This window comes from Copidosoma floridanum, unplaced genomic scaffold (assembly GCF_036245765.1).
Source record: "Copidosoma floridanum isolate Cflo_tuat_1 unplaced genomic scaffold, Cflo_Japanese_pri ptg000006l, whole genome shotgun sequence".
NCBI classification, from domain to species: domain Eukaryota; kingdom Metazoa; phylum Arthropoda; class Insecta; order Hymenoptera; family Encyrtidae; genus Copidosoma; species Copidosoma floridanum.
The window spans coordinates 15,969,084-16,109,555 of NW_028321883.1; the positions used below are offsets into that span (position 1 = coordinate 15,969,084).

The following is a 140,472-nucleotide window of genomic DNA, read 5'->3' on the forward strand; positions in this document are numbered from 1 at the left end:
CGATGTAGCGGATGTAATGAGATAAAAGTCGCATATATATGTTTTATTTACCGATAGTTACCGATCTATCAAAAAAAACTGCAGCTGGCCATGGGCTGATTAAATTTTAACTTACGATTCAAATAACAAGTACAACTAACGTTTTTATTTTCGTGTTTGTTTAAAAAATTGTTAATTTTCAATAGCTTGTACTTACGAGTCGTCGATTAGGTTTTTTTTGTAATTTCTTTTTGAACAGAATTATCGGTACGAGTAAACTATAAACAAGTAATTACTTTTGAGAAAATACAACTTGCAAACATTTTTAATCCTCTCCTTCAAAGATAAACACATACCATCGTACTTTGTTTAAACAAAAACTACGTGTATACACATTATGTGTGTATGTGTCTACCGATTTTTCTTTGTACAAATGTATATATTAAGATATGTTTATAATTAACGTAAGAGCATTTTGCTCGATGGATTAAAACTCGACAGTTAAGAGTTCAACGAATGGACATGGATACACATGCCGATCGGTGATTCTGGTTCTCGAAAATTGTATTTAAATAAATGTGTCGTGTATACGTAAAATCGACTTTAAACCTTAGGTGTTTAATTTAAGAAATGATAACCATCCAAAAAAGTGATTCATCACAGGCAAGTGTAGAGACAACTTTGGCTCTACAATAATCTTGCATGGAAAATTTTAATTGACTCACGAGGTAGAGTCGGGGCGAGAAACATCATTGGGATACAAATTTCGGATGTCCATATATGATGTTGTCACATGCCCCCACTGAAAAATAAAGAGTATACGCGTCAAATATATACTTTTTAGTAAAATTCATCCGATGGAGCAAACAGAATTTGTTGTGACTCTAATTCAGATTATACACATTGTAGGCAGTGCCAACGAGTCTTATTTAGCTTTCTTTCGCAGCACTTGGTTGATGATAACTGCAGGATGGAAATCAGAAAAATCGGCAGCAAAGGTGATCGGTGAGATATTTTAACGGTCACCCATCCGAGTACCGACCGCGACGAATTCTGCTTAACTAATTCGCTCATTGACGAGGTTGCAGATGCAACATTATATTCCATCACACAGCTCTCTCTCCCTCATAATAATATATTGTATGAATCATCACATTGGCTTTTTAACTGATTTAAATTGACGGAGCCTTTCGCGAACACAACTCACACACACTTTTTGTGGAATGACAGAGTGGAGAGCAAAAAAAAAGTACCTGACGCCATGCTGTCAGTTGTCTTGTCCTCGCGTCATTTGATTACCATTGTTTGTTTTACATGCAATTGAAAAATACGAGAGTTACCTACAAATATAAACCGAAAGGACTTTGATTTTTTTTTTTTTTAATTTTAGCGCTTGACCACCATATTGTAAGTTGTCTCCAGCGGCGCATGCGCAGTAACTTGTAAGTTGTTTCTGGCGGCGCATGCGCAGTAACAAAATTTATTTTTTTGTTTACTACTCTCTCTCTCTCTCATATCATATCTCATATATCTCGTCTGTGCGAATTAACTCAGTACTCAGTACTCAGTGTGCCACTGCAGCCTACCACCCTACCAGCTGTTGGTACTTCCCACAAAACATTAAGGTGACAATAAGACATCTATACGACATCATTGAACCGTCAGCTGATATCTACCGAAGTTATCAAAACTACATCGGCAAGATGTCAAATTGACGCCTAATTATTATCGATAAGACATCGTATTGTTATCAGTTGTCAGCAAACAAGCATCAGCTAATGACAACTAATTGATAACGTTTAGACGTCTGCTGTTGTCATACTAAATGTTTTTGATCTCTTATGGATGTCTTTAGAGCAAGAATTAAGGATGTCTTTTAGATATCTGTGGTGCTAAATTCAATGATATCTTACAGATATCTGCTGTGTAAATGAAATGATATCTTGAGGGTATCGTTTAAATCGTATTAAATAATAGAAGTAGCATTTACGCAACTCAAAGAACCACAGATACCTTTAAATTGAATAAATTTATAATTCATTTGAATGATGGCCTTTAAATTATAAATTAATCAATCAATTCATTAAATTCAAAGGTATCTGTAGTTCTTTAAATTGCACGATGCCTTCATTATAATAGATATTTTTAAAAGTGTATTTTTTACAATTGTTTTTTTACGATTACAAAATACTTTATACTTATGTCATACTTAAGAATCACTGGTTTAAGCACAATTAGAAAATTAATTACAACATAGGCTGTTGATTGACTCCTCTTTTTTTTTCTGCCTGTCAGATGTTCTACGCAACCAATCTTTAATGCGTTCTTGTACATCTGATACAGTAGATGCAATTTTTTTTCGTGTAGCACCTATAAAAATGTTGGCGATTAATAAATTTTTAAAAATACATAAGTTTTCAGAATCAAAATACATACTTATGATTATCGATGGAAAATGGAGATCCATTACAGCAAGAGTTCTATGAAAACCGTACCAAGTTAAGTAGTTGACGACACAGTTCATGTTATAATGGTAGGCATAATCTTATTTATAGTATTAGATAAACTTATTCCTCCCAGGCTTAAAATTTTGTTTTCCTAAAGAAAAATATTCAATGTTTTTTAGTTATAAATGCTTAAACTAGAACTAGGTAATTTGTAAACAAACCAAATACTTACAAATTGAGATGACAAATTTTGATTTAATAGAAGGTCTCTATCAAAAGTTACTAATTCCACTTTTGAGTTGAAAGAAGAAGAGCAGAGAGCACAAAAATTAATAAAAGATTAAGTATAGATTATTGAAACAAATGACACAACCTTTTGATGATGCCTCTGACGAAGAGAGCTGGACAAAAAGCGAACGGGATCCGATGTGGCCTGCTTGACAGCTGATGCAAAAAAGAAGGAGGTTATAATCCACTTAAAATATATAAGAACCGTGCACCTCCTATATATATACCGCAACCAATCGCACCGGTGGCACCGGCTTTATCATAATGATGTCTGAATAAGATAAAAATATTGATATCATTTTTATTTATCGTAAGTTATCGTAATGTTATCGTTTTCTACATTAAATATGGTAACTCCAAAATTGTTTTTTCGATAACATTTTGACAACACTTAAAAAAGATATCGGTCAAAAAATATAACTCTAAGATGTCTTTAAAAGTTATCACATAGACGTCTTTTATGAGACAACTATAAGGCATCTTTTCTTTCGATAACCTGGACATAACTTTAAAAATAATTTTTTCGATAACATTTTGACAACGCTTCAAAATGATACCAGTAAAAAAGATAACACTAAGTTGCCTTCTAAAGTTATCGCGTAGACGTCTGTTAAAAGACAACTATAAGACATCATTTTTCGATAACTGTTCTCTAGATAACTAATTGATATCTTTTAGATAACCATAGATGTTATCATCAAAACAGACAGTAGATTCGTTCACCTTACAATCCAGGGACGGTCGGGGACGGTGTGAGCGAGTCGGAGACGAAAGTGAACAAGTGCTCTTCTCCGATCGTCCGCGATCGTCCCTGACCGTACGCGATGCGCAGTTGTACACGTTAGGTTAGATTAATGCTGTATGTAAACAATAGTTTGTAAATAAAGAAGTGCAAATACAAACAAGTTTGTTTACTTTTTGCATTAATCTAACCTAACGTGTACAACTGCGCATCGCGTACGGTCAGGGACGATCAGGGACGATCGGAGAAGAGCACTTGTTCACTTTCGTCTCCGACTCGCTCACACCGTCCCCGACCGTCCCTGGATTGTAAGGTGAACGAATCTAGTGTCGGTTGTCACCTCAATGTTTTGTGGGTTGGTGTATATACCGCCGCGGTATGTACTATATTGTGTGTTGTGGGTGTGCGGGTCTGCGGGAAAAGAAAAAGAATTAGGTGGGGGCACAGTTTATTGTGGGGGAGAGCCCGGAGAAGAGAAAAACGGAGTCAACGGAGCAACAGCTAGGAAGTATACGCGCATAAAAAGCCATAAAGGGCCCGCGTTTCTCCTGATTTCCAAGCAGTTTGTCGAGTGAGCTGAGCTCATGAGTTTCAAGTCGTAACAGAGTATTCGTCATTCGATCCGTTCCGTTCTATTGTCACGAGTTTAATATACATTTTTTCTATTGTGGATGCGCATATTTGTCTGCTGACTCATTTATTTTTTGTGTTGTTTATGTTCAGGTAAGTGTTACAAGTAGTGTTTTTTGCAGCTTACTTTTATCCACAGCATTAAATCCAATTATTCAAGTTATTATAAAACATATAGGTCTTGCGTGTTGTTGAATAGTTGTTTCGTACGCGAAACGCAGAACAATGGCAGTTTAATCTTCGTCTAACGAAAAAAAAAAAAAAAAAAACCATAATAAAGAAATTTAATTATTTAACGTTTGTCAATGCTTTTATTGTTACAAAAATTTTTAGAGTAGTATGGCACCCACGTGCTTAGATATATCATCTCACAATTATATACCTACCCACAATACAATCTTGTTTTGTAGTTTATATCGTATACTATATCTTGTGTCAAAGAATTGTAAGTATATGTAGAAACTCTTTTTCCAGGAAATATCATTTCTGTAGTTCGTGACCTCAAAGTGTGTTGTGTGTCGTGTGTGCTTTATTTTTCTCGTGTGTTTACGTTTAAGTATATACAATGCCAATGTCACACACCTTTCAGTATATTAGTATAGTATACCTATGGAATGGAATGAGAAAAGAGAGTCAGATGAGAACGTAAGGGCCTTGAGTCGACAAAGAAAAAATACGATTAGCTTAGCATAGTATATTATAATTAAGCACTGCGACGCAATTTTTCCACGACCAAGATCGTTAAATTTTTCCATTATTTTGCGCGTGTTGGTGCTTGTAATAATTAGTTAATATCTTACGCGTCACAGCCTTTTTTTTCCCTCTATTGTAAGTACGCCTCTTTTTTAATCGACTGTCCTGTTTGATTCTTTGTCTGCTTTTTGTCTAAAATGAGCGCGCCTGATTATATTTTATCGCCATAAGTACCCTACTTATTTGTGTTCTGTTACGGATAGGAAATGTTGATTTATTGAGACATAATTTTCAAAGCTTGGGATATTGCGTTAAGTTGTATTTGAGTAACAACATGAGATGAAATTATTTTTTGCAAAATTATTGTTTATGATACATTTTTGATTGAGTTATCACGTTTGTAATTGATTACCTAATTAATAAAGCGGTAAAACTACGGTATTAAACTTTAGTAAATATTATTTTGTTATAATGATAAAAAGTCTCTTTACCACGTAACATACGTAATGAATCTTTGTTAATCAAGTGCTTCAACTTGAAAAAAATTTTCTTATTACGGTGCACAGTTATTAATGTAAACCCCAAGTTGTTCTTTTAACGTTACTTTAAAGATTAAAGTCTATTGAAAAATTTCTGCTCACTTTATGCTTTGAGTTCTCCTGACTCATCACGTAGTCATGTCAATGTTTGTTATACTCTATGGACTTCCTTCTAAGTTTTTGTTTGTGTTTTATGGGCAATAACTAATTTCATGATTTGTTTACTTTCAGAATAATTAATTAATCATGAAAAGTCTATTGGTCTTTCTCATGGTAGCACTTGCGGCCGTTTCTGCAGTTTCGTTTACCGACGTGGTGTTGGAAGAATGGAAGGCCTTTAAGGTCAGGATAAATTAAAAAAGATTTCCAACTCTTTGAAATTACTGTACCAAAGAAACTAAATAAGATGTAAAAAAAATTTTTAAATCACGATTTTGAAATATTTTAATAATTTGTAGGCTCAGCACAATAAAGGGTATGAAAGTGATATTGAAGAAAAGTTCAGGCTTAAAATCTTTATGGAGAACAAACACAAAATTGCCAAACACAATCACAAATACGAAACAGGACACGTTACTTACAAGCTACAGCTTAACAAATATGCTGATCTGGTAATCATTGTTTCAAGTACTACGTAATGTTACCTTCCACGGTAATAGAAGTTTTATATTTTCGATGCATTATGTTTAGCTCCATCATGAATTCGTGCATTATTTGAACGGATTCAACAAAACTCAACCTGGTCAGCTTCAAGGCTATCAAAAGTTGCGTGGTGCGAAATTCGTTATGCCTGCAAATGTTGAACTACCCAAATCTGTTGATTGGAGGGATCAGGGTGCAGTGACTCCTGTCAAAGATCAAGGACATTGCGGTTCTTGCTGGTCTTTTTCAACGGTAGTTCTACTTGGTTTTTAATTGTTATTTCTGAAAAAAAAATTTTGATTGTTGAAGCAAAAACTTATTTTATTGTTTAGACTGGAGCTTTGGAAGGGCAGCATTTCAGACAGACTGGCAAGCTTGTGTCTCTTAGTGAACAGAATCTGATCGACTGTTCCGGCAAATATGGCAACAATGGCTGCAGTGGCGGTCTCATGGATAATGCCTTTAAGTACATTCGGGACAATAAAGGCATCGATACCGAGATAAGCTATCCATATGAAGGTAAAGACGACAGATGCCGTTATAGTTCAGAAGAAAGTGGTGCTGAGGATGTTGGTTTTGTCGACGTTCCTGAGGGTGACGAAGAGAAACTAAAGGCTGCTGTTGCAACCATTGGCCCAGTCTCTATTGCTATTGATGCTTCACACCAGACCTTCCAATTTTACTCAAGTGGTGCGTTCAGTTTACCTCGTTTTTTTTGTCATTTGTAAGGTTACTAGTGAATATAAATAAATATTATTTCGTTTATTTCAGGAGTCTATTTTGAGCCCGAATGCTCGTCCACTCAACTCGACCATGGTGTCCTTGTCGTTGGCTATGGCACAGACGAGGAAAGTAATGAAGACTACTGGTTGGTGAAAAACAGCTGGAGTGAAGGATGGGGTGACAAAGGATACATCAAGATAGCCCGAAACAAAAACAATCATTGCGGTGTAGCATCATCGGCTTCATACCCGCTCGTCTGAATGTCAATTTGAAAAGACATAATCATAATATCAAGTGCACACATGCATTGAGTTATTTGTACGTTTGATCGTGCGTTACACTATAACTCTCAACACACGATTTCCAGTAAAACTGTTACAAATTTTTTTTTTCTTTTAATTTTTTTGTTAAAAAGATACGATTTTTCATAAGGAAAACATGATGTACAATATACGATGGATCCTTGATTGTGATAATTTGCTGTTTTTGTAGAGAAAGTAACGTGCAAGTCATTAATGATAGCACGTTTCTTTCATGCAATAATTATAATTTTATACTTTTCAAACACACAAGTACTGTGAGCATTTTATGCATTGAGATATTTTTATGATATTAAATAAAATAGGATTTAAAGTTTTGAAAAAAAAAACCGTTAGTTTATTTTTGTCTCCTTATCCTAGTAACAAATAAACCGATTTTCCGGGAAAAAGTCTTTATAAATTACTTGTTCAAACTTTTCCGCTTCGAAGTCAAGCGCGCACTACCATTGGTTAGGCTCAACCTGGAGGTTGCCTCTGATTGGTTGAGAGTTGCGGATACGGATCGCATGCGTCAATCGGAAAAGGGCGTGTGTGGGAGGCGCACTGCGCGCACTCTACTATAGAGAGCAAGAGAAGAGCTCAAGAGCTGTCTCTGGGACCATGGTGGTGGTGGGATGCTGAAGTCAAAGTGTTGTATACAAGTGTTCTATACTTACTATATATAGCTGGAAGGAGAAGCTGATAAACGAGAGTAACCTGCAGCAACGGTTGATTACTGAATCAGACTGAACACGAACGGATGGAAAGACGAGAGGGACGAAGTGAACCAAAGTGAGAGAGCTGCCTGCATGGCTGCATGTGTGTCCAGAAGGTAATATACTCCAAGGAACGTCATTTTTGCTTTTTTTTGTGGCTGGCGTCGCGTGGAAGACGAGCTGTTGCTGCTGCTGGGTCACCCGAAGGTTGCCATCACCACAGACCCAATCACCATCATCTACACGTAGCAGCTAAAGCGCGGCCATCACAAATCAGACATCAAACTATTCAGACCCCCAAGTACATATATAAAAGGAAGCATCAGGAGCAACGATTTAAAAGGCTGGTAGAGAGAAAGAGAGAGAGAGAGTGAGAGATTGGGGTCTAGCGTGTAATTAACGGTGTGTGGCGCGTGTGTACACTGTACAGGCATCGTCGCCCAAGTATTCTGAGATTTACCGAGTCCGAGCCGTCCGAGGGGGAAGATAAGTAGAGGCATCCAGGGCAAAGAAGACACTCGACCATACACCATACGCACGTACTTAGCTCCTCCCCCTCTCTTGCTTTCTCATCATACGCAAGATACTATATACTTTCCGCGACGATATCATCATCACCACGCATAGAGACATCATATATCTCGGGTTCCACGAGTATTATCCAAGATACCGGCATTGATGGTAATGCATGCGAGGAAACCACAAAGGATCAGTGATGGGTAAGCCATAATGAATTCTTATTTGTGCCCCTCTTTTTATCAAGTAACTTAGATTTTATAGTCGTAATCGCACGCTGTTGCAGTCTCTCTCTCATCCTGAGTGTCTCTCTCGCACTCGTTAGTACTTGTGATACGATAAAAGAGATCGCGACGATTGATAGTGTGTAAAGGATAATGTAAACATGCGTAACTCAAAGAGATTTATTTTTACCAATTATCCATAAAAAGAGAGCATCTTATTACATTTTTTTTTTTTTTTTTTTTAATCACTCTCGTTGTGTCAGCGAAAGGGTAAAAGAGAGAGATTAGACGTGTGCATGAGCATGTGTCTATGTATGCATACGTGCGCGGGTGAATCGTGAATGTAGACATACTAGACATGTAGAGAGTGTGGAGTCTACACACCTGCACCTTTAAAGTAACCCCTGATATAACGTTGACTTTTTTCACACACAGAGAAATATATTTCAATGGAACCATTATCTTTTCTGATTTCAGGTACTTCGAAAAGCATCAGGCCCATCCCTACCAGGTAAATGTGCATTTGCTGCTGATTTGACTTTTGTTACAACACAGCCTTCTTTCACTTTCATCTTTCTCCATCACTAAGTACTTATACATTAAATTTTGTAATCTTTCTGGCTCTGTGGATGTTTTTTTTTTTTCTTCAAGTTTTAGTTATCATTGCATCAGTACAATGTGCTTTAAAAGTACAGCTTTTTGTTTGTTCTTATTTGGTTCTTTGGGTCTTCATGAGTTTGTCACACAATTGATTATTTAAGTGGGTACTGGATACTTTTTCACAAAAGAATTAATTTTATCAGTTCTTGAGTTTAAGCATAATTATAAATTACAGCAATATATTTCTGCAATATAAGATGATTTAGTTTGCTCATTTAAAATAAAACTGAAAATTCTATTGAATTTTATTTTGTATGAACACTTTGATATCTTGATCGTATTACTGATTAAAATTATATGAATTTATTCAATTAATATCAATAAAGTATCAATATTTTACAGTATGCAGTATCCTCATTTAATTGAATGATTATAGCACTGATAAAGTAAAATTCTATACCAATTTAGTGTCTGCAAATAAGTAATTATATTGGGTATTTCCATTTTATGCATTGATTAGATCTATGAGCAAGTACTTAAATACAGCATGCTTAAAGTAGTTATTTGTTGTCAATTGTAATAAAGCCTATAAACGTCAAAGTTGCCAGTGTGATTGGCAAATAAAAAAAGCATCCAGACCGTTGTCAAGATTGTTTTATAACGTAAAATTCTCATGGACAACCTTTCTACGAGTCAAAACAAAAAACAACAGAAGACAAAAAACAAGATAAGATTCACAATTATAACAATTAACACGGAAAAAACGGATATTGGGGTATTGGCGGTGCTCGACTTCGTCTTCCGTAGGTTATGAGTGCTACACGCCTATTCCTACCTATCCGACATCCAGTATAATATCGCTCTATCTGCTGATGCTGTCGCTGTCGTTGTGTGTCATGTATACTATATATAATGTACGTATACAATATATACATGCCCACCATCAGTGGTGGCTGGCAGGCGGCTGCATGTATACTCTCTCTCGCGCGCCTCCTCTGCAAAGATGGAGCCGATTTACTGTCCCGCGTAGAGCGACGACTTTTCTCTTTATCATTACTCCAACACACACCCGTCAAATCCACACTTTCCCTCTTTGATCAACCACCCCCATTACTTACTACAATTGACCAGCAGCAGGTGTGAGAGTGCAAAAAAAAACAAGGCGCTTCCGCTCTCCCACTCCCATTTCAGAATCTCCTCGCTTTATACCTATAAACAAATAAGAAAGCAACTACTAACCGAGATCAGTCTCATCTTTTCTTTTCTTTTCTTTTTTTCTCTTCTCACGAAATCATCATCCACCCTCCATCCGCTCTTTTTTAATTTCTTCCTACTTGCTCACTCGTCGACGGCGCCTCAACTAAAAAAAATCACATATGTATATGTATACTTGCATAAATAACCCACACGAACTAACGAGCGAAAAAAAAATTAAAAAAAGAAGCGGGACGGAACTTTGTCGTCGTCGTCGTCGGCTGCGCGTCTGCAGAAGAGTAGCCGGGGCGGAGGTGAGCTTTTCGCGGACGTGTCGTCTTCGTCGTCGTCGTCTTCGGGGCGTCGTCAGCAGCAGCAGCAACAACAACAACAACAACAACAACAACAACAACAACAACAGCATCATCACCAACCGCTGCACCGGAGCTCTCGTCGGCGACGGCGTCCAACTTCGTCTCGTCGCTCGAGGTCGAGGTCGAGCCATCGTAGGAAGCGCAGCAGCTCTTCGGACACCGAAAACAGCGACAGTGACGACAGTGTGGACAACAGCAACAACGGGCACGAATTCTTGCAACAGGAGCACAATGACGACGAGGAGACGGAGGAGAATCTGCCGCAGCCACTGGGACGCGGTGCCAGCAGCAGGAACGACGGCTATTATGGTCTGAGCAGATGTCCACCTCCCCGGGATAGTGGTGCTAGTGGCGGCAACATCAACAACAGCAATATCAATAACATCAACATTCAAAACGACGTTGACGAGAAAACCTCGTCGTCACAGTTGCACTCCAGGCAACGTCGTCAGCAGCGCAGCAGCAGACGCCGTAGCACTTCCCGATCTACGGCTGCTTCCTCATCTAAGTTGTCCTCATCGTCGCGTAGTAAACATAACCTGCTACCGACCGAGACTGTTGCTGCTACTGCTGTCTCTGCTGCTATTGCTGTACCCGTTACAGTTGCCACGGGTAGTTATCATCGGCGTCGTCGCAACGAGCATCTCGAGCTCCTCGACGACGTCGATCTACTCGAGCTTCCGCCAAGAAAAATCAATAGGTCGTCAGCATCGGATTACAATAGGCAGCAGCTCCGGGCGTCTGCTCACGACGACGAGGAAGAGGTGTTGGCGGAGGAGGACGAGATCGTGGCGAGCATGTCGTGGAGTAGGCACTGCCAGAGCCGCAAAGATGACGACTACCCGGTTGTGCGAGTACGGACGTTCAAGGACGCGGTTCTCTATCTTTTTTCCTTTTGCTTTTTTTTTCTGCCAACATGTACACATGCACACTTGGCTCTTTGAGGCGGTTCTTTCTTTTTTATTTTCATACTTTAGATATACATTTTTTTTTTCCTTTTACGCGAAATACAATTTTATTTATCAATTAAATGACATTTGCTATGGGTTAATCGGTAAAGTTGTTTTGATAACAATCAAACAACAAATAGGAAAAACAGGTAGATTTTGGAGTGCTCCAGTAGTTTTATGGAACATGTAGATGTATATAGTATGTGCCTAAGTTTTGCATTTATTTTTTATTCTCTGTAGATGTAAGATTTTGTTTATCTGCAACTAATTTTGTACAAAAATTATTGTTGGCAAGTGTATGAAAGATCAACAAAGTCAATATGTTTGTGATGAGAATGTAATGTTTTAATTCTACTTTAATCTCCTATTTCATTATGTATTTACTATTTGCATTTTTGTTATTTTTATCACTATTTCTTCAAAGTCACAACACTTGTTTTTCCCTCTTGTTTTGCTTTATTTTTGTTAGTATTTCAAGTAGTCAAATATCTGAACTCTATATTGTATAAAGAACAGCCTCGAGACCTGTGTCCTGGGTTTTTTAAATTTATGTGTATTTCTTGACTTTTTTAATTGCAGAACGCTAAGTACAGCAGTTCTAAGGGTGGCTACTCGTCCTCAGCGACATCGGAGAGCAGGTATGAAGGACGACCGCGCGATTCACCCAATGGCAACTCTTATAGTCCAGCTGGGGGCTTGGGGTTGGGCATGGGAGCGGACCGTGACAGTCCACGCAACTACTCTACCAAGCCTCTGTACAAGAAGGAGAGAGAAAATAGAGACTACAAGTTGTCCTCCTCTAGGGATAAGTATTCCGGTAAGTTTTGTATTTAATAACTTGGATATGCTATTGGAAAAAAATTATATTGTAATTATACAGTATAATTATTAATTATACTGTAAGCAAAAAGTACGGAGTAGTAAAAAGTGTCGTGCGTATAAGTACTGTCATTTTTAGTAAATTGTGATCTATGGAGCAAAAAATGTAGACAAAGTTCTATTTTAACGTTATTTATTTGATTGTGCGGAAAATCTTGTCTGTGTAGATTGTACACGATCTCCAAAAGACAAGAGAAGTCGAGAGTCTAGGGATTCTGAACACAGGACCAATCATGATAGGAGCAGTGGAGAAGTGAGTTTATTCAGCTTATTTCTTTTTTTTTTTTTTTTCATATATATATGAAAAAACTCTTGGATTAAATATGAATGAGTCCAAGAATTCAGATATTACAAGAGTTCAATTCAACCCAATATCTTTTGCTCTGTTTTACACGTGTTAATTTCTGTTAAACACAATTTCATTCTTTGTACCAATTCTAAAATTTCATATAACTCATCCATGCATCTTTTTAAATAGATATTACATCCAATAAAATTATCTTCAAATTCATCAAGAGAATCTTCCTCTCAAAGAAAACCAACACACAATTCATGCCAGGTAAACAAATAATTTTACTTTATTTTTCTTAGTACGCTTGCTCTACGAGAAAGCGTAGCAATGTAAAGAAAAAAAAAAAAAAAATTGTTTATTTAAAAATCAATAGGACAAGCGGGGGGACGAGCGAGGTGCGATGGAGCGAACCGCGAGGTTTGGTGACTGGTCAGAACACATGAGCTCTTCGGGTAAAAAGTATTATTACAATTGTAAAACTGAAGTGTCTCAGTGGGAAAAGCCACGGGAGTGGATTGTTCGAACTGATAGTCGCCAGCGCCAATCCAACGACTACTCATCTTCTAGGTCAAGTAAGTCTTGTGCTCATCCATCTCACTTTTTATCGTATCAATAAGAATACTCAGAGTTTCACATCCAACACCTTTAGGTCATGATAAACATTCCAACTCGCGGACGAATAGTGGCAGTAGTAGTACGCGGGACGGTAACAACAAGTCATCGTCACGGCAATCGGACAAGCGTGGTGATTACTGGGGCTCCTCGGGTACGAGTAATCGTGATGAAATCTCGTCGCGAGAACGAGACCGTTCCGACAAAGAGGCCGTCGGTAGCAGTAGTAGGGATCGCGAACGCGATAGGGATCGTGACTCCTGCAGAGATGACGTGGTCTCGATGACTGCACAGAGCCAAGCGCAGGCTGCTGCGGCTGCAGCTGCTGCTCAAGATCGACAGGCTCAGGACATGGACATTTCGCCGGGTGACTCGACACCTACGTCTGAGACTATTGTCAGTACCGGTCTGCATGACACGATGCTCCAAGGGCCCGTTCTCCTAGCAAATGGTAAGATTTAAAGTTTTACTTCAATCATAATTTACTTTCCGTGTTATTTCAATTTCCTCATCTCGCCTTAACCATTATTTTTCATGATTATTTTTTAGCGTTACCTAGATTAGCATCACACCCAACATCTGTATCCCAAACGTCAGGAAAACTTAGTTCTCCAACGCAGCAACACGCAAGTAATACAACTGGACCGCCGGTTTCGCTTCAAAATCTTCCAAGACTTTTGTCACAAATTACTGGCAAAGAGCAGCCTGATGCGCAAAAGGCTCTTCAAACTATTCAGACAGCAATTCTACTCTCACGACAAGTAAATGCTCAAGTAATTTTTTAAGCGGGCATCCTGCTCATAGGACCCTAGTTTTGGTACTTCTTCTTTTTTATTCAATTTCTTTCTTAAAAAATTGTAGTCCGGAGCTGGAGATAGATCCAGTTGTGCAAGTGATATTATGATTCCATTAAAAGTGGATACAACTAGTAATACTACTGGTGAAGGTCCTCCTACGCCAACGCATTCTGAAACGCAGGACTGTTTGGACGCGCGAAAGTGTAAGTTTCAATACAAATACTTATGTCTCTAGTCAAAAGCTTTTTCAGCGATTCGTTAAAAGTCAATTTTTTTATCATAACAGTGAATAGTCCTGGGGGTGTAAATAGCAGCGTTCAAAATATAAGTTCCCTGCAGAGCATCAGTACCTTAGGCAATTTAGGTAGTTTAGGCAATGGTGGCCTCCAAGCGCTTTCCCGAGTACAGCCACCCTTAACGCCTTCGTTAACACCCTCTCTCGCCAATCATTATCGGGATGATTTGACGCAGCATGTACGCGCTTTTCCTGCAGATATACTAGAAAAACAGGTAACTCCCTTTTTTTATTATTAAAATAATACATGTTGCTTTTGTCTATGTACAAAGTTAGCATTTAATTTTTATTTTATTTTGTATAGGCCCAAAAACTAAGTGAAGAAGCACACACTATGGGTAGTCTACAGTGCACACGGGTATCCGCGGAATTGAAGACGGCTCGGTCGATAGTGAGGCTGACCGAAATTCAAGCGACACTTCAGGAACAAAGGTTTGTATTTAATACCTTGATTAGCTTTTTAAAAATTTACGAATATAAAATCAGAAAGGTAAAACATTATTTATTGATTTTTCAGGATATTATTCCTTCGTCAACAAATTCAGACATTAGAGGAACTGAAATCCCAAAATTCCTTCATGTCTGATGATTCTTAGTGTAAGAGACTTTATAAATAATAATGATAATGATAATAATTAATTACGAGCTATAATGAATTCATGCAAACAGAAAAGAAACCACTTATTATGCTCATTAATATTGAAATAATCAAGATTGTACCTAAATTGTCATGAAATAGAAGTGATATACATAGTGAAAATAAAAGAACAGAAAAACGATTGGCGGGACCCAGAGAGAAGCCATGCGAGTCTTACAATAATTGATATCTCCCTGGGAGTAAACACGGGGCCTATCTCAAGTGAAGAAAAAAAAAACCTCTTTTGTATTGGATGCAACAAAGAAGATTAACAACATAAAGTGTGACCACATAAATGCACTTGTGCGCGCAACACTCGCACTAAAGTGGCTAGAGAGTTTCTGCAAGCAACAAAATAATCAATATTAGAAGAAAAAACAGTTAATTTCAATACTTCTGAGTTTAATCAGACTTGTAACTTGAGCGATAAATTGTATATTTGGTCTTGTTTGACGATTGTCTTGTATTACTTACCTGTCAATGTTTCGTGTCCTCAAACGACGAGGCAGCATTTTAATATATTGAATCGAAACGATTTTTGTTGTAAGTCTAGTATAGGAATAAAATTCATGCCAGAAGTTTTAACAAAAATTTTTTACTTAAACATTTTTTTCCACAAGCTTCCCGAGGACAGTAATATTTTTGTATCAGTATAAAAAATTTAAAAAAACAACAGTTTTGTCATTCTTTGTTTGTCTTTTAACTTAAAATGATTCAAATTGAGCATCAAAAATTGAGGCTTAAAGTAATTTTTTGCGCTGCTCTTTTATAAGACCGTGATTTTGTAATTAATATATTGTTTTGCAAATATAATTATATGTAATTGATTATTATTCATTCTAAATGATTTTTAGATCAAAATATGACATCAGAAACCGTTGAAGTTTTAATTATTGTTTTCATTGCTTCAAAGTTTTTTCAACATAACATAATTTACGTGGTTAAAATGGTAAATCTATACGATATCAATAAAAATTGTAGTAGGCGGTAACGTTAAAGGAAAACAAAGTTAAATAATACATCTGCCCAACATACCACGAGAGACCCATGAAAATATTTGGTGTAAATTTTTGTACCCTTCGTCAAATACATCAACAAAATGGGATATAAAAGATAAGATTTCTTAAGTAATTTTTCAATTTACTAATTTCAAGGATTATCATCTGTCTTACAGAAAATTTCAAAGAATGTCGTGGATGACTTATTCCAAGTAACATTTGATCCGTTCGAGTTCCATCAGTCCTAGATCAATAGAAGTAATTTTCTACATAAAAAATAGAACTTACTTTTTCTATATATGTGTATACAGTGTAATTCTTTTATTTAATGTAATGGTTGATTCATATAAAAATCATGAAAATAAGAATATTCAGTTTTTTCATTCTACCTAATATTACTTTGTTGAGAATTATTAATTTATTTTTTAATTCACAAAACTGTATACATAGATAAAATGCTTTTATTTGAATTCCGACATTCCGATTTCTAGAAATATTTCTGTGCATAGTTTTAAAATTTTATATTATCATTTAAGGAACATAATTTTATAAGGATGAAATAATTAAAATTGTCTTATCCATGGACAAATTTGATTTTTTCCCAAATACAATACTTGAGTAGACATTTCAACTTTGTACATCTGCGTAACAACTTAATTACATAAAAATAAAATAGTTCTTAGTTTGAAAGTTTGGAGCTCCACGATTTTTCGTACAATTAAAAATAAGCCTGTAAATTTACAATTTCAAATCAACTATATTTTAATGAATTTATTACAGTAAAATAAGTTCAGATTAGGTCGTCATGAGTTTATGTTTTCTTTCATGTCAAGGTACCTAGCAATTAAGTAATAACAATTTGATATAAATCCAAATTAAATGGTTGATTTTTTATTAGTTTACTTTTACAATTTTCGTTTCAACTAATCGAGAGCTGATCGTTTAGAAAAAATATAACAATTTGCATTTAACTTTCTAACTCATTTGGAATTTTTACCATCTAACATAATGTTGTGATCATAATTGAAGTCTCTATAACTTATTTTCTGATTTACTAAGTGCTTCAGTAATCTGTGTTAGTATTCTATTACAATCTTTAAAAACATATCCCTTAAGATATTTATATATATAAAAAAAAAAAAAAAATTTAGACGTAACAGTAACACAAAACAAAATTTAATTAAAAATAATTCATTGAATTGCTACAGAGACGAGACTATTTACAAAGACAAGATTTATTGATATCTACCTCAACATATGCCTAAATTTTACAAAAAAAGTCATATGCCTACCAATATATTTCTTTTTTCTTCAAGTAGATCCAAGTAATTATGCTGAGAGTACAATGGCACGCTCTAGATAATTAGAATTAGGGTTTCTCACAGCGTGATATACTACATAATATACAGTTGCAATAGCGTATTTTGCTTGTATTTTTTTTTCTCTACTCGCAGTGCTTACTTACTTTTAGTTATTTTTGTTTCATTTAAATCAATAGTTGCGTAGAAACAGTACGCGGACGTCATTGCAGACGTAGTAATAGAATTGTGAGGTGAAAATTGTTTTCGATTCATTGTAACTGCGCTATTTTTTTATAATAATATGGGAAGATCTTTTAATGAAAAAGAATTCACTCATCCAAGACTCAACTTTTTTTTATTTTTAATATTTTATATTCATATAATATAGGTACGCGTCATACGAAAAAAAGAAACAGTATTAGTCAAGCATGTGATTGCCAAACACTGCCATTGCACGATAGCACTATTTATCGCACTCAACCTTGTTTCTGATTCTTGGGACTTTTAAAAAAAGCGTGTGCGTATATATTGTACAACGATTGTATAATATTAGTTAAAACAAAAAATAGCACAGCATTTATTTCGGTACAAATTTATTTAACAACCAATATGAGTAACTGTACATTTTTTTTAAAGGTCCCATTGAAAATCTATTTTTATTCTGTATAATATTTATAACATATATAAATATATTTATAGACCAAATGGCATTTAGCTATATTACTTTTCATAATGAGTTTGTTAATTATTCAGCGCAATATTTAAAAAAAATATACAATTTCAATTACGTACAAGGAGAAAAATTTTCTATGTACTTTGTACTCGTCCAAATGCCATTTTATGTTTTGTATTATAATTCTTTGCATATTTTCTTTTATTATACGTATATTACAATGCTCAGCCTGTTGGATGGTTCTACGACATTCACGGCGTAATCGTAGGACCAACCAATAGTAGACTGTCTAAAATATGTTAAAATTGTTATTTATAGATACAAATTTAGTTTAATAAAGTTAACTAAATTGAATATAATGGATCATTACTAACGAGTTTACTTTAGCAATCAAAATTAAAGTCAAAAGTTTACCGTGACTTTTCGAAAAAAGATTCGTTGCGTTTGTATCAAATATTAATAAGAGTCGTAACCTTTATCTCACTTTTTAAATCCTACAAAAAAACATTTTATAAAACATTTAAAACGAAATCTTTTTACGAACGTCGTGGAGATATTTTTGTGAATCATTTCTCGCTTATTTATCTTCTACTTTGCACACAAAAATTATAAATAATCATCGAGTTAAGCTTTGAGAAACGAAAACAAATGTTATAACAATAAGCATATAACTGTGTTAAAATTTTTTCAAGGTTCAAGCTCAGTTTTAAATAAGGAACGTCGAAATGGGCTTCAGGATCGATTTACCATACTTACTTGAGAGCAGACACAACAGAACACTTTCATTCTCATTAGCCCAGCATTGCTCTGTCGTGGATTTAATTTGCATTTTTTTCTTTACTGCGACTGGTTAAATTTGATAATTTACAATACGTACAATAAAAGTCCCCACATGTGGATGAAAGAAAAGTGTTTACACTCTCTTGTAAGTACCACTAACAGAAAAAGGAAAACTAAAGTACTCCACTGGAATTTCACTGCACTGGCACATTGTTTTGCATTTTTCTTTCTTTTCCTACGATGTATAATTGTTTCTCACAGCTAATTTTCATCTCCATGTGAATGATCAAAACTATAAAGTTTACACATGAACAGACGTGTCTACTGCCGTGGCATTCTTCTGACTGCTTTTTTAATTTTTCTCGCAGGTGGAGCACTAAAAAATATTAGAAATTCTATCATTATTTTATGTTGTCTCGAACGATCCAAGATTTTTCAAAAACAAAATAACTTTACTTACCTCGAACCGCTACCTGTCGTAAAATTGAACGTAGAATTAGGGTCAAAAGTTGGAGGTGCGCTTCCAACAGGTGCATTGAAATTAAACGTACCAGTTGTCGGGGCAGTGGCCTAAAAACAAAATATTTCATCAGCCCACAAACCTTTGTATTACCTTTAATACCGAAAGGTAAGATTATTTCTACTTACACTCCCGAAACTGAAGCTACCAGGTACGCTTGTACTACCAAAATTGAAACCACTAGTAGAAGGCGTTGGAGCGTTTGGTACAACTGCGGGAGAATTGAACAACGGTGCGGGCGTATTAGCTCCACCAAAGGTTGAAGTCGCAGGCTTTGGCGCGTTGAAAGTAAAGTTTGGCGTAGCAGCTGGCGTGGCGCTGAAGGTTGACGATCCACCAAAGCTACCATTGTTTACGGAACTATTGCTTGCTGCACCGAAAGTGAAAATACCCTTTTGATCATTGTTGGTAGTGTTATCATTACTGGTAACTGTTGCGTTTGAGCCTGCACTGAAATTGAAGCCACCCGTTGTTGAAGCCGGTGTTTTCGAGGACTGTCCAAATGTGAATATGCCTAGAGAAAAAAATTAATTATTGAAAATTCGTCAAATACAAATAGTTTTATCGAATGCAGACGTAGAGAAAATTTTTTTACCCGAAGTAGCTGAAGCAGCTGTCGTAGTTTCCAACGGCTTTGTCGTGCTGAAGAGATTTGGTGTCGCACTAGACCCGGATCCACTGCCGAATGTACTCGAACTCGATCCAAACGGTGAAGAATTTGGTGTTATGGTTCCAAATATCGACGTCTCAGTTGCTGGTTTGTTTTCTGTCAATGTGGTACCGAATTTTGGTGTTTTCGGGTTAGTTTCACTGAAACTTGGTGCAGTTTTGTTATCTGGGACACCGAATATCGATTTGCTTTCAGTTGAGCTAGTGCTAGCTGCTGGTCCAGGAGTTGCGTTGGTGCCACCAAAAATAGATACAGTTGTTTGGTTCCTAATTTTGATGTTCAACGAAAGTAATTAATATCATGATTGTGAAAAAGAGATTTGTTAAAAACAAATTTTATGAAAAACTTACGTTTGTCCAAAAGTTGAAACAGCAGGGCTTCCGAATGTCAGAACAGCAGTTTTATTTTCGGCCTGCTGAGATGTTGAAGGTGCTGGGACTGCTGCTGTTGTTGTTTCAACAGGTTTACCAAATGAAAATACTGGTAACGAAGGTGTTGTGGTAGTAGGAACAGTTTTGCCAGACTGTACTCCAAATGTGAATGGTGAGGGGTTTTCTTTGCTTAAGTTACTACCAAAAGAGAAGTTGGCAGTGGTTTGTGATGTTTCGGTTGTCGATTTTGATGCTTCACTTTCTGAAACAACTGGTTTAGGAGTTGTTTCAACTTTGGACTGGAAGCTGGAAGCAGGCTTAGATGAGCCAAAAACAGTATCACTAGCCACTGGTGTTTCACTTGCTGGTTTCGACTTGTCATCGCTAGCTGTATCTTTGTTAGATTGTGGAGCCGTCGCAGCTGTTATGCCAAACGTGAATACAGCCGAGGAAGCGGGCTTCGGTTCGTCCTTGTCCTTTTTTTCTTCGTTTTTTTTGTCAGTGCTTGTGCTTATCGGTGATCCAAACACAAAGCCACCAGTGGGTAGTTTTATATCTGTCTTGGCTGGTGCTCCGAATGAAAACGTTGCCGTGGACGCCACTGACTTGCCCTCCTCTTGACTATCTTTTGTTGTTGGCTTGGCACCAAACTGGAACGTCGCTGCACTGCCCACCGAGTCACTGCTTGGTTTAAAAACAAAACCACCTGCGACGCTCTGCATAGAGTTACTATTGGCAGGCTTATTTTTCTCAGTCACAGCACTTGGTACACCAAAACTGAAATTCGTGGCCGATGCAGACGAAGTGCTGCTGGTGCTGCTTCCAAACGTAAAACCGTTCGTCTTTGACGAACTCTTTAGAGCTGCGTTATCAGATTTGGTTGAAACTTCGTCAGCTTTGTCAATGCCAAACTTAAAGCTCGATGTGCTTGCTGGCTTATCACATTTGAATTGAAGTTTTGGAGTAGTCTCGGCAGCACCACCAGTTTTGGGAGTCTCGCAAGCAACGCACTTGACCGTGTCTGGTTTGTTATTAAGCATGCAAGCATCACATATCCAGGATCCCTCAGGATTTTTAAACGTGTCTCCAAAACTATTTGCTGTCGTAAACACCCCAGACGACGATGATGACAAGGCTGATGAATTGCTGGACATGACTGCACCAGGTTTCTGTGTCCCACAAGCTGCACACTTTGCAGCATCCGATTTATTGTTAATCATACAAATTTCACAGGTCCAAGAGTTTTCGGGTTTCTTGAACTTATCGCCAAAGCCCGTGGAGAACGATGTTGACGTCGATATTGTGCTTCCCATGGTGTTCTTAGGACTCGTACTTATACTTCCAGGCTTAGCTGTGTTGCAACACGGACAAGTGGTTGCATTTTGAGTATTTTGTACCATACAACAAGGACATTCCCACGAGCTCTTGTCTACCTTGAATGCATTTGAAGTTGACGATGATTTACTGCCGGATAATGTGGTCGACAATTTACTCGACTGATCATTACTAAATTTGAACATTGTTTCCGACACTGATTTATCAGGTACCGAATTAGTGGAATTTAGAGTAGGTATTTTTGTAGATTCAGACTGACTGATAGAGTCAAGTTTCCCAAAAATAATGGAGCTAGGGTTTGGAGTGACACTACTACCGTGAATTTTAGTGCTAGTTTTACGAAGTTTGTTATTTTCTACAGTCGTTATTATTTCAGGTTCTGAAAAGAAATTTTTTTTTTTTTAGTAGATAGAATTATTTGACATGCTTTGATTTTTACTCTTACGCTAAATACTTGTTTACTCTGAATGACTTAAATGTTTCTACATTTAAAAAAAAAATTAATTAACATAACAAGACTTACCATCAGAATCATCATCGATACAAATGACATCATCACTCGAAACTTTTAATTTAGAGCTCTTGCAAGCTACACAGTGCGTTTCTTTGCTGTTGTTTTTTATCAAACACTCGTTGCACTCCCAAACGTCTAATGTATCACTGATAGTAATCGTCGAAGACGACGACGAAGTTTTTGAAAAGTAGTCCATCACACTACCTGTCTTCAATTCACTTGCAACTTTTGGTCCTTTAGGTTCTGCCTCGTCTTGTGCTTTGATTTTATCTTTGGGTTTCACAGGAGATTTAGATGAACCACTCCATACAAAGTTAGGCATAGAGTCTTGAGTGCATATTGAATCGTTTGAGTCTACGCTTAATGTTTTTGACAACTCCATTGACTCATTTAACGTGGATGATACTTTACTTGGTGAAATAGGTCTGCTAAATACGAAGTTGCTGAAGGACTTTAAATTATTTTCCTCATTAGGTAATTTTATCGGACTAGCAAATTTAAAAGAGTCGTCCTTGTTTGCACTGGGAGTTTGTTGTTTATCTGACGAAGCAGCAGAAAAAGGTTTTGGCAAAGATGTATCAAAACGAGGAAGATTCGATATTGGTAAAACTATGGCTGGAAGATTAACAGGTTCAACTGTATCTTCTTCTTCAATATTTTTCCTAGCTTTCAATGAATTTTTTGGACGTTTTGGTTCTTCTTCCTCTTCCGACCTGGAAATAAAATTTTCCATTACTTACTGGATTACTTTGGAACTAAACATAGTTAAATCACCGATTTCAAAGTTTATCAGCTCATACCTAATGTGATATTTCTCTGGAATCGGCGTGTGTGGCGTAGAAATATTTCTCGCGTTGGCGATTTTTCTGGCATTCATTGTTGTATTTTGAAGTCTTTGGCGTCTGCGCAACCGTAATAAATCTGGTCTTGTTGGGATCACTAGCTCACGTGCCAAGTGCCTAAAGCCCACACGCGGTAAATTGTCTTCATGTTGTCTTTTCCGACTCGCATTTAACGTCATTTGACTCAGCAAGGAACTATTACTGGTACTTCGATTGCTACCCATCACGTCCCTTACAGGGATTTTCTTTGCGTCTGAAATTGGCGACGAAAACTGTTCGATCGTCTCGAGAATGCGTCGAGCTGTCGTGCTCATACCCGAAAGATCGCTTTTTGATGCCTCATTAGATGTGTTAACTTCAACGCTTGTACGGGTCGGTGGCCTCAGCTATAGCAAAATTTAATTAACAAAAATAATTAAGAATTAACTTTTAAAAACTGTAATATTACATTGATGCTTACTTGCGATGGTTCGGATACGACGCTGTTGCTTCTGTATAAATTTGCTGCATTTGCACCTCCAAACATTGTGTTACCCATATAAAAGGGAGAAGACAATGATGACGATCTTTCTAATGCTGAACTGTTAACCAAAGACGGATTGAAACTTGGTTGCCTTTTTGCTAACGTATCTCTTGAAATACCATCTAATAATAATGATCTCGATGATGGTAAAAAACTTGCTGTAAAAAAATGCATCATCAATTTCACACATGAAACAAAATACTTTGAAATTGACAATCAAGCTATTGTTAGATTAAAACAAAAATACACGTACATAAATCGAATTTTTCATTTGTATATCTTCTTTTGCCGAAAGGTGAATGATAATTTATACCAGATTGTCCGTCTTGTTGGCCATTTTGTGGAATTAACGAGCTGCACCCACTCGTACTTTCGCTTGTTTCTGAATTATCATCTGCTCCATTGGTGGCAGCATTATTTTCTTCAGTCATCAACATGTTTAGTGCTGACCTTGATTCAGACGATTTGTTCGTTCGAACGGGAAATGCTGGTGTTGATGATACTAAACGTGGCACTTTATCAAACGAAGCTGCTGTAGGTTCTAAAAAATCTTGAGTCTGAAACGGGAAAAAATTAAGTTACCATGAGATTAAATTTTGCTTGCCATTATTATCAACAAAATTAGCTGCAACTCACAGTATCATTGTGATTTGAAAAAAGATCTTTGGATTCGACTTGAGTCGATACTTTTCTGTCTCGAGATTTTATTGCAAATGTTCCTGGAGGATGTATTACATCCATTCGTATACGAGCGCGTTTCGCTGGTGGTTGATGAAATTGTTTTTCCTCGTAACTCTCGCTTTGAGAATTTTCTGCTTCCATGTTTTGAGACTCTTTTTCATCTTGTGAAGTGTTGATCCATTTACTGATCCATGAGTTTTGTGGTATAAAATCTGAAACTTTTGATGTGACCTTTTTGATAAACGACTGAAAAAAAGGAGAAATTTTAAATGTTAAAGATGTATAGTTCCAAGTTTGAAAATGAATAACTACTTCTACTACTCGATTAGATAAAAATCTGAAATACTTAGTTTAAAATGCGTGGATGCTAGCTTAGTGAAAGATATTAAATAACGTAGTGTCTATTTGCACCATATTATCTACATACCTAAAAATTAGTATTTGACCCAAATACAAATTTCGTTTCTAAGTTTACGTTTATTATTATGTTTTACAGATGAAACAGACTTGTGCATGACATGACACTTCTATGCAGGCATAAGTACGCACGTTTATTATTTACGTGCATTACTTACATAAACGTTTTTCTCCTAATTTGTAAATTATTTTTAAGGCCCACATCTAAACATTTCAATATAGACAAGTAAAACTAAGCTCATAATAGGAGTAGTTCTAAAAAAACTCGTCGCAAAACAAAAACTAAGTTAAATTATAAGTACGGAGTCACTCAAAGTTGAATACCTATAATCACAATACGTCACCCTCTGCACACACTTCCAAAAATATATAGGTAGATGGGTGCTTTACGATGACGATTACTACGACTCCTATACACGATCCACGAGGTGGGGATTGAGGTTATAAAATCCTTCACCCTTGCACTTTTCTACATATTTTACACACGGAAAAAATCATTTTAAACGAGTTCATGTACCTGCACGTATGATTAAACAAAAAAAGAAACGATGCATTTGGGTTTAGCACCGCGTAAAAGAACTTGTAGGCTGTACCTACAGCCTGACCAAGGCAAGAGAGAAAAGGCGGGAGGACTTGGTTGGAGGTCTATCATCCATGCTATGTCTAAATAATTTTCTAACGTGACAACACTCACATTGTTGGGTTCGTAGGGCTTCGATCTGACGGATGCTCGTCGAGGAGTATTAACAGTAGCCGAGGTCCCCAAAGACTGATTGTTCGGACAGCTAGGGTTGATACCGTCATTGCTACTGCTACTTTCATCGCTACCATTGCCGTCACCTGCACGTCCCTTGGCCATTACGTACGTTGTATGCTCTCAATTGCTGTCGCTTGAACTTGAAGATGATTTACAAGAATACAAACAGCCCACAGAGCCGAAAAAGCCTAAGATCAACTTTCCTTTCTTATCTAATTTTGTGAGGTAAACACGCGTGTGCTTCACAGATCACACATCACAGCACACCAGCACTATACAGAACAGAACAGAACAGAGTACCTATAGCATAGCACCACCAGCAGCAGTCAATTTCACCCTGACTCACGCAAGTTAAGTACGCAAGTATACGCAACCAGACGCAACAAATACACACGCGCGCGCGTACTCGTTTTGTAATTCGTAATTTCGTATATTCTCGCGTTAGCACGTTCGCAGCTTTGCAGGAGTTCACACTTCGCGTGGGTAAGTTATAATGTAGAGTGAGGATGATATACTGTGCATACGCATACGGTCTTACAACTTACAACTTATGGTTCACGGTCTATAATAATAGGTACACTACTCTACGTTGTCTGACGGTGTGACGTGTGACTGTGTAAGTGTGAGGTGTGTGCGAGCAACGAGCTACGATACGAGGGCCCAGCGAGCACTGCGAGCAGCGAGGCGATACGAGGATGAGTGCGATGATAGGTTAAAAAACACTGCCCCACCACCACCCTATCTCTTGTCTTTTGCTTATTCTTGTCATTTCACGCATGAGGATTGAGGTCTACTTGTAGTTATTCAAGATGAATTTAGGAGTTCGGAGTCTCGAGGTAGTTTCGCAAGTTTGAAGCTGTCATCAGACGTCAGAAGTAGTTTTAACAGTCTTAAGTCCTCAATGCACATCCAGTCCTCAGCTACTAACGTCTTTTAAAGTAGTTGAATCTTTGGATACTTGTTTCCTTGTCTTGATTCTATTCATGCAAGTATAGGTCAGGCAGTACCTACATGATATTGTGTGATGAGTATTTAATTGAGTAATCAAATTAGTTCTAAACTGGTTCTAACTTCTAAGTACTCTACAATTAATGAACATCAGGAGTACCTATCAGGACTCATAAATAAAGATGATAGAACGCCAGGGGTGTGTTCCAGTAACGCTCTCCAACTTACCGACAACTTAATTATGTCTTACGATATCTTGCGTCATGTTGAAGTTGTCGGTAAGTTGTCGGAGAGCGTTACTGGAACACACGGCAGAGCGCCTAGTGCTCTATATGAGAATTATATAGATACTCCCCCAGACCCCCGCCCACATAAGTTCGCTTCCATATAATTTGCGCAAATGCTGGCAGCAAACATAGCCTCTGATTTTATCATCATTCTGGTGAAGAGAGACGTGAAGTTATAGATTCGTTCACCTTACAATCCAGGGACGGTCGGGGACAGTCTGGGCGAGTCGGAGACGAAAGTGAACAAGTGCTCAAGTTAGGTTAATGCTGTATGTAAACAATAGTTTGTAAATAAAGAAGTGCAAATACAAACAAGTTTGTTTACTTTTTGCAATAACCTCACCTAACGTGTACAACTGCGCATCGCGTACGGTCAGGGACGATCGCGGACGATCGGAGAAGAGTCACTTTCGCAGCGATGGGATATAGTTCCGGCCAGATTTGGGAATTCTCTAGGACCCAACCTCTCTGACGTGGGAAATCACTAGATCAAAAAAAAATTAGTACCAAAGGTGACGCGCGAGATTCAAATAAGGTCCAATAACACAAGCATCCATCACCTGATGACCCGGGGCGCTTACTGGCCACTCTTTTACATAAATAATTATTAATAAATAACACAAGCGCCTATCACCTATTGACCCAGGGCGCTTACTGGCCACTCTTTTACATAAATAATTATTAATAAATAACACAAGCGCCTATCACCTATTGACCCAGGGCGCCTACTGGCCACTCTTTTAAATAAATAATTATTAATAACACCAGCGCCTTTCACCTTTTGACCCGGGGCGCTTACTGGCCACTCTGTTGAATAAATAATTATTAAAAACACAAGCGCCTATCACCTTTTGACCCGGGGCGCTTACTGGCAACTCTGTTGAATAAATTATTATTAGTAAATAACACAAGCGCCTGTCACCTGATGACCCACGGCGCTTACTAACCACTCTTTTACATAAATAATTATTAATAAATAACACAAGCGCCTATCACCTATTAACCCGGGGCGCCTACTGGCCACTCTTTTAAATAAATAATTATTAATAACACAAGCGCCTATCACCTATTAACCCGGGGCGCCTACTGGCCACTCTTTTAAATAAATAATTATTAATAACACAAGCGCCTATCACCTAATGACCCGGGGCGCTTACTGGCCACTCTTTTAAATAAACAATCATTAATAAATAACACAAGCGCCTATCACCTGATGACCCGGGGCGCTTACTGGCCACTCTTTTAAATAAATAATTATTAATAACACAAGCGCTTATCACCTAAATACCCGGGGCGCTTACTGGCCACTCTTTTAAATAAATAATTATTAATAACACAAGCGCTTATCACCTAAATACCCGGGGCGCTTACTGGCCACTCTGTTAAATAAATAATTATTAATAAATAACACAAGCGCCTATCACCTGATGACCCAGGGCGCTTCCTGGCAAAACTGTTAAATAAATAATTATTAATTAATAACACAAGCGCCTATCACCGTATTACCTGGGGCGCTAATTGCAAATCTAGTAAATAAATAATTATTCATAAGTATGTCAAGCACCTTCTTCCTGAGGATCCAGGACACTTGTTTGCAACACTAATAAATGATAAAAAGTTGATCGATAACATATTAATTATATCACAATTTTGATTGCCTATCTAGTACGACAAAGATCTTTTTAATTGGCGCTCTTGTAATTACTTGATAATTTATTATTCAATAGTAGCTAGTAAGCGCCCCGGGTCATTAGGTGATAGGCGCTTGTGTTATTATTAATTGATTATTTAACAGAGTGGCCAGTAAGCGCCCCGGGTCATTGGGTTATAGGCGCTTGTGTTATTTATTAATAATTGTTTATTTAAAAGAGTGGCCAGTAAGCGCCCCGGGTCATCAGGTGATAGGCGCTTGTGTTACTAATAATTATTTATTTAAAAGAGTGGCCAGTAAGCACCCCGGGTTATTAGGTGATAGGCGCTTGTGTTATTTACTAATAATTATTTATTTGACAGAGTGGCCAGTAAGCGCCCCGGGTCATTAGGTGATAAGCGCTTGTGTTATTATTAATTATTTATTTAACAGAGTGGCCAGTAAGCGCCCCGTGTCAATAGGTGATAGGCGCTTGTGTTATTAATAATTATTTATTCAACAGAGTTGCCAGCAAGCGCCCCGGGTTATTAGGTGATAGGCGCTTGTGTTACTAATAATTATTTATTTAAAAGAGTGGCCAGTAGGCGCCCTGGGTCAATAGGTGATAGGCGCTTGTGTTATTTATTAATAATTATTTATGTAAAAGAGTGGCCAGTAAGCACCCCGGGTTATTAGGTGATAGGCGCTTGTGTTATTTACTAATAATTATTTATTTGACAGAGTGGCCAGTAAGCGCCCCGGGTCATTAGGTGATAAGCGCTTGTGTTATTATTAATTATTTATTTAACAGAGTGGCCAGTAAGCGCCCCGGGTCATTAGGTGATAGGCGCTTGTGTTATTATTAATTGATTATTTAACAGAGTGGCCAGTAAGCGCCCCGGGTCATTGGGTTATAGGCGCTTGTGTTATTTATTAATAATTGTTTATTTAAAAGAGTGGCCAGTAAGCGCCCCGGGTCATCAGGTGATAGGCGCTTGTGTTACTAATAATTATTTATTTAAAAGAGTGGCCAGTAAGCACCCCGGGTTATTAGGTGATAGGCGCTTGTGTTATTTACTAATAATTATTTATTTGACAGAGTGGCCAGTAAGCGCCCCGGGTCATTAGGTGATAAGCGCTTGTGTTATTATTAATTATTTATTTAACAGAGTGGCCAGTAAGCGCCCCGTGTCAATAGGTGATAGGCGCTTGTGTTATTAATAATTATTTATTCAACAGAGTTGCCAGCAAGCGCCCCGGGTTATTAGGTGATAGGCGCTTGTGTTACTAATAATTATTTATTTAAAAGAGTGGCCAGTAGGCGCCCTGGGTCAATAGGTGATAGGCGCTTGTGTTATTTATTAATAATTATTTATGTAAAAGAGTGGCCAGTAAGCGCCCCGGGTCATCAGGTGATGGATGCTTGTGTTATTGGACCTTATTTGAATCTCGCGCGTCACCTTTGGTACTAATTTTTTTTTGATCTAGTGATTTCCCACGTCAGAGAGGTTGGGTCCTAGAGAATTCCCAAATCTGGCCGGAACTATATCCCATCGCTGCACTTTCGTCTCCGACTCGCCCACACTGTCCCCGACCGTCCCTGGATTGTAAGGTGAACGAATCTTATGAGGCTCTTTTACCGTCAAGCTTGAATCAGATGGCGCCAGGGCACGTCGCGGCTGTCATACTTACACACCGTCAAATTTACAGTTGTGTATTGTGTTCGTGAGCCTATCTGTGTAATGAGCAAAGCAGAAGACATAACCTTTGTAAATGATTGCTGTTGTTTGCAGACAATTTTTGTTTGCATTTACGTTTAAAGATAGTAGGAAAAATGAAGTGCAGTGTAATATCCTGCGATAAAAAAGTGAAATTTAAATTTCCTTCTGATAGTGTGATAAAAAAAAATAAGTGGCTCGAAGCAATTGGGAGACCAACATTTTTGCCGCTCCCATGTCATGGCTTACCTGTCCACGAGTTCTGCTTTTCTTTCACTGACTCTTGCTCCTTTCCCTTTTAAAAGCTTTTTCAATTCTGAAACTTTTAAGCTCCCATAATATTATTTCTTGTCTTCCTTATTCATTTCAAAATTTCAAATATTGCGCTTTACCACTACACTTTAATTTCCTATGTACATACAATACTGAAAAGTAATGTTGTGTGAGTGAGACGGCCATGACAGCCGCGACGTGCCCTGGCGCCATCTGATTCAAGCTTGACGGTAAAAGAGCCTCATAATTGATTACATGGCTGGGTCCGTACCATATAACTATTTTTCTGTACATCGGCCTATGTTATAACATAGGCCTGTAAAGCAAAAAAAAGTTATATGGTACGGCCCCTGAATGGCTCAGTAGAGTATAGTAATAAGTATATATATAGAATGATTATTTCGATCAGCGCCATCTAGCGTTGCGGATTTCTGAACTAAAAAGTGGCCCTAAAATTCTGAACGAGAGCTTAAGGGTGCCTGTACATGGGCGTCTTAATGTCTTAAGACTGTAAGCCAAACCTTATGGCGGGTGATTCAATTCAAACTGACGTTAACTGAATATTGATAAAATTTGTTTTAAACAAGATAATAGGCATCCTGTTCATAACAAAACTATGTTACGTGATTGCATTATGATATTGGAAAGATATTTAGCCACCAAAACTAAAAAAAATTTTGTTAACGCTGAGTCGTTCAAAAGAGAGGTTATGTTGACAAAATTATTGTATTGACATGAATTGTAGAAACTTTTCAATTGATGCCTTAAAAAACGTTCTAACTTTATAATGTAATCAGGTTACATAGTTTTATTATGAATAAAGTGTCTATTTCCTTGTTTATAACAAATTATATCGGTATTCAGTTAACATCAGTTTGAATGAATCACCCGCCATAGGTGTGGCTTACAGTCTTAAGACTGTAAGACGCCCATGTACAGGCACCCTTAGGCAGTTTAGGCTCTAGAGCCATTTACTTAATCAGTTATAAACCAGCCGCAACTATGACGTAATTTTAATAAACATAAATCTGTACAAAAAAATTTTAAGCCCACTTTATGTTACAGATTCTTTAATAAAACAATATTTAATTTATACTACAGTAGAATATTCATGTAGATTTCATTCATCGAACATTCAACGGGAAAAATAATGTATTTAACAGTTTTGTCTCATATTCTTAATGGTGTTGTACTGATGTATCATCTTCAGACTTATATTGACATTAACGGAGAGCAGACAATTTTTTTACGCTTCAATAAAAAATAAAGTAGTAAATAAAAAAAAATAAATAAAAAAGCTGAAAGAAGTGCATTGAACCCAAGAACTTCAGGTTCGAAAGCAAAAGTTATACCGCAGAGCCATCGACTAAGTATACGGAACAATTGGGAAATATTGTCAAATTTACTTAGGGGCCCCTGCATAAGCTTTTGATATGCATGTTGAAAAAAATGAATGTACAATTTTTTGTTATGGTTTCATTATCGATATTTTGTTAATTTATTGTAGTTTAAACGTGTTTCCAGTAGTTTCGCATCGAAAATCAGTAATATATATGATACTGATAAATATAGGCATTATCGTGCTGCTCGGAAGGTAATAGTTATCGACACTAACGCTGCCTGCCTTGTGGGGGGCATAACTAAAATATAAAGAGAAAATACTGACACTGCGGACGCGAAAACGGCCGATCTGGCTCTGGCCTTTTCTATGCAAGAAGAGTATATTCTATATTCTCTGCTTATACCTTTAATCTCCTATCCCTATGGGAATCTGGATATTCTGAATACAGCCTCAGTTGATCGGCAAACTGTAGAAACGTAAAAGTTCTCGAGTGACGACGCTATTGTATTTTACTTAAAATAATTGAAGTATTTAAGTTTATTTATACAATTTGGCTCTCGTTTGCACGTAAATATAATTTTTTTATTTTTAAAGGAGTGCTTTTCTTATGTACACATCGTTGTAAAAATCCTGCGTAATACATAACAAGATGTAAGCTACACAATAGCAAAAAACAATCTAAATGTACTACAAAAACATTCTATAGATATCAGGTATCTAGGAGTAATAGTGAGGGAGTTAAGAAGAAAAACTACCTGTGACATCTGATATCCTGATGATGTCTGATGTCCACATAAGTGACAGATATGGGCCTTTAGTGGGCTTAACCTCAAACTTGTGAAAAAAATCGTTTATTTAACAATTATAAATTTTGAGAAAATTATGTTTAACATATCGGTAAACTTAGATACCTTGTATGAGGAACGAATAGTTGAATAATTACCAGAAATTGATTTGATTTTTGCTACTACTTCTGCATATCAGATTGATCTCTATTATGGGGGACTCTGATGATGATAATGATTGTGAGTACGAGAATGAGATGAGCCTAGCCGGTTTTATGTTTGGAAACATAGATGAGAATGGCCAACTTGAGGATGACATACTCGATCCTGGTGCCAAGCGGCATCTCTCATCACTGTGTCAGCTTGGGCTTGGCTCAATGTTGCATGACATTATATCCGAAGAAACTGGCAGCAAGAAGAAAAAAAGAGAAAATAATGAGGATGATAAGAAGGAAGACGAGCAGGAAGAGGAAGAAAACAATGTAAAAAAACCAGTGGAGAATGGAGATAATCCAGAGGAAGATAACACTGACTATGTGTCCAAGAGCCCAACTGCTCAGGACTTTTCTGACATCAATGAACTTGCTGATGATTGCCATGAAGATGTTTCAGGTGAGTAGCCACGAGCGTGAGAAATTGAAGAGTTATTTGACTACTGTGCATTGTTTCATGCTTGCATTGCCTTTTCAGACAACACATCAAATTCAATGAAAAATGAAAAAGAAAGTGATTATGATGCAGATGATGAAGATTTGGAGCATAAGCAAGATAAAGAATTAATGCCTCCACCACCTGTGCCCGAAGAAAAAGACGTCCTTACTTCTGAGGAGGCTGAGGCGGCAGCCAAACGAAAACTCGAAACTCCACTTGCTTCAATGTTACCATCGAAATATGCTAACGTTGATGTGACAGAGTTGTTTCCAGACTTTCGCCCAGGTAAAGTGTTGAGATTTTCAAAGCTATTTGGCCCTGGCAAGCCTAGTAGTCTGCCTCAAGTTTGGAGAAGTGTCAAAAAAAGACGCAAAAAGAAAAGGTTTCAGGACATAAAGAGTTCCGATTCGGGATCTGATCAGGAAAATAGAAAACCAAAATTCAAGGTAACAATTGTAACATTTTGTTATTTTGTTTCAAACATTCTTTTCAAACTGAAATTTTTAGGGATGGTTCATGAATTATGGATACGATTATACCCAAGATCAGATCTGCCCGGATGATGAGGAAAAATTGTTAGAACCTGTCAAAGATACAGAAGAGATCGGTAAATCTGGGGATAATAATGAAAATGGCGATATGGAGCCAAAGGTTGCCGATTGGAGGTTTGGCCCAGCACAAATTTGGTATGATATTCTTGAAGTACCTGAAACTGGAGAGGGTTTTAACTATGGATTTAAATTAGCTGAAAAGGTATTGTATTTCAAATTATACTTGATGCTCTTGGCATGTTTATACTGATAAGTAATGTATTTCAGGATGACGAAGATAAGCCAAAAATAGAAGATTTTTCGGATGATGCCTTTCTTATGGTGTCACAATTGCACTGGGAAGATGATGTTATATGGAATGGTGATGATATGAAACATAAAGCTAGACACAAATTAAATACTAAAAATAATGCTGCTGGTTGGGTACCATCAAGTGACAACAGAACTGCTCAAGCATTCAGTCAACCTGGCAAAGGAGTATCTGTTCCTGTTGCACCAAATGTTAGACTAGCTACATCACAGATCTCTACACCTTTGCATATGCAATCTCAGAAAAATAAAATGTTAGCTATCACAGAAAATTTATTTTCATTAAAAAAAATGCTTCATTCTGTGTTATAAAAATTATCATAAATTTTTTAGGATGAATGCTAAGGGACAGCAACGTTCAGAATATCGAGATGACACTTGGTACTCAATTTTCCCTGTAGAAAACGAAGAGCTTGTTTACGGTGTATGGGAGGATGAAATTATTTGGGATGCTGAACACATGAAAAAAATTCCGAAACCCAAGATACTTACTCTTGACCCCAATGATGAGAACATTATCCTTGGCATTCCTGATGATATTGATCCTGCCCTCTTACACAAAGATAATGGACCTCAACCCAAGGTAAAGATACCTCATCCACACGTAAAGAAGAGTAAGTTACTACTTGGTAAAGCAGGAGTCATTAACGTGCTGGAGGAAGATACTCCGCCTCCGCCACCCAAGTCGCCTGACAGAGATCCATTTAACATTTCAAACGACACGTAATTAATTTTTTTTATATGTTAATAATTGAAGTGATCAAAAAGTATTAAAAAAAATTTTTTTCAACTTATTTTAGGTATTATATGCCAAGATCTTCTGAAACTACTTTAAAATTAAAAGTCAGTGGTGGCAATCTTATACAGCACAGTACTCCTGTAGTGGAACTACGAGCTCCATTCATACAAACTCATATGGGACCGATGCGACTGCGAAACTTTCATAGGCCGCCTTTGAAAAAATATAGTTATGGTACTCTATCTGCAACAGGTTTTCATGGGGTTCTACCATTAGTAAAACACATTAAGAAGAAAGCAAAAGTAATTAATGCATCTTTAAAAAATGACTCTTTAGCGTCTTATAATTTTAATGTGCCAACGAATTTTTGCTGCTATTCTAGATGAGGGAACAAGAGCGAATCGCTTCCGGCGGTGGTGACGTTTTCTTCATGAGAACAGCCGAAGATTTAACTGGCAGAGACGGTGAGCTCGTCCTCATTGAATTCTCCGAAGAGCATCCGCCTTTAATGAATCAAGTAGGCATGTGTTCGAAAGTGAAAAATTATTATAAGCGTAAAGCAGCCAAAGATCAAGGTCCACCGAAATACAAGTATGGTGAGACTGCATATGCTCACACTAGTCCTTTCCTTGGCATACTGACGCCTGGCCAAAGTATACAGACTCTTGAGAACACTATGTACAGAGCACCGATTTACGAGCATAAAGTACCCCAAACAGATTTCTTAGTTATTAGGTCGAGGTAAGTTTGTTTAAATCATAATTGAATTGTAATAGATCTTCATTAAATGCGTTTATTTTTTTTTAAATTTCCCATAGAATGCAGTATTACGTTAGAGAGGTTGATGCTCTTTTCGTTGCTGGACAGGAATGTCCTTTATACGAAGTACCTGGACCAAACTCAAAGAGAGCCAACAACTTTGTGCGAGACTTTCTTCAAGTTTTTATATATAGATTGTTTTGGAAATCGAAAGACACTCCAAGAAGAATAAAGATGGATGACATTAAAAAGGCCTTTACATCGCACAGCGAAAGTAGTATCAGAAAACGTTTGAAGTTGTGTGCCGATTTCAAGAGAACTGGTAAATACGAGCTCATAAATATCGCTTTCAAGCAGTAACTGAGAGTAAAAAATTTTTATTATTTTCATATTTTAGGGATGGACTCAAACTGGTGGGTAATTAAACCAGACTTTCGCCTTCCCACGGAAGAAGAGATTCGGGCGATGGTATCGCCAGAGCAGTGCTGTGCCTATTTCAGCATGATTGCAGCAGAGCAGAGATTAAAGGATGCTGGTTACGGTGAAAAGTCTTTGTTCACTACACAAGATGACGATGATGAAGAGATGCAACTAAAGATGGACGATGAGGTCAAGGTCGCTCCTTGGAATACTACGAGAGCATATATACAAGCTATGAAAGGCAAGTGCCTTTTGCAGTTGGCTGGGCCAGCTGATCCTACGGGATGTGGTGAGGGCTTCTCTTACGTCAGGGTACCTAATAAACCAACTATCAGCAAAGAGGAACAGGAGGCGCAGCCTAAACGTACAGTTACGGGTACTGATGCCGATTTACGCCGTCTTTCATTGAATAACGCCAAGGCTCTGTTGCGTAAATTTGGTGTGCCCGAAGAGGACATAAAAAAATTGTCTCGTTGGGAAGTTATCGACGTAGTACGTACTTTGTCAACGGAAAAGGCCAAGGCGGGTGAAGAGGGCATGACCAAGTTCTCTCGTGGTAATCGTTTCTCGATAGCAGAGCATCAAGAACGCTATAAAGAAGAATGCCAGCGTATTTTTGATTTGCAAAATCGAGTACTCGCTTCTGCTGAAGTGTTATCGACCGATGAGGGTGAGAGCTCGGAAGAAGACAGCTCTGACATCGAAGAGATGGGAAAAAATATTGAAAACATGTTGAGTAACAAAAAAACTAGTACTCAAATGAACCTTGAAAGAGAAGAGCAACAAAGGCAGGAGCTAAAGAAAATGTTTATGAACGATAATCCAGGTTTGTTGAATATTCAACGAGTCACGGGTGATTGTTTACGTTATGCAATTTATATAACTTGAAAAAAAAAATATATACATATTTTACAGGTACTCATGACGATAAAAAAGGAAAGGACAAGAAGAAGGACGATGAGGATGAAAATTCAACCTTGAACTATAATTCACAGCCGGGCCGAGTTCTCAAAATTCATCGTACTTTCCGTGACGCTGATGGTAAAGAGTTCACTCGCGTGGAGTACGTGCGCAAACCAGCAGTGATTGACATCTACCTCAAGATTCGTAACCAAAAAGACGATTCATTCATCAAGCAGTTTGTCACACCTGACGACGCTCAAAAGGAAGAAATGAAACGGGAGAAACGGCGTATTCAGGAACAACTGCGTCGTATCAAGAGAAATCAAGAGCGGGAACGAATGATGGGTGGTAGTTTGAGTGGCCTGGACCATCGATCCAATCAGCTGAATGGCGCTGCCAGCCACTTAAACAACAGCAACTCACAGAGCAGCAGCCATCAGTTCCCATCTCAAAATCTTTACGACCGAAGTGGTGCCTCGTCGCCCATTTCCTCCCTAGCGCCCGGTGGAAGCTTATCCAATACAAGTAATTTTCCCTCCTCCAACTTACTACCATTCAATTCTTCCACTTCTACTTCTAATCTTAATAAGCCTATCTCTAAACCCGATCACATGTCCTCGTCCTCTAAACGCAAAAAATCCAAATTAAAACCAGATCTGAAGCTTAAGTGCGGTGCCTGCGGTAACGTCGGCCACATGAGAACCAACAAGGCTTGTCCGCTTTATCAAAATAGCATCGGCAACATGAATCCCATGAGTGTTTCCACGAGCGAGGAGCAGGATGAGGAAATCGAGAAGCCATTTATACCCGAGGATCAGGATCTGGTCAATATTGATGGTACCAAGGTCAAATTGTCATCAAAACTTATAAAGGTACTTTGGCAACTTACACAAATTTCATGTTCTCAAGTCTATTGCGCAAATAATAAGTCAACGATGACATACATATACATATATATAAATATATATACTTGAACTTTCAGCAACACGCAGAAGAATTGAAGCGTCGCTCGCTTCAACTTAAAACGTCCAAAGATACATTCTTATCTAGAAAACGCAAGCGTCCAACGAGCGACGATCAGTGCGACTATACTAAACGTTATCAGAGACCAGCTGGCGTGAATCGACGACGTGCTGATCCACTGGTCGTCTTCTCGACGATTCTTGAAAACATACTCACCGAAATGCGAGACTTACCCGATGTTAATCCCTTTTTATATCCTGTCTCTTCGAAATCGGTGCCAGATTACTTGCGTATCGTCTCAAGGCCAATGGACTTGCAGACCATTCGTGAGAACCTGCGACAAAAGAAGTACCAGAGTCGCGCTGATTTTCTTGGTGACGTTAACCAGATCAAGGAGAACAGTTGTTTGTACAACGGACCCCAACACTCTTATACCGAAGCAGCCCAGCGATTACTTGACTTTTGTGTGAATCAAATAGCCGCGAAAGAGGAAAGATTAATGCGGCTAGAAAAAGCGATCAATCCTCTGCTTGACGACGATGATCAAGTCGCGTTATCATTTGTTCTCAACTCTTGTCTCGAGAAAGTCAAGAACATGGCTGAAGCCTCTCAGTTCCTCAAGCCTGTAAATAAAAAGCTTATCAAAAACTACTATACTGTTGTCAAGAGACCAATGGATCTCGAGACAATGACGAAGAATGTAACTGGTAAGTAAATATTTGACCATCTCTTAACACCGTTATACGCTCTTTAAAGTGTGATTAATCGATTTTTCTGATTTTTCAGACAATAATTATCACAATCGTGCAGAATTCATAGCAGACCTGCAGCTAATTCTTGACAATTGCATTCTTTTCAACGGCGACATATCTCCTTTCACCTCAAAGGCAGAAGTACTCGTCAAAGCTGCCAAAGAATTCTTAAACGACGTAAGATAAACATCGGTTTTACAAATAATAAACTACTCGATACAACCACGTAGTAAGTTTTAATGATGATTTTTTTTGTAAATTTACAAATCACAGTGTGATGGGCATTTAACGCAAATTGAAAAGAAGATCGCTCTTACGCAACAGCGAGCTTTTGAGCAAGCCGACATCGATGGGGACGCTTCATGGATCGGCGAAGGTTGCGAAGAAGAAAATTACCCGATGAACGAGTCGGAATTCCGCGAAGTAAGATCAATAATTGAAAAAAAAAACTTTGCTAATCTCCATCACACATGATAAATTTACTTTTCGCAGAGTCAAATCAGCTCGCCAGAGAATGCGTTCGGCAAATCAAGTATGGACGATTACGATTTTGTCGATGTAGAGAATGATGTGGAGGCCGAGCTTGGCAAACCGACCGCCATGAAAAAAGAAAATCTTCTTGCAGAAGGTACATCGATCGTATCATATAGTTTATTTTTATTTCAATCGTCATTCTCTCTGGATGCGTAGCGGATACACAAATTGTTTTAAATTATGTTTTTTTTTAGATTTACAATTCTCAAGCGAGGACGATGACTTTGACGAGGTGCCTTATGATGATGCGTTCGAGGCGACCGAGCTAAAACCTCTTGTGCCCGTGGAGGTACGGCCAGACGAATTACCAGCGGATGATGACAGTCAACAAGTCGCTGAGGCAATGATTCAACTTGGCAATGCCGGGTCTTATCTGGGAGAACAACCAATAATGCATCATGGTAAGCATACTTATTTCTTGCCTCATTTTTTGCATTCCGTTTTTCATTCATAATGCATTTTTTTCTTCCATTTTCAGATGAAAGCGTTGACTCTAACTACGATCCTATGGGTTTCTTGGATGCTCTCAGAGATAAAGATGGACAAAACATTCAAGTAGTGATGGAGAACAAAATTCAGATCGATGGCGTAAATACCATAGAATACGAAACGGAAAGTAGTAGAATTCAGTACGAAGTAGATAGTAGAATCCAGGAAGACCTGGCTGTATCTGAGAGCGACGAGGAGAAGCCTGTTATTAAAAACGAACTGCAATCTACGGAAGAGGATTTAGGAAGCGTATGGTTCTAAAAAAAAACATGTTGTTATCAGTTCAAACTTTGTGTTTGACAAGATTGTAAAATATTTAAATCAACGTAACTATATAAGATATTTTATGCACATGGATATTTATAGACTCGTACCACTCGTTATATTTTTTAATCCTTTCTGTAGGAAAAAAGTTTCCTCACAAGGCTTGTACATAAAATTATATATAAAAATCATCGAAATACATCGGGTTGCCGAAGATAAAGGAACAAAGTTCGCGTGTAGTTTGTAAAAAAAAAGTAATTACATTTCGGTAAAAAAAATTTGAAATTAGTTTACTAGTCAAGCGTTTAAATCAAGAAAAATAAAAATTTGTCTGAATATGACTAGAGATCAGAGATATGTCCGTACAGTTATTTCTTCTTCTTAACGTTCAATAAGAATTTTCTTCTATGCGGCATACTCCCCTTTGTCATTCTTATTCGTGACAAGCTCCACTTGGGCCTTATCGGCTCCGTTCAAACGAAATCGCCTCCACAGTCCGTATCGCACTTCCCAGTCCACGAAAAACAATTCAGGCTTGTCCCAAAGTACGTGATGCACCGCAAAGTTATTGTAACTCGAGCGCAACGGCGGATTCAGATGCGGCGCCCACTGCGCCCGTTCCATAACGATTTTGTAAACGTAAGCGTGGAAATCTTTGGCCTCGTGAATCCAACAAACGAACGATAACACCGAGATTATTATCGCGTGGATGTGATACGAGGCTTCTTTACCTGATGAAGAAAAAACAAAGGCAACAACGGCACCGTTCAAGTAACAATGATTTTACTACTGAGGTGTGTAGAGTTATGAAAAGAAAGAAGGAAGCCATCTGACCAATTAACTCCGGGTTTTTCATGACGATGTCTTGGACATTCATCATGAGACACGACATAACGGCTGCCGTGAAACCACAGGGTATCTCGGCAGCCAAGAGGCACAGGGTGCAATAGGTAGTCTCCAAGTTCAACCTGTCCTGTCGATGATTGATCAAACTCTTGGTCAAACTCTCGTGCGTCAATTCTCTGTGCAGCTTCAAAAATTTGCCGTCCTCCCTTCTAAAGCTCTTGATAGCGAGATTCACCTTCATTCCCTCGAAGAATATCTTCGGGGTGCCGAAGAGCACCCGGTTCTCCCCGCTGTCGATCATGTACTGTAGCACGCGGTTTCCCAGCAGCGAGACACACCGCTCGCTCGACGCGATCATCCCCATCAGGAGCGCGATCATCTCCGAGGTGAGGGTGTCGGCCACGGAGTAACAACCGCGGTACATCGAAGCCACGTACTCCAGGGCACTGCCGTAGTTGGCTATGACGTTCTCGTTGACGCCTGCCCGCACCGACCAGCCCGTCATACGCTGGACAACGAGTATCAGGTGGGCCCGCGACACGTTCTTCACGACGTGCCTGATACAGAGCTCCAGGCTACCTCTGAGTTGCGGGAACAACGCGTCGGCCTCGTTTTTCGGCTCCCCGTCGTGCAAGCTCCGGTCGTACAGGTTAAGAAGCCTCTCGAGAAAGGCGGTGGTCTCGCTGGTGTCGGGCCAAGGGTGGACGTCGAGCAGCTCGTACAGCACCCGGACGATCAGCTTCGTGTCGATGCTCTTGTTCGGGAATTCGATTTTGTCGCACAGCTCGTGGCAGAGGATGGCCGCTTCGGTCGGCTCGAGGCTCAGCAACTGGCAGACGACGCCGACGCAAAATCGCCGAGCGATCCAAAAGCTCTCTCCCTCTAGGGTGTCAATGACGGTCTTGGCGACGCTACCCGGGGATCTCGACGCCATGAGGAGAACTCGGAGGATGTGCTCGAGGTAGCTTTCGGCTAGCCGGTGTTTGTTTTCGCGGCTGCGCTCGGACAGGCCGGCTTCGAAGTGCAAGGAACTGCTGAAGTACTTGAGCCGGAGTTTTATCGCGCAGGATACGAGGGTGTGCGGGTCGTGGGTCGCGAGTTGGGCGTCGGTGCTCCTGCGAACGATTTCGCCGAGAAGACGCAGTTCTCGGTGGTTCGTCGACTTGAACAGCTGGGTGTCGTCGAGCCGGCCGGTGCAAGAGTCGCTCAGAAGGGCGATTTTCTCAGATAGATCCTCGTCGGTGATTGCCGCGGGGAAACAGAGCGATTGCATTGTGGGTGGGCTTTTGATATTTATTGCGGGCCTTTTTCTTCAACTTTTACCTCCACGATCCGAAACACTACACGGGTTCTTGGATTGAAAATCATTTTCCAGTGGTTATGGTCACTTGGTTTTAAGTAGGAGTTTTTTTTTTTTTTTTTAGATAATTGACAAATATCTTTTTTGCGAGTAAAATAGGGTATTCAATTGTGTAATATCTATAGAAATATGCGCAACATCATGGATCATGTATTAGACATAATATGCAATAAGTAAAATGCAGTATGTTGTTCTTTTATGGTATTTTCTATGTTTTTCATTTAAACATTGCAGTGTTGAATTTATACACCATACCAAGAAAAATAAAACAAAAACAACTTATTAGTACAACTATTGCAATTTTGTTATACTTTTATTTTATTATTAAAAATACTTTTGAGAAAAGTCTTTTGTCAATAATAAAGAATAAATGGACGTTTATAAGCAGGACTTTTTTTTTCTCAAAGTTTATAAGTTTATAACATCTACAAGTGTCCATTTACGTAGTTAGAAAATTTCAATACGTATTATTATTTAGTTATCGCAAAAATAAACATTTTTTTATTCGTTTCGATTGTATTGTTTTTTTTTCTTCTGTGCCTTTACTTTACTATTTAGAACAACAATTAAATAAATAGTAATATATTAAACAATGAATGCGTACACGTATTTGTAATAATTCAACTGATACAGAAGATCGAATCATATTATAATAGAGTAAATATTTTATGCTCCTATTTTTTATTGTGTTACAAGAGTGTATGTACTGTAAAATTTACGTGATTTTGTGTTAGTTTAGTGCCCTTGAGTAAAATATATTATATGACCCACATTTATTAATAGATAGTAGTACACCACCTATAGTACCTATAATAGGTGGTACTAACTACTAATAATGTTTAATTTATATATAAAAAGTGTACCGCTCATCATGACATTCATGACTGAGTCTTTTCGTTTTTCGGTTCTCGTGTGAGAGAGAGCTACCTACTTAACAGCTATACGTTACGAGAGTCTCGAGAGTCGGAGGTTGAGGTCAGGTCTCAAGTCACCGTCAGGTCAGGAATAAGAAACGGAGTGATGATCGCGCGCGTTTGGAGTTTGGAGCGGAGCAGAAGAAACCGAAAGATTAGTAACAGTGAGGGGGGTGTCCCCCGAGATGACAGCCACTAATTAAACATTGAATACTTATCTTGATTTGTTTAATAAATGTTTGGTGTCGCGTATTCGACAAAGTGAAAACTATTCATACACATACGATTCAGAACGTATATGTGCGTGTGGACACGCGCGTCAATATTGATTAAGTATAAAGATTAATAATAGATGCGTTCGTGCAGGCATAATCCTTCCCAAACTAAGACGAAAGAAAAGAGTTGAAGAAAAGTTGCAAGTATGCTTGAATGCTTGGATGCAAAAAACAATATTTGTAACAATGAGTATGACGTCGATCGAAATTCATCCTGATCATGATTGTTCTATTCCAGTAACACTGATGCTGGTGCGTGTACACACTTAATTTATTATATACACTTTATATAATATATGTACGCATCACTTGTATGTTCAATATATTCATAAATAAAAATTTTTGAATTGAGCCCTATACTGCTTCAAATCGAGAAGTGAAAAAATTATTACTACTGCTCTTTCTCATTTGCATATAAAGTTCAATTTTTAACTGATGACCTATATATTAGTGTTGTCTAGAACATTATTGCATGTGCGTACAAATAACGATAAAAAGGAAGTGCATTATATCTTTTTAGCCAACGGAGCTGACGAGTGTGAAGTTGTTCCCAGGGTCTACAGCAGCGGTATGCGTTTCCTAACTTTGGATAAGCACGATGTAGTCGGGCTCGACGTCGATGACGACGTCGATGACGACGACGACCATGCAAGTAGGTAGCCACAAACGTTGGCTAATGATTTTGGGCTGTCTTCTCGTGCCCTGCTTGGTGTTGAACTATTTCAACTCTCCATTGGATGCTTCGGACGAATTAATCTTGCAGAACAGCATTGCTGAGCTGCAAGTTAAGCTTGATAACTTACATGCCAAGTACATATCCTGCCAGGAAGCTATCCAGCTGCTTACCTATCAGGTGGGCCATCTCACTGATGTGGCGCACATGCTTCCCGATGTACAGATCTTTCTCAACAATTCCAATTACAATGTCAGCAACATTAAGCTGCCCACAGCTTACAATTTTCTCCCTCATTTGCTAGGCCATCAGAATTCTCTGCGGCCAAATCTTATTCATAGTAGAGGCAGGTCTGGCATTAGCATGATCCTGGGAGTACCTCATGTCAGGAGAGAAAAGCAAAATTACTTGTTATCTACTTTGAAAGATCTTATGGATAACATGAACCCTATTGAGATCGCAGATACGCTTATTGTTGTTTTTATTGCTGAGGTAAGTAAGCAATTTTTTTTTTCATTTCCTGTCCAATTCTTCAACGGTGATGTGCTTATAAAGTTTATAAAATAAATAAGTACATAGATAAATTTTACATCTTTTATTAATTAATCATAAAAAGTATTCCGTTTCTTGCATGTCTCTGATACATCTCTAAAATTTGTTATTGCTTTTACATAAAAACACATTTATTCATCATTCTAGACTGACAATGATTATATCACTTGGGTGTCAAACAAAATAGTAGAACAGTACGTATTTTAATTAATATTACATTATGAAATTATACCACAACAAATAAGCAATAAATTTATTTTTTACCATTAAATTACAATGCTAATCTCTAGTAAAAACAAATCATTAAAATCACATAATTCATTTACAGGTTTCCCAATGAGTTGGAGTCGGGAGTTATCGAAGTGATTTCGCCTCATCCATCGTATTATCCCAATATTTCCAAATTGCGGGACACTTTAGGAGACGATCATCAGCGCGTAATGTGGAGATCAAAACAAAATTTAGATTTTGCATTCCTCATGTCATATGCTCAGACGAAAGGAACATTTTACATCCAGTTAGAAGATGACATAAGAGCTAAAAAGAATTTTATTAGTACAATGAAATCTTTTGCTTTACAAAAAGTCAGTATGAAGCAAAACTGGCTTGTTCTTGATTTTTGTGAATTAGGTTTTATTGGTAAGACTAATCGTCTCAAGTATTATCAATATTATCCTGATTTCTATGTTTTCTGAAGTTATTCATTGAGTAAATTTGCAGGAAAGTTATTCAAATCAATCGACTTACCGTGGTTAGTTCAATTTTTTATACTATTTTACAACGACAAACCTGTTGACTGGCTGATGGATCACTTGATAACTACAAAAATTTGTGCTCTAGGAATGGACGATGTGAGTTAATATTTAGATTTCTGCATGTTATTGATTTTTGTACAGAAATTACCGTTTTTTGCTAAAATATACGTAAATGTTTTTAGAAACGTTGTAAACAAGCTAAAGCTGGATTATGGTTGAAATACAAATCGTCTCTGTTTCAACATGTCGGAGTTCATTCTTCACTAAAAGGAAAAGTACAAAAATTGAAGGTAAAAAATTCATGTCATGATGGGTGTTGATTTTAACTGCAATAAGCCCGACTTTCATTTAAATTGTAGGATAAAAAATTTGGCTTGGTTCAGCTTTATTACGCTCATCGAAATCCGGAAGCAAAAGTTGAATCTCGAATCACACCAGTTAAACATAATACGTTATACAAGGCTTACAAAGGTGATACGTTTTTTTGGGGTTATTCACCAAAGTCAGGAGATTATCTTAGGTTTCAATTTATTCATCCTGTTTTTATAAAAAGGTGATTAATAATGAATATTACTATTAATTTGAGGTTCAACTTGTTATATCTAACAACTTTATTTGTCTTGCAGATATCTGTTTCGGAGTGGAAATGCTCAGTATCCATCAGATAAGTTTTATGACACAACTGTTGAAGTTTTACCACAAGCAAAAAATTATATTGATAAAAATCATAGTAATGTTACAGACGATGGTTATATTATTACGGGTGAATATTTTATCATACATTTGAAACAAAATTTAATCAAATTTTACTCGACTTATATGATTTTTTTCTTTGGTTCAGGTAAATTCGATTCCTTTGGGATCGCCAACGGAACTGTGGATAAAACATTAGGGAAAATTTCTGTGCTTCGACTAACTGTACATAGCAAAAGTGCCAATTGGGTAATTTTATCTGAAGTAAGTAGTCGAAAAAATTTAATGAAATCAAATAAAAGTTATTTTAATTTTGTCAATATTTTTACTTTGCAGATAAAAATTGAAGAAGACCTGTTGGATAATATTTGACATCGCTTACATCATGGGTTGAAATACGCTAAGTATATGTTATACTTAGCTTCATTTGTACAAACATCTCATACTTTTTATTGTGCCTTTTATAAGAGCCAACAAACCTTAAGCTTTTTATAATTATGTGCCCTTGTACTTTACTGAGCGGCGTATGTTTTACTTTGCTTAGCCATGCAAATCATTTTTACTTATTACACCTCTCAAGTGTACTATACTTTTTAGTTGATTTAAAAAATCTACTTCAAACTGCAAGTCCTCTCAGTGTTATATGCAAACTACGGGAACAATGCAATTGGTCTGAAAGTCCAATGAACCCTTAAATTTTGTGATAATTATAAAAAATCTATATAGTATATGTGCAAAGAATGCGCCTCAAAATGTACTGTTTTATTTAATGTTTTTAAATATATACATACAAATATATTATGAAATAAATGTAATATTATAGTTACCGATTTATTTTCTTTAACATTTTCCCTTTACTCTGTGGGACATTATTATTTATAGCCATAAAAATGATAAAAGGCAATTAAAAACAATGAAAAATTTCGTTGATTCAGTACAAGACGTTATCGTTAATAATTTTTTTTTTTATACACAAAGTTAAAATATCGAAAAATTAAATTCTTGGAAATATTTAAGAGCGCATATAGGTAAATATTTACATTTCGGAGCAGCCGACATCGCATGTGTGTTAAAAGGGCCATCCCTCCTTCTCCTGTTGTATTATATATAATACAACAGGAGAGGGGTACACCGTACACGGGTACACCCGTACACCCCTCTCGCAGCTGATTTTGCGCATTGCACTGACACTGCATGCACCGTAAATATGCTCCAAGAAAGCCTTCCTGTCTGATTCTGTAAGTATGCATCTGCACTGCGGAGGTGCAAAGATAAGTAATTGTTCTTACTTATAAGGTAGTCGCCGGCATCTGCACCATGGAGGGCTTATTGTCCCCAACCAAAAGAAAAACAGTGTAATAACAAAATGTGCAGGTATACTGTATCAGACAGATAAATATTTGAAGATGCCGAAGATTAGGCTAAGTATGATACCCGCACTTTTGATCATCGGCATGACGACTCTATCGGTTCATTATCTGGCATCGCGACGCTGCCCGGGTGACGAGGATGACGTCAGTAAGCCCAAGTACCGGCTAATCGTCATTGTGTTGAGCGCACCAGAAAACTCGGAGCGTAGGGATGTAATACGCAAGACGTGGCTGTCACCGCGACCACTCGAAGTGAAGAGCCTATTCCCTATCGGGACGACAAAGTTGCGGCCCGAGCAACGCGAGACCGTTGAGTCCGAAAATCAGAAGCACCAGGATCTGATTTTTTTGCCAAAATTGTACGACGCTTACGGCACAATAACGAAAAAGGTCCTGCAGTCTTTCGCCCACGTCATTACGAATTATGAGTTTGACTTCCTGTTGAAGACTGATGATGACACTTTTGCACTGATCGACTTGATACTTAAAGATCTTAACAGGTGGCAGAACAAAGGCCTCAGGAAGGAGCTGTACTGGGGATACTTTGATGGAAGGGCCAGGGCACGAAAGACCGGGCCTTGGAAAGAGATCAACTGGTTTTTGTGTGATTACTATTTGCCCTATGCTCTTGGTGGTGGATACGTCCTCTCCTATAATCTCGTCAAATTTATTGCTCAGAATGCCGATGTTTTAAAGTAAATATACTTTTTCTCAAATTTCAAGAGATGGAAGTTAAATTGTTGTTTCGTCTAACATTTTTTTCATTTTTTTTGTCATTACACAGGTTGTACAATTCAGAGGACGTATCTGTTGGATTGTGGCTAGCGCCGTTAGCTAACATCGAAAGGAGACACGACGTTAGATTTGATACAGAATACAGATCTCGAGGTTGTTTGAATTCGTACTACGTTACGCACAAACAGAGCATACAGGAGATGAAAAAATTGCAGGATTTATATACCAGGACTGGTAACATTTGCTCGCACGAAGTGCAAAATTATTACCATTACCATTATAACTGGACAGTTCCACCTAGTAAATGTTGTGAGAGGAAACCAGGCATTCGGTGAAAAAAGTTTCTATTTATCATTCAAAAAGAAAACATTTTAACTTCACAAGGCTTTGAGTCAAACTTTTATGTAGCCATATTAAGTTTACTACTCCACATCTTAAGAACGTTAAAAAAAAACTTTGAAAAAGCAATAATTATTTGTTAATATATTTAGAGCAGTATTGTGGTAAATATGTAAAGAAACATACTTGAATAAACTATTTTCTAACAAAATTTGGATCCTCATTGAAATATTGTTACCATGAAAACTACCCATGAAAAATTCACTTGAACAATTTTTTTTCAGCTTTTCAATGAAAAAGAGTTGGATTAGTTCATGATGTTACATATGGATATATACAGGCCTTTAGAGAAAAAAATCGTAAAAATAGTAAACAGCATCATTTTTATGTCTCTTAGAAGAATTAGATTACATGAAACTAATAAGTATTTATAAATTTTACAAATATTTATACATTATAAATTTTTATTTGTTAAATAACCGGATCATAGTTATTTATAATAGGTTTTAGTTTGAACTTTTGCTTTGATGGAAATATTTTAAAAGAAACCATCAATAGATTCGTTGTTTAAAATTAAAACACTATCACAGCTTACAATACAATAGATAAAATATAAAATATTTAAAAACTTAAATCATAGTTGTAATAATGATAATGTACTTGTTATTTAGAAGTAATTGATGATGACATCTTGAAAAAAAGGTAACAAAAGATGTTTTTACATTAATTATCCTATACAATAATCTACAGTGAACAATGAAAAAATGTTTGTTTTCTCAGTAGAGATCATCTTAAGAAAAGAGAGAGTGGTCAGTTCTCTGCTTATCTGAGTTGAGTCCAATAATTTAACACTTTCCATATTACTTAACAAAGAGAATGTCAATAATCACATAAGATGGTTTAAGTCACTATTTTTTTTTCCTATCTTGAATACACTTTGGACAGTACCACTTTCCTTTTGGTTTCGTCGTTAGTCCAACACACGCAAAATGAAACCATTCTATTCCACACTGAAAGAAAACATTTAAAAATTAAAAAGTGATTATTAATTACTTAAACATATGTTGTAAAGGTTATTCAATAAGTGATGACTCACATCAGTATTATCACAACCAATCATTTCTCCGTACGACACTTGGTTACATATACAGTAAGTGGGCTCATTAGGATCCACAGGCATATCCAGAACATCAGCTGGATGGCTGAGTGTGTTAGATTCTCCTTGAGATCCACTACCTGTTGCACTAGTAGCTGCTGTTGATGCTGTGGATCCTCCTTTCTTTAATTTTTTTCTAGATCCTTTGGACTCATCTTCACTACTGGCTGTTCCTACAGAAAAGTTATGGAATCATTGATAAGATTGCCTAATTGCAAACAAAACAACTGCCAACAATAACTTTCAAAAATTATGATTAACAGTATAACACGACTCTATCTTTCTTACGTTTTTCTTTTTCCTTAAGCTTTTTCCGGCCCTTTTTACTGGATCCACTGTCTTCTAATGCTCTGTTACTGTTGATAGCTTTATCTTGAATTTCTGCTTCAAACCTTGCCAGATCAGAATCCAATCTCCTGATATGTTTATCAACAAGTTCATAAGTCTGAATGGCCAGCTGTACTTTGTCATCACCATACTCTTTTGCTTTGTTAAACAAAGTTTGTATTTTATCAAGCTCCTTTTTCTTGTTCTCCTTGGTTTCATTTTTCATATTGACCAGATACTCATCGGATAACTTGTCGATTTCTCTCATCAACACTTGTGCTCTGGCATCGAGATCTCTCATCAAGTTAAAATTCCTTCTTAATTCTGTTGGCAGATGTTCCAAACCTTCAAACGGGGTCATTATGTTATTATTTTTTCACTTTTACTTACATGAATGCAAATCATCCATACAAAGATGGAGTTTTATTTTTACATAAAAAATGCTTGGAAATAATTATCTCACAATAATTTTAATTATTAATTGAAAAATGTTATCACAATAGTAAATTATTAGGTACATGTATTATATATATTTAAGCATACTTGCAAAGTGTTGCAGTGAGGTTAGGACTAATGACGCGCATTCTATTACCGAAACTGCTTGTAAATAAATAAAGAACCCAAATAGTTTTACCCCAAAAACGAAATTACAAACAAAGTTTCGAGCACAGACGAGTCAAGTGTAAGAAGTGAGTGTCGAAAAACAAACTAGACTGGGATTGTTTACATTTCATTGCATTAATTTTTTTTTCTTTTGACTTACTGTCGAGATAATGCTCCAAATAAAAAGCCGTCATCGTCGCAGTGTTGACCACAAAGATATTAGAATTTAAGTTGATTTGTTGATTTTTTGTTGGTGTGAGAACACTCTTATCACTATGAACTATAACCTAATTACGGAAAATCAAAATTCCGTAAAAAATAACGAATGGAAAACCCGATCAATCTCTTTTTTCCACTAAGCAATATATATATATATTATGGCGCGGGGAAATAAGGTTTTAGAGAGTATACCTATTCCGATCTAACCTTAGCTGAACGTTTTCATGCACGAATTTTCTCGCATCATTCAACATATATTATTATATACACTGACACACTGACACAGCAGTACAAATTTCAGTCAAATAAATTGTTACTAATACTTACAGAAGAGCCATTTTATTAATTATAAACCAGCCGCAACTAATCTTGTAGATATAAAACAAAAAGATAACTTTAATTGTACTGTTTGCGGCAAGTTAACAATTTATCTTTTTTCCGAAAATCTACCTCCAAAAGTGTAAATATGTAGGAGGTCGATCACTCAAAAGTGCGCAGCACAATGGTATTTTTGAAAAATGTATACTTTCATAAATAGGTACTACTTGATGTGATAACTGTTTCTTGAAACACGGCTAAAATATAAAATAATAAATAGGCCTCACCACGTGATCTAGACATATTTTAAGAAAAAACGTGAAATTTGTTAATCCAAGTAAAAATAAAAGTTTTTGCGCCTAAGAAAATATATTTATATTGTTACCTACGAGGTTGTATCAAATTTATTGTTGATTCTGTTAATTTCAAGTAATATTTGTATACTTTGGTGTAAAATATTTTGCCTTTACTCAAAAAAACCCAACTTGTAGCGATTAATTTAAAACTTATGTGTGTTTTATAACCACACTTGTTTTCTTGGATGACAAATGGATTGATTGTACGTTTGTACATTAAAGCATATATATTTTTGTTATCAGTACAACAGTCACTGTACCAAATTATACGAAAAATTAAATAGCACAGCATGAAATTTTTATCAGATGTGAAACAAAAACCAAAATCATAAGTAAAGTGGTGTAAAATTTATTTTAAAAAAATATATACATATATAAATATTAGACTGTTACAGGATACGTATTCATGACAAACTGTATCGATTGTAGAACTTAATTGGTTTTAAAATTTTGCAAAGACTACTTGTGTTACTAAAGATGTACATCATTTTGGAGCAAAAAACAAATTGCGCCAAATCTTACATGTAACGACATACTTTTCAAAGAGTCTTACAATACAATTCAATTATATGACATAGAAAATCACATATTCTGTTTTACAAAAAAAAATATATACATATATTAAGTACATCGATCTGTACCGATTTAGTTCTCTTATATTTACATACTATACAAGTCACGCACAACGGGTAAAACATAAAATGTCCATTTTTGGCAACGTGGTCAACAACATTGGGAGACCACTGCCTTGAAAATATCAAAAAAAATCGGATGCTGGGTCGACATTAAATCTACGAAATCCGGCTTATTGATGATATTCTTCGCATTAGTCGCGATAAACCGAAGAGCCCTGCGCCTCAACCTGTCGACGTCGTGTCTATCCGCGAGGACCATGTACTCGACAACGTTGTCGGCGCTCACTTTTTTCACGAGTTTGTCCACACACATCTTTTTCAGCTGCTCGATCTGGTACTTGTCCGCCGCGTACAAAAGGTCAACGGCCACGTCACCCAAACCCTTGACCTCCCCGGTGTACATGAACCGCAGCATTTCCCGCAGAGTTTTGTACTCAATGTCATCGATGTGGATGGTGCTCGTCTTCTGCTCCACCATCAAAGTGCGGAACATGCTGGCGAACACCGGACTCTTCACCGCCAGGACGCACCGGTGGGCGTACATCATTTTACCACCAGCCACGACAACCACGTCGCTGAACTGCTCGTTGTCCAGGAGCATCTTGTAGTCGTCGAACGCCTTGGCTTTTTGCCGCAACAGAGCGTACTTCTTCGGGTGTTCGTCCAACTCCTCCCAGTCGCTTCCCGAATCGTCGTCCTCCTCGACATCCGTCGTCAGATAAACGTCGACCTTGTGGAACCAAAACTCCACCATGAACACCTGTGGCCCGGCCCTCGTGTCGAAGCAATCGCACTCCAGCATCGTGGACTCGCTCGACCATTCGGTCCGTGAGAATTGGAAGCTCCGCGTGCCCGTGTTGTTGAGGAACCGCACTTCCACGTCGCCCTCGATTTTTTCCTCGTTTTTCAAATTACAATGCAATATCTGGTCGTATTCCGTTTTTTCGGAAGACTGTGCAAACGGGAACGATTGGGTGGTCAGTTGGAGCTGCCACTTGTAGCCCAGACAAGGGTCCTTGAACACTGGCGACACTACTCTCCCGTTTTGGCTGATGTCGCTCAGGAATACCGTCCACTGGTAGTGGTTCAGTTTCTGACCGATCACGCCGGACGTGGAATCGGTGTCCAAGTTGAATGATGCCATTTTCTTTCTTGTATTGAAATCGCACTGCACAACCAGTCCTTGGTCAACTGTTTGTTTTGGTATTCTTCGACTGATGCCTTTGCGATGATTTTCAATAAATGAATATTCGAGGTGATACTCGTATAGGTGATACTACAGATAACTATTCTTTGACACTAGCTTATTGTGGAGGAAATAAGCTACGACTGATGCCTTTGCGATGATTTTCAAAAAGTGAATATTCGAGGTAATACTCGTGGAACAGACAACTATTCTTTGACACTAACTTATTGTGGAGAACATAAGCTACGACTGATGCCTTTGCAATGATTTTCAACGTACAAATATAACGAAGTGAAAATGGATATTTATCATCGTTCATTTAGTTGGTCGTTAATAGCCAAGTCGGTCTTGGGATTGGTCAGCTACCTGATAAGCGCTTAATGAATTTGGCCCTGGGGCCTTTCTTTTAGACCTCCACGTGCGCTTTCGCTATGAGGTGGCGTACAAACTTCATGCGAAAAATTACGTCAACTGTTAGTCCGAATTCGCTTCTCGACTTTCTATGCGTTCATCGACAACTTTCTTCATGGCTATACTGATAAATGCACATACGATGCAAACAGCCCAATGCGCCTATCTTCGAATATCTTGTATTCACCAATATTTCAAACTTTTCGCAAGAATATTGAATCTAACGGCCTTTATTTGTCAATTGTTTTAGCAAAACTTGGTACAACTGATGGAGTAGTCGACAAAAGATTGGTCTGGTTACTTGTAGGAAACACTACAAAGTATTTATGAAAAAAGATATTAATATAAACTAGAGTTTTACCAATGTGCAAGCTTATGACCATAATATGACTATACGCCACCTCATAGCGAAAGCGCACGTGGAGGTCTAAAAGAAAGGCCCCGGGGCCAAATTCATTAAGCGCTTATCAGGTAGCTGACCAATCCCAAGACCGACTTGGCAATTAACGACCAACTAAATGAACGATGATAAATATCCATTTTCACTTCGTTACATTTGTACGTTGAAAATCATTGCAAAGGCGTCAGTCGTAGCTTATGTTCTCCACAATAAGTTAGTGTCAAAGAATAGTTATCTGTTCCACGAGTATTACCTCGAATATTCACTTTTTGAAAATCATCGCAAAGGCATCAGTCGTAGCTTATTTCCTCCACAATAAGCTAGTGTCAAAGAATAGTTATCTGTAGTATCACCTATACGAGTATCACCTCGAATATTCATTTATTGAAAATCATCGCAAAGGCATCAGTCGAAGAATACCAAAACAAACAGTTGACCAAGGACTGGTTGTGCAGTGCGATTTCAATACAAGAAAGAAAATGGCATCATTCAACTTGGACACCGATTCCACGTCCGGCGTGATCGGTCAGAAACTGAACCACTACCAGTGGACGGTATTCCTGAGCGACATCAGCCAAAACGGGAGAGTAGTGTCGCCAGTGTTCAAGGACCCTTGTCTGGGCTACAAGTGGCAGCTCCAACTGACCACCCAATCGTTCCCGTTTGCACAGTCTTCCGAAAAAACGGAATACGACCAGATATTGCATTGTAATTTGAAAAACGAGGAAAAAATCGAGGGCGACGTGGAAGTGCGGTTCCTCAACAACACGGGCACGCGGAGCTTCCAATTCTCACGGACCGAATGGTCGAGCGAGTCCACGATGCTGGAGTGCGATTGCTTCGACACGAGGGCCGGGCCACAGGTGTTCATGGTGGAGTTTTGGTTCCACAAGGTCGACGTTTATCTGACGACGGATGTCGAGGAGGACGACGATTCGGGAAGCGACTGGGAGGAGTTGGACGAACACCCGAAGAAGTACGCTCTGTTGCGGCAAAAAGCCAAGGCGTTCGACGACTACAAGATGCTCCTGGACAACGAGCAGTTCAGCGACGTGGTTGTCGTGGCTGGTGGTAAAATGATGTACGCCCACCGGTGCGTCCTGGCGGTGAAGAGTCCGGTGTTCGCCAGCATGTTCCGCACTTTGATGGTGGAGCAGAAGACGAGCACCATCCACATCGATGACATTGAGTACAAAACTCTGCGGGAAATGCTGCGGTTCATGTACACCGGGGAGGTCAAGGGTTTGGGTGACGTGGCCGTTGACCTTTTGTACGCGGCGGACAAGTACCAGATCGAGCAGCTGAAAAAGATGTGTGTGGACAAACTCGTGAAAAAAGTGAGCGCCGACAACGTTGTCGAGTACATGGTCCTCGCGGATAGACACGACGTCGACAGGTTGAGGCGCAGGGCTCTTCGGTTTATCGCGACTAATGCGAAGAATATCATCAATAAGCCGGATTTCGTAGATTTAATGTCGACCCAGCATCCGATTTTTTTTGATATTTTCAAGGCAGTGGTCTCCCAATGTTGTTGACCACGTTGCCAAAAATGGACATTTTATGTTTTACCCGTTGTGCGTGACTTGTATAGTATGTAAATATAAGAGAACTAAATCGGTACAGATCGATGTACTTAATATATGTATATATTTTTTTTTGTAAAACAGAATATGTGATTTTCTATGTCATATAATTGAATTGTATTGTAAGACTCTTTGAAAAGTATGTCGTTACATGTAAGATTTGGCGCAATTTGTTTTTTGCTCCAAAATGATGTACATCTTTAGTAACACAAGTAGTCTTTGCAAAATTTTAAAACCAATTAAGTTCTACAATCGATACAGTTTGTCATGAATACGTATCCTGTAACAGTCTAATATTTATATATGTATATATTTTTTTAAAATAAATTTTACACCACTTTACTTATGATTTTGGTTTTTGTTTCACATCTGATAAAAATTTCATGCTGTGCTATTTAATTTTTCGTATAATTTGGTACAGTGACTGTTGTACTGATAACAAAAATATATATGCTTTAATGTACAAACGTACAATCAATCCATTTGTCATCCAAGAAAACAAGTGTGGTTATAAAACACACATAAGTTTTAAATTAATCGCTACAAGTTGGGTTTTTTTGAGTAAAGGCAAAATATTTTACACCAAAGTATACAAATATTACTTGAAATTAACAGAATCAACAATAAATTTGATACAACCTCGTAGGTAACAATATAAATATATTTTCTTAGGCGCAAAAACTTTTATTTTTACTTGGATTAACAAATTTCACGTTTTTTCTTAAAATATGTCTAGATCACGTGGTGAGGCCTATTTATTATTTTATATTTTAGCCGTGTTTCAAGAAACAGTTATCACATCAAGTAGTACCTATTTATGAAAGTATACATTTTTCAAAAATACCATTGTGCTGCGCACTTTTGAGTGATCGACCTCCTACATATTTACACTTTTGGAGGTAGATTTTCGGAAAAAAGATAAATTGTTAACTTGCCGCAAACAGTACAATTAAAGTTATCTTTTTGTTTTATATCTACAAGATTAGTTGCGGCTGGTTTATAATTAATAAAATGGCTCTTCTGTAAGTATTAGTAACAATTTATTTGATCAGCGCCATCTAGCGTTGCGGATTTTTGAACTAAAAAGTAGCCCTAAAATTCTCAACGAGAGTTTTAGGCATTTTTGGCCCTAGAGCCAAATAATAAATTATAAACCAGCCGCAACAATATTCATAGATGTAAAATAAAAAGATGATTTTGTTTGCACTATTGGCGGCAAGTTTACCATTTATCTTTTACCCGAAAGTACAAATATATAAAAGATCAACATTTAGGTAGAAGATGTATTGAAAACTTGCCGCAAACATCACAAACAACGTTCAATTTTTATTTTATATCGGCGATAGAAGTGGTGGCTGGTTTATAACTTATCTTTTACCTGAATATCGACCTCTTATATATTTATACTTTCGGGTAAAAGATAAATTGTAAACTTGCCGCCAACAGCATAAACAATGTAAACTTTTTATTTTGTATTCACATAATTACTGCCGTACAAGCAGAAAATGTCTAACGCTGGTATGCTGCAGAAAAACTGATATATTTGTTTGTATAGGAAGTAATATACTTAAAGATCAAAAGAACTAGATTATTGTTTCAGAATAACTTCATCAAGCCTCGTAAGTAAATAACAAAAATTTTGACTAAGTGGTGTTTTTAATTGTCGAGCCAAATTTGCGTATCATTTCGTAATTAACAAAATAATAGTCTTGTTATACACAATTTTTTGGTTTAATTATTTTTGGGATTGAATTTTTCGGAATATTATAATGACAAATCCTTATTTCAAGACCAAAAATTAAAAAATTGAGAATTCCATGCGAGTAGTTACAATATTTTGTCATTTCAGTAATTAATAATAGTAATCATATTAAGTTTTATTATTATTATTATTATTATTATTATTATTATTATTATTGTAATAATAATAATTTTATTGTTATAATTATCATTATTATTATAACTATAGATCATATAGTATTGCTGTACTATAATAGCAACTACTATAGTAATAGAGTAAGTACAGGTGTGGCAAACCTAGCTCATTCTTGTAAGAGTTGTTAGTAGACATCGCGATTATATATATGACGTATTGCAGTGTGCCATGTGCCATGGAGTTTTCCACTTTTATTTACGCTCTTTTTTTTGTTACTCTTTCGGGAACCAACATTTTTTTTTACCTCTTTTTTTTGCGTTACGCTATACCTACATTCCGTTTTGATTAGGGTCTGAATCGGGTCTGATAAAGGGATAAGTGTTGCAAAAAATTAACATTTCCGAAACATTAGTTGTCTCAACTTAGTGTACTTATATCTCTCGTATATAACGCATTGAAATAAATAATGATCATCAGTATGTAAAACTGTAAGAAAAAGCTTAGAAAGTAAATGTGAGTAATAAGAGAAAATCAAAAATGAAAATTAAAATGAATGAGCTATAGGTATTGAGAGATATTTTTTGCGTACCTATGTGCGAAAAACGCTCTAAAAAATTCTTATTGAGATTTTAAATGACGCTGATTCTTGAACGTAATTTTTTCATTTCAATTTTCATTGAAAAGTGAAGAAAGCTTTCAATTTATAGGTAATACCATTTAGGTATCTCTGTCCAACTAATCAGCGGTCGCAGTACAGTGGCATGTATAGTGGTAGATTTGAGTAACTGTGGGAATCTTGATATAATTTTGTGGATTAAACAATTATTAGATTATCTATATTAAAAGTGTTAACGTTAATAAGACGCTTTTGACTATTTTCAAAAATAAATTATATTTACCAATGTGTGATTTTTCTTTTCATAATAGTAACAACAATTTCTTACATTACAGAAGTTTATAAAAATATTTTTTTACAGTATATATACTTACACGTATATCTGAATCTGTCACACGTGATAAATATTTTATCAACACATTTGTAAGTAAAATGCATAAAAACATATTACAAAAAAAAGAATCAAAATAACTTGTTTAAGTATGTGTTTTACATTTTAACAAACCAAGTGACGAATTCCATGATGATCAAATAACTATTTTAATGCTTATACACAGTAAGTACACGTTATAACGCATGTTTTGACATTTACAAATGGATTTATGCATATTGTGAATTCTAGAAAAAATATACTTCACAAATCTAACAATTAAAACAACCATAAGCTAAAAATTTCAGTTTTTTAGCACTTGTATATATTATCAAGTAGATAACTATTCAAAGACAATGGCTCGATTAAATTATGAGATATTCCTGTGCATAATGGCAAAAAAGTTATAAAAATTATTTTTTTTGGCCGTTGTTTCATAAAAAGATCAGACAAGTTATATGATTGTTTCTAAAATCATAAATAAAATACATATTAAAATTTTTAAGAGTACAAGTATGCTGCAAGTAATTTAGTGAATTTTTTTATTAAAAATATATAATATAAATGCTGTTGTCTATGCTTATACAGTAAGATATATTTAAGACGTTTATTAGCTCCTAATGTGAATATTCTCCTAGACAAAGTAACAATTATTCAATTTTATCTTTTTTTTAAACTAAATAAGTAACTTGTATCAGCGAAAAATTGTGTTTGTCCAACCAAAGATTGTTAATATGATGATAAGGATGTATCCTGTGTGTTCATCATGGAAGACTTTAAGAAAAATAAAGTATATATACTTATAATTTAATAATTGAATATATAAAAGATTTATATATGTACACAGAATGAAAGTTCAAAAACAAGTAATTGAGGCCTCATCAGTTCGCAATAACAACTAAAACTACCTAACAATACGTATAGAACAGCTGCTTGAAAAATAATTACAAAGTAACGTGTAAAATTAGCAAAAAGCTAAAAAGAAAAGTTAAGATGACGATTGCACAAGATAAAGAGGAAAAATCAAGTGAGGGTTTAACCTGAATCGCTTATAGTTCAAGGAAGAAGACTTTCTACGGCAGTTTAATCTCAGCTGGCATTTGACACATCCATGTCGATGGTCTCGTCCTTGAGCAAGCTGCGCTTGTCCTCCTTCGAGCTGCTCTGCTTTTTATTGCCAGCTTTGCGCTTTCCGCGATTAAGTACCCCATTCTCCTCGTCCATCATCCGCAAGATTTGTATCTGATCGGAACTCTCGAGTGGCGCGATCGAAATGTCACGGACGGCTCGGAATTTACCGCAGTTGTTCAGGTGTTCGTTTTCCAGTCGGAAAAAGTTCCACACGAACCTCCTGTAACGCAAAAATGCTTGCGATTAAGATTACATGTACAATACATGTACTTGGAAAAACGTGAGTTGATCAACGTCACCTGAACACTTCCAGGGGTGCAACTATCGATGTCATCAAGTCAGTTCCGATTATCTGATACTCGATTAGCAAAAAGCTCAGTATCCACACGAATCTCAGGATAAAATCTTCGATAATGGCGAAGTAGTAAAAACCCTAAAAGGAATATCTTGCTTTGATCACAAACATCTCAATATAATATTTGTTGTGATATTACACTCTGTGATTGTATATCATCAAAGAAAACTCGTGATGAAAAAATGGAGGAAAACTCACGGCCGATGAGTAAACGACTTCTTCTCTCAAAAATTTATTTTCCCCGGCACTGCCGTCCAGAAGGCCCCAATCCATTTTTATGTCCCAAGTGTACGAATATATGGAATTGATGAAACAGCTAATGAGCCACAGCCAGAGGTACGGACTCTCCCAAGTGCTGTACTTGTCTACAAAAAAAAAAAAAAAAAAAAAAAATACGTCTCATCACTTATTATGTTCATTGTGTATTTACATGTATGAAATAAATAAAAGTACCTTTGTTGTGCATCTGTAGGGTAAAAGTGATGACGACCAGGAAAGTCGTGGCGTACTTGCCCGCGTTAACGAGATGCGGGAAGGCCTCCTTGGAGTCCCGATAGCGTCTGATGCATTGGGCGAAGCGAAACCACGCAGGCAGACAATTCACGATGGGCCTGACAATGAGCGAGCCACGGATGCACTGATCCGCGTTACCCGCCTCGAGCCAGTTCCCGTTGGTGAGGTAGAAGCAGCCGAGAAAATGAAAATCGAGGAAAGCCGCGGCCAAACTGTTGAACTGATCGGCCAGCCAGAAATCGGCAAAGTTCACGTAGGCAAATGGCGCTATCAGCACTCGCCACTTGACCGGAAAAAAATGGTAAGAACAAATTAGTTTAGTTAAAACAATCATTGCAACTCGTGTGTCTGTGGGCACACATCGACTCACGATGATCCTCAAGAGCCAGAAGCGCGCCTCGTGCCTGAAGACCTTGAAAGGATTGAGCAAGAACATGAGCATTATGACGACGAGCGCTAGCGGGTTCACGTAAGGCGGTATACTCAGGCTGGCGCTGTAGAGGAAGCTGAGGAGGCTCAATGTCCACACGACCCCGAGGACGGCCGCGAGTTCCATTAAATGCTGCTCTGACAGGTGATTGCGAGGATCGAGCTCGAATATCAGGACGTGATTGACACCCGAGGATCGCCAGCCGTACACGTTCACGCCGATCAAAAAGAGGAACTGGACTATGAGCAAAGGGCCTCGGTACAATCGGAAGGCTACCTTCAGGTTCTCGCCCTCGTCGTGGAATATGGCTGAAGTCAAATGGTACATCGTATAACGTTTTGCTTGATTATTCGTATGTTTTTGTTGCATATACACCAAGTACCTGATAATACTACAGTTATGAAGAGGACGATGAAGCTGCCGGAGAACAGGCCAACTTTGAAAGTCGTCCAGGGACTCTGGTGCTCACCGAGCGGTGGTACCCTGAGCCTTTTCATGGCTCTTTGGCGATCGCCACCCTCGAGGCCACTCGTCACGGTCGCCTCCGTGTCCTGGATCAGTTTGTCTATGTCCTTGGACGTGTAAAAGTGAGCGTTCTCCACAAACTCCGTTCGCCATTTTAATCCACAGTCCACCGACAGTAGCTGATTGAAAACAATGAGATCGTTAACACTTGAAAAGTTTTTCTTTTACCATCTGCAATTGCATCGTAACAATATTCCAAATCCATCAATTGTCAACTATTTGACGTTTTGCTCTATTTTGAAACAAACCGTCACCTATTCTACAGTTTTATTGGGTGGTGTCAATCGTTTCAGAGAAATAACGAGGTTCACTTTATTAGAGTTGATGATAATTAATCGATTTGGTTATTATAGCAGCAAAGTCCGTAGAGTTTTACCTTGTCGTGTTTTTTCAAAATCTTCCTGAACCCAGTGTAGTTGAGATTTTGGTAGTTCTGCAAGAGAATGAGCGACAAGTAAAACTCCGAAAAGGCGAGCTTGAGTTCTCGGATCTTTCTGGTGGGCAGTTGGCCTTTGACAGCAGCTTTTCCCTTATTCTTGCCACTACCTTGTTGCAGATCCTGGGCTATTTTGAGCTCGCTTTGCAGGGCGGCGTACTTGCGCGTCGCCTCGGCTAATTTTTCTGTGGTAAAATTATTCATTGATCAAACCTATGGGTATACATCGCCAAAACAACATACATCATTTATGTGAGATTAAACAAAACGACATAATATACGTAAGCTTACCGGAGTAGAAAGTGTTGATTTTTTTAAGTTCCCTGTCGCAAAATGTGAAAAATACTTCATCGAAGGAGGCAAAGTGCCTGGTCAGCACTTCGGCTTCCACGCTTTCGGCCGAGGGTGCTTCCTCCACTGCTGTGTACAACATTGCCTTCATCTCCTGAAAGGTCAATGATATTTTTCGTGAGTCTATTATTTGTTCTTTAATCTTTGGTCACTTCGTCACGTACCTCGTAGCTGATGTACTGTTTCCTCCATTCTGGAGTTATGTGGGCAGAGAGGTGCTCCGCGAACTTCATTTTGGAGCTTTATCCTGGAAAAAGTGTGAGAAAACTTTTGCAACTTCTTTCTCGACTACACGTAGATAGGAGCCATGAGCTATCTATGCCGGCAATACGGTGTCTCTTAAATAAACTTATGGATGAGAAAATAAAAATAGCACAGCCAAACGCAATCAGATAATATCACTGGCATGAAATACAACTACATGTTTGACCTGGATTGCATATGGGAAATCAAGCCCATAAAATTTATTACTCAGATTTGTTTGTATTGTGTTTCAAATCTTTGTTTTAAATAATTGCATGTTATTATAGCCCTTTTAAATCATCTTCATCACCGAGATCGAACGATAAATTTAATGACTAGATATTTATAAAACTTGAAATGAGAGAAATTCTGTACTGAACTAAAGTAAAACAAAATAATAATAATAATAATAATATGTAGTTAAACATTTGAAAATAGTTTGGACACTTGGTATTGAAAAACAAAAAAAAAGAATAAACCCACTCAAGAACAATTCTTGTGCAAAAAAGAGCTTATCTCAAATATGTGTGAGCCAGTTGTTTAACTGCCATTACGAGTTTGCACGTACATATGTACCTTAGAGCAGAGATAAAAGGTACTCTTTCATGAGTTATTCATCACGCCATTTCCCTTCTTCTTTTTCTACTACTGCTATCACTAAAAATCAATTAAATTTCAAAACTTAAAATCACTCACCTGTGACAGAAGGATGGCTAGGATGGCTATCTACAGTAGAAACTTAGATAATCTACTGCAAACTGCACTTTGTGAAAGCTCAAGCAATCAAACATTTTAATACTGCAAATTTTTTAATTTCCTTCTCCCCCGCATACGCATTGTTGATTGTCTTTTCTCTGTGCAAGTATCAGTAAGTAAGTAAGTACCTATGTAAGTTTATTTCTCGATCTACTTTTTTCGCCAACAAACAATATATAAGTATATCGTTTCGTGAAGTAATATCACGTGACACCACTGACTCCGCTACCTGACGTCACTTTATACATCCCTATCCCTGTGTCGATGACACACTCGTATCGTAGTATTATTATAAATATGTCATCAGCTGCGGTCTTTTAACAATCGTTACCCGTTAGGTAATGGCGTGAAAGTAAACAGTTTTCGAGTGGGCATAATGTTTTTGGTATATTTTTTTCTTTTTGGAGCAAAATGTTACTCTTGATACATTTCTTCTTATTTTTACCCTTTTTCTTTGTGATACGAATCGATTGTAATTTTCCGTGACGTGTCGATAAACGTAGGATAAATTTGGTGACGAAAACTGTATATTTTATTCAATAAAACGTGATTTTAGTCGATGATGATTGAAACAAATCAACATATGCGCAAAAATTCTTCGCTTCACTTATACTTAAAAATTTCGCAAAATTCGTCGGTGATTACAAAACGCGCGCTAAAATTTAAAATACATCGTCGTCGATCGGTCGAATAATCGACGGCTGCAATTGTCGATGGTTTAAAACTACTTTTAACAAACAATTACGAATAATATATCTCAACATATTGAAATTTCACTCATATGAATAATTATCATATTCATACATGTGTAAACACAACATTTTCATTTAGTAATGTAAGTATTGTTGAAAACGCAAGTACATAAGTTTATTATTTTATTCTAGATAAACATATCTATATTAGATAGAGATGATGATCTATCGTTATCGGTGTGCATATGTTTTTAAAAGTGTGAATATGAAAATTTTTCAGTTTTTTGTTTTGTTTTATATAAAAAGTATACTATCAATATCGCACTTCCATGTAAAATGACTACTTGGATAAGTACATCGATACTCGTATTCGTTTCAAATAATTATTATTCTCGATCAAAAGTTTATAAAACTACGTTCTTTCGGAAAAACTCGTAAACTTTGTCTATAGTTGGCACACTATAAACACACATGTACATTAGAGCCGCGGTTAAGTACGATAGCCTTGGCCGTTTATTACGTAACGGCCATTTACATCTTTTGAGTATTAGACATTGCGTCGGTTAATCATCGTAAACAAACGTGTAATGCATACACACGCTTATCCTTGTTTGTTTAATTCTTATTTTTTTGTTTCCATCGCTTAAACTCGTTTGAGTATGATCGGTTGGAGCGATCTACTTTTAACCGATGCCTTTAAATCTAAATAGTCTCCATTGAACGACGCAATTGCAGTTACAAGTGAAAGATGTACAAACGAAATTGTTCCAACCGTTCTCGATTCGAAGTTTCGAAGCGATCGGTATCGGAAAAATCGGCAATCGGCAAAGAACATTACCGTACACTTCTTTTTCGCGGCTCAAAGCTGAAAAACTCCCCGTAACGCATCCTCGCGCAACACGTAACGAGGAAATTCAAATTGATTACATTTACATACTTTAGGGCTCGCTCATACATATAGTAACTTAAAGGAGGCCAACAAGCGCTTCTTTTTGTATTTATTTATTTATTTTTTTTATCTTTGCCCGTTACGCACAAACGTATAAGTATATTATACCACTTGCTTCGCAAAGTAGTTCACGAGCAGCGCGTTAACGCAAATTCCGCGTCACCGTCGTCGCGTCTGCTGCCCATTTTTCTTCCCCCCTTTATTTTTCGCGAACGACTTATCTCTCGCACAGATATAGATACACCCAGCACTCCCATACACCCGTTTTCCCTTCACTCTCCCCTCCGATATGTCGACCTCACGCACACACCCGTACATTCGTCTTCTTGGCTCCGTTCCTCGGATGAAGCGTGTATCCCGTTCGTTTCTCCTCCTCTTCTGCTTGACAGTGTCGAGCCAAGAGATAAGCAGGCCTTACGCGCTTTTAAAAGCATTCGAAATGACTCACCCGGCACCCACCGAATCCAAAATCCAATAGCAATCATATAGCAAAATCGAACAAGGGATGAAAAAAAAAAAAAAAAAGAAGAAAAAAACCCCCGTAAAAAAAAGGTGAGAATTTTCCTTAAAGAAATTCCTGCAGCAGTTGGCGCTTTTCCCGCACACGACAGTCCGAAACGTTATAGCTTCGGAGCAAAGCACACCACTTATGGGACGCGCCAGAGAGCAGCTTTTTCCGATCCGTCCCTGTCAAATTGTCGGGGACGGGGGGGACACACACCACACATCGTAGCCACCACCTCCTTTCCTTTTCCTCTCTCTCTCTTTCTCGCGTGTAACGCGTGTAGCTCGATCGCGGCTCGCTTGCGCAGTTCTCGCGGCCAGTATTGCCTGGGTCGTGAGTGCTGTAATAGCCAGTTTGCGTGTGCGGATTAAGTTTTTGCGCGCGGGCTCTCCCGTGCCCGACGGCATTTGTCATACCGCTTTAATTCGCCCCTCTCGTGCTCCTCCGAGTCATTGGGAAAATCCAAAGTGCACATACACCTGTACACGAAAAAACAAAAAGAAAGAGAGAGAGAGAGAGAGGCGGGGGCGTAAACATTTGGCGCCCAACTCTTGGGTATACGGGGTTTCTCTCTGCTCGCGAAGTGTGCGAAAAAGGAGCGAGAGGTATACCTATATGCCACGGTAGAGCGCGCACAGCGGTGAATGTCGTCGTCTTCCACTTCACCATCCTCTGCTCGTTGGTGCTCGGGTTGAGGACGCGAGCGAGGAAGAAAAAAATAAAATAAAAATAAAAATAAAAAAATAAAGAGAAACAATTCTTTGCGGCTGTTGTTGTTTATGTACACCTGTATTACATTGCGCTTCCGCATTGGGCCGTGTCTTTAATTAGCCAGACAAAACATCAAACGTCACTCAAGATAACACGGGCTTCCCTCGATCGTCTCTATTTATATCATCGGAAGGTGCGCGGTGTCGTTAAAATCAAGGGAGCTTCGGCTTTTGCTGGAAAGGTGAGAACAATATATATACACACACACGTGTGTTTACTCAAACGTTGATTCCTTTTGCTCCCTCCTTATTTTCACTCCGATTTTCATCCACAGCCTTCGTACTTATTCACGTACGAGGGCATTTTTTCATAATTGCGGCTGATGGCTAACTTGTTCCTGTACGGCAAAGTTTAGCATGTACGCCGTTAAAACGTCACTTTGTCGGAGTAAAATTTTCTTTGCGCGAATGTACATTGGAGGCGTTAAAAGGGCCATGTATATTTGCTCGTAAGGTTTAAATGCGCACCTATACTTGTTATTTTTGTGTATAACGACAACATCGATGGTATTTCGATAAAGGGCTCCAAAAATATTTCTGTCGGCTTATACAATTTTATCCATTAGTAAAGTATGATTACAATGCCGTTGTTGTCAGTGCATACCTTTATAATATGAATTGTCGTGATTTTTGAAAAGAGTACGTGATGGTTTCGGTAGTTTTACAACTTTTGTGTGAACGTGTGTGCGTATACTCATGTACGAAAGGACATACCGTTGCAAAAGTCGAAAACGAGTTTTTCCCGAAACGTACATATATGTGTTACGTAGTCCATATCCCATAATATCGCAACATCTGCACATACATTTGTATTTGTAAATATTATTTTTAATATCAAGTATTGCCGAGTAAGTACAAAGTACAACCAATTGGAGTATATATTTATATAGATGGACGCTCGCGATTGATAATCTAAATACACACGGAGAAATAAATGTGTGTCGCGTACAAGTGCGCGCGAGTGAGCGAGAGGGAAGACACATCGCAAAAGAGAGCGCGCGCGTGCTCGTGTTGTTTTTCTCTCTCTGTTTCTCTTTTTTGATTTACTTAAATCGCGGCGTCACAATAAATATACTTACTTCAATCATTCGAACCGATCTCTTCGTGCACATCTGTGTATATACTTTTGAACAAATGTGAAACATTTATAGGTCAATACGAACGAGCTGGCGCTACAGCGGAGAGTTATTTCTTGAGCTATAGGAGCTTTTATTTTTTTTTATTTCAAAGACGTGCTGTATCGGCAAAAAAACAACGTCAACGAATCGTCCTCCGTAAACCGATTTTGCCGATGGCGATAAAATAAACTACTGGAAGCTTTTTCGCAGACGGGTAATTTTATTTGGTTGGCTCTTGCGTGAAATTAGCATTGAAAAGGCACTGTGTGTTGGGGAAAAAAGTAGCGCTTTGGGGAAGAAGGAGAAACAAAAATCAATAAAATGAAAAAAAAAAAAAAAAAAAGATTTTGTGCGAAAAGTAATTTACAGCTATAAAACTCTTCGATCTTTTGAATAAAACATTAGTTTGCTTTGCGAGAAATTAGCATATACGCACTCCTCGGCCGCTGACGCGTACAAGTTGGTAACGTGCGGTTGAGATTCGCGAAAGCAAATGAAATATTTTGCGAAAACGCACGAAGCGTTGAACGCGACGACGACGATGATAAATTGAATATGTGTGTCAGTCGCGGCTTTACTTTGAATTAAAAACCATCAGACCGACGGAGCCGAAAAAAAAAATAGATACTTTTGTTGCTCTTAAAGTCTACATAGAAAATAAGTATACTTTTCGTGATATTACATGTTTTTTGTTTTTATTGCTTTACAACACTGTTTCACTTCCATCTCCGGGAATACAAAAAATATTGAGCTCCGAGAAGGTCATTTTGCATCAACAATCGGGACAAAAACTTCATTGGTATGGCAAACTATATATGCTACAATAAACCATATCTGGAAGAGTCGAAGGATTTTTTTTTCATTTTTCACACGTATCCATATTTTTATTTATTACATATGTTTACCCAGTATCCATAAAAGAAATAAAAAATCTGCCGAGTCGCAAGTGTATGTAACGTTAAATAAAAAAAACGAGGAGAAAAGAGTTGAACGACTTTGCGCGCCGAAGAAAGTACGCTTTGATATACTTACGCATCCTGTATTTTATTTATATCCATACGTACGTTGGTATATGTATATATGGGGAAAAGAGAGGAGAAAGAGATGAAAGTCATGTATGAAAGTGCCTCTTTGTACACTCACGTAGATATTTTATATATATACCTTATACACATATAACATTATTTTTATGCGCTTATTATATTGTAATAATCTGGAATTTCAATGGTGATGGGTATACATGTGTGTATATGTATACATTGTAATCTTCTTTTTCACAGCAAAATCGTTATACAGGTATCACATTATTTGTAATACTTGCACGCTCCGCATGCAGGCCCGTGCTTTATTTGTAAGGCGTGAAGAGAGTGACCATTTGGGACATTACGGTACCCGACGTCCTGTACACATGCATGTAACATACAACTACGCGCTACACGTACATTTCATCGGTGTGTGTATGCATGTGTACATTTTATACACATACCTACATTCCATTCGTCGGAGATTAACTGCAGGACGTATACGTTTTTGTAATGAGGTTGACTGAAAGATGCTGCGCTCTAATCTATGTAGGTATATCATAACTTTTTGTGGGATCCTCACGCCCGTTAAGTAAATTTTATGTACCATTTGAGGTGAGATTCCTGTGCTGCTTCTCTGAGTTTTTTTTTTTTTTTCTTTCTTTTCACTAGCCCCTGTCGTCAATATTTAAATTATACGAGTCTGGTAAGGAAAACAAAAATAGTCGAGTTCGACGTGTCTACAATGGCTTTATTAGAAATGTACATACTAGAATACTTCAAATTTTTTGAAATCACATTAATTATCACTCGACGATTTGTGTACAATTTTACGTGCAGACTTGGACGCGATTACGAAAAAGAGGAGTATGCAACATTATCTTTTCTTCTTTTCTTTTTTCCTCATCATGTCAGCACAGCCAGACGACACAGATAAACTTTCGTCTGCCCGCGAATCTTATCTGGAACGCACCTGTTTATCGTTTGTAATGTTATATTACGTACATGCAAAACGTTTAGCTGCAGAGAAAAACACTGGGACTTTTCCAGTTGCAACTTAATCTTTTTTTTGTTGATCTTGAAGCTCATTTGATCGATTTTTGATGCACTTTCATCTTCAATTTGGCGGATGATTACTGGGACGTTTGGAAAAAACGGAAAAAACCTGCGGGTTAATCGGTACGCTGGTAAAAGTAGGTATGCTTGAATCATCGGATTCGACTGCGGAATTATATATTTTTTACGTTGTACTCGAGGGAAATCCCACCGCTTTATCGCCACGCGCAATACAGGAAAAAAAAAAATATAATTGTACATCTCACGTTATACGTGCAAAAAAAAAAAAAAAAATCAGAGCTCGTTACAGTTCTTCTGCGGATAAACCGCAAAAATGTATCCCACAATTGAGAAAGGTTGGCTCCTTACGTAATGGAAACAATGTCCGCTCCGTGCAAATAAGCTGCGCCAGAAAACGTTTGCTCGCACGCGGTACGTGTGTGTGTGCGTGCCGTGCGAAAAAAAGAAGAAGAGGAGCATCTTCGAAAATAACTCTCTCTCCCTCTCGAGAAAGGGGCCTCCGCGTGCGTCGAGAAGAACATGCAGAGAGAGAGAGATAACATATGTGCACAGTGGAGGCACGGTTGAGCACACCCTCGGTGCCAGCCAATGGGCGTTGTGAGTTTTTTTTTTTTTTTTTTATTTAAAATTTCGTTCCTCGCTTTCTTCTTCTCTCGTGGCAAGTATACATGCATATATATACTTACGTGAGTCTCTTTGGTCAATCGAGGACGTGCATATGCGTGGATTAAATCTGTAACTGCGCGTGTGCTACTTTTCGTATGAATTTTTTGACATTTTTGCCAGTCACCGATACTTTTTCGTATTTTCAATTCGAGTGTTGGACCATACTTTCCTTTAATATTGTACTGTCATTTTCATCCATGATATAACTTATTTGGACATAAAAAATTTTGCTTATCCGAAAAATACAGCAGATAGCCCAACGTTGCTTTTTTATGAATATACAGGAAAAAATATGTATATAATTCTGCTGACCCAACAATAATACATCAAATGTTTTATCGAGGATTGCGAGGAAAGGCTAACATTTTTCGATGTATTGTGATGCACCAACAGAAAATTTCCTCAAACGCAACACTTTACGTAACGTCATCGAAGCTTTGTGATCGGCCAATTTAATTATATTTTTTATTTCCTGTAATGAATACCAACGTAAAAGCGTGAGTGTAAAAATACAGCTTTGCATGAAGTCTTTTGCATACAATAGATTTCGTTGTTACAAGGCATTAAAATTAAATCTTTGTATTAACGTTCCAATGCGCATATTTTCGATATAAAGAAAAAAAAAGTTACTTACAAACGTCAATTCAAAGTGTTGGATGAGAAAACATTTTTCAAATGAAGAGAAAAACTTTTTTTGGCCGTAAATGTGTGTTCTGAATAATTTTTAAAAACAGGAAGCAACAAATAATAAAAAAGACAGGATTTTAGAGCGACTTTAATAATTGTTTTAATTATTGTTTGGATTTTTCTTCTTTCATCCGAAGTCCATCAGATGTGCCTATGTAATATAGGTATACGTAATTGAGTTTCCAGACTATTAACTCGGATGATTTGAAGTTCAAATTATTGAGCTCAAATTTGGTGGATGTAGCTTCTTTATCGCATGTTCATGAAAGAGACTCAATTTTAAGACAATACTTTTATTCCTAAAAAAAATAATAAATAATTAACATGCAATACATTCATGAATTTACCTTTTACATATTCTTTTTAATTTTGTAACAGTTGGTACTTATTATCTTAATTACAGTTATTTTTACTGTCTTACAAAATAAAATTTATTCATTCGGTTAAAATTAATTCGCAAGCATAAAAAATTCTCCGAACGCCAGAATGGCATTAATTTTTCCAGTGCTGTAAAGCAATCATTTTTATGTTTCATTTATATGAGGGTAATAAAATCGTTTTGTAACGTACAACTTTTGTAAAAACTCTTTAAACCGGAAATAATTTGACTTTGTTATTCATGTGATAATATATTTTTTTTTAGGGTGACTTACGTCCAAAAGCTCAGTCTTTTTCATAACTTATTGCTCTTGCATTTATCCCAAAAAAGGTATGCTTGGAAAGAAAGATGGTGACCGTGATAAAAACACCATCTTTAAATATATCGCCACGTTGTTTATTATCTCGAAAATATTAATCGTAAGGTATAAACAATGATAAAGATCGCAATGGATTATCAGTCACTTTTTACATCCGTTATTCGAGACACGTACTTTGTTTTCTCTGGCGTCATTGATAATTTTGTTTGGCTAAACACGTTGCCCCTTTATTACGCGAACGTTATGAAAGACCTACATTTTCGTGATGCACGCGCGTGCTTTAAAAATTGCAAACTGAGATTTGAAATAGCTATTTGATGCAACACACATTGTATGGTGCATTGATGACTCATAAATTGACATCGTCAGTCATACAATGAAATTTTCCGTAAATTTTTTTTGAACAATCGATGCATCATTTACTATTCCTTGATCATTTTATTTACGTAAATTGTACACTAAAATGACGTATTTGCTCCTGACGATAAACAAATAAATTTATAAATTTGAGTTTTAATTGACATTTCAGTATTTTGATTCATATTTATCATTTAAAAACTAAATTATGGCTTCTTCGAATCGATTTTCGGACGAAACATTTTTATAAAGTATACGTTACATAAAATTGCGTGGTAAAAATATGTACGAGGAAACTTATTAAATATTAATACCGTCCGCGAAAATAATTTTGCATGTAATATTGTTTTCACGATTAACTCTGATTTTTTTCCTTAAAAGAACTTTGACCTTTCGAGCAGTTGCATAAAATTTCAATTAAGATGGGTACACATCACAGAAAACGTAAATAAGCTGGACTTTGATTTGATAGTAAAATTATTTTAGGCAAGCCAAGAAAACGTTTTGCGCTTCTTCCTCTGCGTGATCACTACGTACAGTCAATTGTTGTACACGCATTTGCAAAAGAGTATTTTTTTTTTTTTTTAAATTGATCAAGGTTTTTTAAAAATATTTTATCAAACTATATCGGTAAAAAGTGCAATTAGCGTTAGATAGAGAAAAAAAACATTGTTTTGTGATGTTTATAAACTGCAGTTTGTAGTAAACTATATTTAAAAAGTAAATGTAAAACAAATAAATTGGAACGATAACAGCTGTATTACGCACATCGTATTGATAACGGGTAACATGTTTACCTTGATTAGTTATAATAATGACAGTAATCGTGGGAATTTCAGACTCTCGTGAGTCTCGAATAAAAAATAATCAACGATGCCATTGAAATCACTGTAAACAAAGATACGCGTACAATTTTTAGGCACATGGCACATGAAGCGTATAGTAGAGGGTTACTAATGTCACTAGAAAAAACGAGATGATGAGTTGTATAACCGCTAAAAAACACGAAAAAACGAGTTCGTAAGTAAATCTACTTGCTATATATATACTGCAAATGTTGATCGATCGTTTGTTCCACTCGACTGATTCTCAATTACATGAAATCAAATTTTGTTTTTCCGTCTACGCTTTGTACCAAAGAAGTGCAACACAACACACCAACAGTATAAAAAATCCGATGATTACAAAAAATTGTTTGCGTCGGCGCTTCCATTGCACGCATTTAATCAAGACTTTAACTTGTAAAAAATGTTCAATCGTCTTACGCCAACGTATGCGTATTATTTACTTTGCATCCATGTTTAGACGCGCCAAAAGACACTAGTTGCCTCGAAGTTTATACTTTACATTCGGCCTCACGATTTGTCACTATCAACAAGTATACCAAAAATATTATTGCATCTAAGATTGACTTGAAACACTCGACCATCATACCTTACATACCGATTTTTTTTTTTTTTTTTTTTTTTTTTTTTTAATAAGTAGCCACAAGTTTGAACAAAAAAAGAAAAAGTGAAGCGAGCCGCATATCTTCGTCTCTCCGCCGTATACTTCTGCAATACGTCCCAATTTAATCGTCTTGAGATAAAACACACAAGAGAAGAGCAAAGCACAGTCTGCAGAGCGTCTCGTCAAAAGAAGAGTTATCAGTCTCATTGTCGATTTTACGCAATCCCCCGCGTTTCAGCTGATAATTGCGTATATTATATATGCAACTGACACATTCATATCTGCACTTGTGTTTTCGCCATCCGCGTTGGGGTTCGTCTCGGATAAGAGCACCACGTACTTTATACGTTATTTTATTCCGAACACATCGTTTAATCATCGATCGTTGTCTGGCCTATTGCGCTTCGATACATCACAAGATACAACATTCATTTAATATATTCTTTGTCTTCTATCGGGAAAGAGAGAGAGAGAGAAAAACATCGTTGCTAAACGAAGCAGCACACATACGTATATTGTCGCCTTCTCGATAAGCTACCTTTTTTTTATCTCAGCGAGTAGTCGTTTTTTATTCCGCGATTCCTTGCTTTTTCCCTGAGAGACACCACTCCCGGGCCTCATTGACGTGTTCAAGCGTGCAGTCACTTTGTCGTTAATTATTACATCACAATTTTGTTTAGCCCGAGTACAAGTGTAAGTTGCTTTGGGTGCTCTCTATACACGATGCGAAAAAAAACAGTAATTATTTGACAGTTAAAATAAACGTACTGCAAGTGATACAATTTGCCACCGGCGCACGGAAGTGAGAACGATATACTTATTGTGTGCAGGCAATAACGCTGTATTACGTTCTTTATAAAAAAAAAAAAAAAATCACACGTGTAGCTCATTTAAATTCTGCCTCATGGTCAGGTGCGCGTGAAATTATACGCGAGTTGTTAGACTCGCTATAAAATCGTGATAGCATTTTTTTTTTTTTTTTCATCCTTTGTTACAGTCCCGTTAGGGCAACCTTTTCAGGGTTTTCACAAGAACCTCCGTGTGTGTTTACGAAAAAAAAAAAAAAAAAAAAAAAAAAAAGGAAAAAACTCTCACTTTTTGCCCATGAGTATATATTTGGGACCCATCCATAAGTACCAATCAACTTAGACCCGGTTCACCTTGACACAGACAGTATCTCTCACTGTAGAACATCGTGCCTATTATTGCATAGATATACCTACGATCGAAACGAATATAGACAACGATTATACTTCCTCATCAGCTGCTACACGCGGATGTGTATAATTGCCAAGGTCGAGGACTTGGTTGAGTTTTGCTCGCCTGTAATCAGTTTTTTCTTTCGTCCTCGCGTCAATTGGAAATTTGAGGGAAAATTCCGTAGGAATACGTTTCTCGAAATTATATAAGTATACGAGTGTATCCGTCAAAACATACATTGGCCATTGAAATTTCATGCGCTAATGTACATTCACACACACGCGCGCGTCGCGTAATCGGTTGTTGCGAACAGAAGGAAATTCACGGTTGCGTGTGCATATCTATACATGTCATTTGGCTTTGTTTACTCTTCGTGCCAAAGTCGTTTAATTGAATACGTTGGGTAAGCGAAGCGCTCATATACATAATACACGCGTGGATCTGAGACGGGAGAAAAAACTGTAGCCTCTGGGTTTTTTTTTTTTTTTTTTTTTTTTTCTTCATCCCAGACGAGAATGGCGAATGAAGTTTTTGTTTCCAAACAGTGAGGACCGAGCGAAGCATCGAGTGGTTTTTCACGCGACCGTGGTTTTATCAGACTCGGGAGGAAAATTCTTCTCGAGTTTTCAGCTCTGCTTGCTCGTTTCTTGTCTCTCATTTTCCGATTTGTCATCAAAGTTTTGCACGTAAAGCTATATATCAGCCTTGCACGCGGTTACTTTTCGGCCTGTCGTAATAAAAGATCTCGAAATTTGCAACGTGCAATATTCGCTTTGTTGTTACGATTCTTAGTTAATGAATCAGCGACAATCGCGATCTAAGAAGTGCTTTTCACTCTTTTTTTTATCTTCAACGAGCGTATAACATATTACAAAGACACGAGCCTTTATTGTCCATACGTAAAATGCACCCAAATTCGCATGCGATTTCAAATTGATTTTGGTAAAAAACGTGTGAATCGCCGAATCATCATGATTTTATGGTTCATCTCTCGAGTGACGTGTGCGCGAAGAAGAAGAAAAAAGTATAAAGTCTTTTTGCAGTCGTCAAACGTACGTTCACTATTGAGTATGAATGAAAAAAAAAAAAACTACTTTTTTTATTGAGATAAAAAAAAGTCTTCGGTGACCTCCTTTGTTTCTATATAGCTTGAGTATCGTGTGCGTTTCTATACATATAAATGTACCTACATATACGTGCATTACGATGGCAGTCAACTAAGCTACGTGGCATGCAATACACACACTGACAAGTAGGTGTACCACATTTATACAGTGCAACGTATCGCACACATAAACCACATGTATACACTGGAGTCTTAATACAGCACTTTTGCAGTTGGTATATATATATATATATATATATATATATATATATATATTGCGTATGCGTATACATTAGTCAGCTCAGCTGCAGCTTTTCGCGTGCAATTGCGATTAAGTAAGGTCAAATAGTTGTCACAGCCGCTCTAGTTACTTGTGCGCTCTGTACGATACATGTGTAACTATATTTTTACTCTCTTGGGTACACTCGAGGACAAAAGGGATGCAGATGTTCGCCCCTTTTTTTTTTTTTTGTTGCTGTCCCTTGTACCAAACTCATCGGATAGGTGACTCCGTGAAAAGTGCCAATCATGGGGGCAAGAGGAGACGATTCATCACCGAAGCACCACCAAACAATACTCGCATAACTTCCGAGCTACTTACCTATACAATTATCTTTCATTAAAGCCCAATTTACCGCACACGCTCCCTTAAAGAAATAATATACCCAAGGCACAAAAAAGATGATGATAAAAAAAAAAAAAAATAAAAATGAAATAATGTTCTGGCTTGGTTTAAGGATCTATAGAGCCACTTGTTGATCGGGTGCCGATCCGAGGAACGCCGCGAGGATGGCAGAAGCCCACTCGGCCGTCGCGTTCAGCTTCTCGATAACCCACGAGGGCTGGGACGTGAACTTCGACCGCGAGGTCCTCAACCTCGTCTGGCAATCGGGCGTTCGCTCCTGGAAAAAGCGATACTTTCGATTTTACGTGAGTGTGTATACGCTGGCATTTATTTCAATTGATTTTTCCCACTCGTGTTAATCGCCGGTGTTTTTTAAAAATTGTTTTTCCCCCTCACAGAACAACATAAAAAGCGGCGTGTATCCGGCGTCGCTTACCAGCATGTGGCTGTCGGTGATAATCGTCACGGCTGTACACTTTGCCGGCTACAAAGTACCTTACGACCCCGTCGGAAAAGTCGCGCCGTACCTGTTTGCGTGAGTATATTGTATAATTATATATTATGTATATACACTCATCGCGCTCTGTCTTACACTTGAAAAATAAAAAATTGTATCAAGTAACAATCGTGTCGTCGCAGCTCTTACGTACTCGCCCACTTGGCGGGCTGTTTCGTCGTGGGTCTCCTGTTGTGGCTGGTGACGATTTACGCGATACGCTACACCTTGAAGCTGCTGCTCATCTACAAGGGCTGGATCTACGAGGCGCGCGGTCAGGGCAGCACCGTCTCGCCCGTCACGAGGTTTTGGGCACTTGCGGTCAAGCTGTTCTCCGGCTGGCACAAGCCCATGCTGTACAGCTTCCAGGGCTCGTTGCCTCGTCTCCCACTGCCCAGTCTCGACGACACCATGACCAGGGCAAGTGATGATCGCTTTTTTTTTCTCGCGATTGGACACCGTATATATTTGTGGATATAACGATCGTGTACGTATGATACAGTATCTGAGGAGCGTGAGGCCGCTGCTGGACGACGAGAACTACAAGCGAATGGAGCGATTGGCCAGCGAGTTTCAGAGCGGCATAGGGGTCAAGCTGCAGCGCTACCTCATCCTCAAGTCTTGGTGGTCGAGCAACTACGTGTCCGACTGGTGGGAGGAGTACGTCTACTTGAGGGGCCGCTCGCCCATCATGGTCAACTCGAACTTTTACGGGATCGACGCCATCCTCATGCACCCGACCAAGATACAATCGGCGCGCGCGGCCAGCGCCATACACTCCTGCCTGCAGTACAGGCGGCTCATAGAGCGACAGGAGCTCGAGCCGGTGAGTGCACGCCACATACTTGCACGCATTTGAGAATTTTTCTCTTTTTCATCGGGCGATCGTTGCCCCCCCCCCCCCCCTTTGCAGATTTTGATTCAGGGAATCGTGCCTTTGTGCTCGTGGCAGTACGAGAGGGTCTTCAATACGACGAGGATCCCGGGAATTGAGACCGACAGGATCGTGCATTACCAGGACTCGAAGCACGTCGTCGTTTACCACAAGGGCAAATACTTCAGGCTGCCGATTTATTACAAAAATCGGCTCCTGCAGCCCGGCGAAATTGAATCGTGAGTCGGTCTTACCTATATACACTTGATCCCCATAGGTACACACATCTATTATGGATATCACCTGTGATTATATTATTATTATTATATGTCTTCTTGATTTTGCTTTGTTAACGATTTCGGCGTTTACAGGCAAATCCAAGCCATCCTGGACGACAAGAGCACACCCTGCGAAGGCGAGGAGAGACTCGCGTCTTTGACCGCTGGCGAGCGAACGCACTGGGCCAAGACGCGCGAGGAACATTTTAGCAGAGGTATCAATAAAAATTCTCTGGACATCATCGAGAAGTCCGCCTTCGTCGTTGCCCTCGATGATGTGCCCTACGAGTTTGACAAAGTGAGTCGAGATGTTGTTTTCCCCCTCGGAGTTTACGAAATGGCACAAAGCAACGAATTTTCAATTCTAGAATCATCCGGAAAAACTCGACAACTACGGACGCATTCTCCTGCACGGAAAGGGTTACGACCGCTGGTTCGACAAGTCATTTACTTTGTGCGTTGGGAACAATGGCAGGGTAAGCTCACGCAATTTTATGGGCACGATCGCATACTTACTTCATCCTTTGTAATGCCATTTTTATCCCGCAGATCGGCTTCAACGCTGAACACTCGTGGTGAGTTAATATATAAACGTTTACCTATCAGCACCAAATTTCTATACAAAACAGGTATACAATGATATGACGACCGACTGTCTCTGTATACGCGGTACTCTATACGCATATCCCAAATTTGTCAATCCGAAAAGCCTTTCAAGTTTTAAATGCGATCGCGATTGGCGTTAACTAAATTTAATGATGTTAAATGAGCAGGGCAGATGCTGCAGTGATGTCACATTTGTGGGAACATTTGCTCACAGAGCTCATTTTGGAACAAGAGTAAGCATTTGTCATAAAAAAAATAATAAATCATTTGATCGATTTAATCGCTTTTTTTTTGCGTAATACTCTTGGTTGTAATTGGTAGTTGTATCGGGAAGAAAAAGGCTTTGATTAAAAATATAACGTGCTTAATGACTAATATATTATATTACTTGTATTGTATATGTAATATCTAGAGCACTGTATTTTATAGGTTGAATGCGGTATTGAAACACCCAAAAAAATTGGTGGTTTCAGACAAAACGTTTGTGTAAAATATACATACTAGCACTTATTTCTTTGAACTCTTGAATATGTAATGGAATGCTCGAACGCTTGAATTTGATTGTAGGGCGGATGCTCCTATTATGGGAACACTTTGGGAATACATACTTGCCGTTGATGTGGAAGTGGGGTAAATGTTTACCCAATTTTTCTCTATACTTTTAACACCAACTCCATGCGCATGCCATTTATTTTTATCAATAATCACAAGTGCTTTTTCCCTACTCATACGCTTTAGACAATGCACGCAAATTTCTTTTTACCTTTTCTATTGTTTCTGCCGATTTTCAAGAAATAAGTCTACTTTGTTACACTATTATATTTTTTTTTTTTGTGTGCGATTAATTTTTTATTTCTTATATACACCACACGTGTGCAAAATTCATTTTTTTCGTGCTTGCATGTACTTATCGCTGGACTTTGGCGCATTTGTATAATCACATTGTACATAAAACACTGTGCGACAGTAAATAACGCTATAAATTTAGTGATTTCGCGGTCTCTTGGTGCAAAATAACATTGGTATATGTTTTGCTGTAGATTCAAAGAAGACGGCCACACAAAGGGAACCCCAGAATTCACACCACCAGCCCCGACCCGACTGCAGTGGGACCTGAGTCCAAAGTGCCTCGAAGCCATCGAGACCTCGTGTCTGGTAAGTACCGATCAGTAGGGATTTATGCGCAAGTTGTAGACTTTGCGTACGCATTGTGGATGTTTGTAGGTGGCCGAGGAACTCGTGAACGGAGTCGACCTTCGGATATACGTGCACGACGTGTACGGCAAGGGTTTCATGAAGAAGAGCGCCATGTCCCCCGACGCTTACATACAAATGGCCCTGCAGCTCGCGTACTACCGCGACGCCGGTAAGTTCTGTTTGACGTACGAGGCCTCGATGACGAGGCTGTACCGGGAGGGTCGCACCGAGACCGTCCGGCCCTGCACCATCGAGTCTTCGGCCTGGGTCAAGGCCATGGAGAACAAATCGTCCACGGTACGTGTGAGCACGCTCGTTGTTGGCCGTTGTTATATTATATACTATGATTCGTAAAAACGCGTTTTTCAGGTCGAAGAGAGGTACAAGCTTTTGAAAGCTGCCGCTGTTCAGCATCAGAAAGGGTACCAAGACGCCATGTGCGGAAAGGGAATCGACAGGCATCTTTTCTGTCTCTACGTCATCTCCAAGTACTTGGAGGTTGATTCTCCCTTCTTGAAGGTAGCTTTTTGTACCAAAATGTTCCGATGAAAGGTTTGAAGTCGGCTTTACCATTTTTGTTGCTTGATACTTCAGGAAGTGCTCAGCGAGCCGTGGAAATTGTCCACTTCGCAAACTCCCCACGGGCAAACGTCCAAGTTGGATCTGAAAAAGTACCCGGACTGTATTTCGGCCGGCGGTGGATTTGGACCGGTGGCGGATGACGGTTACGGCGTGTCGTACATCATTGCGGGCGAAGATATGATTTTTTTCCACATCTCGAGTAAATTTAGCTCTCCCATGTCGGTAAGTTTTTCTCGAACGTGTTGGAAAATTTTGGTATTTCACGGGATGTGTCGTCTTGCAGGACTCCAAGAGGTTTAGCAATCGAATCAAGACAGCCTTGACTGACATGAGAGATTTGTTTTTGGAGTACAAGAAGCTACAGAATCAAGCCAATGGATTTACATAACGTAGCGACGCATACTAGTTGATGGATTTTTAGAAGATTTTCATCCGAGTTTCATGGAGAATCATCTGTGCGAGTTTTTTACCTCTCGACAAATATATATGTATATGTAAACAGGTTTACTGCGTTTGTCTGTTTTTATATGGTCGATATTGACTTTTGATATTATAATTTTTACCAATCAGTGAAACGCACAAACTATTGTTGATTTTTAATCATTGCGATGCGGCGAATAACTAAATTTTGTAAATTAAAAAGACGAAACAAAGTTGCGAGTGGTTTTTTACCGCGGTGTGATCATCGCGGGCAAACTATATAGTTGAATAATCAGAGACAGTTGTAGAGATTTTAAGACAAATAAGCGACAATTCTTCCAATTGATGAGAATGTGAACTTCTTCTTCCAATTTTGATTTTTATGGATTGCAAGGCGGAGATTTAAATGATAAATATTATTATGAGAAGACCAACGTTGATAGATATTTATATTGACAACTTCTTCGTTAAAACAATGCAATTAGAGTAATAAGAACATGTCATAAGTGATATTACAGTAATTGTACTGTCCTCGTTTTTTTGTCAAACTTGACAAAAAAAACGAAAAAGTTTGTTAACCTAAGACTATATTAATTAGTGTTTTAGTGAATGAAAAAAAAAAAATAATAAATAAATAAATAAATAAATAAAATTTAAAAACGTGTTTGGCGAGTGAACTTTTATCATGAATATTGACGAATTCTTTATAACGAGAGAAAAAAAATGTGATCGCGCCGAATTTTTTAGTATTAGGAAATGTTAAGTGATGCCATGATTTTCAAATGTGCAACCTATCAATGCAAAATAATGAAATATTACAAATAATTTTGTACGATTATATATTTTCTATGTTGTTAACACGCAATTAGTAAAGGTATCGGTGATGCTTAAGACCTAAGGTTGCCAATGTTTAGTCGTAAAAAATTATCTTTGCAAATTTTTCATCCTAAATTCTTATAAAAAAAGTGTTTAAATATGTAATTTTTTATCAAACAAATAAAAATATACAACAAAAGTAGCGTGTCTTGTACAACTTACGATCAATTACTAAAGTTGTATTACCAGCAGCAAATAAAGTGGTTTTGTTTTTCAAATAGATTAACATATATTTTTATATGATCACCTCTTCTCAGATTTTTACTCTAGTTTTTAGACCTTCAATACATTAAAATTTTTATCAAAAACATTTGTTTTTCGTATTATCTGATGCATCAAAACACTAAATTTCTTTATTTTTAATCATGTTTGAAATTTTAGTCAATACTTTTGCAAGAATTTTGATAAAAATATTTATTTCAATATAATTTCAAGTCAAAAATAACAAACAGATCGAATTTTTTTCCATTTAACGATAACGCTACATCCGGCAACTCGATACATCATCACGAGATAATACTCAGAAAAAAATTTAGGTGGTGGAGAGGTACATATGAGTTAAATTTCAATAATAAACGTATCGCGTGAGCCACGAAAACAATTGTTTCTATCGCTAAGTTATTGAATATATTTAATGATATTTCTGGTTTTTAACCATCAAAGTAAACATTCCAATTGAGTTTACCTGTTTACCCCCCCCTCCCCAAGTCTAATTTTTTTATTAAAATTATTTATGTATTAAAATTCATTGATCATACCACTGTTATACGTACGAAACCTCTTGCGTGCACCCCAAGCCAACATTTTCCACGTAACACCACCAAAGAAAACGTATCGAACAAGAGCGGGTATCTCATTTATTCAATGAATTTTTAATAATATACTCAAATATATTCAAATAATACCAGTTGAAGTTTATTGCATTTTTGAATGATACGAAATCATTCAAGATCGCAGAAAATTAAATTAATCCCCGTCATCTCAGGACACAAAAAAAACCTCATCATTTTTTATCTTATCCATCAGCCTCGTTCATTTTCAATTTTTTTCGTTGGTATTTTTTAATAATTGCTGTACCACGAAATTCTATATAAACTACGCCTGCAAGACAAAAGTTCAACTTTTCATCGCGTCAAACAAATCAAAGGTATAATTTTCAAAGTTTTTTTCTATTGTTGGTGTGCAACTTATTGCGGTTAAGTAATTTTAGCCAATGATTCAACAAATAACAAATGTCTTCGGTCTGTGACGATATAATTCATCTTTTAAAAACAGATCATAAGTTTAGCATTATTAATTTAACTAAACTCTCAGTACTTTCGTTGTACTATTACGTAAATTGAAACTTTTTCACTTGTACATCGAAGCGCTAATACGTAATAATTATTCAAGAAAATCTTAATACTGACCTTCCACAATGCTTCTTATCTATAGTTTGTTATGAATCATTCAATATTAATAATTTTATAAATAATGAATGAATAATTAGTAAATACGAAAACTCTTTATCTCTTGCTCCTTTGTCATATAGATATTCGCTCAACTAAACAATGAATGAATAATTAGTAAATACGAAAACTCTTTATCTCTTGCTCCTTTGTCATATAGATATTCGCTCAACACTTGGTGTAGAGGCATGACTATTTTATGTACACAACTTTCGTATCAACATAATGTAGTTTTTTTACGTATAAATATCTTGTTGTCGATCTTATCAGACTTGATATGGTCTTTTTTTTTTATTAGTAATGCGTAAATAATTTAATCCACAGAAGTTTTGGGAAAATTAAAAAAAAAGTCGTATCTCTTGGAGAAAAATTTTCATCAAGCATATAATAGCAACATACATATAATATCATACAAAAGTAAGCAAATGTTTTTATTCAGCCTATTAAAACTAGAATTTTGTTTTTGTCCACTTAGCTGTGCCATTTTTCGAAATTTTCATTCAACACGTTCGTAAAAAATAAGCAAGCAAGTTCTGCGGCCTCTTTCCCAGAAAGCATTTATTCATTAATATTTGTCCACAACCCCAAGTGGTATTCAATTACAGTGGATAAGAGGCGATACGAAAGAAATGAAAATAAAATCTTAGGTTTCAATGGTGCAATGATAAAAATATATTTTTGTCCCTCGTCAATTTCCCCACCATGGCACGCTATGGCCTTTTTTTTTTTTTCGTTCGCGCCGTGCAGCTTCTCCCCGCGCATTGTACACATATATAAAGGGGCCCGGTAGTTTTCGATTGTTCAGTTAGCGCGCGATCATCACAGTTAAATTTCCAAAGACCCGTTCACCCAAGTACACTCCATTGTTGGAAAATGATATTTTCGGTGTTTTTTTTCCTTGTCGCGACAGCGGCTGCGGTCCACTCGGCAGCTATTTACGAGGTGGACTTTACTGACGAGTGGGATTTGTTCAAAGTGAGCGTCATAGATTAAAATTGGTTTTTTTTTTTTTTTTCATCACGCGTGTTTAAATTATCTTCTTCGCATTTTTCCCTCCCGCAGTTGCAGCACAAGAAAAACTATGATAGCCCCACGGAGGAGAAGAAAAGGTTCAAAATATTCATGGACAATCGGCAAAAGATCGTCAGGCACAACAAAAGATACGAGCAGGGGCTCGTCACCTTCTCAATGGCCATGAACAAATTCGGTGACATGGTGCGTGCCATCGAGTCTCCCCACATAAAATCAAGGGCGCGTGTACATTTTTGTTGGCTTTTCAGACCGTTTGCGAGTTTTCCAGTAAAGTCAATGGGTTCGTCATGTCGCGGAGAAGCGCCAACTTTGCCGACGAGTCCGAGGGCGCGGCTTACCTGGAGCCGGCCAACGTCGGCAGTCTCCCCGACCACGTGGACTGGAGGGACAAGGGCGCGGTGACTCCCGTGAAGGACCAAGGCGAGTGTGGCTCGTGCTGGGCCTTCTCAGCGGTAAGCTGTTTTGTCTCTCTCATCCTCTCTTGTAGCTGATGAACGAAAAATGTTTCTTAATTGTCCCAACCGAGAGTGGCATTTTTTCATTCCACTTTTCCCACTCAACTTTCTTTTTTTTTTTTTATTTTTATCTACCACTTGGTAATCATTATTATTTGATACACTGCGGGTCGACGGTGATTGCAGACGGGCTCCCTGGAGGGTCAGCATTTCCGCCGGAACGGCACCCTCGTCTCCCTGAGCGAGCAGAACCTGGTCGATTGCTCGAGCAAATTCGGCAACATGGGCTGCGACGGCGGCCTCATGGACAACGCGTTCAAGTACATCAAGTACAACCATGGACTCGACAAGGAACAGAGTTACCCGTACGAGGCTAGGGACGACAAGTGCCGCTACAATCCGGCCAACAGCGGTGCCGACGACGCCGGCTACGTTGACTTACCCTCTGGCAACGAGAACAAGCTACAAACGGCCGTAGCCACCGTTGGTCCCATATCAGTGGCCATTGATGCCGATCACGATTCGTTTATGTTTTACAGTAAAGGTATACCTACTCTTAATATGACATACATGTGCACGTTTTGCGTGACATAAAAGGTACTTGATTAATTTTCAATTGAAAATAATTTTATACACATATGTTACAGGGATCTACTACGAGCCACTGTGTTCGTCTGAGTTTTTGGACCATGGTGTGCTAGTCGTGGGATACGGCACGGACCAGAAGAGCAACAAGCAATTCTGGCTCGTGAAAAATAGCTGGGGCGAAGCGTGGGGCGACCAGGGATACATCAAAATGTCTCGCAATCGTCACAACAATTGCGGCATTGCTACCTCGGCCAGCTATCCGCTGGTAAAATAAATTTACGTATACAAGTGTGTATTTCAACTTATGGACATGCCATATCGTTATTATTTTTGCAATAATTTTTTTGTCAATTTTTTCATGTACTATACTTAAAAGAGTAGTTTATAAATATATATGATAAATTTATTTCAAGTAATTTGATTTATTTTGCGGCTTAGTTGGTTCACTTTTTCTTCAATATGGAAGTGAAAAAATTGAAGAGTTTTACTTGTGTCTTTATAGTTTACCAGGGCTTAAAATCCTGGCAAAAGGCATGATTTTCCACTTTGATTGGTGCACCCTATAACTTATTTCAAACCTCAATCTTGCATCCTCCTAAACTTCTGCTTTCACTCAAAAGTTAGTACTACTAGAATATTATAACGTAATATGAAGATTTTTTTTTTTAACCAAAATATACATTTTTCATCTTTGCTACACTCTTTTTCATGTTATTCTAGTAACAATGCTGGTTACATAGATGTATGTTATAAGTGTATTATACACAATTTACATACTTATAATTTACATCAATGTAATACCAAGTATATAATATATATATATATATATATATATATATATATATAACAAGTCGAATTAAACAAACGAATACGAATAATCTTTAAAATGAGTAGAGCGTCACGCTTTAAAATAACCACTTTCATACATTAGGTACATATGATTGAAGCTGAGAAATTGACAACCCATAATTATTTTTTGTTTGCCCTTTCTTGTTGACAAGGACTGTTTGTACTCTGCGATGATTTGCGTTTGTTGGATTGCACTGCATTTCTCAATGTTGAATGCAAAAACCTCTTGTTTATCGACTCTTTTTTTTTAATCCAGCCACTTGGGCCTATTACGGCTGCTCTCCTAGCTCCGATTTCAGCTTCTGCCAGAAGGGCCTCTGCTGCCATCCTTCAATGAAAATGTAACAATAATTCGTGAGTTACATGTTTAACATTGAAATTACAAAACTTTAAAAACATAAATATTTGCCTGTTTAATGTTTCTTCATCCATAACCTAAGTTAAAACTAAAAATTGGCACTTCACAGTTATTGCAACTTGACTAAATTTACCGCATTCAGTAAGACATTTGTTACGAAGTAGAACATAATTTTATTAATCTAATTTAATAAACTAGTCACATCAACATGGGTACTGAGTACTGAGCCCACTACACGGCACTATAGTCACTACCGTCAGCCGTAACCGTTATTTAATTATTTAGTCACATACGACACATACAGACATACTGACACATACGCACGCGCGTGTGTAATTTCTATTTTGTTGACATATATTATCTTGCTACACGATATATATACATATATATACATATATAGTGAATTCAACAACTAGCGCCACCTGGCGGAGAATTTTTTGAAATGAAATGAAAGTCAGAAAGTAAGTGAGAAAACTATTCCTAGATGGCGCGGATAATACGTAAACATAGGTATACAAATGTGTAGCAGACGACAGTCATGCAAATGGTACAGGGTGTATTCCGCAAATGCTGCCAGCAGTTAAGTTACGTAGCGGTTTAATCACTTATAAACCAGCCGCAACTAATTTGATAAATACAAAATAAAAAGTGAACATTGTTCGCACTATTAGCGGCAAGTTTACAATTTACCTATTACCTGAAAGTGTAAATATAAGGGAGGTCAATATTGGTGTAAAACATACACTGCAAACTTGCCGCAAGTAGCACAAACAATGTTATCTTTTTATTTTGTATTTACTAAATTAGTTGCGGCTGGTTTATAATTGATCAAATGGCTCTAGTATAAGTATAGTAATAATCATTTGGATCAGCGCCATCTAGCGGTAGTGATTTTTTTGGCCAAAAATTGCTTCTGAAATTCTGAAAGAGAGCTTTAGGCAGCTTAGCCCTAGAGCCATTTAATCACTTATAAACCAGCCGCAACTAATTTGATAAATACAAAATAAAAAGTGAACATTGTTCGCACTATTAGCGGCAAGTTTACAATTTACCTATTACCTGAAAGTGTAAATATAAGGGAGGTCAATATTGGTGTAAAACATACACTGCAAACTTGCCGCAAGTAGCACAAACAATGTTATCTTTTTATTTTGTAATTATTAAATCAGTTGCGGCTGGTTTATAATTGATCAAATGGCTCTAGTATAAGTATAGTAATAATCATTTGGATCAGCGCCATCTAGCGGTAGTGATTTTTTTGGCCAAAAATTGCTTCTGAAATTCTGAAAGAGAGCTTTAGGCAGCTTAGCCCTAGAGCCATTTAATTACTTATAAACCAGCCGCAACTAATTTCATAAATATAAAATAAAAAGTTAACGTTGTTTGCACTGTTTGCGTCAAGTTTACAATTCATCTATTACCCAAAAGTATAAATATATATGAGGTTGATATTCGTATAAAACATACACTGCAAACTTGCCGCAAGTAGCACAATTATCTTCAACTATTTATTTTGTATCTACGAAATTAGTTGCGGCTGGTTTATAATTGATTAAATGGCTCTACTATAAGTAGTTATAATCATTAGGATCAGCGCCATCTAGCGGTCGTGATTTTTTTGGCCAAAAATTGCTTCTGAAATTCTGAAGGAGAGCTTTAGGCAGCTTAGCCCTAGAGCCATTTAATTACTTATAAACCAGCCGCAACTAATTTCATAAATATAAAATAAAAAGTTAACGTTGTTTGCACTGTTTGCGTCAAGTTTACAATTCATCTATTACCCAAAAGTATAAATATATATGAGGTTGATATTCGTATAAAACATACACTGCAAACTTGCCGCAAGTAGCACAATTATCTTCAACTATTTATTTTGTATCTACGAAATTAGTTGCGGCTGGTTTATAATTGATTAAATGGCTCTACTATAAGTAGTTATAATCATTAGGATCAGCGCCATCTAGCGGTCGTGATTTTTTTGGCCAAAAATTGCTTCTGAAATTCTGAAGGAGAGCTTTAGGCAGCTTAGCCCTAGAGCCATTTAGTCACTTATAAACCAGCCGCAACTCTTGAAATGGATACAAAATAAATAATTAACGATGTTTGTGCTACTTGCGGCAAGTTTGCAGTGTATGTTTTATACGAATATTAACCTCCTATATATTTATACTTTCGAGTAATAGATAAATTATAAACTTGCCGCAAACAGCACAGGAAATGTTGAATTTTCATTTTGTATCTGTCAAATAAGTTGCGGCTGGTTTATAATTGACAACATGGCTCCAGGGCCTAAAATATCTAAAGCTTTCCTTCAGAATTTTAGGGCCACTTTTTAGTTTAGAAATCTGAAACGCTAAAACCAGCCGCAACTAGTTGTGTAGATAGAAAATAAAAAGTTGACATTGGCTGTGCTGTTTATGGCAAGTTTACAAATAATCTTTTGCCTGAAAATCGACCTCCTATAAGAATATTAATACTTTTGTATGAATAATAATTTATCAATTGCATTGTAAAATTACGTGTGAAATGAAGAGTTAAAAGTAAAGTTTGAAATTATGTCATTGTTTACTGTCATTGAACATTTCGCATGTGTGCAATAAATTGATACAGGATTATACAGATACCTATTATTTTGCTGGGTGAGAGAGACGGATATTTGGTTTTGTTAGCATATTCCAGCGGTAATAATGCATATTTGGAATCTATGTTATATATTTATACAGCTTAAAATGTTTAAATATTAATCATGTGTGCCTATATTTACCAACTTATTTGTATAAATTGAACTTTATACAAAAACTCATGATACAATCATTGATTGTCTCAATCATTATTCTAAACGTTAGTGAAAAAGGCGGTTAAGGACGGATACTTAACCTGCGGACTATGGCCACTATGGGTGTATTCCGCAAATGCTGCCAGCAGTTAAGTTACGTAGGTCGTGGTAACGCCGCATGGTCGGGTAGCGCTAGCGTCAACCTGTACTAACTGTCGGTGGGTTCCGCATGTCAACAAACTTTGATATTTTTTACTGTTTTCGCTCCCATGCCATCTGATATTTCGGAGTTTGTTGACATGCGGAACCCACCGACAGTTAGTACAGGTTGATGCTAGCGCTACCCGACCATGCGGCGTTACCACGACCTACGTAACTTAACTGCTGGCAGCATTTGCGGAATACACCCATTGTATATATACTGCACACGGACACGGCCTGCACGCGGTGTACACCTTTTAGATACCGTCAAATTATACTTGTGGCATCGTAAATAAACAATAAATAGCTTATACAATGGAGAAAAGAAAAAAAAGTGGTAACCAACGAGGCAAGAAAAATACGAAGAACAAGTCAAACTTGTCCGACAAAATCACCCGTACGGTATGTGATTGCGAAGCAACGAAACACTCGCTCGTCAACAATTGCTTAAATTGCGGCAGGATCGTTTGTTTAAGCGAAGGACCGGGTCCTTGTTTTTTTTGCGGTGCCGAAGTTTTATACGAAAAAAATGCTTTGTTGCCACCGAAATTTACGAAAGAATCGGACAACAAGCAAAAACAGTTTTCTAAAGATAAGAAAACGCCAGATTTGCCCAGTGAATCATTAAAGTTGAGGGACAGGTTGCTCGAGTTTGATAAAAATTGTGCTAGTCGAACTAGTGTCATTGATGATGAGAGTGATTATTATCAGGCCAACAGTACATGGCTGAGTAAAAGTGAGCGCGAGAAGTTTGAGAAACTTTCTTTGGAGGCCCATGATAAAAAGCATGAGTCGCGTTTGATGAAAAAGTTTGCTGTTGATTTCACTGGGCGAGTCGAGGTTGAGCAAGATGATCCTTTGGATTTGTTTTGTAATATGAATGCCATTCAAGACGACAGACACTATGATAATCCAAATTCCAGGAATGCCTTTGATATAATTGAAAGACCTATTTATGTCGGTGATGATAATTTACCCTCAACTGGACCTGACAAGCATGAAGATTCTATTAGTAACAGGGTCCAGGACAAAGGAATCTTGGAGATCACTGATAAGGGTGTTTGTTTGAGTATGCATCAGCCATATGCCTCTCTGCTGGTCAGAGGGATAAAAAAAACTGAATGCAGAACATGGTATAGTTCCCACAGAGGTAGATTGTGGATAGCATCAACCGCTAAAGAACCAAGAGCCGAAGAGATCAAAGCTATTGAGGATATGTATCGACACATAAGTAGTAAGGAAACTGAGTTTCCTCAATCTTATCCTACTGGTTGTCTCATTGGATGTGTGACTGTTACTGACGTTTTGTCTCAAGAAGAGTATCAGAAACTTAATCCATACAGTCCAGTTGAGAGTCCTTATATATTCATGTGTGAAAACTTCTTTGAACTCCCATTGAAGTACCCATTGCAAGGGAAGCATAAGATTTATAAATTAGAACCTGTCATTCATCGTGCTGCTCTTAACTGTTTAGAAAAGACTTGTAAGCAGATGTCGAAAAAAAATTAATTAATTTTCAATCGTATATTTATAATTTACAGTTATTTTCATAGGTAATTATTGGTATGTTATTTTGTCATTGACAATAATAATGTAATTATTGAATAGTTGAATAAAGTTATATTTTTAAAATCTTTTATTTATTGATTTAAAAAAACGTCAAAAATTTTTTTCACAATAAAATCAGTAAAAAAAGAGCATCACGAAACATAATTACGGTACAATCCTGATAACTCAAATAGCACTCATTGAAAGAAACAATTGCTGAACAGATTGTATGTATAATTATACAAAAATAAGTTTATTTTTTTTTGCGTTTACGGCGGTGTCTTTCTTCATTGCTTTCACTGTCACTATCAGATGACGAGTGCTTACTATGTTTTTTGCGTTTCTTACTCTTTGTCTTTTTACTTTTTTTCTTGTGTCTCTTTTTGTGGTCGTCTTCAGAATCAGAGTCTGAAGATGAAGTGTCTGATGAGGATGAACTGTCACTGTCATCATCACTACTATTGTCACTAGATTCTTTTTTCTTGTGATGTTTTTTCTTGCGCTTTTTTTTCTTTTTCATCTTCTTTTTTTTAAGTTCTTTCAGTTTTTTTTTCAGCTCTTTTTCCCTCAATTCAGTCAGTGGGGTTATGTAATTTTCATCACTATCTGAACTTGTGCTGCTCACATCAAGAACAATTTCCTTGTTAGGGTCAACTTTAATAAAATTCCTGCACTGGTAAGTCAAGTGTCCAGCATAGCCACATTTCCTGCAGGCTGGTCGTACATCTTTATTTTGAGGAATGAGTCTTGAAAGTATTTCTGGATCCATATTGCTGCAATAAATGTTTTTGTGTGATCACTTATTGTGTTAAAACTAATGCTAAGTAAACTGGCATTACTAATGCATTATTATTTATCTTCTAATATTATAGAAGTAATTTAACTTAAGAACTTACTGTTATTTTGCATCAGAAGTTTCGCAAATAGTATGCTGAGTGTACTGTTGTAGTTATTAGAGTAACATTTTATAATTAAAAATAAAAAATTCTACGTAACAGTGCAACAAAATTATGCACTTAAAACTTATTGATGAATCGGAAATATTTGGAAAAAAACAGTACTTAAATTAAAAATTCTAAGGTTAAGTACTGATATAGTTTTCTGCGACCTTAGTTTTTTTTTTTTTTTTTTTTTTGGCGGCGACAACAACCGTTAGGTATAAAATAATCGATAGGATCGATGGATTCCATTCGACTCCTCGAATACCGAAAGAGCGATTTAGAAGTCGACTAGTCGAGTGCATAAGTCGACCACAGTATTTACCGGGGTATTTGTAAAATCCACGCGTGAACGATGATAATCAATGTTTATGTAAGAACATACACAAGTTGATAAAGTGGGTTGTAAATTATTTGTGATGTAAATGAATAAATGAATAAAAAAATTGTATGACTCATCAGATAAATGAATGCATCAAATCAAACTACTTTTTGTTACAAGCTTGAGGTTTTCTTAAACACAAAACAACGTATAGTTATTTTATTATGCATAAATATATTTTTCTAAATTTGCCATGTGTTTAAAACTTGGAAGTCAATGTGTGGCACTATAATGTAAAGTAAGATTTTTTTAACAATAAAATGAAAAATACAGGCAAAAAGAAAAATTTTCAACTAAAAACTACACCCTCTGTTTAATTTTTTTTAAGCTAATTTTTATAATAAACAGATGAATAACGAGTATCACGTATACTATTGTAGTAGGGATAAAAATTTAAAATAAGCATTAAATGCGTACCATTCAATACGAAAAATTAAAGAAGAATTATGAACATGTCTAATATGTCTGTACTTATGTCTACTATACAAAATAACAAAACGAATAATTACAAAAAAAGTATATTAAAAGTGTATTACAAGTTTAATTAATAACTTCATTATTTATCAGAATTATAGATGGGCATTTATTACTAAGCCAATATTTAAGTCAATTAATTAATTACTCTATACAGTTTAAATATTGAATAATAATAGGGTTTGAAATATTTAAGAAAGTTCAGCAGTAACTGTTAAGTCAAAGACGAATGACTACACTTAAGAATAATTTCTATTACACTTACACATGTATACTTACTCTTATAAAAATGAATAAATCGACTGTTGTAGAAAATAATACTATCGTTTTAAAAACGTTTTGATTCCGATTATCTTTGTATGAAGTAAGTACTTTTGTCCAATTGAAGATTAATTACGTCAATTGCATTTTTTTAATTTCGTACTATTTGTAAGACTTAATTTTCTGCTAAACTTTCCCAAGTCCATAGAAAAGTATCTAATTAAAAAAAAAAAAAAAACTTTTTGCTAGTAATAAAGATTAAAATAATATTGCAAGTCATTGTAAAAGTTGTATCCAAAGAAAAATATAAGGTTTATCTCTCATTTTCAAAACAAGGACTTATAATGAGGATGATAGTGCTATTTGTATAAAACAATACACTACAATTAGATATGGGTTGTATACTTAAAAAAAAAACTACTAGCTAAAGGATAGCTAAATAGATACTTTACAAAGAGAATTATTTTTATTACAACATCATATAAAATCTACCTTGAAAGTCTTTCGAAATTACCATAAAATATAAGTCAACAAAACGTTATTCACAATGCTACGCTTAAAAAATGGTATTTTTTTTTTCTTCTCGTTGCCAAACATTTTAATTTTTCTTTCCATGTCTAACTTTCATTTTAAATCATCTCTGACTGGACTCAAAACTTCTTACTTTTCATCAACAACTTCTTTTACATTTTTTTCAACATTCAACATTCCAGATCCTCCTCACACAACGCACAACTATTGTTATGTTTAAAATTTTTTTAAATTTTACTGTATCGTAACTATTAAGTTTGTTATCATTTGATTTGCTTCTGCGAAAAATACATCTACGGAGAGATAACATTCAGTAAAAAATAAACACATTCACGAGTATTAGTATACGTATTTATACGTGTATACGTAGGCTTTTGCGCGTAATTTTTGTTTGACTGATTAACGTGACATACATAACAAAAATACGACGCATATACAACATTATGCTTGATTACCTTATTCATATACAAGATTTTTATTTTTATTTTGAAATGTACATCGACTATTTTTGATAATATGGAGGCCTGCTCGTAAAATAAAATCAGGTAAAAAAACTATTCTATTTTAACAATAAATTGATAATAGCACCACATAATGTGAATTTCTGTATTTTTTTCTTCTCTTAATTTTTGGTATTCATGATATATTCTTCGTCTAAGAAATTTTAATTAATTGAATAAAAACAACAACTAAATAACGAGAGTAGATTTTAGCATTAGTTTTTCTTATATCTTTGGTCACACTTAATAGTCTTATTCATGTTACATTAACTATAGCTTTTATTAAAGATACTTCACACGTACTATAATTTTTTAAGTTATTTTCTCATTAGTTTACCAATAACGATTTTATCAGTGTCACTGTGTTCTCAATGCACATATTAAATTTATTTTTACTGCTTAGTTCAGCAGGTAGGCGCTTCTTATTATTTTTTTGCTCTCGTATAATTTGAAAACTTTTTCAATACACAGTACACGCAATAACGCAAATTATTTATTGGCTTACGATCTATGAATTAATTAAATCGTTTAGTTTATATCGCAGTGACCACAAATCAAAACAAATTATACGTTTATGCTGGACATTACGTTGGAGAGAAAAGATTGACGAAAACACTTTACTGAGTTTAATTATTAAATTATTTCTTATGCGTAATATACCGACATCGAAGTTAATTTTTTTTTTTTCTTTTTTTTTTTTTTTTTTTTTTCATGGAGCACTTTACGGAGATTAATCGATTCACGACAATAAGTTTTATTTTTTTCTCAGTTAATATACGTTCGATCTGTTCTTTATATGCTAAATGTGCGTCAATAAAACTATTTACACGTCAAGTAGTTGGTGCAACATTGCTTTTGCTTCATTTGGAGCTTGTCAAGTTTATATTTGACAATCAAGCTTGTCATAAACTATTTGAAAGCCTCCTTTTTGTCATGAGATATATTTTTTTGCACGTACATTTACTTCAACTCCTTTTGAAAAACGTTATTGAATTATTGTTAGTTTGTGGTCCTCGAAGTTTAGGGGTTATCAGTGCAACGTAAACAAACATAACGAACAATAGACTTTGACCCTATAAAAACTCGCGTGCATTGTTTTCAGTTCTGATTTTGATTCACATTTCTTTCACCGATGACATTTTACGTTATCTGGATAATTTATGTTTCAGTTTATAACTTTACAGCTTATGCCAAGAATATACCGTTGTTTTGTCAACTTCGTGCAAAGCTGTACAGTCAGATTCAAACGCGCGACTTACTAGGTATATGATGTTTGAGCTGTGGCAACTTTCACTTTTTTTAACAATTTTTAAACATCCATCATACATATATATTATTCTAATATCTATGGTAAACTATTAACTACAACGCTATTTGTCGATTATTTAATATTTGAAATGTATGCTAGCAATTTTTGAAAAAATTGAACCAAGTTTTTTTTTATTTAATGAAAATTAAAACAGAAAAAAATGCATCAAATATTAAACATCGTACTCATGATTTTCTACGTCTAAATTAGCATCAACATCTACTTTCTAGTATGTATATTTTAAATCAATAACAGATCGATCATTTTCAAGATTACGTTCAATAATAGCAGTGGTTCAATTAGATATATATCCAAAATATCGATCTATCATCGACTTCTACAGTAGTCGCTAAATCACAGAATTGAATGAAGGAAAGACATCAATATTGGCTTTCTTTAATATTTAAAAAAATTTGAACACGTTGACTTCTACATTGGATGATTTTTATACCAAGACGTGCATAATAAATATACAATTTATGTCATTTTTTTTTTCATGCAAAGTATAGAGGCATCATAAAAAAAATTTTTTAAGCATGGCCTTAGCAATTATAATATAAATTTTTAAAATATTTTAGGGGACAGTCTCATACCTTTCTCTTGATGAGGTAATAAATCATCTATAAACGAATCAACTTAAAAATTTTGTTTACAAAAATCATCATTAATTTTTTTATTTTACAAATACATTCGATCGAAAAAATTTTTTTCAATCTTGAAAAAGTACACGCAACTTTATGGCATTTCTATCTCGACAGTTCGGTAGAGTACGTAACTCCTTCAAGTTTTCATCCAAAATAAAGGAAAATTTTCCTTATAATGTTAAAAGACGATTTACAAAACAGTTGTATAGGGTTTGCTTAAAATATTTGTAAATGCAGTCATCTTTGCCGAAAATAAACGATTTATAAAACTGTTGTTAGCGCAATTGTTTCTTAAAAAACGTCCTTTCAACTGTCCCCTTTAAACACGCAGTTTGAACATGATGAAACTTTATTATCACAATGAATCAACGCTTTGTTGTAGCTTACGCTTCACATGTTCATATATTATGTACAGTGATGTATAACGATTACATGTAAACAATGTGCGACAGCTTTCAGTTAGGTAATTCGTCAAAAAAAGCACGAATTGTATGTAATACACGAATACGTACATTCATACGAAGATATATTGGAATGACAGCGATGTGGAATTCAACATTCATAGGTGACAAAGTTAAACTTTTTCTTCATTATGTTTTACGAATCTAGCGTAGTACTGGTCCCTTTTTATGCAAGCTTATTTGGATAACACGTAATTTACTTCCTTTCAAAATTATTTTTTTGAATTCAGTCTCAAACTCGCATTACAGTTTAATTAACGCCAGCCACCACATTTCCGGAGCAACTTTTTTTTGTTAATAATATTTATTTACTCACACATATAAGTCATTAGTTTATAAAAGCTTGACGTCACAAGAAAAAATATATATAAATATTCATTTTTCACGTACAACGCAATCTCACAACAAATAATATACACCACGAGCGTATACAATACATGTTGGATAAAAATTTGATTTTCCATGTAAATAGACAACAAATTCTTTGAGTTTAACAAGCAATGCAGTATAGAGTATAGGCAGAGTTATCTTGGCTGAAAAACGAATACAATTTTTGTTGCACTTTTACTTCATTCTCGGACTCGTTTTGATTTTCTCATTAAAAAAATCACCATCTAATACATAATTATAATAACTATTATTCGGAGTGATCACAGTTTGACAAAAGGCTTTTAAGTACAGTAACGCTTTTTTACTTTTAGTATTTTCTTCCACGTTGTTATTATTGTTATTTTTTTTTTTTCTATTTTAGTTCTTGTATAATACAGATGCACGACCCAATTATAAATATCTTTGAAAAACCAGTTTTAATGTTTGCATTTTTATACTTTAGTTTTGTTTTAACACAAAAACAATGTAGTAACAGTAGTGTTCAATATATTTATCTTAATATATTAGTGTATAATATGTACATCTAGAAGAATTATTTACACCTGAGCCGTATTTATGCGATTATAAAAACATGATAATCTCGATATTTCATCCGCACATAACATGCACAGTGCCCTCGGCAATAGATGCATGTGTATAACCGAGTGCTCGTTAAAAATTATCATCTTACGGCATATTTACGCATGTTTTTTTTTTAATTTTTTTTTTTTTCTAATTAATTTAAATAGTTGATTTTTTTTATACGAAGTTAATATCAAACGTCAGTCAGCTTCTTATGCTTTTTTTAGGAAACTGGAGTTGAAAGAAAAAAATTTGTAATCTAGTACACAAGATATGTTATTGACAAAATAGAAAGACACGAATTTTTTGTTTGTTGTTTGTGCTTGAGTTGCGCTTAAGAGCAATAGACACATACATACATTCACGCAGTAATGCAAAGTTCAATGGAATCGATAGTTAAATATTTGAAGCTTTTGTAATATTTATAATAATGAAATAAACTATATTTTGATCAACTCTTCGCCCGAGTGAGTATACCAGCAACCCACAAAAAATCAAACTTTGATGTACAAAAATATCACGAAAGGTAAGTATATATATTAAAAAAAAAAACGTCTTTTATTAATGTATTTTAAACAACTTGTACCAAAAAATTATTTCTTCATCTTGTCAAAGGTATTTGACATCATATTTATCAAACAGAAGTGCGCAATGACGTGCACTCGTAACTTTTTTCATCAGTAAAATCTTTCAGTCATATACGACAATAAAAATTACAGTATTGTGGACAAAGCTTTTTTTTATACTTTCATAAATTGCAGCGACATTTAGACAGCCTTAATACTAGAAACTTTTTGTTTTCCCCGAGTGAGTAATGGTTATAATTTTATTTTTTAAGAAGAAAAAGGAAAGTTAAAAAAATACATATAATCCACGTACATGTACAATCTTATCCACGTAACCATATTCACGCGTTTTACAAATACATTTCAATTTTATGAGTATTTACCCCTTAAATTATCAAAGCATAGACGAATGAAAAATATAAAACAACGAATGTCTCGTTGGTGTTCTTCATATTTGGGAAAAAAAAAAAATTAACCCAAAGCTACACCTCAAGTTCATCGTCTCATATACAACATCTACTATAATGTCGCTTACGTGTATTTAATAATAAGCCATGTGCACAAAGTAGTTTCCGCACATACCGATTGCGTAATTGTGAGAGTAGCTATGGTCTGGCATTCTGCTGCTTTGGTACTTATTCGTCGATTTGAATGACGGAATCGCAATTTATACAGAGAGGAAGGGCGAGAGAGAGAGGTGGGGAGGGGAAGCGTTAAATAACTGCCATTACCGTTCGACCGCACACTGGACGGAACTGTACCGCAACTTTTGCATGATTTTGATCTCATTACCTTTAATCTCCAATTCCTCTTTCGTACCCCAAAATGGTCAAACTCCCCGTCCGTGTATATATATGTACATGTCTGTGCTTGGCCATTATTGATGATCAGTTTGGTTTAAATTGAAGTATAAAAATATATAAATGTGCATGTATACTAATGGAGATGGGCCATTGCTTTTATTGGGCAGTTGGATTGGCATGATGGATTTTCATCACGACTAAAAGTGTGAATTCAAAAAGGTACAACAATACAATCCGTGACTCGAGACAGAGAAAAAAAAAAAAAAAAAAAAGAGAGCACAAAATATCTTTTTAATTTCTAATGTGTATACGATGGTGGTGTTAATGTGCCCGACAAGCTTAAAACGGTCGGATTCGAGAGTGTAGGGTAAGAACAATAAGTCTGAGAGTGTCAAAAGAGAGTGAGAAAGCAAGAAAACGGGGGGAGAGAGAAAAAAAAAGTTCGTGCCATTTAATCGACGTCACAACTGGCCGCAGCAATGCGTGCCGCGCTACTCCCGACGATTACATGTTGTACTCTCCTTGGGTCTTACTCACTTCCGTCCTTTTTTTGCGCCCCACGTACATATACGGCGGCGGCAACTCAAAGTAAAACTATGAAAAATCTCGGTTTTGTCAAGAGGCTCGTGCTATTTCTTCTCCATTTTTTCCTAAGCACAGCGTCGCTCTTTGACTTACGCGTCGGCGAATTTTTTTTTTTTTTTTTTTTTTTTTTTTTTTTTTTGTACTTTGATGTATACGCGCGCGGTTCCAGCCTTGGATACCCCTTACCGTATTGCACTTTATTCTTTGTTTCCTTTCTTTTAATACGGAGATTAAACAAAATTTTACCGTAAGAGATCACTTTTTTGTTGAGCATCGTTGGTGGCTCTTTGCTGCGAGGATACAACTAAAAGTAATGAAAACTAATTACGGGTAAATTCCTTGAATGCAATATACCCGTGGTATTAAATTAAACCCTGTTAAATCGCTTTTTTGCGTTGCAGAAAACAATTTTTTATGCATTTTTAACTCTCACAATCTCATTATTTTAACTTTTGCTGAAAATAATGACGCCAGGGCTGATAAAAAAAAAAAAAAAAAAAATAATAATAATAATTACAGTAAAGGTGCAGACTGTAGGGGTTGAATTTCTCACGAGATCGGCCGATACGCTTGCAAATAGCACAAGGGAAAAAATCGCGCCAGCCCCGATGTAACGAGGGGGGTTGGTGGGGGTGAAATTCCCGTTAAATGAATTGGACGACGAGTATACATATATATCCCTTTTTGCACCGAGGCGACGTTAAGTTTTAACAAGAGAAGTCTCTTGAGCGCCGGGTGTTAACTTTTAACAAGGAAAACTCTCGCCCTCTTTGTCCCATCCGCGTGCTAGAATTACTTTGGATTATGCGGCAGAGTACTCGACTCACTTTACTCGAAATTGAAAAGCCACGGTATCGCTCTAATCGACTCTCCTCCGTCTCCTCTCGTCGCGCCGTAAAACTTGTACAATTTTTTCGTTTTCTCTCTTCCTCCATCGATTTCATCGGAGGATACTCTCGACTATGTCTATTTTTCGAAAATGATACAACGATGGGCCATTTTTGTTTTTCTTACTTCTATTTAAAAAATAGCAATGATTTTTTTTAACTGCTACGACACCCACTGTTAGTGAGCATTTACATACGTTCTTTGAAAAGGAACTGAGGAGTCATGAAAAAAAAAAAAAAAAAAACCACAACTGAATGTCGGACAAACGACAAGGTGTGTTCGTTCGATGTGGCGCAGTCGGTGAAAAAAAGAGTTCACGTGCTTGACGTAGCGTACAGTTGACTGACCGAGCTATATATACGCAATACCAAAGTGAAAATGAAAATCAAGCCCATCGGGTGGCTCCAACGAAGTTCAAACGAAGGACCAAACGAGTCGATTGTATAACGATCAAGTTGAAAACTTGATTTCACCGCTCACCAGCGTAATTGGACGAACGTACATATATGTATACAAATGCGAACTTTCGCGCTGTAATCACGTGTGAGATCACACAGCTGAAACTTTGATAATTAGAGCAACTGAGAAGAGTCTCGCACGCATTGGCATTTACTTGGGGTACGAGTGAAGTCGAGATTGCCGGTCGGGACCCCCAAGTTAACGAGCCGCCTCGTCCCCGTTATCCACCGTCGCGACAGAAGAATGTTCGGATCAAAAGGACCCGCAAGCTCGAGCTTTCGAGCGGTTTCGCTCGCGGGTAGTGGCAGTTAAAAAATACTTGAGAGCCTCACACTTGTAGAAGCAAGGTACTTTCGATTCAAAGACAACTAGTTCGAGCGGCTCGTAAATAACATGCTCGCGGTCGCAAAGTCATCGGTCAAGTGCCATCAGGGAGGGTAAGCTTTTTTTTTTCCCTCTCGAGCTTCCGTCCTGTATTTTCGTATACGCAGCAGTTGGAAAAGTTTGGAAAAAAAAGGAGTAAGTAGTTTGGAAGGGAGACTCGAGTGTCCCCTCGAGGAACGGCTGACAGTTGATGGGTGCACCCGGAACTATTGGAGTCGGTGGTTTTTTTTTTTTTTTTTTTTTCATGCGTGTCACGGAAATGTGATATTTTGCACATCGATCGGAGTTTGCAGTCGAGTCGTACGCGAAACATACAATATGTAAAAATCCATACAAAACGGATATTGCTCGGTCAATTTGTGTACGCGTGTATACAACATTCACTAGAGAGTTTTCATGAAGAAACAACAACGAGCAACATTTTATCATTTTGTATTCATACTAGCGAAAAAAATTACCACGCAAAATGTTTAAATAATCTTGTAAAAAAAAGAAAAAATCATAGTTAACACACACCGCAGGACTTGTACGCTTTTTTCTTGCTTATATCAAAAAGTATCAATATAGGTACGTACATGTATTATAATATTTGTGTACACGAGGTACCCACGCAATTAGTTTGAATAAAATGTCACGCGCAAATAAATCCTTCCTGCTTTTATCCTTGCCTCTCTTTTTTCTGCAAATGTATCGGAATCACTATATATAAAAAATCGTGACAATCGGGTCCCGGCTCGTTACACACGCGCTGCACCATACACATTACAATACACCGACGGAAAGCAATAACGGCACACAGACTCGGAAGTCATATAGTTTTTTTTCCTTCCTCCTTCGCTTCAAAAGACTATAGCTACTCATTAGGGGCTGCAGCGCCCCCCCCCGTAAGTCTGTTGAATAATAACATATATACGCACCATAGGAATCTCTCAGAGCACATATACAATATATACGTGTAAATTTAGAAGTCAATGGACGACACACGATTGCGTATGTAAGAAGGATATAAGCACGTTAATAATAATAATAATATAAAATTCAAATGAACAAAGTATACTCATCATAAAACACGGAGAAACAATTGACGGACCAGTCGGCATGATTAGACGTACATGTACATGTAAATGTAAATGTAAATGTAAAAGAGGTGGTAAGTGATATAATAACGGCAGAAATGATCAGTAGGTGTGGTTCACTCGCGGTGCCTGAGGTGGCCGTACTGGTAACCCTAGAGCTCGTAGACGTCCCGACCGTTGGGCCGCGCGACGGCGGGCCGGCACGAGGCCGGGCTCGCGTACGAGTGTATTATGTGGACGCGTAGGCGCACGTCGCCGGACGACCTGCCGTCACCGCCGCGCTGCCGGCCCCGGGAAAAGCTCACCGTCGTCTTGCAGCAGCAATAGTCGAACAGCTTGACGTAGGCGCTGCGAAAGTGCCGATCTGCCACGCAGTACAGCAAATTGTTGAAACAGGACTTGGACAGGGCGAACCACGCCAGGTAGATGACGATCTTTGGACTGACCGGCTTCACCTGCGCCCGGCATTTGGAGAAAGAAAATACGATTGTTGCGTGCAGTTGATGACAACAAAGGGGAAAAAAAAAAAAAAAAAAAAAAAAGATAAGCCCATGAAACTCACCACGCTGATGCAAAAGGTGACGCCCAAGGGTAGCCAGAATATGCTGAAGAAGAAGAAGCTGTACATGTTGGCCTTGGTGAGCTCGTAGTCCCAGTTGAAGGTGACGGGCGGCTTGTAGGAGCCGCGCATGGCCCCGCGTACGCGCAGTACGAGCCGGGCGTAGACAAGAACGGTGAGGAACATGGGGACGCCGACAATGACGCAGGCGCTTATGATGCCGCTCGTGTTGATGGTCATGCGAAACGGCTTCAGCCGGTCTATGTTGCACAAGTTCGGCCCGAGATCCAAGTACGTTTGCAGGCCCACCGACAATGTCGCTATCAGCCACACGCTCAGCACAGAGGCCGTCACCCTCTTCGTCGTCAATTTTATGTATCTGCACCGCACAAACAACCGTTACAGAGTTACAGCTCATGTGTTTTATATACTCATTTTACTATATTATATCACATACATCTTACCCCTAACATACGCGCCCGCGCTTTCGAAGGGTTATTGGTATATGTAACTATATGCACACCCCTAATAACAATAACCATCACGCGTAAGCTTCGAAACGCAATCAAAAGCCACTCAAGAACTCCCCCTCCCCCTACGCATATATATTGAAACTCGATGATCATGTGTAGTATAAATGTACGTATACAGGAAACATATATACCATTATATATATGGCGCCTAATAGCTCTCTCTTGCCGTTTACCAGGAGGAGGCTAATCGCACCGAAGCCCGGATTATTAATCAATGGCCCCCTCCCATGCATGCAAGCGTATTGTAGCGCCAACACACACCGGGACTGAGAGAGCGAAACTTCGAACTAGGAAAATCCGCGAGGGGCGATAAAGGACGGGCCCTCCCATTCTATACCCTGAGATATATACGTAAGTTAAGCGTAATGTAATAACCGGAGGGGGGGGGGGTCAATCACTCTCGGCCTAATTGGTTGGAAAGCGTGTGTACCCCCCGTCCGAGGATTCACCGCGCGCTTACGTAGCCATAAAGTCGAGCACCCGAGAGAAGTTGGAGCTATATGTGCGGGGTATAGCCGACAAAGTTACACCCGGGTAAACCTATATGGCAAGCAAGTTGGCGGAACGCGTATCGCGCGGAGTCGATGATTTGCGAACACCGTACCCATACACCTACATCAAGCTGCACTTTCGTAAGGAATCCAGATTATATCCGAGGGAGAGCTGATGCGCTTTTATTACCCCGCCGCGGTATACAATCGTTGCCGTAGGGGCATGGGGGATCAAATGGCTCGAGCTATATGTATACATAATGAGCGCGCGGTGGCTCGGTCGGCTAGGTCGTGGATTGGCACGCGGGAGACCGTGGTTCAATTCCCGGCCAGTGCGACTTTTATGGGCAAAGTACCTCTGTGTCTTTCACATGTGCTTTTTCACCACGCAATGCTCCTCGAGGAGGGTTTAGGCGACCTTCTCGCAGCAAATTTGCCTAATTCCCCCTACCCCCCTCCCAGTGATGGGGAGGCCTCCCATCCCTTTCCTTGTCCCTTTCCCAAGTGCTAAGTGCCCATAGTAGTGCCCTTATTAAAAAGGAGCCGGACGTAGAGCACTATAATATAAAAAAAAAAAAAAAAAAAAATGTATACATACATCGGTAATAGGGCATCAGAGAGAGAGAGACAGCTGGATGGGATTTTTGAGGGTGCAGAGTCGCGGAAAATGGGATTTGCTTCGTCTCCGCGTACATCGAGCGCCAGAAGCGTATAGAGCTCTCCCCCCCCCCACCCCTTTCCAAGTATCCGACTCGCGAGGCTCTTTGTGAAATGAAACCCATATACCTACACACCCCTAGCTCTCTCTCTCTTGGTCCGCATGCGTGATTAGCCGGCGATGTTAGACGAACGGGGTGTATCTTTCTCGATTATCGGTTCGCCGAGAGGGCGAATGGAGCCACTTGACTCTCGCGCAAGCTCGCCTGGATGTAAGTTATATACTTAGAGGGTTCGAGTGGTCGAGCACCACGTATACGTACACTTGCTTGGGGCTATTCAATTAAGTAGTTTTGGAAAAGTTGTTGCTGCGTGGCTGTATATTAATGATGTACACGATTATTCATCCGAACGATATACCTTTGATTTTGCAATATGTCAGTGTCATACACGTGAAAAAAAAAAAAGAAGAATTTACGGAATGTAACATTTCAATGTGATAAACAAAGGCAAATGCACGGTCCACGGAGTACGGATTGGGGACAAAATCCACGTCCATTCCAGGGTATTATTTTTGCGTGGGGAGTAACAAAAAATTATCGAGCCACGTGCGCACCCCTTTCTTCCGTGCGTTGTACATTGCTTGTTTTTTGTCAGCTCGGGGGAAAAAAATAAAAACAAACACCAGTACACATGGTTAAATTTTGTAACGCGTGCGACGAACGATGAAAAAAAAAAAAAAAATAAAATAAACATCACGCTGTAAGCGCAAACAGCTTAATTTACACTTCTCGATTCTATACCGATAAAATAATCCACACAGCCGTAGTGTTTGCGTATTTTAGTATTTATTATAAAGCGCGTGCGTCGGCGAGAATCGCGCTGCGTGCGTTTAAAAAAATCCAAGCGTTTCGCGGGATAGGAGCAATTCACGAGAGCCAAAGTTTGTCGGCGGGGGCTTGCGCTTAGTCTCAGAAAGCTGCTTGCCACGGCGGTATTGTACTGCCCTGGACGTCAGCTATTGTTACTACACACACGTGAAATAGTGGAGAGTCCGCGAGGATGTGTGGGTGGTATTGTGGGGAAATTGGACGGGCTCCAAGGATAATGGACGAAATTTTCCAGGAAACTGAGGTTGCCTAAGCGGACCGAAAAAGGGGGTCTCGCCGTCCCGAAACTTATACACCAAGATCAGCGGTTCCGGTCTCAATGGCCCCCTCGGATAAGGAGCTACTTCTTCAACGTTATATTGTGCAAATAAATGTTTGATGGTTTCATATTTTTACTTTGCCTTTTTTTTTTTTTTTTAACAATGTTGTTTTCATACATCATTTATACAATATAGGCAATGATTAATCCACGGAAACATCGTTGAAGCAACAAAGTGTACACACCCTCTGCATAATTTTATGCGAAAACATTGAAAGAGATGGATGCTCATGCATACGAAACGCGAGTGGGGTTGGGGGGGCGGGGGTGAAGAAAAATAAACACGAAATTTAAATTAATCCATCGCGAGCGAGTTTTATAAAACGCATGGGTCGTACCTACATTAACGAAATGAATAAAAGATGATTGACCCTCGCGATGATCTATTACGCTGGTGGATATTATATCCCTGATGGTAATCTCAGTGTTATTGTGAAAAAAAAAAAAAAAAAAAAAAAATAAATAAATAGAATAAACTAGCCAAGCATAGTTATGGTAGAAGATTCACATCAAGTGCGTGCATTACGTACAACGGCGTCGTACCAATGTACGTTCACTGATCACCGATATGGAAATGGTAAAAAAAACAAAAAAAAAAAAAAAAAACTTGCATTGTAACACCCAACGCCGTACAAGTGTATACCGGTGTATGTATATAGGTACGCACCAGCGTACAATATGAAGTGACAATAACAATGGAAATGACAATGACAACAAGTATACACAATAGGTTATACAAATATATACATATACGCACCTCTCGACGGGCCAGCAGAGCCGCATGTAGTTTTCCACGGATATGGCGACGAAGGTGATGACGGTGACGAGGAAACAGAGCGCCTCGAGAGTCCACTCGAAGACGCATATCCCGCGCGGGTACTCGTCGTGCATACCCGCTAGAATTAGAATGGCCGAGGCTGGAATCACCATACCCGAGATCAGGAGATCGGCCAGTGCTACGTTCACCAAGTAGGCGTTGCCTGCAAAGAACAATTTTTTTTTTTTTTTTCTTCCACTCATGTACATAACAACATATATATAACTTGCACCTTTGTGCATGGTTGCACTTTGTCTTTTACAAATATTATTACTACATGATTGTATCGAGCTAACATCAAAACTCTACCAGGAGAGCGTTGACGAAGCTTGACAATGGGCGCATTGCATACCTGAGTTACAAGTGCTACATGGCACCTGCATGGGCTTCCATGGGCCATTATTGGAATTGTATTATTCGGTACCAAAGGGTATTGGAATAAAAAGAATAAAAAGAAAAAAAATGTATTCAATTACTGTAGCCATTCGACAAAGTACTGCACATTGACTTGAAAGATAAATTTTTCTCGTTTCGTTTCATCCGCCCGTTATACGGAAATTAAAAAAAAAAAAAAAAAAAAAAAAAAGGATTCCGTGTAAGCTCTGGTGAATTGAATTCGGTATGATATGTGCTCTGGAGTTGGTGCCTCGAGTGATTACCGTTCGAGAATCGATGAAATCCGATTGCAAAAGTGTACGTATATACCTGTACCTCGACTGTAGGACAAAAAAAAAAAAAAAAAACACGCCGAGGGTAGAGGTTTCGTTTCCGCATTTTATGCAGATATTTGAAATGTCATTTCATCTCGGAATATCAACGGAAAATGATTTAAAAGTAAGTCCATACAAGGCAATTTCAAAAGCACTTGGTCTCTCTGTATGAGAACTATTTTTTATGTAGCAGGTGGTTTGAGATGTAATTTTTCTTTCAAATATTCAATTGAAATGAATTGCCATGTTTTTTACTTCAAAGTACAAAATGCCTCTGGTGTTCTCTTACAAAAGCATACTACCGTATCAATAAAGTTGGGCTTTATGAACAATCACGGGCTTTTATCGAAACATTCTGAATTTACCTATAGGTACATATTAAAGTTAATGTAAAAATTGTCATTTAATAATGCGAGTAATTGAATTACCAAGGCAACTCGTACCAATTGTCATTTAATAAATTTAAATAACTCTTGTACTGCTAACTAACAAAAAAACAGTATTGATGTTTTATCTACTACTTATTACACATAAATTTATTGAATAGCTCTAGAAAAACTTTGAAGGAAAAATCTGTCTAAAAGAGTGTTCGGATCCTTTTTGTTCTTAGCATCACAAGGTAACTCTACTTGAAATAAAAAGTGATCTCGAAATTAACGATTTTTCACGTACGCGGGACTATATACATTATACTGCCACTACTTACCGCGTTCCCTCTATCCCTCACGCGACGGCACCTATAAGCGCTTAGATGGCCGCCAAGTGCAGGAAGCCGTACGATATCTGTTTGTTTAACCGATTACTGTAACACCGGAATAATCCACAAAATTTGTGTTATTGAGAAATATGAAAGTAAAGTTTGACGTCGAGCCACGGGGCGGAAACAAAAAAACCACGAGCCGTATGATGCGGGGGTAATTATGATTCTGTCGTCTGAGAAGTTGCACAAAAACTTCCATCACGGGTGGAGGGTACAAAGAGCAATGTGCAACTGGCGTAATTGCCCTGTACGAGTTACGAGGCAAGTTGATGAAGTGGAAAGTATTTTTTTGACGGAAAGGAGAAAGGGGACGCAGGTGTAAGAGAAACTAAGAAGACGGGGAACGTAAAAGTGGGTTTCCGGCTACCTCTTTCTGCTTCTAGTTCTACAAAATGTATAGGGTATACTTATATACGGAGTTTCCAGGGAGAAGAGGACAACAGAGCCGTGCTACCCTGTAGTCCCTCGGGGGGTGGAAAGGGAGTTGTTACGAGACTCAGCGCTTCCTCTTGTAACGTCGTTACAGGCACTTGCCCTCATCTCACCGCTACATACCCTATACCTTCTTTGGCCCCTTTTACGTGTGTATCTCAAGTAAAGGCCCGAAGGCTTTTTTTTTTTTTTTTTTTTTTTTTTTCGTAACTCAATGATTTAAGAGTGCTCCGACGACGACGTGTTTTTGCCTTTTATCTTCTGCCCCGTGAAAGGTAGGGATGATGAATATACGTTGTAATATCAAGGACGTTTCATTAGCGACACGGGAGCCGAAAGCCCATGTATACACATCGTATACCTACAATATATTACGTGAAAAGTGTGATGCTTTTAAGCTCTTATCTGCAGATACATGTATACGGGATATTAGGTGCGATTGTAGACTTTTTACATTGTTCTCCATCAGCCACTAAAGTAATTTTTGGTCCTTATTCATCTTTTTACGTGATCCATGATGGATACAGTTACTTTGAAGCTATACTGACGTTAAAAAAAGTAGAGTGAGTGTATGATACCAAGCTCTTTTTTTTTGTCTTTTATGAGATTAAAATGTTATCTACTGGAATTGCATTCATCAAGTCAAGGGTTATTCTTTCCACTTATGTGTCAAGTAGTTGATGACAAAAGTTAGAAGCGACATATTAGTGTTGAAAACGAGTAATTTTCGAAAATGATTTTTATAAAGCAACAACAGAAAATACCCAACGTGTACTTTTCTTTTTACACTCAAATTATTTATTCATGTGTATGGTCCTTACATTAATTTAAATTCTTAAAAAAAAAAAAAAAATTCGTTCTTCTCCACCCATCAAACAAATAATTTATAAATGCGTCAGAGCCAATTAGTAACGTAACGTATTTACCATCAGTTAAAATCTTTCCATCTATACTCCAAAGTGTTTGTTGCTCGTGATTTCAATTTGCAAGTCTTTCATGATTATTCAGACGGGAATGAACAATTTTTACTCACTCGGCTGGTTTTACGTATTATATACATTTCAATGCGTGCCAAAACAAATAGTACCTCGGAAATTCATATTAATATTTACGAAAATTCTTCAAACGGCATAAATTATATCTACGCAGCAGACCAAAAGAAATTAAGAGAGAAAAAACAAAAACGTCCGGTGCACAACGTTTTTACCTTTGAATTATTTATACGCTTGGCCCAAAAAAAAAGCTTGAACGTGTATTTTTTTACTTTAGTAATGCCTTGTTATTTACCTGTGCACACGCACACGTACACACATAAAGCAATGCAAACCGAGTAAATTAATTCATTTTTATTCTCAACGCGCAACACGAAAACGCGAGGATGAAAGCTCATTAAAACTGCACTTCTTTTATAACTTCACGGTGCAAAAAAAAAGAAAACAAAAAAAAAAAAAAAATCGTAAATCCGGTAAAACTCATCACAATAATCCTACACGATTATTAAAAAAATTCACTACTCCGCATCCCTCTGGGGAGATCGGTAAAATATTTTGGACACGTAAGCGCAAGCAAGTATACTCTCTAAATAGTGATGAGTGTACAACTTTTTCAAACTGTTGCACATACACTGTAAAATAGCGTAAGTAACAGTGAGCTATGGAATGACCTTCGTTTCGATGAAAATCGCTAATTTGATGAAGTATGAATAAATAATAATAAAATCAAAATTTACATCGATAGGGTTGTAATAAGCGAGCCCAATTTTTCCCTATTTTGCGCGTAGAAATGTTGTTCACTCGCGCAAGTAGTGAAATGTTCACTATGGTATTAAAAATTCACAGAGATACGTAATAAGTAAGTGGAGTCCTCACCCCGTTTCTTGAGGTGGTCCTCCACCATGATGGCGGATATCATGAAGACGTTGCCGACGCTGCCGACGACCGCGAGGGAGGCGAGCATCAGCAGCCTGGCGACCCTCGACCAATCCGAGGACAGGGTGACCGGGGACACGTTGAGGCTCCCGTCGGCCATGGCCGTGGCTTCGTCCGTGGGATCTAGAATCCCGGCCAAACCGGTCACCCCGAAGCTTACCATCGCCGAAGTCGCGGTAGTCGTCGCCGACGTCATCGTCATTGTCGTCGTGGAGTTCATTTCTCTCTCTGCACCTGGAAATAATCGGAAAACAACATCACATATAATTATATACATTACACGCTTGACGCTCGTGTAATTGCCTATCGTTTCCCTATGCACGCGATATATGGGATATAATGTTATACGTACGCGCAATTGTTTGTTCTATCTTGCAAGTACATTGTACACGGGTATACCTGATGTTGTACGGATAAATACTTATCATAAAGTGGGGATTGCCGTAATGTTTGCTCGCTCGGATTGGGAACAACAACCGTATAGGTATACAATGTACGACGCTGCGTGCAGGACTCGCGTACGATGTTAGTCTCGATGCAATTCGTGCCGCGACTTTGACGCTCGGGACTGTAGGTAGGTACATACACTTACACCTATGTATACCTCGATGTATACCTTCGTGTGTATAATACCTATTTGCGTGGGGGTTGGCTATTGTACGGGCAAAGCTCATCTGTCGCTTGATTGTTGGTTGGGACGCTGATTCGCTGATGGTCCTGCACTTACCACCACGACGATGCCGTTACATTTGAATTATTATTATTATATACGTGGACTTTAATGGGCGGGCCAACATATATCAGTTTGTATACGTTTTGTATTTGTTTATGATTGGCCGTCGTTGTCTTTTGTTGTTCAACTTCTCGCTGATCTCGCAATAACCACACCGGCGAGCTTTTAAAAGCAAAGCTGAGTATTGGAGCGACACCTAAAATCTTTGGGTGTTTTTTTTTTTTTTTTTGGGGGGGGGGAGATAAACTTTTCTGGAGAAAGAGAAGTTTGGTGGAAAAAAAGAGTGACTCGACGCGTGATTTGGTGTACGCGAGGCCATAGGTGCCAGGCCTCGTGGTGTAGATTGATTGCCCTGAGGACAAGAGGGGATGGAGACGCTATCCCGAGCGATTGTTGATTTTTTCGAGGGCTCCAAGCTCCCACGGAGACGCGATTTTCCCACCCCTCCGTACACTTTTTGCCCCACCGATTTCAGCTTGCGCAAGTATACCCCGCTCGGAGAGATAAAGAGATTGAAACATCCATGGTAATTTTATACATTATATACGTAACACTGTTCGCAAGCTCCGAAATCGTTGTGGAGCTTTCTTATTCTCCCCAAGCCGGGACGAGGAGCAATTATTGTTGATTCGATGTAAGTACACCTTTGCGCTCATGTACGGATCAATGCTATATAATCAAGATGTATCGTTGCACACACACACACACATCCGCAGTGGGGTAATTGAAACAGTTTGAAACTTATTTCGCTTGGAATACTCGGTCGGAGAGTTGTCTAACAAAGTCCATAGCTGCTTTTGATTGCAAATACGTGTGTTCCCAGGGGGGGGGGTTGACAATTGATTGGGTAAACTTATCCTCTTCGCCGAGACTATAATGAGATAAAAAACTTAAAGTCCTCCTTTCGCCAATTTCGTCGCTTATTATTTATCCCAATCAAGTCGGCTCGAGCTTAATTGCACGGCTTAACTTTTAAAGCTCTCCCCCTACCCGCCCCGCGAGAGTTGTCAACTTGAGCAATTAAATTGTTATTACTCGCTAACGCGCGCGCAAACGTCTCCGTCGCATATACATGGACTGCCGTGTGCGTTGTACACGCTTGAATTAACTTTCGGCTGCTCTCAAAGTCGGGGATAGAGTTTGTTGGGGCGATGTCTGATGTGGAATTTAATTTCGCCCCGGTAAACGGCTAATGCTCGTTTTCGCGCGTCGTAATAATTTGGGAAAATTACGCCAAGGGATGTGTACTTTCTCGTACACGCATCGGTTTTTTGTTGGTGAAAAAATATACTTACATTTCCAACCCAGTATACATTTTTTTTGGACTTTAGACGAGATTTGAGTACCTAATCTTATTTTCGAGTTGATGAAATATTTTCTCAGTGTCAAAAAAATTAAATATTTGAAGCACCCTATGTTTAATTAGAGCAGATGCAAGTGTTATATTCATGGTTTGGAATTATTTTAGGAATTCACTCGAACGAAGTTATGTCACTTGGGACTTTTAATTTTTATCTAAGTAATTTAGACAGTGGTTTACAGGTCGGGATAAAAGTCAATGTCAACCAGTAATTTTCCAATTTACAATTATTATTTTTTTTTTGTAAGAACACTCGTAAGTATTTAAATGCAAAACTAACTGTACCACGGAAACCTCATCAATCTTCCTGGTAGTCGTAAAAGCTGTTAATTATACGTAGTTGATGACAAAAGTATGGGAATAATACAGCAAAGGGCAATGAAATCGAGTTTAAATTACGTGGCTAATGAATAGTTATGAACATTTACAATCAGGATAATTACATTAGATTGCATTTATGCATATTGGTCGGATGGTGATTCGCGTACCACACGTAAAGGGTTCAATAACGACGTGAACAATTGATTTTTCGCATCGAGAATATATAATGAAATTCCTCATTTTGGAGAGTGCAATGCGCCAAAGATAATAATATCCGATGTGAAACGCGATTTTCTTTGAATAATTCAGCAGTGCAAGCAAGAAGTGATTTAAAAATTACCGACAGGGTTTTATGGGTAGTATCAATAGCAGCGGGACGTATATGTACATTTTTCAGCTCATGGAATCGAACATGCCTATTAATTATTGTATTGCTCAACGATAATGTAAATAACGTTGCGTTTGATGTATAGATAATACCGTCAAGCAACGCGATAATAATTTTTAAGTGCACGTCCTATGACATTTTCTACCAGGGCGTGTATATACTTAATACAAAAACAAAGGATCCGTACAGTAGAAGTCGATACGAGAGAGGAAGATTAAAGTGGCGATTTCGTATTGGGCGAGCGAAATATTTTTTAACGAGATTACAAGAATATCCGGTTACCGAAGCCGATCGCGAGGGACGGGGAATACTGTAAAGGATTTTTTTTTTGCTTTTTCATTCACGCGGGCGCACGAAACACGATACGAGACGAGAGCCGAAGAACACGGGAATCGCGAATGCATTTCAAATTTTGGGTACAAATTTTGTCACTCCACTGGAGTCCACTGAGACGGAAATGACCTTTCAACAAAAAAAAAAAATGTAAAACGTGAATGTATTTTGCATGTGGGTGCGCGTATGCCTACATCAATAGAGGCGACCGAGGGTAACTTCAAATTGAAAAAAAAAAAGTGTGCACCCCAAGAAATAGCTTGCAAGCACATTATATAGGGTCTTCCTAGCAATCGGACAAAGGTTTCTCTCGGTGTATATATTTCCATTCATGGCACGGCAACGCGATCGAGCTTTTTTTGCCCCTTCGAATGACGAATTTTTTTACACCTACCAACCCTCTGTCGCTCGGAACTTGGTGTTTTTCACCTCATTACATGTGGGATATTCAAGCCCCATTTGTGCATACTGGATTTTTTCAATCAATTGTTTTTTATTTTTTTTTTTATTTTCAACCAAACACCTCGACAAACAGACGCGAGCTTTTGACCTCTCATATATTATCTAATATTCTTGATACAGTTGTTACATGATATTTGACACGGTTAATCGTTCTATGATCAATGTGTGGACAATTACTTCCAACCACGCAGGCACGACTGATTTTCCATTTTTTCCCAATCCGTCTTGTTTTCTCTCACGAATGTCAGCAAACATCTGTCCTCGACTTTACTTTTTTTGTCGCGCCAACTATTTCCTCCTTGCCTTTCTTTTTCTGTTTCACGTGTATCCACCAATACTGGTATTCGTGTTAATTAGAACTGAGAATTAGAAAATGCTATTCCAAACGGAAGGAAGAAATATTGTTTGCAAAAACTGTTGTTGCTCACAAGAGTATGTATGAATCTTACATCACGCACACCAAAGTTGTACACGAAAAAAGTGAATTTCGCAGCTACATTTACTAGTTCCACAGTCTATTCTTTGGTATAGTGAAACATCAACAAATCAACAATGGCTTGTCATAAAATCGTACAAAGCCGCACACAACAACCAAATCTCGTCCAAACACACTCTCGTTGCGTACACAAAAACTTATGCTGGCCGACATACTGCTATATTTATATTCTGCGTCACTCAGTTTTCATCCGCCGTGATGGATAACTGTCCAACTGAGGTCAGCAAAATTTTGCTTACCACGTACGAAATAAGCGAGGAGATGGGCTTTCCTATCTTGTATCACGTACGTGATGCACAACACTGGGCTGAACTCAGCGATGGACCTGATGAAAATTTTGGATGATGCAGCACGATCGCGAGACCCTTTGGCCGTGCACATACAAATTGAGGGATGTATGCCAAGTTGCCAAGAAAGGGCAACAAAGTCCAATGAAAGGGGACGAGGCGAATTCCCGAGGGAGAACTTGGGAAGGCTCAGGGTCGAGAGGGATCGTTGACCAGAAGTGATTTACATTCGCTGCACGAACAGCTCTTACCCGATGTCGATCGTGATTTGGAGTGCAAATTTTTCGCGCTACGCAGGGATCACAAGTTTTTCAATTATTTCCAGCATTTCTGCTGCTCGGGTTTTCCTGTAATCGCCGGCTCGTTCAATTATACCAGAAATTCAACATTAACATCTAAACACTTTTTCTTTTTTTCCACAAAAGCATATCGTACCCTATGGGCTTTACAAATACAATACAATTCACATTTGAATGTTTAATATGCATTTCAATGCATTGTCAATCCATTTAACTCTTTTGTGCATTATACGTAATACTTTATTCATAAGCCGCTGAAATATATACGAACGTCACTTTGCGTCGCGGAATAATAACCACACGATTTTCATTCAATTCCCCAGATCTGGTTCCATTGATTTTATTAACAAAGCAAACGTATGTATGCTCCATTGGCATGTTACATGTATTCTCCAATTGTCGAAATAAACGACTCTGGATTTCATTTCGAATAAAAATGGTAATCCAGTAAATTTTCCTTCATCAGTCCCATTATATAAAATGGCACAAAAGTGACTTTACATTACACATTATTACATTGACGATGCATCGACTACCGGCGAAACCGGCCCAACGGCACTTTTTATCAAAGTGCAAAAAGTAATCCTAATGTATACGTGATTTTGATTATAAACTTTTTTACTGGCACTCGACGGTTGCGTAATTGAAAATTTTCTCTTCTCCCATTTTCCAGAGATCCCGACGCAGAGTATAACGCCACGTTTATCCACGTGTGCGCGACGTGTACCTATGCAGTCTATACTCCCTGGCTTTCAAAAGCTCTTTTCGCAAAAGGGGCTCGGAGTAACGAGAATTTTAATTTAATTAAGTTTAACAAGTGGATGGAGAAGAGAGAGAGAGAGAGAGAGAGAGAGAGATGTTTTTGTTGAAGAACCGACGGATATGAAAGGAAGGAAGGAAGGAACGAAGGAAGAGTTTGTAAATTCCCTCGTTCGCTTGGCAAAGAGCCTTTGAGGGCGCATACACGCATATGCTTCAAATCCAAGTGCCGGAGAGGCTTAGACGGAAGATCGACGAGAGAATAACAATAATGCCCTTTTGTTTCATCCGATCCACGCGCACCTTGGCAATCGACGCGACATCGTGCCCGTCAACGAAGATACAACGAGAAAAAAGAAGAGAGAGAGAGAGAGGGAATCAAGAAGCGCCGAAAGGAGGAAGGAGGGCAGAGCGCGTATGATTGGATTAGTCGGCCGTCAGCAGCGTCAAAATGGATTTAGCGATGGACACGCAAGCGAGAGGAAAAAATCAGAGTTGGCATCGTGTTACTGTCTACACACATATATATGGATAGATCCATGCTAGTTAACCTTTTGAAAGCAGAAGCCAGATAAAGTATACAAGCTTTTTATTTGGATTTTGTAGATTAATCAAGGGGTTCTTCGTCACATTTTGCCGTTTCACCTCAACAAACAACGTATACCTACCTACGACATGTAAGGTTTATGGTTTTCGAGGTATAATCTTTACAAAATACAGTGAGATCCCGTAGCTCGATCGTCTCGAATATTCCCAAAGTCAAAGTAATAATAAAGACGGCGTTTACCCGTTTCCAACGAGAACATTTTCGTATTTACCGTGCCAGGATAAATATCCCCCCGTTCGGGGCGCACCTGCTGCAACAGCCGTCAGCTCATCGAGGCGTCCAACGCGTGTAAGCCCCATCCTCCGTGAGCGACGCGCGTCTAAGCGTCTCCTCGTTAATATTAAAGGAGCCGCAGCAACCGAGGCGTCGATTAAGCTTCTCCCCATCTACCTCCTTATAGCCGTACTCTATCCCTATACCTCCCCCCCCAATCCCATTGTTTGCCGACGGGTTTGATTACGCTATCGTGGCACACATCTTTTGTTTCGCCCACGAATAAATCATCCCTTCCCCCCCCCCGGCTTCGGTGCGTAAAACAATCAAGTATACAACAGCTTTGAATGCATACATTAACGCGAATCCAAGGGGTGTGTAGCGGCTGATCCAGCGCACGACAGCCTCGCTGATGATGTTTGTGTGTACATTGTCGACGATTCCATGGGTTTACAGTTACACTGTGTGTCTTTAGGATTTCATTCGAGAATATAATTATGGACTCGAAAATGATAATTTCGATGGAATGTGCGATAGAATGTGGCGTAATCGCAGCAATGCTAAAAAAGATTGTGCCGGAGCCAAAAAATAAAAAAAAAAAAAAAAAAAAAAGAAAAAGAAAAAGATAGTTACGTTGGATGTATACGTAACACGCGTCCCATCGTGTAGCGATGGGAAAAAAAAGCCGAAAAGAACAGGGCCTTTCAATTCAAGACACGAGCAACTGGGCATTTACGTAAAGTTCTTCCGGTTTCGCACATCTGCCGCAGCTCCTCCTCTTGTCTCCCTTCCTCCCTCGCGTCTATACACACGGCATTGAGAGCAACTAGACTTGGCTCCTCTCGAGCACTACAACCAGCAGCGGCCCTCGACATCGTCTTGAAACCCAGCCAAGTTGTTTCGCATTGGCTGTTACGGTATTGGCACTGTATATATGTACCCCACATGGGTATAGTGCACCCCCTTCTTGCATCACTGTACCTGAGCATGTGCTGCTGTCTATATATAGGCACTCTCTACTTTTGTTAAAAGTCAAGGACGTTGTTACCTACATTAGTTTGTATACATGTATAGAGGTGATGGTGGCATCATTAGAGGGACACGCTTTTTTTAATTTTTTTTTCTTCGTTTGGTCCCCCTAGTGTTAGGTATAGAGGCGTAGCGAAAGAATCAACAACTTATTGGGCGCACGAATAAAGGGGACCGACGGGTGGAACATATATATATATATATATATATATATATATATATATATATATATATATATATACTTATTTTGCCTCCTGCCTTTCATGCATAATCAAATGGGATTGTTTCTGCCTCCGCACCCCGAGAGCTTGCATCGGCACATCCACGGTGTTTCGTGCAATCAGCCACTCTCGGCTTCATTGGGTTTTACACGCTTGTGTCTCGGGCCGTGCTACGGGAAAATTCGTCGCGCACCTCATTCGTCCGAGGATTTTTCTAATTTTCCTTGCCAGCTGATCCAAAGCTCCGAGCTTGCTCTGAACTTTTTTTTTTTTGTTTTTGTTTTTGTTCAAAATGTAAAGAATCCCTTGGCCCAAATTTAGTTTAAAATGCCCCGAGAAGCGCAAGATTCTTAACGATTACCCACGAAATGTATTTGCCCGACGATGATATAATAACAGCTGTATATAGCACACGGGCTGCAAAAAGGATGCGTTTTGCGTCGCGACTAACTCAAACGAGGCATATCCTTTTGGATGAGGAAACAAAGCCTTTTTCCACCGGCAATCGGCTTACCGAGGACCATTAGCTTTCCCTTCGTTCAAATATTCCCCGACACATCTCGTTATCGGGTGTCTTTGGCCAACGAGCTCTCCGGCTGACGCGACTCATCCTTCCCACGGGGAATGAAGAATCGATAATCCAACATCCTTCGAACTGCACAGGTATATACATACGGTTCAATTAATTATGTTCGTTTGGCGTTAAAAATAGATAACCCGATGGATAAAACCATCACGCGGATAACGTCACAATGTTAAATACCCCCACACGCGCCACTGGCAGAGCTTTGCAAGTTCAAATAGGTCTCGGTCCATATAATATATATATATATGGCGTTGGAGGCACCAAGTCTAGTTGATATAGTTGCGAATTTCGGATTCCCTCCATGTGTATATACGTACAAAGCACGGGTTGGCCACAAAATGCTCTGGTCATCCAAGTTTGGAATGGGATTGGTCCCTGGGGATGAGGCGTACAGTACAGGTATATATATGTATGCTCACACACGTGGATCTCATTCGGCTGCACGGGGCGAGATTGAATCCAAAACGAGAAAATAAAAAAAAAAGTAGACAGTGTGTGAGTCCACGTATGTATATAAGGTACGACTACTGTAAGCTCGTAAGGGTCTCAAAGTTTATGTAGTTGTTCGGGGAGTTCCGAGGGGATTCGGCGGTTACCTAAGGTTTACCGTGTAAACTTTTGACTAGAGCTCGGGAGGGTGTGCGGCGGGGAAGGGCAACTATTTCCATTAAGGTCACAACATTAAATCCTATTGGAAATTCGTTTGGCGGGTAATATCAAGTTTGTATATTCTGGTTTTATTTTTCCTCCCGCTTGATTCCTCGACAATAGCACATCGATATAGATTAACGCGTCGAATCCGCGAGCGATGGAAAGCACCGACCAGTTTTTTCGGGTTTCGTATCAATTGGGCTCGTGACGGCTCACGTATACGCGATGCCCATCGTTTCGGTCGAATGAAAAAAAAAAAGCTCTCTTTCCATCTCTGCTCGACGCAGTGGGGCACACTCGCTTGAATCCAACAGCTTCCAAATTGCATGAAATCAAACGAAACTTTTATCTCGACGTAAAAAAAAAAAAAAAAAAAAGCACTGCAAGCGCTTCCAACGCGCGGGAAACGATTTAATGAATGGAGCAGCGAACGTTTTTATCTCCCCATTGTGTATAAAAAGGTTTCGGCCGACAATTGAAAACAAAATAAAAAAAAAAACAAAGGGAGACAGATGAGCGCGTTTACACTGGAACTGGTGAATATCATTTAATTTCCGTCCGTCTCGCTAAAGGCCCCAGTTTCGTACTGAATATCGCGTTACATTGGAAAATTGCCTCGTGCGCTTTTATTAAATTTTATTACTGTAATACCTCTCGTGTGTACATTGTGAATCCTAGTTGCATGAAAAAAAAAAAAAAAGTTTTTTAAGCGTTTAATTTTAAACATTTGGTCATTTAATACATTTGATCATCGAAATATACTTTTATAGTAAGCTGTAAGTTTCAGAATAATTAAGATTCACGTTGGTAAAGTTTTTTTCTTTGCACTCCATTTTTTCGTGTATTTCCTTTTACTTCGACGGTAGGTTATTTGTACGATAATTAATATACTTTTGAACTACAAAGTTGTGTTTAAACTGCAGGTGTATAACCCATACTGACAAACGAAGCAAGTTGATCAAAAAATTTAATTAAAAAGCATTCGCGGGTGCACGGAAGGTCCTTTAATTAAAACGATATTCCGATTTCAGGCTCAGCTGAAACGATTGATCGGATTAATTAAATCCCAATCGCGCACGTATACGTTATACACGCTACCTCGTGGATTTTACGGTACTATATCATTCGGATTAACAATGGCTGGGAAAATAGACAAAAATCGTGCTGATCTGTATATATCCAACAGATCAACTCGTGAAAATTCACCGAAAGAATTTACTTTAGCACCAAGTGGTTAGCTTTCCAGTCACATACTGGCTTTCTGCGATGAAACCCATAGATTTTTCATCAAATTGGTCGAAAAGATATGTTATTCCTATGTATACGTGAGAAAGAAAAAAAAAAAAAACAAATAAAAGGCTAATACCCTGACTACACAGATAAAATCCAGAAGCCGAAAAGTGCCCGAAAGCAGCAGAGCGAGGTGTGAGAGCGAATCATTCGCATGGGTATATATATATATACTTAGTAAGCCCAAGTTAGTCTACATAGAACTTTCACGACTTTATCCTCCAAATGGCACTAACGCGTAAAAGCGCATTAAACTTCTCGTTTTCAGTTTGCGCACATCCATATGCTGATGGTTGTATACATGTACTCCGTAGCGTATGCGCGCCCGTCCCTTTTTGATTCACCATGATAAGTACAAGGTGCGTCGTGCCAGAGGCGCGAATCTCAACAACTACAGCGGATCAGTTAATCTGCCAGGCATGAGCTGCACGAGGTGCGGTACTGTGTCATTGTATACATCTACCCACGTCTACGAGTTTTTGACGCAAAAGTTAATCTCGTTTCTTCAGCCCTTGGTCTTCTCCTTGGTATACTCCTTTGGGTAAAACTCGAGTGTTAATGCGCTCTTCCGTGTGTGAAAAATGTAAGAAAAAAAGAAAAAAAAAAAAAAAATGTGGGAAGAAAGAAGCGGTTGACGAGTAACCCGAGCATGGCGGTGGTGGCAAGGTGATGTATATAGGTAACAGGAGCGCACCGCGCGTCTGTCTCGGAATTTCGAGCGCGTGCACCGCATGGCTCACTTTACACAGAACTGCTGTGAAATAAGCTCGTCTGTTTTTATTGTTATTTTTTTGTTCCTCGGCCACATGCATTGGATTTTTTTTCCCCCATGAGAAAGGAAGTGCGTGCATTACACTATTTATAGAGCTTTTTTCATGATATGGTATACTTAGTTGATGGTACGTGTTTATCATGGGGGGGGGGGGAAGGAGATCCTTATTTATAAGGGTGAGGAGCCATTATTCAGGCAACGGTATTGGGATTTTTTTAAATATTGGATTATTGGAAATGATTGTGGAGAATCGTAGCGCAATTAACTCTTTTGAATGGAGCTTTGTTTTTTTTTGTTGTTGTTAAATATCTATAATCGTTCTTTTTTTGTTCTCCTTCCACGTAACTTGGATATACGTTCATTTTGATGTTTAATGAAAGCCTTCCATTAGTCCTACTAGATATGCAGTTTCAAAATAATTATAACAATAGCTTTTCCAAACGCAATTATGCTTTAATTTTCCTTCGCCAGTTTCACCCGGTAAACCTAGACTACAACACGCCCTGTGCCATTAAAATACTCATTATCGGGCAACACGCTATACGCGTATTAAATGTTATCTGTACTCGGGCCATCATTATTTAAATTTATATTTAAAATACGAACAAAAAAAAAGAAAAAAGGAAAAAATGGTACTTGGGACAATCGCGTGCTACAAACTTTTTTTTACCATTTTTGTTTCGTGATTCTGTACGAAAGGCACTTACGCCATTAATTTCAGCTTAAAATCCAACAAAAGAGCAAAAGCCCTTTGTTGCAGTTTTGCTACATCCAACGGATTCCGAAACTCCTCGAGGACCAAAGATCTCAGGGAGCTTCAACGTGAAAATATTTTCACACCCTGACGAGCTTTAAAGCTCCAAGCAATCCCAACGACAAAGACGCCATACGTATATAGATTACATGTGATGGGACCAGCTGTGCGCTGTACAAAGTTATACGCCACGTATTAGCACCGGCATCGAAGTACCCCTCCTCCTCCGCGTTGCGTGATGAATACGCAAACACGCAGCAGCCGCAAAGTGTCTGGTTTCAGGGTTTCGCCGTTGCTGTACATGGAAGGGACAATCGATCCGCAACTACTCCTTCCATCTTCTTTCTTTGTTTTTTCTTCCGTTCTCCGAACAACGTCTTACGCTTTTTTTTTTTTTTTTTTTTTTTTTTTTTTTTTTTTCTCATACTACAGTAAACTCTCGCGTATACCCGGGTCACTTTTTGTCTTGCTGTCAAACACATGGTTTTTTGTTCATTCGCCCGGAAAACGTTCAAAATTGGAAAAGAATGTCCGCAGAAAGTAAAACTGAATTATGCAACTACCCAAGCTTGCAGGTTTTTCTACCGTCGTAGGGTTATTGGTTGCTACTTCCTGTCCACCTCGGGAACAATTTAACCCTCTTCACCTTGTCTTTTGTTGTGGAATTTTTCAATTGAAGGACGAAAATCAAGGATTCGCGGGCTCAGCTTTTTCAATTGGAGCTACGATCCTTTCATTTTCCGCAAGCTCGGCAACTCGATTCCCCGACGTTTATTACCATTGTGACGAATCTCGCATCATATCGTTACGATATTCGGTATTGTTGTATGCCTAATGGTATCGGGGTGGGGGGGGGGTGAACAATGAGACGAAAGCTGGTACTCATTTCCGTAAGCCAAGGCAAAACTTATATACACACACATCGGCAGCTCATTCTTGCTTGATAAATAATGAAGTCTGATACCACGCAGAGAGAGAGAGAGAGAGAGAGAGAGGGCAAATATATCAACGTATATACATGTTTAAGCTGCCCATTATACTTAGTCCTAAGGGAGTTGGTTGTTGTCGACGAGCCGATGCAGCGGATTTTGGGATTTAGCTTTTTATCGTGCATACACGGGTGAGAGAGAGAGGGGGAGGGAGCACATATTTTTATAAAATATTCATTCCTCATTATACCAATTGTAGTCAGTTATTGTTTGGTATGGATAGCTACAACGTTCGTTGACTTGGCAATTAGCAGTAAAAGATTTTTGAGGACAACCATACCATATATACTATTTTTCAATAAAAGGTGCGCGTAAGAGGTTCGTACGCCCGTGACTTGAGAGGTAGTCGTCGGAAACAACACGAAAGGGATGAAATCCACGTCAAATCTGTGGTGGTGAGAAAGAGAACCTGACGAGTTTAGAACAACAAAGGGAAAAAGGAAAAAATCCATACCCTAATGGGCCCCGTTAGGAAGTGCAGAGAAAACGAAGGGGATTCAATGGAGCCGAGAAAATTGATTACCTCCCGCGCCCTAAAACACACAACAATAACTCGTCCCGCATTGCGTTACCCGGCTCACTCTTCTTTGTACACTTATTGATTTTCCACGGCCATTACACCCGTAATTTTCATCTCCTCTCCTTTTATCCCCTCTCCACGCGTATTTTCCTGGACGCGTGGAAAATTCAAGCAGCTCAAATTGCCAGCGTGCCGAGATGAATGTAAAATTCAAGCGAACAACCCCCGCGGTGCAGTGTACATGGGATAATGGATTTTTGCGATCAAAAAGAGAGATCCGCCAGCGTCGCGTGCATGACAGAGTTTTTCAACCCGAAAAAATTCATTCCGAGGTTAAATCACGGATGAATAAAAAACTATGGGTGGAGGATTTTTTTTTTTTTTTTTTTTTTTTTTTTTTTTTTTTTTTTTTTTTTTTACAGGTGGGAAAATGCGTTCTTTTTTTTCCTCGTCCACCATGCAACGTATAGGGTGTACATGATAAATATCTCTTGCTGGGGAGACGGGCACAAAAACATCCGAGAATATGTGTCCAGTCCACCCTGCATATACCTCCGCAGTTGGCTTGAAGATAAAGTATCGGACGCGTGGTTGCTCGGGTATATATATTCTTTTACTTCCAATGTACACCTCGCTTATTGAAAAACACTTGGCTACAGGTCCTGCAGTGCACGTAGGTAAGTATATTTTTTTCCTCCCTCCCTCCCTTGCTAGGCGCTTCATGCGTGATTTAGCATTATATATATACATATATTGTACGAAAGGGAGAAAGAAGCCCCGAGCCGTTAGCAAACATGTATTCGTTTTAATACCCTGCAGAGCAGTAGCAGCAGCTCTCCGTCGACGCTTGGAGCGAAGGATAAGGGGAAGGAAAGGATGTGTATAAAGTATATGCGCAGAGTCGCACGTGTGAGCGAAAACATTATTTTGTCGAGCCTCGCGGGGTCTCTTTTTTTTTTCCCCTTTCCTTTCTCCGTTACATTCGCGTCGTCAAAAATGAAACTGGCAAATTGAAACGCTCGCTAAATTTATTCGCTCGTGCGCGCGCGACCCTCCATCTTTTCCCATTTTCCACCCCGACTGCGTATATGTAGCTCACCTATGTTCGCGGATTTTTCATTACTTTCTCGTTTTTCCGTGCTCGAGCGCACGATGCGAGCAAGGGGATGAAAAATTACGTTGTTAATGGAGATTTCACCCATCCTCCCAGCCCCTCTCTTTTTCTTTTTGCCAACTCGCACGAACGGGGGGGACGATTGCGTCGCTCGTATAAAGTAAATACCTTCGTATTTTCCATGTGTACACGCCTGCGGTGAAACGGCGGCTCGACCTGTTGGTTTGGTTCTATTGGATAAACGCGTCTTTGAATTTTCACAAAATAAAAAAAAACTTGAGAATGATTGGTCGAGTGGATGATTTACGTACAAGTGCTTGTAACATTTCTTCCTTTTTTTTTTCTTTCACTCGAGATCTCGGCTCGCTGTTATGTAATTCTCGGTCAAGAGGGTATTTTCGTCGAGTGGGCGTGTGTCATTTCAAAAATGCGTGAAATTCTCCCGCACAATTGCGTTTCATTTTCTGTGCGGCAATAAACACTTTCGCGAGTACTCTCTGTTACTTCATTGTTTAACATCACGTCTTTTGTTGGACAATTTAATGAAATTCGCCGTAATCTAATATTTATATATATATATGTATGAAACATCCAACAAGTTTCACAAAATTCTAAAAGTTTGACTTTCATTGGGATGCATACTTGGCTCGAAGATTTCCTCTGGAAAGTATGTAATTATACAGTGTAAGATATAAAGATATACATTATACGTATATACGTATAAACCTGCCCGGCAGCACCGAGTGGGTTAATTAAGAAGTGTATAGTCTTGTGCATGTATATATAAGTACCCATAGTAGTGCCCTTATCAAAGAAGCCGGATGTATATCACTACAATATATATATATACACACACACACACACTTAGAGCTGCATTTTTCTCTTTGACGTCAAAATTTAACGATGTTTAACGAAAACTTTTAATTGCCAAGATTTCCCCCCCTTCCCTTCCGCCCTTGATCTTAACTTTTTTGATTGCATTCGTTATCATTATTTAATCAAATGAAATCGTATAAAAAGCGCGGTTGAGCTCCGAGTTTTCACTACTGCGTATATTTACGAATAAACCATCGAGGCATCCATTGAATCGAAAAATCAGCGAATATTTATTTACGTTTTTATCGTCCAATGAATTTCTATTGAAGCAGAATTTATTTTATCACTGATTTTATTATTATGCGTTAGTACACGACCAACGTTGTTCCACGACTCAATTAATCAGCCATTTTAAAAATGATTTTCAACCCTTTTTCTTGGTGCCACAAAATAAATAAACACAAGTTTTAGACGCACTAGCAGGAATCATCCTTATGGCATAATCAACAAAACCATGATTCATCATCCCTCTCTCTCCCTCTCTCTCGTCTCCATTACTCTTGGTCATCCCCCCCTATCGTAAATTAAGTTTTTTTTTTTTTTTTTTTTTTATCCCAGCAAAGCACGTGCGGTTTTTCATTCGGCACTCGTATCGATAAATAAAAATTCAAGCTCCCATTGGCCCTGTACTTGTCCAATAGAGAGCGCACAAAGAAATCCAGCCAACGCGCCTGGAAATAAATAGTCCGCGATCGAAGGGACAAATCGATTTTTTTTTTTTTTTTTTCTCAGTTAGAGTTCGACTGACAATGACGCAGGGGTGAACCACGACGCGGTACCGCGGGCGCCCTCCCGAGTAATTACGATAATGACGCGCATTTGCCACATCCTCCCTCGAGGAGACACGAGAAGCAGAGAGAGGAAGGCTTAGGTAATGGAAGAAAAGAAGCACTTTTGGCATATACAATAGTCGAGGGGTGAGGGGGAGGAGTCACCAAATGAATAAACAAACAATACAACCCCTTATCCTCATCTCTGTTCTGCCACAAGCTTTTTAATGTTCGAGCGCACAGCTTTCCCTAATAATTCACTCGACGGCTCCTTACGGTCCCAGAACGAGTCCACCTCGCATGGACATCCCTCCTTTCACGCCCAACCGGAGTGCACGAGTCGTCCTCGCGTTTCTCCCTACGTGCAAGTGGCGGAGCTAAAGAAAATTTTCCAACTCGTGTGGAACCCTATGGATTCGATTTTTTCTCCCCTTGTACCGAAAAGTAAATAAGTAAGAGCCGGCTGGCTTCGCGACGCGATAATTGCGCCGTTGCTCGCGTACAGGGCAAAGAGCTCTCGCCACTCGTGACGGGCGTGCAAGCGAGAGGCAGGAAAAGAGAAAAAAAACGGAGGAGTAGACTTTTTCCAAATTACTTCATTAGAAATTGAAAAAAAAACAAAGTGCGCGCTTGGGGGGCTTTCGAGAGGGCTGCAGCCTGCCCCCCTCTAAGCTGGATTACACCACCACCGAAAAAGTTTGACGCTCGCGTCAGCGGCGCTCCCGAGTTTTCCCAAGGGGACGGAGCGACTTTTTTAATTATACTTGCGCGGTGCGTCGTCGGGCGAACCTGGACTTGTTTTCCGGAGTTGTTGATGAAGTTCTGGTGGATGGCGGTTGTGTTTCGAATTCCCGTCCCGGAAGATTCGTGTTTTACGGGGTTGCGAGAGAGGTTGACTTTCAAAGGGATGATTGGAAGATTTTTTTTTCTTTTCGTTTTTCCCCCTTGTAAAAAGCGCCGTTGACTATTTTCTTTCGCGAAAACTTGTAATCAACGATCCGTCGGGGTAGCGAAAAATGTCAAAACCACGGATTTTATGAAGAAGCTTTTTTTGGTTGTACGCACACACGTGTAGAAACGTGCGGTATTTCGTAACGCGCTATGTATTTGCAAAAGGCCGAAATTGGATTTACGCACGAGTGCCCTTAAATAGTCAAATATAATATACATAATCACGCGAAAAAGGGCGTATATCTATCGAGTGTATACTATACCACTGCACACATATCGCTGAGAGGGAGATGAAGCTTTCACTCCTGCCCCCCGACCCGAGTAAAACACAAGTGACTACGGGAAATATGCGAGCGGTGACCCCAATCTCTTAGAGTACGTATATATTATATATCTCAATAGCCCATGCGACTGAACTATATGTATTGCGTCTTTGGTTGTGCTCATGCACGTGTAGGTGCATAGCTATGAGAGGGTGATGGCTCCGAGAAACTCTTTTCTCTTTCTCTCTCTTCCAGCATTTGAATCTCAGCCCATTGTATCCCGTTCATTCAGGGGCCTTGTTCTGGATGATTTTAAGCGTGACCTTATATCGGTTGACTGGCATTCTATTGCCAGTCGATGAGCTCAATATTGATGTGCTATTAATAAAGCTCCTTTCTCTTGGTTTTTCCGATTCTGCTTGCGGCTGGATCAGGTCTTTTCTTTCTGGGCGTTCACAAGCGATTAAGATACGGGGGGTGGTTTGATCTCTGGTTGGCTTGATCGTTGTTCGGGTGTTCCTCAGGGTACTCTATGTGGACCGCTATTATTTTCTTTATATATTAATGATTTGCCCTCAGCTCTTACATCTTGCTCGTGCCATCTCTACGCTGACGACTTCGTCCTAAAATTCTCTGGCCCAGTAGGTCAGATCCGTCGTATTGTTGCGGTTGGAACGATGATCTTGATCATGTTTTGGGTTGGGGTCATGACAATTGTCTTTCTCCTAACTGGCGCAAATCTTTTGCCATATGGTTTGCTTCTAGAAGAAATTTGTCCACCATTCTCAGTGAGGCTAACCATGCCCCTACCCTTGACGGCCAACTGCTCCAGATCAACGATACAATTAGGCTGCTTGGTGTCACTCTTGACTCTACCCTTTCTTGGGGCCCTTTTGCTACTGAAACCTCTCGAAAGAGTTATGCTGCCCTCGCTCGTCTTCGGAGATGCCGCGACGCCTTGCCCCGTTCAATTCGCCTGAATATAGTTAATGCCCTCGTGTTCCCCTATTTTGATTTCTGTTCCAGCGTTGCGTTGGATTTATCAGGTGTTTTGGTCACTAAGTTGTCTCGTTGCAGAAATGCTGCTTTAAGATTTGTCACCGATGTTGGTCGTTCCGAACACATCACCCCTGTATACAGAGCACTTCGTATACTGCCTTTTACTGAGCGACGAGTGTACCTGTCGTTATGCCTCTTGGTCTCAGTCTTGCGGAATGGTCTACCTAAGTACCTTGCTAATCAACTCCAGTTTAGGCCTCTTGGAGATGGTGGCTCCCTTCGTCGCTCCCAATTTGATTTGGTGATCCCATATGCTAGCACCTCTTACTATCAAAATTTGTTCCGCGTAGCTGGTCCGCGACTATGGAATACTCTTCCGCATGATCTACGCCGACGCTATGATCGGCCCTGTTTCAGGGTGCTCCTTTACAGTTACTTTGTTGATAAGACGTTTGGTCACCTATAGTTTGCAGGGGTTCTGCTCAGAACGCGTTAATATACACTAAATTGTTATGTTTTTATATTTGATTTTTTTGTTTTTTGTTTTTGTTTCCTTTTCTTATATATAAATATGTATATACTTTCTTTTTAGCGTATGTATGTATATATATGTTTATTTTCTTCCTTTTAAGTTTATTTCTTTATTTTTGTTATACCTTTTTTTTTATGATTTATTAATGCGAATTTCGTTAGGCTGATGCCTCTGTATTAGCTCAGTCATTTTGTTATTTTTTTATAATATATACACTATGCCTCGGCGTTGTAGGACCTTGAGTCCACTGTCGACTAAATAAATTCAACTCAACTCAACTCTCTTTTGAAAAATTGACGGGAATCCAGGTGTGCTGCCTGCATTCATAGCACCGATGCAAGCACGTAGGTATACAGGGGCGAGCTTGGAGTGTCTCGTCGCGACGACGACGGTATACATATAGTCTCTGAAAGGCATGCTCTTTGACGAGCAAGCATGCATGCAAGCACGCAAGCAAGAAGAAGGCACCACCAGGGAGTCGCGACGGCGGTCAAACTCAGCTCCGTACCTCCTTTGTCTGACGTGTTCGCGTACTATTTCATCGGCACAAAAGGATCAAAGCTATACGTATACCTACTACACCTGCCCTTACCTTTCGTGCGTCCGTGGTACACAACTTACTTGGGCATGTCTGTTGGTATGAAGCGCAAGTACATATATATACGGGGGTGGATACACGTGCAAGTATATAAAGTTAGCGAGGGTCCGGGTACATAATTATCCGGAGTAAGCAATAAGCGAGAGAGCGTGCAAGTGTGCGCACTTCTGTATGTCTCTAGTAAAGCTCGGCCATCGAGCTTTGTAAACGACCATAATATTGTCTTCGTGTTTCGAGCATCTATACGTGATGATCCTCGAAAGCTTGCAAGCACAACGAGTTGCTTTTACCCTTTTTCACGAATAATTTTTACTTACAGCTTTCGTGATTCGTGTTACAACGATGATAACTTTTGACTATATGCTTTACGTACATTTTGCCTGAAACTACGCGCTCGGAACAATATTGTTGTCGGAGAGATAATGTGCAGTTTTCGTGACTCTTGGAACCACATACAATATGAAATCGCTCGAATGATAAAAAATAACATAGCAAGAGGTATACTTACACGTACACAATATTAGCGTAATTATTGGTGCGTGCTCGCTAAATATAGGTTGCAGTTACTTTTTTTTTATTATGATACGTCGATTAAGTAAATCAAGGCTTTTCAACACGATATTGGATGGGTTTTATTTTTTTTTTATTTTTCGAACCACTGGTGTATTTTTTTAGTTAGTTCGTGGTTCGATTCAGCCGAAAAATTTTCAGTAACGAAGGGAGCCGAGAAAAATTCACGAAAAAACGTACTGCAAAAAGTGTTCCTCACCAAAGTCAAATTAAAAAATCCCAATTCCCGCGAGGTGAACGATGTTTTTTCAAGTGTCAATCTCGCCCTCCCCCTTGACAAAAAAAAAAAAAAAAAAAACACCTCTGCTGTCGACGATTCAAAAAAAAAGGGAGGAAAATTTTAGCTAACGACGCAATCAAATATTGCAACAACTATTTGAATAAAAGCTTCGCACCCCCTCTCCCTCCCTATACTCTCATCCCTCTGGCTCGAGTGCAAAAATCACACCTACACTCGAAATTCAAAAAATTCGGCTTGCATCACTCGTTTCGATTGCAAGGAAAAATAAAATAAAAAAAAAGGTCGAGAGCAAGACGAGTATCTATTGAAGAAACTCCATTTTCCATCGAGTACTCCATCTCTCTCTCTCTCTCTCTCTGGCACCCTTATGCCCTGAAATTTGAAGGAGATACCGATATCAGCGAGGGCCTCTATCAAAACTTTGGAGCAATCGAGGCACACGTACCGGCAAAATGGAAGAAAAGCACAGAGAGAACGGCCTTACATTATTACACGAGAAATATCCTCTTTGTCAGTCAAACGGTAGAAAGTGTCCTGATCCCGAAAAGGACTCGAGTGCTCCTATATGTGTGTACGTATGCGCAAAAGACAGAGAAGTTCTACTTTGCTAAACCCATCTGGCTGTTCTTGCGCGTAATGTACGACTGTGGTGCGCTCTTTTCGAGGTAAGATTGAAGACGAGGCGAAACGGGATCTGAAATGAAGGAAAGTTGGACGATTACATCCTGGTGGTATTTACTCGACTGCCAGAATCGTGTCCTATCGTTTTAATGAGCTAGTGACTCGAGATTCTACTTGCATGGAGCTCAAAGAGATAAAGGACAACGAGACCCTTTTTGTTTCAGTTACTGCTCTCTGTTTTCAATGATTAAACGTCACGTGCGGGGATGCTAAGAAAAAAATTTTATTCAAAAAAACCAAAAATTGTGAAAAGAGAAGATCACGTCCGATGGCTTGATCTAGGTGCAAAGGGCAAAAATTGTATCCAGACTGTTCGACACCGTTTGAGTTTCCTTATATTACACGAGGGGGAGGAAGGGAAAAAAGAGTAACGAGATCTTGGGGAAAGTTCCAAATGACCCAAGTTTCTTTCCCGTTCGACATCACGCCTGTATAGGCACGTAGTTAAAAGAGAGACGTCAAGTTGAAAAATCTCTCGACTCCGAGAGGACGAGGAACGAGGGCGCGAAGGAGTGAGCACCGGAGAAAAGCCGGACGAAAAATACCGAGAAAAAAAGAGTCCCCTTTGAAGTACGCGGCATGAGGACTTGGATCTCTTTACGATAATGCCAGGTGGCGCGTAAAAGAACGTACCTACACCTACAATGTACGAGGAGTCCCCCACCCAAAGGATGTCGGGGGCAACGATGCAATACAAACTCCTCCGGATTCTCTGGGATGGCTGGCACATTTCATTTCCCTTTTCCCCCGGGAAGCGACAAACTACATGGGGGGGAGTGCACCACGTATCTCACGTGCCACATACCCGACGATACAACTCACAAATACAACTCGTCCTCCCATCATCGTATACGTGTATCGTAAAACTCGCAGGGAGGACACCTAATAGCTTGCGCAAGCTCAGTTTGCTTCGTGGGACTACTTTTACCATCTAGGATGCTCGTGTTGCAGATGTTTTGAACGGGAGATGATGCCGAGGGGGAACGTTTGTTTTTTTTTAACCACGCGTTGGGACACGAAATTGCACATCGGGTGTAATTTTCTATTTAAGCGAGACCTACATTCGATGCGCCGTCAAAACGAGACTACGCGCGTGACCGGCCCAAGAGGATCGAAAGAGGATCTGCTGTCGGTTGGTTACATAGTCAAAGTATTGCTCCCTCAGTTGAGTGACGTATCTTCGAAACGAGAGCTTGCAAGCTCGGTATTAATCGAACGCATCTCCACGTGCCCAGCCTTGCACGCGCGTAGTATACACATATTTATCGGTAGGTTTACACGCAAAAGGACAGCACCAAACGTTTATCGTGTCCATGGCAGGAAAGCTCGAGCTGATTGCGATACCAAAGCTAACCGTCCAATCTCTCGTACGATGTACATACATGGCGTTTCCGGTGTATTCCTTTTGGAATGTTTGTGTGTATACCCTCTGGCGCCGTGTGTAATGTACCTACTTTGATGGAAAGTGGGTGCAAGCACGTGCGCCAGGCAATTTTCGCTCCTCGAGCACGAGGAGGAAAGTTGGCTGTCAGTTTATACGCATCAGGGATAAGTTCATTCCGCGTGGAATTTAATTTATCCCCGACTACCGTATACCGCTGTGTACCCGTATGCACGTACAAAACGAGTGATCGTTCAGTGGGTTTGCATCGTTTTTTTTTTTACTTCAGTGTTTGTTGTCATCTTGGGTGTGACTGAGTTATTTTTTGATGGAAGAAATAGAAAGGCTAAGAATACAAGCTTATCCCATAGTTACTGAATCTTTGCATGTTTCCGTAACACAAGACAATACGAAAACAATCATTTCGTTCTCGAACACGTAATATTGTAACATATTGATTTCCCAACTGTACGCAATTTTTGTGTACCCTTAATTTCTGCTCGTGCTTGTACAGGATTCGGATCGTTCTATCAATGGTTAAATAAAATTTGTCAGCTTCAATTGAAATCCACGTTTTAATTTGAGAGATGGTAAATACAATACACGTTACCGATCAAAGGAGGAGCGAGCAGTTGCAAGGAGACTCAGAGCCATATCAGAGAGGGCAGTTTATTTTCGCGATGCTCGCGCCTGTCATCGAAATAGTTTTCCCTGGGTAGCCGCAAGTCGAGATAACAGACCGACACTCCAACGAACGCGCTGAACCGATTTTCACCCGATCAACCATTCATAAACTCATTGCACGAGCGGCGTTGGGTGACCAAGAAGGGGCCTGTTCGGCCGGACTACACGGTATATGTTGTTTGAACTTGTATCGATTAGTTTGCCGCGGGTACCCTCGTTTTTTCTCTCTCCCTCCCCGCACACGCCACGGCCCATCCCGAAATAATACAGTTACCATACGGATTATCCACGTGCGTGAAATTTCATTTCGAAGCATATAAGCCCACCTCGCGGGAATTTGCGGGCTTTGCGGTTATTTTCCATCCGCTCTGCTCCTCGTTGCCTGATGCGCGTTAATAGATTATCGCGACCCAAGTATCACGGGACCGCGGGCCAGCTTATCATGCGCCAAGCGCCCTAAATTATTCGGCTTTGGTAAATCCACGCCATTATATGCGGAGCCCCCCCCCCCCCGATGATCGCACACGTTTTTTCGCTCATACATGCCTATACTATATGTGTGGTTTTGTTTAATTATGTATGTTTTTCCATAGTAATTATACACGAGAGGCAATATTCCAAGGCGTGGCAAACAAAATTGATGGCGTTATAATTACTCTAGCCCCCGTGGCTTTGCGGGAACGGGTTTAATTTTAAATCGTGTGTATATATACCACCTGATGCGAGCTGAACGCAATATTGGGTTTTCAAAGCAATAATCAGCCTCTGTTTACGCGTGAATTCAATGCACTCGGAGCTCGGGCTCGTCGCGAAAATGTCGATATTAATTTCAGGTACCTTCTTTGACTCGACCAACGCGTCGTCAAGTGCTAGTTTAAAGCTACACTACCCTCGATTATTCCAATACTTTTTCTTTTTCATCCAAACTGTGGTAAAACAACTCGTGCTCCCGAGGGCCGTCTCTCTCTTGATGACTTTTGGAAATTGAGGAGTTGCCGGGGAGAGCGAAGGAAGGAAGGAAGGAAGAAAGGAAAAACGCACACTCGCGGCTCCATTCAAACGAGCGTGCAGGGTGACATCGACTCTGGGTGGTTGGTCGGTACGAAGGAATATAGCGAGGGTTCTGCGTTTCTCCCGGCTATTCGCGAGAGGCTGCAGTCAAATCAAGCTGAGCCGTAGCGCGTCAATTTCCGCAAGTGGCCGACGCGAGAATGGCACCGGGGGGGGGGGGCATTTCCATAGAGACTAGGGCTCGAGCGGTGCAGTGTACGTGGGTTATTGGAACTGGGAGGTCAAAGAGAGAGAGAGAGAGCTAGTCGAGCTCGCGTGGCTATTGTCCGATGTAAATGGCCCCGTATTCCGGGTACGTGGGATGGCTTCGGAACCTCCCTCTTCTACGATTGCAGTGTGGCCAATTTCCGAGCGTGGCTGCAAAAGTCGTAAGGGGTTGAGTTCGCGGAGTACGGTGTATATATATATGCTGTCGAGAAATTAGCCAAACGTGGGAGAAGAAAACAGATCCAACTGGGCGAAGGTCACTCTGGTATAAGCGCAGCGTCGACGAGTAAGGTATAGTAAAAGTACGCAAGCGTGAATTTTAACTTGTGAAAATGAGCATGAAAACGACATTTTCCGTTCCTAGGTAGGAATTCATTGGGTGCGTTTTTTTCAGTTTTATCCTCGTTGGCTTAACGAACAATTGTCAGCTTTTCCATTGAATGGCTCGAAATTCATACGGTTACAACCACGAAAACTAGTTGCCGAATGACTATACCTTTCAAATCAGAACTTGGCATCAGAGAAGTGCTTTTTTTATGGATTCACATGGTCCTCGTGTTCATTGGAGATTGTCAACGTGCGGCTCAATAAGGAGGATTTTCAATGATTCATTGGTCAAAGTTGTCGGGGTTTCAGTGTTAGTTTATACCCGACAAAAGGGCAACGTCCCGAGTGGCACTTGCGACGCGTGTACAAAGTTACGCGGATTGCATCTGGCACGGATTTCCATTTGCAAGGTTGCTCACGGGGCAACACGTCATTTTCCCTAATCCTTTGCCAATGTCAAATGTAATCAAGAGCCCAAAGCCGCGCCTAAGCCAAGGAGAGAAGAGCCGGAGGGGAGACCGACTTGGACCGAGCTTTGGCGTTTCGAATACGCAATTAGCGCCTCTATGCTAATAGAAGCCTATTGGCATGCAAATGATTGTTCAAGAAGTTGGAATCTTCTGACTGCGTGAATCTGAATTACCATTGTTTGGGTCCTGTACACGTGCCGAGCACTGGAAAGGAGAGAAAAAAAAAGTACCACGTATACTCGGAAGGATAATGTTTGACGTACCTACTCCCTTCGGCGGGAAACGGACGGAGACCGTGTAATGGCGGAACAAAGTTCGAATAAAAGCTCGCAATCACCCCAAACAAACTTTGCGATTGACTGGGAAGCGGAAACTTGGCCCTCGTGAAATCTCCGATTTATGAACAATAGCCGTGATTGCATTCTGTGTACCCTTCAAGTGTCGTGTCGGAGTCGAGCTTCCATCCCCGTTGACTCATGTGCAATAAAAATTGATAGGGGAGAAGGGGGTCGGTACAGCGCACGTCGTCTTCTTTGATGTCTTGAAAAGGTTCTCAGTGGTCTGCGAAAAGTCACTTTGCTAGAAAAAAAGGAAAAAAAGGAAAAAGCTCTATACGAACGAAAAGCTTTTTTGTTGCTACATTTCCGCCCGTGGTGTATAACTGTGGACGCGAGGAAACGAGTATACTTAAAAAAAAGGGGGGGTGGGACTTTAGCACCCCTTAGCCCTCGAAATGGGAAACTTTTTCACGAAGAAGGAAGCTTTTCGGGACGCCGAAAGCGGGATATCGGTGGGAATGATATTCTCCGGATAAAAGACGGGAAACTGAAATCGTCGCCTCGACGCTGATTTATGGCGGTTTTATGAAAAACTCTACCCACTGGGACAATGGGGGTCTTACGTGTCGCGGTAGGATGGGCCTTTCGAGGGTGCACAAGAAACACTTTTGTCATAAGGTTGTCTTTTTTTTTGTTCACGTGTCCATTCTCATTGTAATTTAGTCATTGCCCAAAAAATGTGTCGCAGCTCTGAAAGCCCAACAAGGGAAGGTCTACAAAAACAGCTCAGAAGGCAAAAGGGGTAAGTTGGAAAGTGACGAAACCCCGCAGACAGCGCCGCAAACTCGCGATATTGCAGTAGATACGCGAAGATAGACACCCTTGGGAGGGGGTGGAGCGTCGAACTCGTCAGGTGAAAGCTCAACGCGGAAGAGCCCACGGAGCGGTGTGCATTTATGTACCTATATATACGTGGCTAAAAGCTCGCAGCTCTTCCTTGCCACCGCAGCCCAAGAAGCACGAGGAGCAAACGACAGGTGGATAAAAGACCAGCTGGATAAGAGTGGAAAAATAACAACAAAAGCCGACGAGGAGGATTATGACGCACACGCGGGGGTTAAAAAATCCCACTCGTCTTGCTTTTTTGCAAAAAAAACCAACGTCTGCCGCCGAACATTGTGTCATTGGCCTTAATACACACACAGGCACCCCAGGAGGGGAGATTGTATAACACATATTATATATACGCGTGTGCGGATAGAGAGAGAGAGAGAGAGAGAGAGAGAGAGAGAGAGAGAGAAGAGCGAATTAGAGGTGGGTAAGGGTTGCCGTGGCAACGCTGAGCTCGCTCTTCTCTCTCTCTGGCTTCCTCATACTTGTGTGTACATACCGACACTCTCCTCCTTTTCGATGCAGTGGCACGACACTCGGGGAAAACCAATCAAGTCCTCGGCTACTTACCCTCTTGCAATCTTGGCTGGATCTCCCTTTTCTACGTTTTATACATGCTCTTAGCGGAGGAAAACGTTCCTCCTTTTCTTAGTCCGCAACTGTTGCGCTGGATACAATCGTCTTTTTGCTCTTGGATTATTGCGTCATGGCTCTCTTTTTTCCCCGGAACTTTCCGTACGGGGGTGGATGGGAGGACAGCTCTCGGGAGTATGGGTTTCTGATTACCGTATCAAACCTTCCGCTCGCGGCTTACGTTGGTTCTTGGATAAATGTAGAGGCAAGATTATCATTCGCACATGTATGTATATGTGTGTAAAAGGTGTACTTGAGAAATGAAAATTGTTTTGCAGGGGTGAGAATTTCACCGCAAATAGGAGGTATATCTTCGCGAGGGGTTGGACACTGCAGATTTACGTTGTCGCTCTCTCTCTTTCTCTCCCACTACGAGATAATACGAAGACCATCCTTTTTCATTTCTTTTCTTTCATACGCTTGTTTGGGTATGTAAATCCAACTTTGCCCCGTTGACACAAAATCACATCATTACCATTTCTGCGACGCGAGTTCCCAAAGAGTTTTTTTTTTTTTTTTAATTTATTTTTTTTTACGGTGATTGCTTTTATGCTTTTCAGCGCCTTCTGTTCTCAGGCAGCGCGTGTCTCGTGCGATTTGATTTAGTTTGAGAGCAATCGAAGCTACGATCGAGGAAAATGGCAAACCAAGTAAGCTTTTCTCGGCTCTTGCAAATCTCTTTCCGAACTCGTCTTACGTATGTACACTAAAGTTGCTTCGGTGCAAGCAAACAAAAGCGCAGAGAAAATGAGATTGTGGGGAAAACATTGGGCGAATACCTTTGGTCACCGCTTTGACTCTGAAATGGATATTTTCCTTTTTTTTTACCGATCGATCCGCAGGGGGTTTGCAACTAAATTTGGAATTATCAACTTTTTGGCTTCTTGGCCGAGACTGAATCTCTTTTTAATATTTTACCTGCACATATTAGCATTAATTTTAACAAAGTACTAGTTTAGAAAATTACGCTGCTCGATAAATGGTAAAAATTCACACTGTGCCATTTTTTAAAACTGCTTCCCTATGAAACGATCAGCTTCTTCGTTCTCGAGATACGGCCTTTATTACATACATCACGAACAAACCCTTGTAAACGTCGCCGATGTGCTCGTCTCTTAGAAATTCTTTGCCCCAGCCACCGCGTAAAAGTAAAAAAAAGTAAAAAAAAAAAAAAAAAACATCGCCTCCGATTTACACACTCGCTCGTATCATGTCGTAAATATCACACTTAAAAGTAAATCCTCAAAGTGCGTAATGGTACGAAAAATAAAGAAAAATCAGCAAACTGTACCCAGTACCGTGCGCAATACCATTGCTTTAAAAGCTTCTAAATCCAAATTAAAGCTCGCTGTTTCGCAGTGTAAGCCCCCAACTCCAATGGAACTGCTTTAATTTAACCCCGAAATTACCTACCACCGGGATTATGTATTAGCGGCCAAAAAAAGCCCACCTCTCCCAGAGTCTCGCGAAACGCCCAAACAGGGTTGTCGCGCTGGGAAAAAGGCACGTATACCAACAAAACGTGGTCGTGAAAGTGACGCAAACTCAAGTCCTCCACCCGGCATTAACACACAAATTGTTTTCTATTTCTTCAATCTCCTCTTTGTCCGGCATTAATATACCCCTCATACAAGCCAGAAAAACAGCGGTACTTACACATACCCATGTAACGGTTCGTAAACCCATACTATATGTACATCGCCAGCAGCGTATCTCCGTCTAAAATCCATGTTTGTACTTGTAATATTTTGCCACACCGTCCCTCCCTCCATCTATTCCAAATGAAGCACCTTACCGATTTACTTTATTTCTTGGGCGAATGGCAGCTCCCCGTCATTTTCCTCCGCAATGCAACGTCACCCATATCCAGAGCCGATGCGGCAAAGTTAATAGCGATCCGCGGTTATCGCGGGCAGGCGTTCAGCTGCCACGTTTGTACTCTCGTCCATCAAGTTTCAAGCGAAAATTCATACAGTCACTCGTGCGAACGCGAGGTAGCTGCTGTGTATTCGCTTGGGGAGGCTCCGCGCCAACGGGTGTAATTAGTATGATTAATCAAGCGATGGGAAACTTTGGAATCGGCTCGCTTGAGTGATCGTTGAAGATTAAATTAATTAGCGCTTATGAAATAACTGGTGCGACGAGAGTTTGAGCTTAACGGTTTGTACTGTGTTGTTTTTTATTGTGATTTAGCCGAGAAAAAAAACAAAAAAAAAAAATTATATATTATCGTGATGAAGAGCCCAAAACTGAGTATTCGATTTAAGGGCTGATACGATGGTCGTGGGCGTTTTACCATTATTACATTATAAAGTTTTGCTGATTCGTTAACGCCGGCTGAGCCAAAGTAGGTACTATACGTTACGTATAATGTATGCGTATGCGTGAATCCACCTCAAGGTATTTTATACGCAAAACAGGGAGACGAAATTTCATTTGTCACGTTACGTTCGCGTCCTCTCATGCCGGATTCGTATAATGTAATGCGCGCACGCTCGTGTAACGAGAGCAGGACGCGCGTTAAAGAACAAAAAAAGGAAAAAAAAAAAAAAAAAAAAAAAAAAGAAAAAAAAAGTAAATAGACGGGAAAATCGTGCACGCGAATCGAGTTTTATGCGCTTTTTTGCCTTGGATTTTGAGGGATCGGAATACTTACCTCTCGAGAGAAATAAAAAATGGGCAAGGATCGGAGATGTGTTTCCCTCCCATTTTTTTATTTGCTCCGTCGTATAGTGTGTATACTGAAGAGCACTTTTATACTCGTTCTTATCGGATGAACTTTAATAGTAATAAAAGTAATAATAACATTGCATGATAATAAAATTTTAATGGATCGAGTTTTGTTGTATTTACTGTTTTTTTTTTTTTTTCTTTTTTTTTCCTCAACCGGGTGGTTGAATATTTCGCTGTCAGGGATAGTTTCTTCTGGATCAATGCAAAGGAGTTTGACGAGGTATACTTGAAACACTCGTTACCTCTCTGATTTGTCAAACAATCACGTTAAGCAATTAGGTGCAGGGAGGTATGCGATGAAGTACGATGCAACAAAAAAATGAGAGGCTACTGATTGCGAGTGACTCGTAACGAGAGGTAAAAGTACCGCTTCAGACTTATTTTCGTCGATCTCGAGGGTAACATATATTGGATGTATTGGTACGAAACTTGTATCATTTCGAGATATTCATTATAATATAATACTATGAAGAATGAGGGAGAAAAGAGAACAGTGAGTCTCTTCTAGACGAAGAATAATGACACAGCAATAATAATAATATTGGAGGTAGATTCGTACAAGTTGAAAGACGCTTTTGTTACCATATCTTATTGTTACCCCTAAAATTGTTTATGTAATAAAAAAACATTGACAAGTTTCCGGGACAAGATATATAAACACGTGTCATTTTGGACAATTTTCAAAAGAAATCGGTGCCAACGAATAATAAAAAGACACGAGAGAAAAACTACTCGTATGAAATTTTTAAGGATACGTAATTAAGTTTTCGTCTCTTACTTTGATGATAAAAAGAACGAATTTCAAGGCCTTTCTTTACCTCACGACCATTTCATGTCACTCCAACTGGAACTAGGTACGTCCTTGAAAAACGTTTTCACATAAGCCCAACGATGATTGGACGAATCCGCGGTTGACGTTACGACCGGACGATGGAGAAGAATAATAAAAAAAAAATCCATCCGGAGCAAAATCCATAAGAGCATTCAACCGAACGTAAATTGCACCTATGGCGTCCCTTTAAACTATACACTCATGTGGGATTTCGCCGCCCTTTCATCACGAGCTGAAATTCGACTCGTCACTTCGAGGTGGCCGGAAAAAAATAACGAAAGGAAGGAGGGAGGAAGGAAAAAAAAAAAACAAAAGTCAGGAGAATCGCCGTTGAGTTAACAAAGTATTGTGCGGGAGCTACCTGGGGCGGCGTGTATATATATACGTATACACAGCAACGCCAGAGGGTGGGC

At 38.6% G+C, this 140,472-nt stretch overlaps 15 protein-coding genes across 26 annotated transcripts; 8 read left to right on the plus strand and 7 right to left on the minus strand.

Annotated features, from left to right (window-relative positions):
• Positions 1-3,928: 3,928 nt before the first annotated feature.
• On the plus strand, positions 3,929-7,332 carry CtsL1 (cathepsin L). The gene is made up of 6 exons (XM_014351863.2): positions 3,929-4,179; positions 5,550-5,660; positions 5,777-5,929; positions 6,009-6,212; positions 6,293-6,650; positions 6,732-7,332. The coding sequence occupies exons 2-6, from the start codon at positions 5,565-5,567 to the stop codon at positions 6,941-6,943; spliced, it is 1,023 nt and encodes a 340-aa protein (XP_014207349.2). The 5' UTR covers positions 3,929-4,179; positions 5,550-5,564; the 3' UTR covers positions 6,944-7,332.
• A 245-nt stretch (positions 7,333-7,577) lies between these two features.
• wcy (WW domain-containing adapter protein with coiled-coil wacky) lies at positions 7,578-16,392 on the plus strand. 4 transcript variants are annotated; one of them, XM_089598677.1, is made up of 13 exons: positions 7,578-8,417; positions 8,916-8,949; positions 10,480-11,460; positions 12,136-12,373; positions 12,603-12,688; positions 12,914-12,994; positions 13,101-13,299; positions 13,377-13,790; positions 13,889-14,100; positions 14,201-14,339; positions 14,423-14,646; positions 14,736-14,863; positions 14,949-16,392. In XM_089598677.1, the coding sequence occupies exons 1-13, from the start codon at positions 8,377-8,379 to the stop codon at positions 15,025-15,027; spliced, it is 2,856 nt and encodes a 951-aa protein (XP_089454803.1). In that variant the 5' UTR covers positions 7,578-8,376; the 3' UTR covers positions 15,028-16,392. The 4 variants fall into 4 exon arrangements, with proteins under 4 accessions (XP_089454803.1, XP_014207368.2, XP_089454804.1 ...); XM_014351882.2 differs by having other exon boundaries at positions 7,579-8,417; positions 10,480-11,481; positions 14,949-16,391; XM_089598678.1 differs by lacking the exon at positions 10,480-11,460 and having other exon boundaries at positions 7,581-8,417; positions 13,889-14,112; positions 14,949-16,389.
• A 430-nt stretch (positions 16,393-16,822) lies between these two features.
• Positions 16,823-26,121, minus strand: LOC106638696 (uncharacterized). The gene is made up of 11 exons (XM_014352006.2): positions 25,388-26,121; positions 24,232-24,522; positions 23,849-24,152; positions 23,533-23,753; positions 23,031-23,458; positions 22,240-22,943; positions 20,361-22,095; positions 19,936-20,276; positions 19,469-19,854; positions 19,281-19,390; positions 16,823-19,196 (listed from the first exon to the last, which is right to left on the minus strand). Exons 1-11 carry the CDS (start codon positions 25,550-25,552, stop codon positions 19,142-19,144), a joined length of 4,740 nt encoding a protein of 1,579 aa, XP_014207492.2. The 5' UTR covers positions 25,553-26,121; the 3' UTR covers positions 16,823-19,141.
• A 5,975-nt stretch (positions 26,122-32,096) lies between these two features.
• On the plus strand, positions 32,097-40,482 carry Taf1 (TATA-box binding protein associated factor 1). Of its 3 annotated transcripts, XM_089598701.1 has the most exons (17): positions 32,097-33,045; positions 33,124-33,530; positions 33,592-33,837; positions 33,903-34,198; positions 34,278-34,667; positions 34,745-34,985; positions 35,066-35,424; positions 35,502-35,764; positions 35,840-36,688; positions 36,778-37,637; positions 37,748-38,435; positions 38,515-38,657; positions 38,754-38,903; positions 38,973-39,108; positions 39,209-39,415; positions 39,493-39,525; positions 39,616-40,482. In XM_089598701.1, exons 1-17 carry the CDS (start codon positions 32,646-32,648, stop codon positions 39,762-39,764), a joined length of 5,817 nt encoding a protein of 1,938 aa, XP_089454827.1. In that variant the 5' UTR covers positions 32,097-32,645; the 3' UTR covers positions 39,765-40,482. The 3 variants fall into 3 exon arrangements, with proteins under 3 accessions (XP_089454827.1, XP_089454828.1, XP_089454826.1); XM_089598702.1 differs by having other exon boundaries at positions 33,592-33,842; positions 33,890-34,198; positions 39,493-40,482; XM_089598700.1 differs by having other exon boundaries at positions 39,493-40,482.
• On the minus strand, positions 39,997-41,886 carry LOC106644208 (uncharacterized). Its single transcript, XM_014359608.2, has 2 exons — positions 40,602-41,886; positions 39,997-40,498 (listed from the first exon to the last, which is right to left on the minus strand). Exons 1-2 carry the CDS (start codon positions 41,884-41,886, stop codon positions 40,173-40,175), a joined length of 1,611 nt encoding a protein of 536 aa, XP_014215094.2. The 3' UTR covers positions 39,997-40,172.
• A 1,125-nt stretch (positions 41,887-43,011) lies between these two features.
• Positions 43,012-46,628, plus strand: Mgat4a (alpha-1,3-mannosyl-glycoprotein 4-beta-N-acetylglucosaminyltransferase a). The gene is made up of 10 exons (XM_014359624.2): positions 43,012-43,414; positions 43,683-44,327; positions 44,535-44,581; positions 44,716-45,026; positions 45,108-45,238; positions 45,325-45,432; positions 45,502-45,695; positions 45,769-45,905; positions 45,984-46,099; positions 46,172-46,628. Exons 2-10 carry the CDS (start codon positions 43,782-43,784, stop codon positions 46,205-46,207), a joined length of 1,626 nt encoding a protein of 541 aa, XP_014215110.2. The 5' UTR covers positions 43,012-43,414; positions 43,683-43,781; the 3' UTR covers positions 46,208-46,628.
• Positions 46,629-46,989: 361 nt separating this feature from the next.
• Positions 46,990-48,438, plus strand: beta3GalTII (beta-1,3-galactosyltransferase 6). Of its 2 annotated transcripts, XM_089598457.1 has the most exons (3): positions 46,990-47,073; positions 47,132-47,900; positions 47,990-48,438. In XM_089598457.1, the coding sequence occupies exons 2-3, from the start codon at positions 47,242-47,244 to the stop codon at positions 48,273-48,275; spliced, it is 945 nt and encodes a 314-aa protein (XP_089454583.1). In that variant the 5' UTR covers positions 46,990-47,073; positions 47,132-47,241; the 3' UTR covers positions 48,276-48,438. The 2 variants fall into 2 exon arrangements, with proteins under 2 accessions (XP_089454583.1, XP_014215111.2); XM_014359625.2 differs by having other exon boundaries at positions 46,990-47,900.
• A 210-nt stretch (positions 48,439-48,648) lies between these two features.
• Positions 48,649-50,731, minus strand: Ing5 (inhibitor of growth protein 5). 2 transcript variants are annotated; one of them, XM_089598395.1, is made up of 4 exons: positions 50,526-50,731; positions 49,717-50,107; positions 49,376-49,610; positions 48,649-49,289 (listed from the first exon to the last, which is right to left on the minus strand). In XM_089598395.1, exons 1-4 carry the CDS (start codon positions 50,557-50,559, stop codon positions 49,188-49,190), a joined length of 762 nt encoding a protein of 253 aa, XP_089454521.1. In that variant the 5' UTR covers positions 50,560-50,731; the 3' UTR covers positions 48,649-49,187. The 2 variants fall into 2 exon arrangements, with proteins under 2 accessions (XP_089454521.1, XP_089454519.1); XM_089598393.1 differs by having other exon boundaries at positions 49,376-49,608; positions 49,724-50,107; positions 50,526-50,730.
• Positions 50,732-58,263: 7,532 nt separating this feature from the next.
• LOC106644220 (solute carrier family 53 member 1) lies at positions 58,264-63,304 on the minus strand. 3 transcript variants are annotated; one of them, XM_014359628.2, is made up of 10 exons: positions 63,016-63,304; positions 62,241-62,323; positions 62,017-62,170; positions 61,666-61,910; positions 61,147-61,408; positions 60,705-61,072; positions 60,275-60,617; positions 60,020-60,186; positions 59,766-59,899; positions 58,264-59,686 (listed from the first exon to the last, which is right to left on the minus strand). In XM_014359628.2, exons 2-10 carry the CDS (start codon positions 62,307-62,309, stop codon positions 59,425-59,427), a joined length of 2,004 nt encoding a protein of 667 aa, XP_014215114.1. In that variant the 5' UTR covers positions 62,310-62,323; positions 63,016-63,304; the 3' UTR covers positions 58,264-59,424. The 3 variants fall into 3 exon arrangements, with proteins under 3 accessions (XP_014215114.1, XP_089454593.1, XP_089454594.1); XM_089598467.1 differs by having other exon boundaries at positions 60,275-61,072; XM_089598468.1 differs by lacking the exon at positions 63,016-63,304 and adding an exon at positions 62,888-62,963 and having other exon boundaries at positions 60,275-61,072.
• Positions 63,305-65,547: 2,243 nt separating this feature from the next.
• Positions 65,548-81,079, plus strand: whd (carnitine O-palmitoyltransferase whd). Of its 3 annotated transcripts, XM_089598285.1 has the most exons (16): positions 65,548-66,173; positions 76,108-76,300; positions 76,394-76,530; positions 76,635-76,911; positions 76,994-77,317; positions 77,405-77,604; positions 77,737-77,941; positions 78,012-78,119; positions 78,193-78,218; positions 78,417-78,482; positions 78,817-78,879; positions 79,290-79,404; positions 79,474-79,743; positions 79,816-79,965; positions 80,041-80,250; positions 80,312-81,079. In XM_089598285.1, the coding sequence occupies exons 2-16, from the start codon at positions 76,160-76,162 to the stop codon at positions 80,414-80,416; spliced, it is 2,397 nt and encodes a 798-aa protein (XP_089454411.1). In that variant the 5' UTR covers positions 65,548-66,173; positions 76,108-76,159; the 3' UTR covers positions 80,417-81,079. The 3 variants fall into 3 exon arrangements, with proteins under 3 accessions (XP_089454411.1, XP_089454412.1, XP_014215150.2); XM_089598286.1 differs by lacking the exon at positions 78,817-78,879; XM_014359664.2 differs by lacking the exon at positions 78,417-78,482.
• A 2,529-nt stretch (positions 81,080-83,608) lies between these two features.
• Positions 83,609-85,156, plus strand: LOC106644248 (procathepsin L-like). Its single transcript, XM_014359666.2, has 5 exons — positions 83,609-83,747; positions 83,835-83,987; positions 84,053-84,256; positions 84,446-84,803; positions 84,907-85,156. The coding sequence occupies exons 1-5, from the start codon at positions 83,646-83,648 to the stop codon at positions 85,119-85,121; spliced, it is 1,032 nt and encodes a 343-aa protein (XP_014215152.2). The 5' UTR covers positions 83,609-83,645; the 3' UTR covers positions 85,122-85,156.
• A 547-nt stretch (positions 85,157-85,703) lies between these two features.
• On the minus strand, positions 85,704-86,300 carry LOC106644247 (protein POLR1D). Its single transcript, XM_014359665.2, has 2 exons — positions 86,106-86,300; positions 85,704-86,024 (listed from the first exon to the last, which is right to left on the minus strand). The coding sequence occupies exons 1-2, from the start codon at positions 86,126-86,128 to the stop codon at positions 85,817-85,819; spliced, it is 231 nt and encodes a 76-aa protein (XP_014215151.2). The 5' UTR covers positions 86,129-86,300; the 3' UTR covers positions 85,704-85,816.
• A 2,964-nt stretch (positions 86,301-89,264) lies between these two features.
• On the plus strand, positions 89,265-90,589 carry LOC106644241 (activating signal cointegrator 1). Its single transcript, XM_014359658.2, has one exon. It carries the CDS (start codon positions 89,347-89,349, stop codon positions 90,538-90,540), a length of 1,194 nt encoding a protein of 397 aa, XP_014215144.2. The 5' UTR covers positions 89,265-89,346; the 3' UTR covers positions 90,541-90,589.
• Positions 90,590-90,708: 119 nt separating this feature from the next.
• On the minus strand, positions 90,709-91,678 carry LOC106644243 (uncharacterized). Its single transcript, XM_014359660.2, has 2 exons — positions 91,476-91,678; positions 90,709-91,352 (listed from the first exon to the last, which is right to left on the minus strand). Exon 2 carries the CDS (start codon positions 91,346-91,348, stop codon positions 90,833-90,835), a length of 516 nt encoding a protein of 171 aa, XP_014215146.2. The 5' UTR covers positions 91,349-91,352; positions 91,476-91,678; the 3' UTR covers positions 90,709-90,832.
• Positions 91,679-101,880: 10,202 nt separating this feature from the next.
• On the minus strand, positions 101,881-110,107 carry LOC106644242 (adenosine receptor A1). Its single transcript, XM_014359659.2, has 4 exons — positions 109,828-110,107; positions 105,998-106,220; positions 102,354-102,729; positions 101,881-102,246 (listed from the first exon to the last, which is right to left on the minus strand). Exons 1-4 carry the CDS (start codon positions 110,105-110,107, stop codon positions 101,944-101,946), a joined length of 1,182 nt encoding a protein of 393 aa, XP_014215145.1. The 3' UTR covers positions 101,881-101,943.
• Between the last annotated feature and the right edge of the window lie 30,365 nt (positions 110,108-140,472).

Excerpts from the sequence above, each read along its gene's own strand:
- LOC106644247 (XM_014359665.2), bottom strand. The coding sequence starts at position 86,128 with ATGGATGAAGAAACATTAAACAG. Across the intron at positions 86,025-86,105 it reads GATGAAGAAACATTAAACAG|GATGGCAGCAGAGGCCCTTC; the intron begins GCAAATATTTAT and ends TTTTCATTGAAG.
- whd (XM_089598285.1), top strand. The coding sequence starts at position 76,160 with ATGGCAGAAGCCCACTCGGCCGTCGCGTTCAGCTTCTCGATAACCCAC. Across the intron at positions 76,531-76,634 it reads GTCGCGCCGTACCTGTTTGC|CTCTTACGTACTCGCCCACT; the intron begins GTGAGTATATTG and ends GTGTCGTCGCAG. Across the intron at positions 78,880-79,289 it reads GCCGTTGATGTGGAAGTGGG|ATTCAAAGAAGACGGCCACA; the intron begins GTAAATGTTTAC and ends GTTTTGCTGTAG.
- CtsL1 (XM_014351863.2), top strand. The coding sequence starts at position 5,565 with ATGAAAAGTCTATTGGTCTTTCTCATGGTAGCACTTGCGGCCGTTTCT. Across the intron at positions 5,930-6,008 it reads TTAACAAATATGCTGATCTG|CTCCATCATGAATTCGTGCA; the intron begins GTAATCATTGTT and ends CATTATGTTTAG. Across the intron at positions 6,651-6,731 it reads CTTCCAATTTTACTCAAGTG|GAGTCTATTTTGAGCCCGAA; the intron begins GTGCGTTCAGTT and ends CGTTTATTTCAG.
- LOC106644243 (XM_014359660.2), bottom strand. The coding sequence starts at position 91,348 with ATGGATCCAGAAATACTTTCAAGACTCATTCCTCAAAATAAAGATGTA.
- LOC106644241 (XM_014359658.2), top strand. The coding sequence starts at position 89,347 with ATGGAGAAAAGAAAAAAAAGTGGTAACCAACGAGGCAAGAAAAATACG.
- LOC106644242 (XM_014359659.2), bottom strand. The coding sequence starts at position 110,107 with ATGAACTCCACGACGACAATGACGATGACGTCGGCGACGACTACCGCG. Across the intron at positions 102,730-105,997 it reads CTCTGCTGGCCCGTCGAGAG|ATACATAAAATTGACGACGA; the intron begins GTGCGTATATGT and ends TGTGCGGTGCAG. Across the intron at positions 102,247-102,353 it reads TCACCTTTTGCATCAGCGTG|GTGAAGCCGGTCAGTCCAAA; the intron begins GTGAGTTTCATG and ends TGCCGGGCGCAG.
- Taf1 (XM_089598702.1), top strand. The coding sequence starts at position 32,646 with ATGGGGGACTCTGATGATGATAATGATTGTGAGTACGAGAATGAGATG. Across the intron at positions 34,199-34,277 it reads CAATCTCAGAAAAATAAAAT|GATGAATGCTAAGGGACAGC; the intron begins GTTAGCTATCAC and ends TAAATTTTTTAG. Across the intron at positions 39,416-39,492 it reads ACAACCAATAATGCATCATG|ATGAAAGCGTTGACTCTAAC; the intron begins GTAAGCATACTT and ends TTCCATTTTCAG.
- LOC106644208 (XM_014359608.2), bottom strand. The coding sequence starts at position 41,886 with ATGCAATCGCTCTGTTTCCCCGCGGCAATCACCGACGAGGATCTATCT. Across the intron at positions 40,499-40,601 it reads GAAAAACCCGGAGTTAATTG|GTAAAGAAGCCTCGTATCAC; the intron begins GTCAGATGGCTT and ends TTTCTTCATCAG.
- LOC106644248 (XM_014359666.2), top strand. The coding sequence starts at position 83,646 with ATGATATTTTCGGTGTTTTTTTTCCTTGTCGCGACAGCGGCTGCGGTC. Across the intron at positions 83,748-83,834 it reads ACGAGTGGGATTTGTTCAAA|TTGCAGCACAAGAAAAACTA; the intron begins GTGAGCGTCATA and ends TCCCTCCCGCAG. Across the intron at positions 84,804-84,906 it reads GTTTATGTTTTACAGTAAAG|GGATCTACTACGAGCCACTG; the intron begins GTATACCTACTC and ends CATATGTTACAG.
- Mgat4a (XM_014359624.2), top strand. The coding sequence starts at position 43,782 with ATGACGACGTCGATGACGACGACGACCATGCAAGTAGGTAGCCACAAA. Across the intron at positions 44,582-44,715 it reads TCAAACAAAATAGTAGAACA|GTTTCCCAATGAGTTGGAGT; the intron begins GTACGTATTTTA and ends ATTCATTTACAG. Across the intron at positions 46,100-46,171 it reads ATTGGGTAATTTTATCTGAA|ATAAAAATTGAAGAAGACCT; the intron begins GTAAGTAGTCGA and ends TTTACTTTGCAG.
- LOC106644220 (XM_089598467.1), bottom strand. The coding sequence starts at position 62,309 with ATGAAGTTCGCGGAGCACCTCTCTGCCCACATAACTCCAGAATGGAGG. Across the intron at positions 61,911-62,016 it reads AATCAACACTTTCTACTCCG|AAAAATTAGCCGAGGCGACG; the intron begins GTAAGCTTACGT and ends ATTTTACCACAG. Across the intron at positions 59,687-59,765 it reads GCACCCCTGGAAGTGTTCAG|GAGGTTCGTGTGGAACTTTT; the intron begins GTGACGTTGATC and ends TTTGCGTTACAG.
- LOC106638696 (XM_014352006.2), bottom strand. The coding sequence starts at position 25,552 with ATGGCCAAGGGACGTGCAGGTGACGGCAATGGTAGCGATGAAAGTAGC. Across the intron at positions 22,944-23,030 it reads CCAGAGAAATATCACATTAG|GTCGGAAGAGGAAGAAGAAC; the intron begins GTATGAGCTGAT and ends TTTTATTTCCAG. Across the intron at positions 22,096-22,239 it reads TATCGATGATGATTCTGATG|AACCTGAAATAATAACGACT; the intron begins GTAAGTCTTGTT and ends ATTTCTTTTCAG.
- Ing5 (XM_089598395.1), bottom strand. The coding sequence starts at position 50,559 with ATGACGGCTTTTTATTTGGAGCATTATCTCGACA. Across the intron at positions 49,611-49,716 it reads GAAAAAGAAAAACGTAAGAA|AGGAACAGCCAGTAGTGAAG; the intron begins AGATAGAGTCGT and ends TAACTTTTCTGT. Across the intron at positions 49,290-49,375 it reads TTGGTTGTGATAATACTGAT|TGTGGAATAGAATGGTTTCA; the intron begins GTGAGTCATCAC and ends GTTTTCTTTCAG.
- beta3GalTII (XM_014359625.2), top strand. The coding sequence starts at position 47,242 with ATGCCGAAGATTAGGCTAAGTATGATACCCGCACTTTTGATCATCGGC. Across the intron at positions 47,901-47,989 it reads CAGAATGCCGATGTTTTAAA|GTTGTACAATTCAGAGGACG; the intron begins GTAAATATACTT and ends GTCATTACACAG.
- wcy (XM_014351882.2), top strand. The coding sequence starts at position 8,377 with ATGGTAATGCATGCGAGGAAACCACAAAGGATCAGTGATGG. Across the intron at positions 11,482-12,135 it reads TACGGACGTTCAAGGACGCG|AACGCTAAGTACAGCAGTTC; the intron begins GTTCTCTATCTT and ends TTTTAATTGCAG. Across the intron at positions 12,995-13,100 it reads CAACACACAATTCATGCCAG|GACAAGCGGGGGGACGAGCG; the intron begins GTAAACAAATAA and ends AAAAATCAATAG.